At 36.3% G+C, this 121,896-nt stretch overlaps 4 protein-coding genes and 1 long non-coding RNA gene across 5 annotated transcripts in view; all 5 read left to right on the plus strand.

The window, feature by feature from the left end:
- Nucleotides 1-24,973, plus strand: part of LOC123657815 — a 26,292-nt gene extending 1,319 nt beyond the window's left edge. Inside the window, exons 2-5 of the mRNA XM_045593325.1 lie at nt 9,248-9,478; nt 23,172-23,312; nt 24,366-24,425; nt 24,706-24,973. Coding sequence (XP_045449281.1) covers nt 9,248-9,478; nt 23,172-23,312; nt 24,366-24,425; nt 24,706-24,912 — 639 coding nt within the window. The 3' untranslated portion in view covers nt 24,913-24,973. The remainder of the gene's footprint in view (nt 1-9,247; nt 9,479-23,171; nt 23,313-24,365; nt 24,426-24,705) is intronic.
- Nucleotides 2,835-8,174, plus strand: LOC123657817. The gene is made up of 3 exons (XR_006743775.1): nt 2,835-2,848; nt 7,108-7,109; nt 7,826-8,174. It is a non-coding gene; the product is annotated as an uncharacterized LOC123657817 (long non-coding RNA).
- Nucleotides 24,974-41,708: 16,735 nt separating the features above from the next.
- Nucleotides 41,709-52,220, plus strand: LOC123657966 (lysosome membrane protein 2-like). Its single transcript, XM_045593444.1, has 11 exons — nt 41,709-41,748; nt 42,044-42,138; nt 43,821-43,984; nt 45,102-45,249; nt 45,475-45,675; nt 46,217-46,341; nt 46,450-46,721; nt 49,058-49,176; nt 49,975-50,100; nt 50,178-50,641; nt 51,990-52,220. Exons 1-10 carry the CDS (start codon nt 41,709-41,711, stop codon nt 50,460-50,462), a joined length of 1,575 nt encoding a protein of 524 aa, XP_045449400.1. The 3' UTR covers nt 50,463-50,641; nt 51,990-52,220.
- Nucleotides 52,221-60,974: 8,754 nt separating this feature from the next.
- Nucleotides 60,975-61,513, plus strand: LOC123657967. Its single transcript, XM_045593445.1, has one exon. The coding sequence runs from the start codon at nt 60,992-60,994 to the stop codon at nt 61,511-61,513; it is 522 nt and encodes a 173-aa protein (XP_045449401.1). The 5' UTR covers nt 60,975-60,991.
- A 3,897-nt stretch (nt 61,514-65,410) lies between these two features.
- Nucleotides 65,411-119,383, plus strand: LOC123657968. The gene is made up of 33 exons (XM_045593447.1): nt 65,411-65,819; nt 78,906-79,043; nt 85,029-85,185; nt 85,672-85,848; nt 86,263-86,423; nt 86,569-86,678; nt 87,375-87,559; nt 87,957-88,078; nt 88,502-88,752; nt 89,169-89,343; nt 89,390-89,494; nt 89,541-89,645; nt 89,692-89,796; nt 92,059-92,173; nt 92,527-92,636; nt 92,937-93,096; nt 94,116-94,283; nt 94,904-95,040; nt 96,031-96,138; nt 98,261-98,393; nt 98,979-99,140; nt 106,261-106,425; nt 107,725-107,912; nt 109,350-109,431; nt 109,581-109,685; nt 110,375-110,480; nt 110,799-110,983; nt 115,526-115,693; nt 116,296-116,461; nt 117,082-117,204; nt 117,623-117,723; nt 118,367-118,546; nt 118,700-119,383. Exons 1-33 carry the CDS (start codon nt 65,737-65,739, stop codon nt 118,748-118,750), a joined length of 4,587 nt encoding a protein of 1,528 aa, XP_045449403.1. The 5' UTR covers nt 65,411-65,736; the 3' UTR covers nt 118,751-119,383.
- Nucleotides 119,384-121,896: the final 2,513 nt, after the last annotated feature.

The following is a 121,896-nucleotide window of genomic DNA, read 5'->3' on the forward strand; positions in this document are numbered from 1 at the left end:
TTTTTATTTCAAGTAAAATCATTTTACTTGCTATGAGCATAGAAAAAGTAAATTAAGGATTTCGTTAAATATTATATTTTAGTTTTTTTTTCAAAAAACAACTAATAAGCTTTTACACCTGCCTACGTGTTTTATATCATTAAAAAAACAAGTGTGCTTTAGAGCACACGAGTAAAGTAAAACTTACGAAACGTAACTGCCTCTCTTTCTATCTTCACTAACTTATATCTCTCTCAACTTCCGTTCGCCACGCCCGATCACACTTTTCGTAACGCTCTCGTCACAAATTCGTCGGCATAATCCCCAAGTCACACGTGCGTAAAGAAGTCTTACTCCCATAAATATTTTTATTTGTGCCTTATCTAATATGTAACTTATCGTCAAACGTGTTCTAATATTACACGTCAATGTAACACGCTTGGCTATTGTCTTATCGTGTAGATTTTAATACTAACGCTAAGTATATAAAAACAAGCCATTCTTCCGCTTTACATTAGAAAAAGTATACTCATATATAAAACATGAACTGAGGTTGCGGTTTGTTTGTCATCACACGATAGTGGCATTGACGATATCTCACGTTACAGAATCTCGATGAGATCCTTCGGATTATAAAACGATGATGTACATATTTTTTTAGTTCACAGACGTTCTCGAATGACGTGACTGTATCGGGTGTCGTTATTATTTACAAATATTTATATATAAATAGCTTTTACCGCTCCAAGAATATGTACAAAGTTTCGTAATGATCGGTTAAGTAGTTTTCGCGTAAAAGCGTGACAAATAAACTTCACATTTATAGTATTATTAGATACTAGACCCCGTAAACGTTGTTTTGCCGTATATGTTATAAGCTCCCCTTAATCCCCCTCCTCCCCCTTAACTTAGGGGTATGAAAAATAGATGTAGTTCGATTCTCAGACCTATCCATTATGCACACAAAATTTCATGAGAATCGGTTAAGCCGTTTCGGAGGAGTTTAACTACAAACACCGCGACACGTGTGTACTTACATCTAGCGTATAATATTTAATTTATTTGCGCTAATTGCATTGACGCCGCGTTGGCGCAACGGTTACAGCCATGGATTGTATCTGTTACGCTGGCGGTTGCGGGTTCGATCCCCGCACATGACAAACATTTGTATTGGCCATACAGGTGTTTGCCGTGGTCGGGGTGTTTGTGCAGTCCTTGTGGGTCTCCCCACCGTGCCTCGGAGAGCACGTTAAGCCGTCGGTCCCAGTTGTTATCATGTGTAGCGATCATTACTCATAGTAGGGAATATATCCACCAACCCGCATTAGAGCAGTGTGGTGGATTGAGCTCTGATCCTTCTCCTACATGGGGAAAGAAGCCTAAGCCCAGTAGAAGGTTATTACAGGCTGAAGCGAAGCGTAATTGCACAATCAGTTACAGTTATATAACACTTGCTTTTATTATCTATACATAAGAAAATTTATTACAAACTAAATTATGTGCTAAACACAGAGAGTAATAAAACAAAGACTAATTAAACTAAATACAATGAAACCCCTCCAGACCCCACCGCGACCCACCAGGCCTCTCAGACGCTATGATTATCAAACATCGATCGTAAATCGGTCGGTAAATAGGAAATTATAGAGAAAGAGAGAAGGTCGTAAATCGTAAAAAAACGTAGTCGTAGAAATGTGTGAGATATCGAGTGACATAAATAAAAAATAAAATCGGTTTGCTTTTTGGTGGTTTGTAATGGAAAAAAAACCTAAATTGTTTGCCAAACCAAAAATACGTAGCACGTAAGTATCAAAATATAAACTGTAATAAATAAAATGTAAATTGTAGACATCGATCAAAAAACTGTTTTTATATAAATAAATAAAATAAAAACAAATAAAGTTGAGGTTTTATATTATGCTAATAGTTATAATTGTGTTCGCTCGCAAACAAAAAAGAACTTCAATTACATCGACAAGTAAAACAACGTGAGTGGACGAAAAGATAGTCAAGTAAATACGCTTTAACAAAGTTTACTCATAAAGTCGTCATCAGATCTCAATCAAATCAGATCAGAATCAGAATTATAATCAACACAATCGGTACACCAGTTTAAAAGTTCTGAGCTAAAATACATAAAAAATTACAATCGAATTGAGAATCTCGACTCAACCCACGAATTTCCATCTAAAATTTATTGCTAATCAACAATGCAATATTTATATCATTCCTTGAATCTAATCGGGATCTAACTGTTACTATTTATGATCAAGAATCTAGATAATACTATCAACAATATTGACCTAACCTTGGCTATAATAGCTAGCTTAGCTAAAATTGCTATACGCTATAAACGTTATACAGTAGCCAACCTATCCTATTCATCCCGTCCCATTAATTGTTGAGTTTAATTCAATTTGTGATTGTAAATGTAGCTATCATTTTGATTAAAACGATTTATAGAATCATTAAAATTTACATTAATTTAATGCATCGTGTGAGATTAATTATTATTTATGTTAATATACAAGCGATGCTCAGGTTTGCACGGATTTGATTTAGTTGATAAGAAAATGAGTATGCAGTGATTTTATTAAACCATACAGCGAGCCTATGTATTAGATACCTACGTGATTGTTTTTATGATAACTAGGTAATACCTATAAATAAGGTCATAGAACTTTGTCTCCATTGATTATTATGTTAAAAATACATACATTATGATTTAAGTACATCTCTCAATAGAATAGGTAATAAATTCTATTCTAGATAATTATGAAATTATAAAACCCAGACAAAATGGCTCTAAGTTTCACGTAATATTAGGGTGATGCATGAACATAAACAGACAGGCAAATATTTTACAATTGTTTTTCTTTTCTACTATTGCTCTTTTTAAGACCTTATAATTACATTTTTTTTCTATATATATCACATGTACAGACATCGACCAGTTACAATTTTATTATAATATATTTGTCATACGTATATGCGTATTTTTACGTCATACAACGCTATTGACAGCCCGAAAATTTTTTATTACGGAATTGTTATCTTCATACGTTAAAATAAACACATTACCCACCTTGGCAACGTCGGTTAAATGTCTATTTACCACCTGTCAATTTTGACGCGATCAGATCTGACGGTCAGCTGGCGGCATACACAGACAGAAATACATTCAAACATATACATACAAATATGTTCTAGATTAAAGTATGTATGTTAAAACTGCACGTGTATATGTAAATTATAAAATTTTATTATATCAAGGATATTAATTAGAGGTAGCCGCTGAAACTAAAGCCTATTTTGAGGCTTAAGACAAATCGTACTAATTACTATAAGAATAGTATCAATAAATTTAAATGGGACCAATTGGCACACACCACCTTTCGATTAAAGGAAAATTTGTCGAAATCGGTCCACACGGGCAAAAGTTCTGATGTAACATAAATAATAAAAAAAAAAAAAAAAAAAATTACAGTCGAATTGAGAACCTCCTCCTTTTTTGGAAGTCGGTTAAAAAATTATACCGTTATAATCGTTGTATCGCCCTCGAAGGCAACTATATTGAATTATAAAATCATGCTTGCAGCAGTTTTTGAGAAATTTAATTTATTTGTTCCCTAAAACATTTAATGAGACCATAAAAATTCTTTTGAAGATTGGTTACTCCTAACACTAATATAATATACACTAACACTATGTAATAATGTAATAAGACACATAGTTCCTACAATAGAAACCGGAAGGTTATCAAGGAGAAGATAATTTGTTACTTACCTAATGCTTGTGTTATAGGTAACAGTCGACTGTTATAGGTAAAAATTTATTTTTGATAAATATACATCGAATAATACATAATATGTAAATACAAATATTACACCCACACTCAGGCGGGAATCGAACCCGCATCCCGCGGAACAGAAAGCAAGGTCACTACAAACTGTGGCAAACTGTTTCGATTACGATAGCTGATAACGAAAGTTTGCAAACGCCAAATAGATTTTTTTGAGGTCTGGGCGTTTGTATTGTGAGTTATTTTAGTTAAGTGATTATAGCCTATTGACGCCTGAATTACCAGGAGCACCGCAAGCACGTTGCCGACCCTACCCGCTCATCCCCACAGGAACTCTGACCACCTTACTGACCACAGGAAAACAATACTGCTTGAAAGCAGTATTATGTAGCTGTTATCTTCTCTAAGGTCGAGGTACTTCCCCAATCGGGCTGCTCCATATTTTGAGCAGGATATTTCCTGTGCCCTAACATCAGTAATAGTCTTAATATTATATATGTAATCTTCTATTACATACTTATAAACGAAGAAAGAAAGGAGTATAGTAACAAATTATTATATACATTTATCTGTCCCTGCGTCCTTATCCTCACATATTTTCAAATTTATAATATTAGCTAGACCTATTCACCCCGAAGCTTTACAAATATTTTTTTACGTGTTTTAAAAGCTATATATAGATAATCGCTGATTATCGCTAAATTGTACAAAAATTTATCATAGAGAAGGCAACGGGCCGCGTAACTTCATTGGAATTTAACAAATTTGTTATAATAGAACATTTACAAACAAACTGTTCAAATAATTTGTACAATACATCTAACAAATAACAATTTAATTAATTTTCCACTCTGTATTGTTCATTGTTTGTACCTTGTTTGGTACCTTGGGCAAGTGTAAATGTTACCTATGCACGTAACTCACAATATCAACTCTAATAAAAGCATACAAACATAAAGGCCATAATACACTTGTATTTCGTTTTCAGTTAAGTTATTCAACTCTGTACCTACAGACATAAATTAAAAAAAAAAAAAACAACAAAATTAAGGTATGCATGAAGATCACAACAAAATGATACTGTTCTCAAGTTGTGGTGTTCCTGTGATGAGTAAGGGGGCCAGAGCTCCGGGAGATGATAAGGGGCTAGAATGGGCAACGCGTTTGCAATGCTCCTGTTTTTACAGATTTCGACAGGCTACAATATCCACTTACAATCAGGCAGACCGTACGCTCTTGCCACTTTTATAGTATAAAAAAAAATAGAGTGTTTCCTTAAGACTGCACGGCAAAAGTGAAAACTTCATTGGAAATCACAATCAAGCAATAACGCAATAAGTCCCGATTTCACTCGATCGAGCCTTTCACCGCTCAGCAGCCAAGAGCAGCTGTCTGTATCTTTCTCCCTCGGGTACACTTAGCGGTCCCGAGTTCACCCGATCAAGCCTTTCACCTCAGAGCGTGACGGATCAGCCTAATTTAATACTTACGAAAAAATGTTTTCACTTCCAAAAGATTTCAATAGAATATTGAAGCCGTAAAAAGGCGTAGTTTAATACGTCATTATATTTATAAATATTTATTTCTAACTATTCTTACCGGCATAAGCATATTTTATATGAAAACAATAGAACTTAATGATTTTGTAACGTTCAAGCGATTGCCATCTCAATTTTCTTCAGCAATAAGGTTGATAATGGTGTAGTATTTCGGTTTGTTGGTTTGCAAACTTGAGCCCATCGCCGTATGAATGGAATGCGCAAACTGAGGTAGATAACGCTGGCCTTAAACTATATTTAGTGAAAATATTACATATTATGACCTTATGATTATTATATTTTGATTAATTAAATTTTAAGCGTTTTTTACAATCAGAATATAAATAAATAAAAAGATTAATTGATTTTAATGGTACTTATAAAAATAAAAGGACTACTTCTTTCTTGTATGTGTAAGATTTAACATTTATATTTTCTTATGTAGGGATAACAGTCATAAATAAATGAGTATCATGACTTACACACTATTTTTCGTTTCAGCCTGTAATATCCCACTACTGGGCATAGGCCTCTTTTTCCATATAGGAGAAGGATCAGAGCTTAATCCACCACAATGCTCCAATGCGGGTTGGCGGATATATTCCCTACTATGAGTAACGATCTCTATCAGGTATACATGATAACAACCGGGACCAACGGCCTAACGTGCTCTCCGAGGCACGGTGGGGAGACCCACAAGGACTGCACAAACATTAAACGTAAGTAAAATCACTATTTTTACTTACTTTTTACTAAGGTAAATCATAGCTGGAAATATCCTGCTCAAAATCTGGAGCAGTCCAACCGGGGAAGTACCTCGACCTTAAAGAATATGACAGCTAAATAATACTGCTTTGTTGTATTCCTGTTGGTGAGTAAGGTGGCCAGAGCTCCTGGGGTGGATTGGGGGTAGGATCAGCAATGCGCTTTCGCTGCCTTTGTGTTGCAGGCGTCTATAAGGTACGGTGATCACTTACTATCCGGTGAGAGAAAAAAACAAATCCTCTGTTCTTAACGATTAACGCAAACGTGGTGTATTGTCGTTCAAACAGAAAACTTTTTAACATTATCATCCTAGCAGATGTCGTTTACGAATTGTCAAATGTCTTTGCGTTTTTGCGTTTCCTGAAACTTTTCAATTTTCTCCGCAGTTTCTTAATTTTACTTCCCGTAATAAAATCTTTTACGATGTTTTAGAAAACACATCTGACGATTACTTTTTATTATTTTAAACAGATTAGAAAATTGTCTCAATAAACGACCATAATATAATTCATACGGCACAAAACCTCTATACTGCTGAATTGCATAGGTTAGAGTTTAAGACAAATGGCAGTTACCACATAGTTATGTGATTAACTTCTAAAATTTCTTGTCCGTCTGATCCGACCCTAAAGTATACATTTTAACATCATGCAATAATAAAGACAAATTGTGACATAACAATAAACTGACACAAACCATATACAAAATTCCATCGTTATTTTATTGCAGCCTTGAAACTGAAGTAATAATATTACAAGTATACGTTACAGTAACAGTTATATCTTTATGATGTCACAAAGGAAACATTAAACGAATATTACAAGCTAACGTGCCGCAACTTCACACTCTGTAGGCGTTGGGCAGGAACACTTCGTTAGTTATGCTTTTGGCTAGTCCTGTTCCTAGGCAGTAAAATTTTGAAACATAATTAAAATAAAATTTAAGATACAAATTTAAAATTTAACTGAATATCCTGCTCAAAATTCGGAGCAGCCCAACTGGGGAAGTACCTCGACCTAACAGAAGTTGTGTTCCTGTGATGAGTAATGTGAATCGTGTGGCGTGTTTTGGGGGTAGGATTAGCAATGGGTTTTCCGATGTTTTTGGTATTACAGGCGTCTATAGTCTATATCACTTATCATCAGGCGAGCCGTACGCGTTTTAGTAAACCTAATTATTTTAACAAATTTGAAGAAAAAAGAAAACCACGAAATCTAGCTATACCTAATAGTATTCGAGAATTTCAAATTTTTGCGACGTCTTGTTGTAAAACGATCGCTGATAGTCTTCATACGAAATCTTTGGATCAATCAAGAGGCAAGGAAAAATGAAAAGATAAGAAATGCTCATTATACCTATATTTGATCGAAACAGAGCTAAATAGTAAAACTGAAGACATCGAGCGGAGTGGAAAGCGGAGCGGTTTCAAAGATCCTAAAATTGTTTTGTTCACTGGGCAGTCAAGTGTACCCGTAGTCCAAGGTTCCAAGAGCTGCAAGGCGCTGATCGAAGTAGCGGTAAAGCTATAGATGAATAGAAAGCATTAAAGCAGTCATGAACAGTTGCTTCCATCTGGCAGCAGGGTCGCGAATATTGAAAATGCATGAAACCTGCCTCCCCAGCGTGGTGACTGTGGGCAACACACATGAGCTCACGCCATTTTTGGTGCGAACTTGTGGAGGCGTATGTCCAACAGTGGACTGCAATAGGATGAATGATTTATGAAAGCCTATTTCTATAGTGACCGTTGATGAATGCTGTTTATAGATATCCATCAAATTATAGATATTCATCTTTTGGACAGCGGCTTTTACTCTTACTAAGGGACGTACAGGAGCTTTATTCGCTATGCTGATCCGTTACACAATATAAGAAGACACTATTTTTGTCTTAGAAACAATAATATTAACTGTCTATTGCCAATCTTCTACAGGTGAAACTGCAGCCCAAAATCGGCACATCAATAATTGTTTACATCTCAACGCTAATACTATATTAAAAAACTCTGACGTCAAAATTTTCATAAAACATTCACACGATTTTATTTCGAACGTAAACATCATAATTATACTTCAAAAAAAAAAAAAAAATTCGCAAACGTCGAAATTATCGCCGTCATAAAATTATACTACCTCGCTCAGTGTCAGCCTATGTCAAGGACTAACTCGAAGTTCAAAATAACTGCGCTATAATTACTGTTGCTATTTTAACTGGTAGTAACGACGCGTCGAGTTAGTCCAAGCGAAATATTACTCGTACAACATTGGATGATGTTTTGACGCCCCGTCTACCACCGATTGTCAAAGGCGCGAAAGGAACTAAGTCCAATTGTCATAATATTACTTGGTAAAGTAGTTAATTGGCATCGAATATTAAACTGTTGTAGGTATACTCACTCTCCTTTATTCTACAGCTTAACACCACCGGATCTTCGCATAGAATGTCCACCCTTCACTCACAGGTTTTTATAAATTTCAAATGAAATGAATTGATTGTTTAAATAATTAACAATTGTTAAATATCAAAAGCAAATACTTTTAATTAAATAATATATATAAAAACTATTTCCAATCACCATGAATAACTTCATCACAAATAACTCAACACAATCATTCAAAATTAATAAATTGATACTTGATTTTCAGCAGATTTAAAAAAAAAACTTAAAACTTAGACCTTCAAGAAACTGCGTTAAAGTATAAGAAAAATAAACCTTTTTCAAGGATTTTAGGATATGGGATAAATTAAGGTTAACGATGATAATAATAGAAGCTGTGTAATTTATTTAATGCAGTAGACTTCCAAACCACTTTTTAATCGTAATTTTACAATTATGCAACTTTAAAAAAGAAGTGTGTCTGTTCTTATATACGTACGTAAGAAGTTATACTTCATTGGTTAGTTAACTTCACGTTGATACCTTCTTCTTCGTTGACTAGCTAACTTCAGGATGTCGGTTTTTTGTGATGGTATTCGTGCGCATCGTAAAAATTTAATATCATCATTTTTACAAGAAGTAAAAATTCAAAAATTGTTATCTTTAAAATGAAGCTACCAACGATTCTATAAAGAAGGAACTCCGCAGTTTCCAAACTGTAAATCATTGCAAATTCAGTCAAATTATACGTTACTTTAATTTTAAATTAAAATATTAACTTTTCAGCCAGCGGCACAAATAATCATCGACACGTCATCGATAAGCGAAGAAGATATAGAGAAAAGGTATACTCCAGATCTAATTAAAGAGCTCCAGGATACAAAAGCGGATGCCCTGCTACTGTACACGGAATATACTTCACAAGCAGCCGTCGACCTGAAGGCTTTCTTGAGAAGTATATCTTCACTGGAACAGGACACGATAAACAGCATGCAAAATAGGATATTGGATCGAGCTGTAAGTATTTTTTATACTACTATATTTTATTTGCTTCAATGCTACCAGTTTTATCCGTATAGGTCCATCCCATCTCGCCCCAATCCCACAAGTATTTTGGGGATCAGTAATAGCATAAGTTCTTATCTATCTCTCCAAGTTTTATTGCAAATATTTCAAAGCTTTGGCGAAATGCGATGAAATTATAGTATTTTTATTAGTCTCTTCTTACAAAGACTTAAGGGTGGAGCTTATTCCATCGCTCTATTTTACGAGGGGTTGAAGGGGTCCTATCATCAAGTAATCAAAATCACGTGCAATGTCAGACAATAAGCAGTGAAGCAATGAGACATATCAAAGTGCCAATCCTTCTTTTTAACCGACTTTATATACATATATATACGGTCGAATTAAGTAACCTCATCCTTTTTTGATATATATAACTTTGTCGTTTGTGAACCGACTTTGATAATGCTTTTTTTGTTGGAAAGAAAATACCTCAAGGGCGGTATCGTGATCAGGAAACTCAGATCTGATAACAGGATCCCAGAGTAATCGAGAGGACCCTCGAAAATCGTAGTGACGACTAGTGCGTTTGTTAATTTTTTTCGTCTACTTACGTTGTATTACTTGTCGATGTAATTGAAGTCGGTTTTTTTCATTTACTATGTATGGATAACTATAGAGGATGCCTTTTTCCAACAGTATGCAAATTGTTTTTAAGTTTTGGCAATTAAATTCAAATATTATTTTCATTATATTACAGACTACAATATAGATAAGGGTTAATCTGAAATTCTTCGATATCCACTAATACCAACATACAATTTTAAATGTAACATATCGCAGATCACAACATTCAGATTAAGCCTTGGCTTAGTTGGAATGCACTCGGGATTATCCAAATCCACGTTAAATTAGATATTGGCTCTTTAAATCGTTGGTGACGTTCATTTTAATATATGAATGCGCGAGGATTATACAGATAATATTTGAATCAGTAATAAACTTATCTTTCGAAGAATCATCGCTTTGATCTTACTAAGTACATTAACGCTTAATATTGTCTATTTCTTGGAAACACAGAGGTATCATATGAGGGGAACATTATGTCTGTTTTACTTCGCTTCAATTTCTTTATTCTTCATTCTGCTTTAAGAGATTCTCTTGGCTGCAATAAATTAAATTATAACCCTTTAAAAAGTGCAATCGTTGATGTTGTATTTATTTTTAGGTCCCATAGTGCGTTTAATAGAATATTCTGCTTTCTTTTCTTCTTAAAAGAAGAACTATGAAGATCCATATTATATATATTGTGTACATATAGTCTTTTTCCAGTAACAATTAGTCTCGAATTATTGTTGCCGTGCCCTAACAAACATAGGGCCATTTTCTTCATACAAATCTTCTTCGTTCCAATGTAGTTGTATCCTAGAATTATTATTTAAAGCTTTGGATACGTTAATTTTACTTCTAATATATACTCATTGTTTTTTATCATCCATTTTCTAGACGTAAGTCTCTCAAACGGCATTTTACTGAGCTTGATCTTCAGTTCCCTATTTAATTTCATTACTGCATTAAATTTAGAACAAAAATAAATATAAATTACAAAAAGAATTGATCAGATTAGACAATCTTCAATCTGTATTTTTATTTTTATTTTTTAATAAGTGAATTACAATATCTCTTGACCATATCTCACTGAAATATTTTGTATCTTAGACACCGTGTAGATCCATACATTACTTGTGTTGACAATAATGCAATGCAAACATTGTTCTACGTTCGTATGTTAAGAATCTTAGGCAAGAGAAGATAAAAAATAATGTAAATAATAACATTTAGGTCAAACTAGTTAAGTAGATGTGTTGCTTCTAAATATATCGTATAAAAATTATAAGTTCTCATTGAAATGAAAATAAAATTATATGAAGTCAATTTTAGTTTTTCTTGAATTGACTTAATTTTTTGGATATTACGATGGAAAATGTTAGCAAAGCTATCTAGGATTAATAATAATGAAAATATTAATCGAATGTCACATACTCGTATTGTAATCCGGTAGTTACCAGATTATTTGAACTAGTGGTCGCCAAGTGATCGAAATTCAACCATAAATAATTTAAGTTATAAGTACAAAAGAGTATATATATATATATATATATATATATATATATATATATACGTGTGTGTGTCAAATACATGGTAGAGTGTGTAATGTCTTTTTTTATTGCTTTAATTATTTTTTATGCATAATTAAAAAAAAATTGCTTTCTGCACTCCTTCTCTATATTTATCTTATAGTTTTATAAGTATGCAAAATTTCATACTGCTCCGTCCTATTATAATCAAATATAATATGAATAAAATGCAACATATGCAGTATGTTAAGCCTGGAAATTTTACACAAAACTGTTTAGTCAGCGATAAACCCCGTCGCTTCCAATTTCATTATTTTATATTAAAAAGACCATTGTATTCAAGTTAGTTCGAGTCCGACTTAGCTTAAGAACAGTTGTTGTCAATAATTAATTAAATAAATTAGCAGCAGTAATTAAAGTGTTTTTTTAAAAAGGACCAACGGAGAGCCATCCTAACAGTCCGCACAATTTTCGTAAACAGAGGTACGAAGTTTTGCTTCACGTTGTCATGGGTTTTTCCATTGAGTTTACGGGATATACCTTGTTTTATACTTCGTTGTAAACTTTAAATATCTACTGACTGGATTGGTCAGTTTAATTATCCCAAATATACCTTGCAGCTACTCACAACTTTCAAAAATTTCGAAAAAATCGCTCCATAGCTTACTATTGGTGGTTTCGTGTAAATGTTGCTTAACGCGTGAGAGGTTGCTATTCAAATTCAAAACGTTTGTGAGCATATCCACAATATATACACTACTACATTTCAAAGGAGCCGATATCAGAAACACTAGGAACGCTATTAGCAAGATCTAGGTCGGAACATTCCGACGTGAAGGATTGCAGCGCACGCTCATCCGCCGAGAACAGCTGTGCACGGTTGAATTAATGAATAAAATCTACATCACTGATGAACTTGATGATACGCGAAGATGTGACGAATTGTTTGGAGTTCAAGTGATACGGTGTCCTTGGCATAGCATGTATGGGTCTTGGTTTTTTAAATATACTAGGTGAATCGGAGGGCGGTGGTTCTAATAGTTGTTCTCACTACGTGAATATTTGGGTGGTATATCACATTTGAGAAATGTTGAATGTTCCGTTGTCTTTATATTATAAGATAGTATAATGTAAGTAAATAGGCACTATCAGTGTTTGTTAAGATCCATTATCGTGGACCCTCATTTTCATTTCATAGACCCCCATTTTTTTCTTGCTACCGTGGACCCCTTGCAGGTTGTCATAGACCCCAGGGGGTCAATATAGACCTCTTTGGGAATCACTGATTTAACGTCTCGGCTGAATTCATTTTCAACTAATTCTACCCTGTAACTTCTTAAAAACTAATAATAATACCTGGTAAAGATCAGGGTTCATTTCTAGCTTTTACTTTTAATTCACTGTAAAATTAACGGAATTTTTAAAATAAAGTTTATTTTTTAGCCTATTACTCAACTGCTGGATGTAAGCCCTCAAGTTAGGCCACAAGATACGATTACCTGGTTTCGCCATCCAGTCACTACCAGCTACCCTCTTTAAATTGTCGGTCCATCTGGCTAGAAGGCGTCCAACACTACATTTGCCGAGTAGCCTCCATTCGAGAATCTTATTACTACACCGACCATCGGTTCTACGACAGATGTACCCGATGATGTTAAATATATCTAAATGTATTAAAATTGCTAAAATTCGTCATTATTTACTTTTGTTTACATAAAGTCAGTAATTGTACATTGCTCAAGCCAATTAGATGATTTGTCATTGTCTGGGTAGACCGGGTAGTCTTGGTAGGTGAAAAACGACGAAGTATTTGGAAATCTTCAGAATACCTATTAATAGTTGCCATTGAATCACTTTTAATTGACACTATCGATGATGCATTGTCATTTGGCTCTTGTTTTTATTCTTTATAATTAATATGCAAGCAATGGATAACTGACTCATCATGTAGTATGATTTTTTTAAGTTGCCATAGTCACTATTTTTTAATTATTATTTTGTAATGTCAACCACATTGACTTTTTAAAGGTTTTTACATTTAAACGTAAACGTTTAAATGTAAAAACATCAAATTATACTTTACACGTGGCATTTTATATGTTACTAGCTGTGCCCGCGACTTCGTCCGCGTGGAATTTGATAAAATAGTTATTGTTCAGTTCGCAGAGTTATAAAATAAAAAAATCTAAAATAAAAGTAGCCTAAGTTGCTTCTTATTACATCAGCTATCTGCCAGTGAACGTCCCGAGACAAAAATTATAAAAAATGTTAGTTTGGTATATGTACCGTGCATATATACATATTAATTTAGTAAAAAGTGCTTATTTTAATATTACAAACAGACACACTAATTTTATTTATTTGTATAGATACACGGCACGTGCATCTTACACGCCCTTTTGTGTATGTTACATACTGCATGTGTATATTACACATGATTTGTGTATGTTTCAAACGATTTTGTATGTCCTTCTTCCTATGATAAAAAGAATATGAAAAAACCAAGACATAGGGGCATGGTCATGGCAGTGAAAGGTTTTATGTTGCAAAATTTTTTGGTCTAGTGTCATTATCCAGGGAGAAAACAGTCGACTACGTTTGTATGGAGAAAGAGCCGCTATCCTTTTCTCTTAAAGACATGTAAGCTCTACAACAACTGACTACTAACTAAATAGTTTTATAAATAAGAATCCACACGTGCGAAATCGTGAGAGACGATTAGTTAATAAATATTACATAATTTATATGTATTAGCACGTGTTAGATATGTTTTCTATAGATCAGTTAATGGGCGCAATGCCAGCAATAACCGGATATTGTGTGATTTGAGCGTGATAATGATTAGTTCATTCTATTATTTATAGATAATTATTATTTGTTTTCATTAATAATGATCGTGTCGTGTGTACTTAATCTGCTGATTTTAATAGTTTGTAATCGGTGTCAATAATATGACATTACTGTTACATGCATGTAGGGAATGTGTGTTGTACACACCAACAAACGATTAATTGCATTGTAAAAGTTTCTGAGTTTGTATGTCACTGTATTACTACTTAAGATTTTGTCAGGGGTTTGATACATAATACAACTAGCTTCTGGAATAGTTACTTTGGGCTAAATGGGGTAGCTCTCAAAAGGAAAAAAAATACCCCAGATTTTGAAACACTCTTCATTGGTGCTCCGCTCCTATTAGTCTTAGCGTGATGATATATAGCCTATAGCCTACCTCGATAAATGAGTTATCTAAAACTGAAAGAATTTTCAAATCGGATCAGTAGTTCCTGAGATTAGCGCGTTCAAGCAAACAAACCAACAAACAAACTCTTCGGCTTTATAATATTAGTATAGATATTCATAATTATATTCTGCTGTGTTTAATTAGACAAGTTGAAATGAACTCGTTAGACAAGCGTTGTAATTTACTGTTATTAATTGGTCAACCCGCCTGCTCAGCGTGGTGACTGTGGGCAAAATACATGGTTTCATGCCATTTTTGGCGCGGACTTGTGGAGGCTTATGTCCAGCAGTGGACTGCGATAGGCTGAAGTAATAATCATGATGATAATGATGATGATGATTAATTGGTCAAGGGGAAAAACGAAGTGACGGCGAATAATATGTATCTACAACAATAAAAAAATTCAATACAGATTTAGAAATATAAAAAAGAATTTAATAACTTTGAATATTAGTTATTTAAAATTGTTAAGCGCTATTTAATATTTTAATAAGTTTTAACACATTATAAAATATTTTGTACTAACAATTTTATACCGGTAAAGTTCTTGATCTATAGACGTGTCAAGTACATTACAATATTACTTCGCAAATTACACATAGCTTTGTTTATTGTTGCAATAAAATATTGAAACAACTGGGAGAACAAACTTTAAATGCATTTGTTTTCAGTCAAACAGAAAATGAAAAACTATTAGGTAACTTATATTTAATAGAGCCAATAGTACAGTTCAAAGGCTTATTGAACCTACTTAAACAATTAATTATTACTACTTAACCCGTAAACGAAAAGAAATTTATAACTAATCAGCGGACTTAATTAGTCGACTTTTTCGAAAGGAGAGTCATATTTGGAGTTAACTCCTAAAGATCCGATGTATTGCCCATAGTATGAAAGAAATAGTGTGTGCTTAAGAGCGCATGCCAAGTGAAAACCTCCTTGACAATCCGTACCAATAATAACAGAACACCTTACCTTACAGAAGATCACAGCAAAATAATACTGTTTTCAAGCAGTATTGTGTTCCTATTGGTGAGTAAGGTGACCAGAGCTCCTGGGGGGATTGGGGATTGGGTCGACAACGCGCTTGCGATGCTTCTGGTGTTGCAGGCGTCTATAAGCTACGGTAATCGCTTACCATCAGGTGAGCCGTACGCTTGTTTGCCGACCTAGTGACATAAAAAAAAAACTATCACTGTCTAACTATTATATTAATAACTGTGCCCGCGACTTCGTCCGCGTGAAATCCAACAAAAAAGTTATTGTTCACTGCGCAGAGTTATAAAATAAATTTCCAAAATAAAAATAGCGTTATTTACTCCTTAGTCAGTTACCTATCTGCCAGTAAAATTCCAGTCAAAATTGGTCCAGCCGTTTCAGAGATTCGCCGGAACAAACAGACAGACAGACAGACAGAAAAAAATGGTAAAAAATTGTTTTTTTTTTTGGTATATGTACCGTGTATACATCCATATGCATTTAGTAAAAAGCGGTTATTTTACTAAGATAATAATAAGGGTACTGGGCTTATTAGCAATATCTAATAAGGTCGTGCCGTGATAATGTCTCCTTAGCGTATTCACAAGAAAATATTGCGGTACTTAGTTAACATAAATACCGATGAGCAAGTGTGTCTAAATTATTTTTCTACCTCGATGACGGATAGAAATAGAGCAAATGATTTTTTCCAGATATGAGACCCAATTAGTCTGTCAGTGGGGGCACAAAAAAAGAATCACAAAGAAGCAGTAATTAAAATTTTCTTTTAGCTAACCTATAGCTTTGTTCGCGTGGAACTTAACAAAAAAAGTTATTTTTCAGCTCGTAGAGTTATATCATAAATAAGTTTCTAAAATAAAAGTAGCCTAAGTTACTCCTTATTACGCCAGCTAAACAAAAACAAAAACCCGTGAAAATCGGGCCAGCCGTTTCAGAGATTAACCGGAACAAACAGACAGACAGACAGACAAAAATTGTAAGAAATGTTATTTTTGTATATGTACCCTGTATACATCAATTTTTTTTTTTTTTTTTTTTTTTTTTTTTTTTTTTTTTTTTTTTTTTTTTTTTTTTTATGTCACTAGGTTAACAAACAAGCGTACGGCTCACCTGATGGTAAGCGATTACCGTAGCTTATAGACGCCTGCAACACCAGAAGCGTCGCAAGCGCGTTGCCGACCCAATCCCCAATCCCCCAGGAGCTCTGGTCACCTTACTCACCAACAGGAACACAATACTGCTTGAAAACAGTATTATTTTGCTGTGATCTTCTGTAAGGTCGAGGTACTACCCCAGTCGGGCTGCTCCATATTTTGAGCAGGAAATTCCTGCTGTGCCCTACCTCAGTTAAATCCATGTGCATTTAGTAAAAAGCGGTTATTTTATTATTACAAACAGACACTCCAATTTATTTATTTGTATACATGCAGTTTATTTGAGCTATCGAACACTATAACCATACTAATATATTTATATTTATACTTAGTGTCACACTGATGTGTTTTGTGACTTTAAAATGAAAAATATATCTCTTCAGATAAAATTTAAATGGAAACACAACAACACCAGCTTTAAAATAAAAAAGAATTATGAAAGTCATACACCCAGTAAGACGGCGTAAAGCAAAAAGAAATGCTAAGATAAAATTGTTTAATTCTAAGTGGAACTGGTTATAAGTTACTCGCCTACCATAGACACATAATTTTTTAACATTTTATTGATATGCCTTAAATGGACCAACTCGAAACGAGTTTATTTAATATGGCCATAGAAACAAATTTACTTTCTTGTTGGATTCGACATGTTTTTTTTTTAATACACCGTCTAGAAATGGAGTTGTACGTAATAACAATTCTTTCTGTTCATATTGTCCAAATTTTTTCATATCTTGTGCAAATCTTCAATCACTTATACAATAATTTTAATTCATCATCATTACAGCCTACACAGTCCACTGCTGGACATAGGCCTCCACAAGTTTACGCCAAAAATGGCGTGAACTCATGTGTTTTGCCCAATAGTCACCACGCTGGGCAGGCGGGTCGGTGACCGCAGTACTCGCTTTGTATTTCAAAGCCAGCAGTTGGATGGTTATCCCGCCACCGGTCGGCTTTTTAAGTTCCAAGGTGGTAGCGGAACTGTGTTATCCCTTAGACTATAGTCGCCTCTTGCAACACCCACGGGAAGAGAGGTGTGGCTATATTCTTTAGTACCGTAGCCACACAGTATTTAATTCATCAACTCAAACTTAATTTTTCTATAAGCTTGTTGCGATAACAGTAATGAGACTCGCTCATAGTTTTATCAAATAGAAATTCATAATTAAAACAACTTTAAAATTTAAATAGATTTCTTTTCTTTGTTTAACAAAGTAAGAATAGACTTCATTTATTTAATTTATTACTTGTTATTTATTTAACCAGCTGACTTTGTACTGTATTAGTTGTATGTATGTACTCGTAACGCTCTCGTCACGCATTCACCAGCTTATTCCCCAAGTCAAGCGCGCGTAGAGAAGTTTTACTTCAAAAATTTATTTTTAGGAATTATCGAGTAACAAGGAAAAAATAATATTTTACTTTCGAAGAACAAAATGAACAAAATTTCTTGTCTCTCAGAGAGCGAATAAAATAGGTAAATACAATGACAACGCTGCGACACACCTGTTTTCTTGCATAATCTTCTAATTTTTCTACGTCCTCGTGTTGATAGATGGCGCTGAACTAACAAATACACAAAGACAAAATCTTCAAGGTCATCGAGGGTGTAAAGTACAGTTGCCTGTTGGAGCTGACACAATTCCTTTTTTGGTCTTAATTCTCACATTTCACAAGGTCAATTGTGTACGGGCAAAGGTGTCTTCAGTATAAAAGAAAACAACGCTTAGTACCTAAGTCGTACTCACCATCAGTAGTCCTTGTACAACATCTGCGCGTACATTTTACGATACAAACTTAACAATGTGACATTGTGTCAGTTTTAGTTCGACCTCGAACTATCTATTGTTCATCTGACGTGAAAGGCTAATCTCCTTTACATAATACAGAAAAATAATTTATTTAATCATTTATTGATAAAGAAGAGATATGTGTAACATGCGTTTACATGCGTTACGAATTCGGTGGTAGCTTCACATAGAGCTATAATATGTTATTGGGCATTTAAATCGTAAGATTGATATTTTTCGCTTCAGCCTGTAATATCCCACTACAGGCCTCTTTCCCTATGTAGGAGAAGGATCAGAGCTCAATCCACCACGCTGCTCCAATGCGGGTTGGCGGATATATTCCCTACTATGAGTAACGATCGCTATCAGGTGTACATGATAACAACCGGGACTGACGGCTTAACGTGCTCTCCGAGGCACGGTGAGGAGACCCAAAAGGACTGAACAAGTACTAATAGCACTGTAAGATTAATATACCTATAGCAAATAAAGATATTGAACATAACATATTTTACATTGTTTCTCTTACCATCTCATTTTTTTTCTGTTTTAATAAATATTTATAAGTAAAAAATTAGTACCTTGACTGTTAATAGCAAATAAATACGATAAAAATCTGTTACAACTTTTACCTATGGAATTACTTCCTTTGGGTGATGAAATGGGGATGAAAGTTTGCTTAGGAAAACTATCATTTTACGAATTCATGAAATATTTTACACCCGGTCGTCTGTTCCTACGGTAAGCAACTCAATACTTGTCTTATAGGTAACGGCCGACTGATATAGCTAGATATCTTTTTTCGATAAAGGCATATAAACAATACTTATATATAAATAAATAAATATATATCACACGCAGACTCGAAGTGGGAATCGAACCCACATCCCTCGGAATAGTAAGCAGGGTCACTGCAAACTGCGCCAAAGGGTTAGTCAAACTTAAATGTTTTAAGAATGTTGTGATCTGCGGTTATTATGTTTCTGTTTAAAAGGGTTTTGATGTAAATAAGCTATATTTAAAAGTATCGTTTTCTAATGTTTACGCGAATTTCGCTCATTATACTGCAACAACTGACTCCCATAACCATGGATAAAATCCGAAATCGTTGTTTCATTATATATTTAAATGACTACCATTGTCACTACTATGTACTGCCAAATCACGGGGAAAATCATAGGCTAATGCTAGTATATCTAATCTTCTAATATATAAAATTCTCGTGTCGCGGTGTTTCTAGCTAAACTTGGGTAGGTCTGAAAATCGAACAACATCTATTTTTCATTCTCCTAAATGTTAAGGGTAGTCCACGCCTAAATTTTTTTTCATTTTTACATAAATTATATATTCTTTATTTTATTATGATTTGGCGTTGAAAAAGCCCCCTTGTTTTAAATGGCGTTTAGCGGCAAGACAACGTTTGCCGAGTCAGCTAGTAATAATTATATAAATAAGAAAATAATTACCTCACAATTCTTCCTCATTTGTCATTAAAATGAGATTACCGCTAATAATAGTAATATGATTATATTAAAATGTTAAGGATAAACTGAGATTAATATCAAATTCTACATATCACATAGATCTAGTAAAACGTACCTAACTTAATTTCTTACTTGCTGTGCTCGCGACTTCGTCCGCGTGGAATAGTGACTTTACATGTTCAACGTGATTCTTTAAATTGACATAACTTTTTTATTTATAAGCCGATTGACATGAAACAAACACTAATAGTTTTAAGCTAATCTTGCCACTATATAGTAAAAACCACATCTAAATTGGATAAGCTTTTTTTGAGATTAGCGTGCACAAACGCTCAGACAAACAAACACACAAAAATTCTGACAATCATTGTTTTGGATTCTATTTGCGTTGTTAAAGGTCCCAATAACATTTTTTCTTATATGTCTTAAATGTACAGACAGCGACCCCTTACATTTTTATTATATGTATTGATTTAAAACATGCCACATATAATTACTGTAGTTATACGAGGCTTGGTTAAAAAGTCTGTGTCTTCCGTTGCTTAACGTTGTCGGAATAAAGTTTAAAATGCCGCGATATATACACGTAATGGCAAAAGTTAAAGAATGTAGTTGACCGTATTGCGTAGCAATTGGTATATTTAAAAATGACTTATGTTTACTGTAGATACGTACATCTATACGTATATCTATCATATTTGGGATTAGTTTTAGCGTAATAATTATACTTGTATTATAAAGGAAAACCCACTGGTATCTATCTTGTCGTTTTTGATTGGTTTAGTGCGTTTATATTACAAATACAATAGCCCCATAATGGCTAGAACAGTATCATGACGTGATATCAACTAAATCTGTCTAATTTGATAAATAAATTAGTGAAACGAAAAATTTACTTGTCTTACTTCCTAGAGTAACCACCCCGTCCGCCCAGCGTGGTGACTGTGGGCAAAGCACACGAGTTCACTCCATTTTTGGTGCGAACTTGTGGAGACCTATGTCCAGCAGTGGACTATATTAGGCTGAAGTGATGATGATGAGTGATGACTTGCTAGAGCTCCTTCTTTTAATCTAATTGTTTGTTCATTTGCGTTAAATCCATTTAGTTATGATTAGCCCCTCATACTATTTTTTTTACACCTAAAATTAAATTTCAAAATCGAACTTTTTAACTGTTCTTTATTTTCTTCAAATGTTCCTTCAATGTCTTGAATCCAGCCGTCTCAAACAACTAGAATTAAAGAAAAATCTTTGCATCACCTTACAAAAAGCCGCCATTTCAAATACATGCCGAATTGTAAGAAATTCCTAACAAATTGACGAATACGACATTCCACACACCGCATAAATCTAGCACACCACACGCTGCATTTATTTGGTTTTAACCTGTAGATGCAGAGAAACCAGGCAAAGGCTGAGAAAAAATTATAAAATAATAATATTCTTTATCATACACCATTAAAAATACAAAAAAGAAAGTAGTGATACAGTTATAGGAAGATGTACAAAGACGGTTTTATCGCTAAAAGAGTGATTTCTTCCAGACAACCTTTGGATATGGGACAGGACCTAGAAAAGCGGTTGAACTTGTCTTATAGAGAGGGGAATATATCCCGGAGCTTAACGAAAAGCTAAAGACATAGTCATATTTTTTTATTAAAAAAAATAGGAGGTTTTGTCATACAGTGACAACATCACCTCCATCGTTCTTAACTAAATCAACAACGTCCCTCTAAGCATTTATATACATTTCTAGCCTCTTCAGAAGTTAATAAAGCCAAGATACTATCGAAAACCTCCACATTGTTTAAATTGTCTTCTGGGTACTGCATAAAAAATAATCTTCTTTCAGTTTCGATTCGTACATTTCATCAAAACATGATATGTATCCTCTACTCGGTCGCATTCTGAGCACAAAAGCGAATCAAATTTCTTCATTAGGAAGGCAATTTTATTTAATTAAATGTGTCTGGATCGAAACCTATGTGCTGTGATGACCTCTTGTCTACTCAAACCTGTATCGAAAAACCAGGGACCACGCGATAAAACTGGTTGAAATGGTCATATTTGCGGAGACCAAATATAAACCGTATGAAAAGATTATCAGGGCGCTCATGCTTATTTAATTGCTCCTCTTTGAGGTCAAGATAACAGGCATAATCATTGTCATCATCACTACATAGTATAAAACAAAGTCGCTTCCCGCTGTCTGTATGCTTAGATATTTAAAACTACGCAACAAATTTTGATGCGATTTTGTATCTTTAGTAAATAGAGTGATTATTGAGGAAGGTTTATATGTATAATACACGTAGGTATAATATAGTAGAGGAACACTGATAGTTTTAGAGATTTTTAATGTGATGTCGTAAATAAACACATTTTTTGCGCTTATATTGCAAATATTTATTTTATACTAGCTGTCCCGGCGAACTTCGTATCGCCTAACACAAACTTTATCGTATGGTATTAAAGTTCAAATTGACTTTTAAGTATTATCACAAATCTTTTGTATGGGAGTATAGAAAAGTGTTGTTTTTAGACTTTTTCAGGAAATTCAAATTTTTTTTTTTTAGAATTTTTCTCTCCGTAAGAACCATCCTCGTACTTCAAGGAATATTTTTAAAAAAGAATTAGCGAAATCAGTCCAACCGTTCTCGAGTTTTGTGCTTAGCAACACATTCAGCGACTCATTTTTATACTATAGATTTTATATTTAGTATCACCATTGTACCCATGCGGAGCGGGTCGCTAGTATTATTAATATAAATCTAAAGAGTTTGTTTGTTTACTTAAACGCGCTAATCTCGTGTTGGATAATCCATTTACCAAGGAAGGCTATAGGCTATATAACATTTTAGTAAGTTTTGTTAATTAAGAAAACTGTTTTGCTTTCCAGTCGAGGCCGTGTCGTGACGAATTCGACAAAAACATCAGGAAGGTAATACACGACTCGCACCGAGCCGCCAACTTCAACGGCGAGAACCATCACAAATTCTTTCTTGGACACATGATTGTGTTCCGGATGCATCTTAATAAGGTAATTTTATATAATACTAGCTGACCCCGCAAACGTTGTTTTGCCATATATGTTATTAAACCCTCAATCCCCCCCTCCTTATAGCTTAGTGGTATGAAATATAGAAGTTGGCCGATACCCGGTATGCACACAAAATTTCATACAAATCGGTCTAGCCGTTTCGGAGGAGTATGGTACTAACATTGTGACGAATACGATGGCTGACCAAGCCACGTCAGCACGCGTTGCTGTGGCTCAGTAATTATAATTTATTAAAATATATGTAAATTATATATTCAAACGCGCCATCTATAATCTAGAAATAGAAATACAGCGCCATCTACCGGATATCTGTGCAACTTAGATACTAAGCCGCCATCTATTAGGATTTTATAGAACTAACCGATAAATACACATACAACACTAAAGTCTAGTAAGTTAGTATAATAAACATTTAATTGACAATAACCAATAATGAGATCAATAATTGAAATAAAAACTACCCTATCTCCCAAGTTGGACCAAATTACAGATGCTTATATATTTGATCAAAATTGGTTCAGTACTTCCAGAGTTTATCGCTAATATACATCGTGACACGAAATTTTTATACATACTAGAGATATCTATGACCGGTTGTTTTGCTGCAGTGGTACCAAGGACAGATAGGTGTTTTCAATAAATAGGCACATGTTCTCTTATTCTCTCTCTCTCTCTCTCGCCATAGGAACACAACACCACTTTATTGAGACTAGCAGATGTTATTTGACTGTCACCTTTTGTAAGATTGAGGTACTTCCCCTCTAAAGCTCCCCTCTAAAGCTCCCCTCTAAAACTTTTCCATTCTTAAATTCAACATTTATGAAGATTATTAAATTTACATAAATTATCTTTTTGCTTTTTTTGTCATGTAACCTATTGAATGTCTTACTGCCTTCCTCAAAAATAAAAAATAAAAACTTCTAAGCTCTTAAAAAGTAATCTGACGTGCAATAGAACACTCATTAGATTAGAACATACCAAATATCAATTGAATTATATTTTTGATTTTATTTTATTTTTTGTTAATTCCAGAGCGAAGATTACGTACGAAGATGTGAAAAAATTATGAAAGGTTGTGGAGTTCCCTGCGAAGTAAGTGCAACTTAATAAACTTTACAGTAATTTGTTTAATTAATTGCTTAAATCATACCAAAGTGTGTTCATACAAGATTTCTTTGATATTTTATGTACTTAAAATGTCTTTAACTACGCACACATCTAGATACACTTACACAGTAATCTGTGAAACAGATTTTGTAGATTAGCGCCATCTAGAAGCGTGGTTTGAAACCAAAAAATAACATTCATTGCCAACTCATTTAACAATCCACGCCATCTAGTGCCGAATTATTTAACTACCAACTCTTTACAGACTACACCGAGGATGGTCAGATGGAGGCAACTGGCTCTTTCAGAATTAAACAGAGTTAAAGAGGATATCCTTTGCTCTAGAAGATTTTATAAAGATTTACTTCTTCATTCTAGAAGAAAGCTAAAACATTTGAAATCACAGGCACAATTACGAGCGAAGTCAGCGGTCGAAGCTTTGGAACAATGTGTATGTCAACATACGTGCTAGTTGTATTTTTATGAAAATCGTGTAAAATTTGTATTATAAACAATTAAAAATGTGATTCAAATTTTTTTTTTATAATTGATCGAGGTTAAGTAAAATAGTGGTTAGGTATAGTGCCAGTACATACCTATGCACACTCCTTGTGTATTTCATTTTATAGTACCTAAGTGACGTTAGCGAAATCGAAAGTGTTCCCTGGCACAACAGAATGCCATTAAATCTTAGAATTAGTTAATGATTTTGACAATAGAGTGAATATACAAATTTATGAAGAAAGATACAGTTTTGTCGTAATGTAGAAAATATATTTATCTAATTTATTCAATTAAAGTATAATGTGTTCTGTTATATAAATGTACGTTACCCACGAATGCTTATAAGTACAAATACCTACGAAACCAATATGTGTAATATGGTTTTTGCTTATTTATAAATTTGTTACTATTGTATCTTTAATAGTATATTTCATTACAAATGTGGAAAGGCTGTCATTGCAAAGAGTTCCGACAAATGTCTAACCGAGCCGAGGCGCAGCCGAAGGCGAGGGTTGACAGTCGGAACAAGTTGCAATGACGGTTCCGCACGTATACTGAACGACTATTTTTAATACAGTTGCGAAAAAATGAAGCAATTTAATAAAATAATAAAAACTAAACTCGCAAAGAAAATTTCTGAAAAATAGCGCCAACCGTAGAATATAAGCAGAGTTTTTTTTTTCTTCACCCATTCTGGAAGGCAAAGGGAACTATGCCCATACAGGCAAGTCTTCTGTAGAAGTTTTTTATTGATATGAAATGAAAATGAAGTTTATTGAGATGAAATGAAATGAAACCTAACCAAACTCGTTCAATCAAATCATTAAATCTGATATTGAAATAAATTAGTAGCTTCTTTTTAGAAATATACGTATTTGCATGAATCATAAAAACTTCTATGAATTTTTTTAGTAAAAACTTCATGGTTAGTTTTTCTTTTTAATAGACATTATTTTGACATTTTTTAATATCATATCAAAAATTGACCGCTACAGTGGGGTTCGAACCTGCGTCTCCGACTAACCGTGTCGGCGCTCTAGCCAATTAAGCTATTGAACGATGTACCCGCTAGATCGAAATTTTAGATATGACGATTTTTATATTCGGTTTAAGCGAATAATCGTAGATAAATCATTGTAATAAAATCGTAGATATTATTTTGACAGTTGGGAAAGAGAACGCACGAGTTCGGGAAAGTTAAAAAAAAAGCACGAGTATGTAATAGCCCATATCCCGAACGCTATACGTCCCTGCAATACGCCACTTTTTAGCAACTGTATTAAAAAAGCTGTTATTACATAATTTAATGTGTGTTTCTATACGTCGACCATTGTTAAATTTTTCAAAATTTGAAAAATTGTTTAAAATTAAAATTTTATAAAATTCTGTGCCATAAAATAAAAAATACTCTGAGTTACTGTAACTAATATTTATAATTGAGACCATATATTTATCATAAAATAAAATATTAAAACGCAAATAATTAATACATTCTTAACTTAAAACATTTCTCGTCATTTCATCAGCCGAGGTGAAGCTATACACTTGTTTGCCGATTATATGTATAAAAAAATGATAAATTTACTGTTTTTAGTTACAAATTAAAACAAATATAAAAATATGTTTAATTATTAAAAAAAATTAAGCGAATGTTGAAAATAACAAATGAATAAGAATTGACAAGAATAGGTATATCGTTAGTTCCAGTAACTCCGCGCACTTTAAAATACAGAGTAACAACATTTTTTTAGTTACTAAAACCCGTATCGTTAGTTTAAAAAAATTTACTTAGTGTCACTGTGATAGTATAAATTAATTTATTTAATTCATTATATACTTAGTTTAATAAAAAAAACGTGAGTACAATCGATTTTATCGTAACAAATAATTGTTGTTTATTTTATTATGTTTGACGAAAATATTTTATTTTAATAAAATTTTAATAGGTTATTGCTGTTTTATTTGATATTAATTGACATCGTCAGCCTTTAATTTAATCTATAATCTATAATATATATAAAAGCGAAAGGTCACTCACTCATCACGAAATTTCCGAAACTATAACACCTACAAACTTGAAATTTGGCAGGTAGGCTCCTTATAAGACGTAGGCATCCGCTAAGAACGGATTTTACGAAACTCGACCCCTAAGGGGGTAAAACAGGGGTTGGAAGTTTGTATGAAAGTCCTATGTTTTTGAAGTAAGGGACTTGAAATTTAAAATGTATGCTCTATAGATGGTGAAAAGATGTCCAAATAATGTATCTTTAGAAATCAACTCCTTTTTGGGGTTAAAACGGGGGATCGTAGGTTGAATCACTGATCACGAAATCTCCGAAACTATAACACCTACAAACTTGAAATTTAGCAGGTACGCTCCTTATAGGACGTAAACTACCGCTAAGAACGCATTTTACAATACTCGATACCTAAGGGGATAAAACGGGGGTTGGACGTTTGTATGAAAGTCCTATGCTTTTGAAGTAAGAGACTTGAAATTTAAAATGTACGCTCTTTAGATGGTGAGAAGGTGTGCAAATAATGTATCTTTAGAAATCCGTTTCTTTTTGAGGTTAAAACGGGTGATGGTAGGTTGACTCAGTCATCACGAAATCTCCGAAACTATAACAGCTATAAACTTGGAATTTGGTAAGTAGGTTTCTTATAGGGTGTAAACATTCGCTAAGAACGAATTTTACGAAACTCGACCCCTAAGGAATAATGCTTCGTAATGTATATAAAAGAAAAGGGTCACTAACTCACTCATCACGACAACTCAAAAACCGCTGAATGGTCCAACCAAAGATGAAACATTTATATTGATCACCTATAAGTAGAACAAAAAAAAAAATTTTTTTTTACAATATCTAACCTTTACGTTACTAGAACGGAGTCACGGAGGAGCGTGCGTTATGCTATTCTTTGGCATATTTTTACGCAGAACCATATTAAAAACTAAATTGCATGCAATATTTTAAACATATTTACACTACAATACTATATTATTACTACATTATTTCATACCACAATTCTGACGAATTCAACGAACCATTTTGTTCGACGCGACGCGCGCTTCACGCGGACTTGGTTGCGGGCAACAGTTAGTGTATTATAAAACAAAGTTCCCAAAAGTGTATGTGATCGATTCCCACAAAATCTACGTTTACGGAATGGCTAAGCCGATTTTGATGAGAGTTTCACTGGAAGTTTAGCGGGAAAACTTTGTGACACACAGATTTCAACGCGGGCGAAGCCGCGGGCACAGCTAGTCTATAATATACATATATAAAAGCGAAAGGTCATTCATCACGAAATCGCCGAAACTATAACACCTAGAAACTTGAAATTTGGCAGATAGGTTCCTTATAGACGTAGACATCCGCTAAGAACGGATTTTACGAAACTCGACCCCTAAGAGGGTAAAACGGGGGTTGGAAGTTTGTATGAAAGTCCTATGTTTTTGAAGTAAGAGACTTGACATTTAAAATGTATGCTCTATAGATGGTGATAAGGTGTCCAAATAATGTATCTTTAGAAATCAACTCCCTTTTTGGGTTAAAACGGGGGATGGTAAGTTGACCCACTCATCACGAAATCTCCGAAACTATAACACCTAGAAACTTGAAATTTGGCAGGTTGGTTCTTTATAAGACGTAAACATCCGTTAAGAACGGATTTAACGAAACTCGACCCATAAAGGGGTAAAACGGGGTTTGGAAGTTTATATGAAAGTCCTATGTTTTTGAAGTAAGAGACTCGTAATTTAAAATGTGTGCTCTATAGATAGTGAGGAAATGTCCAAATAACGTATCTTTAGAAATCAACTCCCTTTTGAGGTTAATACGCCAACACCCCAACACCCCAACATGCCAAAACCCCAACACGCCAACACATCAACACGCCAATACGACAATGCGCCAACACGCCAACACGCCAATACGCCAACACGCCAAAACGCCAACACGCCAACACGCCAATGCGCCAATACGCCAACACTCCAATACGCCAAAGTGCCAACACGCCAACACGCCAATGTACCAATACGCCAACACGCCAACACGCCAACAGATCAACACGCCAACACGCCAAAACGCCAACACGCCAACACGCCAACACGCCAACAGTCCAACACGCCAATGCGCCAACACGCCAACACGCCAATGTGCCAATACGCCAATACACCAACACGCCAACACGCCAATACGCCAATGTGCCAATACGCCAACACGCCAACATGCCAACACGCCAATACGCCAACACGCCAACACACCAATACGCCAATGCGCCAACACGCCAACACGCCAATGTGCCAATACGCCAACACGCCAATGTGCCAACACGCCAACACGCCAACACGCCAATACGCCAACACACCAATACGCCAATGCGCCAACACGCCAACACGCCAATATGCCGATACGCCAATACACCAACACGCCAACACGCCAAAACGCCAACACGCCAACACACCAACACACCAATACGCCAATGCGCCAACACGCCAATGTGCCAATACGCCAACACGCCAATACGCCAACACGCCAACACGCCAATGTGGCAATACGCCAACACGCCAATACGCCAACACGCCAATACGCCAATGTGCCAATACGCCAACTCGCCAACAGTCCAACACGCCAACATGCCAACACGCCAATACGCCAACACGCCAATACGCCAATTCGCCAACACGCCAACACGCCAATACGCCAACACGCCAATACGCCAACACGCCAACACGCCAAAACGCCAACACGCCAACACGCCAATGCGCCAACACGCCAACACGTCGTCACTCCAACACGCCAACCAATTAATAGCAATACATATCTTTATAACCACGCGGACGTAGTCGCGGGCAACAGTTAGTGTATTATAAAATAAAGTCCCCAAAAATGTATGTGATCGATTCCCTCAAAATCTACTAGACGGATTTTCATGCGGTTTCACCTATGGAGAGAGAGCTTCAAGAGGAAGGTTTACGGAACGGCTAAGCCGATTTTGATGAGAGTTTCACTGGAAGTTTGCTGGGAAAACTTTGTGACACACTGATTTCCACGCGGGCGAAGCCGCGGGCACAGCTAGTATTTATATATTATATTAGGGGTTAAAGTTTATAAAAGAAATAACTTTCTATGTTTATAAAGGTAATCTTAGGATTTATTAAACCGATTTAAAAAATTATGTGGTCACCAGTCAGGAAAGATATTCCTTCGGATAGTATAGAAGCAACACAATTTGTTTAATTTTATATATATTTTCTAGTTCTTGATTTCTTTTTTTTTTTTTTGTTAATTGGTTTTTTATTAAGTACATAAAAGTATTTAGGAAATTTAGTATTTTAGAAAATAACAAATACCGTCAAATAAAATAAATCAAACAAAATAATAATAATAATAATAATTCAAACTATTAAGTGAAATAAAAAAACATTTGTCTTTATTTATTTTTGTCGACAGTATAAAATTACAAAAATAATTTAAAAAAGTTTACTAGTAATATTTTAGTTTTACAAACGTCATATTATACAGTCGTGTGACTGATATTACGTTCCGTTATATATTTTTCTTACGGTTTTAGTATCACATTTTATTCAGTTCGGTCGCCCAGCCAAATGTCAAGTCTGCCGTAAGGAACTTCGTTCCAAAAAAATATAGGTACTACTATTTGAATTAAAAAAAATGTGTGTGTGTCAACTTCGACGCACGACTGGACTTTACTCCTTCAACTAGGGACACGAAAAAAGTAGGTATCGATACTTTGTAGTATTGAGTACATTGCCATTCGATACCGATACCTTTGTGCTGGATACTTTGCATTCGATACTTTTACTCAATGAGTACTTTTTGGCAGGTATCGTGTCAAAAGTTTGAAATGAGAACCTACTATTACCTTTTTTTTGGTTGTACTACTAGAAGTATCGATAATTTTGTTACTACCTTTTTGAGTACGATACATTTTTTCGTTACTACTCATGAGTCGATACTTTGTATTCGATACTGTGTTCCTACCTTCAATGTCTAAATCTTATACTATTAAACGAGCAATTCTTATATATATATATATATATATATATATATATATATATATATATATATATATATACGGCTCCAACGATTTTCATAAAATTTAGTATGCAGGGAATTTCGGCGGAGATAAATAAATCGAGCTAGGATTCATTTTTAGAAAATGTCATTTTATCCCAGTTCTTAGGCAATGAAAAAAAATGGCTACAATATCGTTGAAATACGAAGGTAAATTTCGCAATGGTAAACATAGTTGCAATAGCTTAGGTGGGATATCGGCCGGTCTCGATCGATCGTTCAAATCCTCAAATTTTCAGGTCGAATAAATTTTTTCTTTTTTTTCTAATTGCAATCATTATTTTTTTATTTAAATAGCCAGTTCTTATTTTTTATTATTATGTCGGTAAAATCAAAACATTTTATTTATATTTTTAACCGATTTCAAAAAAAGGAGGAGGTTACTCAATTCGATCGTATATTTTTTTTATGTATGTTCGGGGATAACTCCGTCGTTTATGAACCGATTTTGATAATTCTTTTTTTGTTGGAAAGGAGATATCCCTAGTTTGGTACCATGATATGGAAACTAGGATCTGATGATGGGATCCCAGAGAAATCGAGGGAAACTCTCGAAAATTCCAATAACTTTTTACTGGGTGTACTGATTTTGATGATTTTTAATCTAATGGAAAGCCGATGTTTATCATGTGGTCACATTTAAATTTCATCGAGATCTGATTACAACTTTTGGAGTAATCTTTGATAATGCGTATTTACTTGACTATTTTTTCGTCTACCTAAGTTGTATTACTTGTCGATATAATTGAAGTCGGTTTTTCTTCGTTTGTCTGCAAACACAATATAAATATGTCTTTTGTATTTAAATATAATTTCCAAAAAACATGGTTTACTAAAAATACCGAACTAAGCTCGGTCACCCAGGTACTAGGCACAAAAAAGGCTTATTAGTCTAAATCAAATGTGAAATGGTAAATAAAAGATACAAAAACGCCATCTAGCGGAACCCAACAGGGCTATCTATCTCTGTTAGTTTTTAGACACAGTATTCCATATTTAACTTAGAAGAACTCGGTTTTCTTGTAAAAATTTATCAGTCGTACAGAATACCCGAATTATAAAAAATACCATCTGATAAATAACACTTACACACTCTTGTAACAAACCTTGGCGACAATCAGCAGGTCACAAGTTCAATTCTCTTCCTTGTATGTTACTTGTCGCGGTTGTTATTTTTTCTTAAATATTGTCAAATATACAACATCTGTGTTTATGATAAAGTACCTGGGTGACCGAGCTCTGCTCGGTATTTTTAGTATATCGTGAAGGATTAGTAGTAGAAGAGAGAGTTAAAATGATTCGTTGCCGGTTTGGATGAAGTCTTTTTTAACCGACTTCAAAAAAGGAGGAGGTTACTTAATTTGGCTGAAGGAAACTCAATATGTATATATATCGCACCTTCGGTCCAACAAAGTCACAATTCAGGACACTTTTTAACCGACTTCTAAAAAAGGAGGAGGTTCTCAATTCGACTGTATTTTTTTTTATGTATGTTACATCAGAACTCTTCACCGGGTAGACCGATTTCGACAATTTTTTTTTAATCGAAAGGTGGTGTGTGTCATTTGGTCCCATTTAAATTTATTTGAGAACTAACAATTACTTTTCGAGTTATATCTAATAATGCGTTTTTACTTTCTACTGGATGTACCGATTTTGATAATTCTTTTTTTGTTGAAAAACGGATATCCCTAGTTTGGTACCATGATAAGGAAACCAGGATCTGATGATGGGATCCCAGAGAATTCGAGGGAAACTCTCGAAAATCCGCAATAACTTTTTACTGGGAGTACCGATTTTAATAATTTTTAATTTAATCGAAAGCTGATGTTTATCATGTAGTCACATATAAATTTTATCGAGATCTGATAACTACTTTTTGAGTAATCTTTGATAACGCGTAGTTACTTGACTATTTTTTCGTCGATCTACGTTGTATTTACTCGTCGATGTAATTGAAGTCGGTTTTTTTCGTTTGCTAGCAAACACAATTATTTTGTTATGTCTTTTTTTAGAAGTTTTTGATAATTTAATATAAGATTTTTAAACTATAGCAAAGAAAGTAAACTATTAATTTTATAACGATTTCAAACCTACTATAAATAGTAATCCAGAAATGAGGAAGTAACAGCGAAAAAAAAATTAGAAGTCTTCTCCTATAAAATTAAGAAATGAGCTGTTTTGACTTTGTTGCACCGAAGGTGCGATATATATATCACTATCACTACATAGTATAAAACAAAGTCGCTTTCTCTGTCCCTATGTACGCTTAAATCTTTAAAACTACTCAACGGATTTTGATGCGGTTTTTTTTTAATAGATAGAGTGATTGAAGAGGGAGGTTTATATGTATAATAACATCCATTAAATAGTGGAGAAATACTCTCATTTTTGAGGTTTCTAATGTGATGTGATTGTTGATTTAATATAGATCTATATGGCCCTTTACAGCATATAATTTAAATGAATATTTTTGAAGATATTATAGATTTAAAAATTGCGGTACGTAGCGTTTGCGGCAGTTCCGGCCGGCTTTTACTCTAAAGTTAACGCTTGCGGGCCACGGGCAGTAATGAATAAATCAAAACTACTGGATCGATTTTAATCATTTTTCAGTGAATGACATAGGCTATAATTATATTTTATACCCGTGCGAAGCCGGAGCGGGTCGCTAATATATATATATATATATTTAATGTATGTTCGGGCATAACTTCGTCGTTTATGAAAAGATTTTGATAATTCTTTTTTTGGTGGAAAGGAGATATCGCTGATGTGGTAGCATGATAAGGAAATCAGGATCTAATAATGGGATCCTAGAGAAGTCGAGGGAAACTCTCGAAAATCCGCATAACATTACATTAACTACATAATACTTAACATACTACTGAGTGTACTGATTTTGATCATTTTTAACTTAATCGAAAGCCGATGTTTATCATGTGGTCATATTTCTTTGAGATCTGATTACAACTTTTGGAGTAATCTTTGATAATGCGTATTTCTTGACTATTTTTTCGTGTACCTACATTGTATTACTTGTCGATGTAATTGAAGTCTATTTTTTTTCGTTTGCCTGCAAACACAATTATTAATAATGAATTAACGCAAAATAAAAATAAAAAATATCGATAAATTAAAAATTGATATAAAATATACAATTACAAAATTGAGAGTAATTGCTTCTCAAAACTGATAGGCGCTCCAACAAATCGTGTTTGTTTTGAAAATCATATTTAAATACGAATTACATAAAATGTGAATAAAAAAATTTTTACCGACAATAATAAAAAATATAAATAAATATAAAAAATCAAAAATAAAAAGTAATTAAGAAATAATAATGATAAAATATGAATAATATTTTTCGATTATACCTACATAATAATAAAAAATAAAAACAACCCATTTAAATAAAAAATAACGAGTTCAATTAGAAAAAGAAAAAGAAAAAATAATTGATCTGGGACATAGGGATTTGAACCATGATCTTCTCGGTTGATCCCGACCGGCCGATTTCCCACCGAGCTATTGTAACTAAATTGACAAATGCGAAATTTACCTTCGTATTCTACCGATATTTTTTTCACTCCCTAAAAACAGGGATAAAACGACATTTTCTGAAAATGAATCCTAGCTAGATAGATTTATCTCCCCCGAAACCCCATATATACTAAATTTTATGAAAATCGTTGGAGCCGTTTCCGAGATCCAGATTCTATATATATATATATATATACAAGAATTGCTCGTTTAATAGTATAAGATAACGAATTCTGGTAACCTTTAATATATTTGTTCAATATATATAGGTAATAATTGGTAATTATTGGAATTTTTGATCATAAATCAGATGTTACCATTTACAAACAACTTGTTATTTTTCGTACATTCAGACGAAAACAAACAAATTTATTTTACAATTTTAATCGTCAAACAAATTTTAAATCGTCATTGTACGAAGCATATTACTATTGGTAAATCCCCACTGCTAGGATTACATCTTGTATATAGACAGTTACTTTTATTATTCAATGTTAGATTTATTAGATCATTGGATAACGAACTCAACAAACGATGGCTGGTGGCTGCCCTGCGATCACCAACCCGCGAACTTGTGGAGGCCTATGTCCAGCAGTGGACTGCAACAGGCTGAAGTGTGATCAACTATAACTAATCTAGTTACTTTTACCAACTCTGTCAAAGATTCTGTTGATAGTCATTATGTGGTCGTTGCTATATATACCGATCTGAGCAAGACCTTTGACGGGACTTTCGCTGGCAGATAGCTGATGTAATAAGGAGTAACTGAGGCTACTTTTATTTTAAAAATTTATTTATTTTGTAACTCTTCGAACTAAACAATTTTCGTTTAAATTCCACGCGGACGAAGTCGTGAGCATAGCTAGTATACTATCTATAATCTATAATATATATAAAAGCGAAAGGTCACTCACTCATCACAAAATCTCCAAAACTATAACACCTACAAACTTGAAATTTGGCAGGTAGGCTCCTTATAGGACGTAGACATCCGCTAAGAACGGATTTTACGAAACTCGACCCCTAAGGGGGTAAAACGGGGGTTGCAAGTTTGTATGAAAATCCTATGTTTTTGAAGTAAGAGACTTGAAATTTAAAATGTATGCTCTATAGATGATAAGAAGGTGTCCAAATAATGTATCTTTAGAAATCAACTCCCTTTTGGGTTTAAAACGGGGGATGGTAGGTTGACTCACTTATCACGAAATCTCCGAAACTATGACACCTACAAACTTGAAATTTGGCAGGAAGGGTCCTTATAGGGCGTAAACATCCGTTAAGAACTGATTTTACGAAATTCGACCCCTAAGGGGGTAAAACGGTGGTTGGAAATTTGTGTGAAAGTCCCATGTTTTTGAAGTAAGAGACTTGAAATTTAAAATGTATGCTCTATAGATGGTGAGGAGGTGTCCAAATAATGTATCTTTAGAAATCAACTCTCTTTTGGAGTTAAAACGGGGGATGGTAGGTTAACTCACTCATCACGAAACCTTCGAAACTATAACAGCTACAAACTTGAAATTTGGCAGGTAGGTTCCTTATAGGGCGTAGACATCCGCTAAGAACTTATTTTATGAAAATCGACCCCTAAGGGGATAAAATGGGGGTCGGAAGTTTGTATGAAAATATTGTGTTTTTGAAGTAAGAGACTTGAAATTTAAAATGTATGCTCTATAAATGGTGACGAGGTGTCCAAATAATACATCGTAATCTATATATATTAAAGAGAAAGTCCACTAACTCACTCATCACGAGAACTCAAAAACCGCTGGATGGTGTCTATCCATCCAGGTTGGACAAACATAAAATTTGGCGGGAAGGTAGATTATAGTTAGCAGACGTTCGTTAAAAACGGATTTTACCATATTCCACCACTAAGGGAGTTTGATTGGGGTTGATAGTTTGTATGAAACATGTACAGCCTAAAAATAAAACTAAAAATGTGGTGTATAAAGAGGTTTTATAAAAATAACTATTAAATTATACTGAATTGTGCCTTTTAAAAGTTACTTAGTTTGATAAGCATTACAAGTGACTGAAATAAAAAAAATAATTTGCGTTAAACATCTTAATAGCAATGCATATCTTCATAACCACGCGGACGTAGTCACGGGCAACAGTTAGTGTATTATAAAACAAAGTCCCCAAAAGTGTATGTAATCGATTCGCTCAAAATCTACGGAACGCATTTTCATGCGGTTTCGCCAGTGGAGAGAGGGCTCCACCAAGAAGGCAAGAGGAAGGTTTACGGAACGGCTAAGCCGATTCTGAGAGTTTCACTGGAAGTTTGCCGGGAAAACTTTGTGACACACTAATTTCAACGCGGGCGAAGCCGCGGGCACAGCTAGTATATTTATATATTTTTAATGAGTGAGAATGAAACACGCGAATCATGACAGAAAAATCCTCTCCTACATATAGAAAGACGCCTATGACCAGCAGTCGGATATTACAGGCTGAATGGTAAGAAACAAAATTGTTAATTTTCGTCAAAGATGTGTGTGTACCATAAATACGCTGTCTGAAGACTAAATAAAATTGTATGAAATCGTTATCAATCATTTACGAGAAGTACAATCAAGAGTGCATACATAGCGCGAGTAAATTTATTATACATATATTAATTATTTATAATACAATTGTTATAAATTGCTAGACATAATTGTTATAAAGTATTGTGCTAGAAAATGTTATAAACATAACTTGAAACTTACTTGTTTTTAAAACTTAGTTTAACACTTGGAGTTTCGTGAAGAATTTTTTTTATTAATTAATTAGTATATGTTTAAACATTGGGTAAGTGGTTTTATTCCTTTATTATAAACTAGCTGTACCCGCGACTTCATTCGTGTATGAGATTCTATGTCACTCATGGTTTTTTTTACGCCGTGATCCTGATCCCTTTGGAATTTTGGGATAAAAGTATATGTTGCCATGTTATCTCTTTTATCTTATTTTAGCGGTTCCAGAGAAAGTTTTTATTAACGCCTCAGCCTGTAATAATACATTGCTGGGCTTTGGCCTTTTTCCTCATGTAGGAGAAAGATCAGAGCTTAATCCACAACGCTGCTACAATGCGGGTTGGTGGATAATCATGTAAATAAAAAATTAAAATTTAAAGACTTGACAAAATAAAGTAAATTTTCACCACAAAATCATCACCACTTTTGAAAAACAGAACAACCGCACTCCTGGACCTCAAGCCTGATACCCCAGTGGATGACGGTGTTAAAGAGCCTCACCAAGGCTTTTAGGACAGGTCGTCTTGTGGTCTTTAGGAGCTTAGTCGTAACTCCATCATAGCCAGGGCACTTTCGTTTTTAAGCTGCCCGAGCGCCGCTCTAATCTCATCTGCTTCGATATCTAAAATGTCTTCGGAAAAATGGTGCATCAATTGTGTACGTGTATCTTCTTCGTCGCGAGTCTCAGACGGACTTGTGTGACCTCGCGACACAGTTTAACAGTTTTTTTTTTTAATATTTTCCATACATTTTGAGAATATCTTTAGAATTCACTTTTCAGGAAATAAATAATTACCAACTATTAAAAATATTTCAAAATCAATTTTTAAACAAATGTGTTGATCATGTATATCAGAAATCCATTACCGTTATGCACAAATATACTAATAATATAAAAATAAAACTCTTGAAATACTCTTAAACTCTAACATATTATTCGTAAAAATTATCACAAGACATACAGTCCAAGTGATATCTCTGACAAAGGTCAATCAATACATATAGTATTATGAGTTTATCGATAAGTGTTGTAAAAACTTAAAACGTTCTACGAAATACCGATCTATATTAAATTATTCAGGAACAGACGATGTGTTATGTTACAGATATTTATGGATCATTATTTAGTTTATTAGTTTTTGTATTTTATTATTAAATATATCAAATCAACAACATTCACTTGGATATATCGTGCATTATTATGGTTATCTTACAGGAATTAATTTCATTACGCTTGTTTCCTACATTAAAAAAAAAATATATAAAATTATTTATTTCTCTTTCATATTATTATTACTATTTGATATATCATATATATATATATATATCTTCTTCTAATATATAAAATTCTCGTGTCGCGGTGTTTGTAGTTAAACTCATCCGAAACGACTTGACCGATTCTCATGAAATTTTGTGTGCATATTGGGTAGGTCTGAGAATCGAACAACATCTATTTTTCATACCCCTAAGTTATAGGTGGGGGGGGGCGGTGGAATAAGGGTCTTTATAACATATATGTGTGTGGGTCTCCCCACCGTGCCTTGGAGAGCACGTTAAGCCGTCGGTCCCGGTTGTTATCATGTACACCTGATAGCGATCGTTATAGTAGGGAATATATCCGCCAACCCGCATTGGAGCAGCGTGGTGGATTAAGCTCTGATCCTTCTCCTACACGGGGAAAGAGGCCTATGCCCAACAGTGGGATATTACAGCCTGAAACGAATAACGTATATGGCAAAACAACGTTTGTGGGGTCAGCTAGTATATATATATATATTATTTTTTGATAGAGAAAATATAACTCGCCAAAGCCGCAGTGTAGCATCGTGATGGATTAAGCTCCAATCTTTCCACCCAGCTGTGGGATGCATACAAAGTAAAAATCAAGTAGAAAATCAGTAAAATGGTACAAAATATTTAAATTAAACATTCCTAAAGAAGCTTGTTCGCCAATATCAGTAGCGTTATAATGTTCTTCTCAGAAATAAGAATTATTGATCAACAATGACATTAACTGCGGTCACCAACCCGCCTGCCCAGCGTGGTGACTATGGGCAAAACACATGTGTTCACGTTATTTTTGGCGTAAACTTGTGGAGGCCTATGTCCAGCAGTGGACTGTGTCATTCATCATTACAGCCTATAGGCTGTAATGATGAATGACATTAATGCTCAAAATAGTATAAAATACTTGTAATTGATTTAGAATAGATAAACTAACTTCATGTATTGTCTATACCCTAGGGAATAATTGTGTTTGCTCGCAAACGAAAAAAAAACCGACTTCAATTACATCGAAGAGTAATACAACGTAGATCGACGAAAAAATAGTAATACTTTGTTCGTATTCCATATAACGCGACATTATAAAATTGTAGAATTATATAATGTTCTACTGTTATTTCTAACATTTTGTTAGCGATTGTAGGCAGAAATTTCATAAAAGGCCCGTCGTCGATTCGCGCGAAGCGCTGACATCGCTTATTACGGCGGGTTTTTTAGTTGAAGCGGATTTATATTGAATTACGGTTTATGTCTTTTTTATTAAAAATATGTAATGTTCATGTTTTCACACAGCTCCGATGCACGACTGGAGTTTACCCCTTCAGATCAACTGTCTAAATAGGCACAAAAAGGCTTACTAGTCTAAGAAATATATTATTACTTTAACAAATTGTAAATAAATGAATGCAATAACGCCATCTATCGGAACCTAATTGCGTTATTAGAAAACGTCTGAACGCCATCTCTAACAAGGTCATTCGTTCAGTAGATTTTACTGTTCAATTTTTTCATTCCGGGGCCTTAAATGAAAATCGATTCTTAAGGAGAAAACTCCAAAAACAGTCAAGTAAATACGCCATATCAGATATAGTTCAAAAAGTTCGAGTCAAATCTCAATTATATTTAAATGGGACCACATGACAAGCACCACCTATCGATTAAAAAAAGAATCATCGATATCGGTCCACCCAGTAAAATAGTAATGAGGTTAATATAACGTTGGTCGACGTAAAACAGCCAAGTAAATACCCAGTATTAGCGATAATTCAAAAATTAAAAGCTCAAATATATTTATAACGAATAAACTGCTACTTTCTACTCTAGTGGAATATTGTAATTTGATCGATAGTGAACGAAGTAATTTCATAACATTTTGATAGATGGCGTTGTGGCAAAGTATTGAACATGACCACAGTCGTCTTAACATCGTCATGTAAATACGTGTCATCAAAGATTACTCAAAAATTGCTCATTATATCTCAATCATATTTAAAACGGACGACATGACAAGTATTAGCTTTTGATTTATACAAAAAAGATCAAAATCAGTGCACCCAGTAAAAAGATATAACGTATAATACAACGTAGGGTGACGAAAAAACCGTCAAGTAAATACGCAATATTAGATATAACTCACAAATTACGAATCAAATCTCAATTAAATTTGAATGGGACCACGTGACGAATAGTAGCTTTTAATTTATATAAGAAACGTCAAAATCGGTGCACCCAGTAAAAAGTTATGAGGTATAATACAACGTAAGGTGACGAAAATAATGTCAAGTAAATACGCGTTATCAAAGATTAATCAAAAAGTAGTTATCAGATCTCGATAAAATTTATATGTGACCACATGATAAACATCAGCTTTCGATTAAAGTAAAAATTATCAAAATCGATACACCCAATAAAAAGTTATTGTGGATTTTCAAGAGTTTCTCTCGATTTCTCTGGGATCCCATTATCAGATCCTGGTTTCCTTATCATGGTACCAAACTAGGGATATCCCCTTTCCAACAAAAAAAGAATTATCAAAATCGGTACACCCAGTAGAAAGTTATGTGGTATAATACAACGTAGGTCGACGAAAAAAGCGTCAAGTAAAAACGCATTATTAGATAGAATTCGAAAAGTAGTTGTTAGATCTCAAATAAATTTAAATGGGACCAATCGGCACACACCACCTTTCGATTAAAACAAAATTTGTCGAAATCGGTCTACCTGGTCAAAAGTTCTGATGTAACATACATAAAAAAAAAAAAAAAAAAAAAAAAAAATACAGTCGAATTGAGAACCTCCTCCTTTTTTGGAAGTCGGTTAAAAAAGGCAATAAATGTATCTAATCATATCTCGTAGCTTCTCATAACACAGTATGAGAATAGGGTACGAATTTGTCTCTGTTTTTAACGAGGTGAGATTCTTCCATACGAAATACTTAACTGCTGGCGATTTTAAATATAAAATCTGCTCACAAAAATCAACAAGAAATTCAAGTGAAACGCATTTGAAAACCATCAATACATTATATTATATGATTACTATCTTATTTTAGACCTCGTCAATAACTTTGAGCGCCATACAGAAACAACAAAATGAAAAATGACAGTAGTGAAAACTCGAAACAAAAGAAAAGTAAGTAAACATACTTAAAATAAAGGATGATGTAAGATTTTAAACTTTTACATTCACTATACGCACTCTTCATTGTACGGACTTATGCGATTTTTATTATGAAATTGCCGATATTTCGGCGTTGGTGCAGTCGCCATTGTATATACGTATATGACTTAGAACATGTTTAATTTTTTTGGGAAGTTTTATTTAAAAAATCTCTGCGCAATGAATAAGTCTGTTTATTGACAAAAATAAAAGAATGTCTATAATAGATGCCGTTATAACACAATAACATTTGGTTATTTATTTTCAGGACGATTTCGTATATTGTTTGCAGTTGGATTAATTTTACTCATTCTACCTATAGTGTCAGTATTAGTGGACCCTCAGTTCCACATCATGATATATGTAAGTTCATTTGATAAGTGACAAATATAAAACAAATAATAATATAAAATATAAATTTTATAAAACACTATACATATTTACAATTCACAACTTAAGAACTAAATATTTACAGATAGTTCTGGTATAAATCATGCCCGCTTGGAATTGTGCCAAGAATGCTGGCAGTATTTCCCCGTTGAATCGCTATGCCGATTCTCTGAACAAAAAAGGCACCAACCCTCTTGTCACCAGTGACGGCAATAAGGCAAGGAGGTCCCTCATTTCAAAAAAATTTAACACTGCTACTCCAAGGTCCAAGTGTTTCGACTGCAAACGGCACAAAGATGTAATTTGGAGTTAGTGACGAATATTTGTGCCGTTTAGTCGTTTCAGCTTTTTCCGCTGCGGCTTCCGCTTTTAAGGCTGTTTTCCTGACATGATACGGAGCAAGTGTGTCAACGCAGGTTGCGTCACACAATAGCGCCCGTCCTCTTTCCCAGGGAACCGACGTCAATCCATCAGGTCTCTTGCCATCATCGCCACTAATTCCAGTAGGTTCGATACGAGCAGGAACGTCGATGGTGGCAAGAGCTCTTTTTATGGTATCATTTTGTTATTGAATACAAACGTTTCTTATTGCCCAATTCTAACTCGAAACTCCACAATTGTCGGATATAAGATCTAATATTTTAATAAATAACTGTAGTTGCTCGCAAACGAAATAAAACCGACTTCAATTACATCGACAAGTAATACAACGTAGGTAGACGAAAAAATAGTCAAGTAAATTACGCGTTATCAAAGATTACACAAAAAGTTGTTATCAGATCTCGATTCAATTTAAATTTAACCACATGATAAACATCAGCTTTTGATGAAATTAAAAATTATCAAAATCGGTACACCCAGTAAAAAGTTATGCAGTGTAATACAACGTAGGTCGACTAAAAATGGTCAAGTAAAAACGCATTATTAGATATAACTCGAAAAGTACTTGTAAGATCTCAAATAAATTTTAATGGAATAAAATGACATGCAACGCGTTTTGATTAAAATCATTTTTGTCGAAATCGGTCCACCCAGTCAAAAATTCTGAAGTAACATACATTAACAAAAAAAAAAATACAATCGAATTGAGAACCTCCTCCTTTTTTGGAAGTCGGTTAAAAATTAGCCAATGGTTTACATGTTACTGCTGAATTTGTATTGCCAGTGTTAACCAGCAGAATAACGAAAGCATAAGACATACGATTTAAAACTAGCAGAGCGTCCTTACAAACTCCCACCTCACCTTTAACCCTCCAATGGGTCATATATTGTTTAATGTTTAATCGGTGGGTCACGAAATCAGAAAATTGTTATGATAATCCAAATTGATAGAAACATATATTAAAATGCATATTAAATGAAATAAATACATATATGTGTGTATATATATATTCTCCGATTATTTCATATCTGACACGTGCTTCTCCTGGACATACGTATGACGTAAATTTCGATTTGCTGTATAATGTAAAGTGTTCAAGTGTATTAGAAAACTATCCAACTCGGCGAACTTGATACCGCCATTTTCTATCGTCAGTATAACAATTTTAATTTTTTGTTTTTATTTTATATATATATTTTTTAATATTATTGTACCCTCTTCCTTCTTATATTTCGGCGATACATTTTTATCAACAAAGGTTATGTGCTTACAGATGACAAGAGTAGCAAAAGGGTCTAAAATCTACAATATCCTAGCCAGAGAGAATCCGGGTACGCTGGTCCGTGTGTATGTGTTTAATATTACTAACAGCGAAGCTTTCATGTCCGGCGAGGACCAAAAGTTACGAGTTGAAGAAGTTGGTCCCTTCACTTACCAGTAAGTAACACATTAGGGGTCAACCATAAAGTACGTCACATGATTAACACGATTTTTCGACCACTCCTTGCTAGCTGTCCATATCGGGTCACATTTATGAGACCCTCGTACCTAGTGTGACGGCGAAATCACCACAATTTATTCAATTAATAAAAAATGTAAGTCTTTCCTATCGTAAACAAAAAGGTCGAAAGATAGGAGGCGAAATGAAGTCGATTGTCGACGAAGTGTAGTAGAAATTCAATATTCTCACTAGCAGTAATTAATGAAAAATTTAATACAATTCATACCAGCAACAATCATTGTATGTGTGTATGTGTGTATGTTCAGATTTACCTCTATCACTGATACACATAATTTGAGTATAAGCGGGCAGATTTTATCATTCAAACTGTTAGTACACAATCTTCATATAACAATGCAGTTTGTTTTCTGGAACAATTTACCAAACTGTTACTTAAAGGTAACTTGACTCATACTAGATTGTTCTGTATTGTAATATTTTTTTTAAAGAAATCATAACTTTTTTTATGAATAAGTCAGTTTGTTAAGCTTGTTATCATATAATCATCTTAATCTAACAATTAATAACAAAGCTAAGGCTCTAGGCTCTAACATTGGCAGATTTACCAGTAGGACAGCCTCTCCCAAAGTGGGGGATAACGCCCCCTTGTGGGCACTGCAGGCATAAAGGGGCGGTAAGAGACCCAGAAAGAAATGGTGGCGTTATGTAGAAGCTTAGGGGCGATTTAAATCATCCTTTATATTAGGTTTTATATTAGAATCGATTACGTTTGTTTTATTTTGAATAAAAGAAACTCTGTCTAAATACTATAAAGTTGCGTTTTAATAATCATTCTCATTGGTAGGTGTAGCCCGTAAGAGTTAACTTGAGGTCTGAGCGCCGCTGTGTGCTACTCAATTTAACTCTTGCAGGTTATAGTAAAAGTGTCTTTTAATTTTGAATTAATACTTCATTTGACGCATTTAGAGAGAGAGAGAGGAAACAGAGAGAGAGATAAAGAAGTGAGAGTGAAATTAGGTTTTGTAGTAGCTTACGACGAATTATGGCAAAAAAGGAATACTAATAGCAATTAAATATGAAAATTTATTTCAGAGAATATCGTCGAAGTGGTGACTTTCAAGTTGACGAAGAGGCTGGCGTGATGAGATACAAGCCGCTTATCAGAACTAAGTTCCTTCGGGAACAGTCCATTGGTGACCCTGCGAAGATCAACGTAACCGTATCGAACGCTGCAATGTTGGTAATACTTTTTTTTTTAATAAAATATATTTAGGGCTTCTTTTTTTTCGTCTCAATTAATAAATTACAACTTTCACGTTTACAGTTACGAATAAAAATATCCCATAAATAAATTAATATTCAGTGGTCTAAAAGAAAAATACTTCATAAACTTGTATCTCTAATATCGTCATTCGTCAAATAGCATTATCCACAACAGATGAAACAGGCCCTATCCTATTTTCAGACGATGGCTTCACTGCTCAAGCCCTATTCGTTTTTGATCAAAGTAGCATTCAACGCGCTAGTTAATCGGTTGCAGTCCAAGTCAATTGTGGAAACTAGCGTCTACCAGTACCTCTGGGGTTTTGAAGAGCCCTTGTTATCCTTATCCAATACCCTGATGCCTGGTTGGATCACTTTTACGAAAATGGGGATTTTGGATCGTGTAAAATACCGTTTGTTTTAATTACACTTTTTTATTCAACAAAATTAAACATTATTCGCTGTGTGGCTACGGCAGTAAAGAATATAGCCACCCTCTCTCTACGCGTGGGTGTCGCAAGAGGCGAGTAAGGGATAACACAGTTCCACAACCACCTTGGAACTTATAAATCTGACCGATGGCGGGATAAATCAAACTCTTGGCTATGAAATACACAGGCCGAAGATGGGCAGCAGCGTCTTTGGTGCGACAAAGCCAGTCCTGCGGTCACCAACCCGCCTGCCCAGCGTGGTGACTATGGGCAACACACATGAGCCTACGCCATTTTTGGCGTGAACTTGTGGAGGCCTATATCTAGCTGTGGAAAGCGATAGGCTGAAGTGATGATGATGATGATGATGATGATGAAACTTTATTTAGGCATTACCAGTATTTATTATGTTACATTTTTTGTCGTGACACTTAGATTGTAAAAATGTGACAATAATTGTAATTTTTACATATAAGTTTAAATATTATGAGCTTGATTTTCATTTTATTCTAGCTATATGACCAAACAAACACACCTCTGTTGGAGGTTAGTGTTGGGACTGCGGACAAGTTCCAAGTAAAGAAAATCGATGGCTGTCCCGGTTTACAGATGAGAGGATACCAAAATCCAAGCAACCGGTAACCATTTATATTTAAAATTTCGTAACAATAAAAATCTTATTCTGCTAAAAACAGAGAGTATAATACAAACTGATTTTTGGATTATAAGTTTTGTAATTATTTCAGAACTCATTGCAACACATTAGTAGACACGTATGAAGGTTTTGGTTACCCTCCAGGATTGACACCTGATAGGCCGCTAAGACTTTACCGAAGTACATTCTGCAGACTTCTAGACCTTGATTACGTTGGCAGGAAGAAAACGGAAATCAGTCCTGAAGCTTTCGTCTACGAAATTAGTAATAAGAGCTACTCTATAGGCCCTAGCAATAAATGTCTCTGTGAACAAGAAGACGAATGCATTGATGGTGTTACTGATTTGTCTCCTTGTTTACTTGGTAAGTGTTACGATATGTTCTTTTAAGTCTTATATTTTAAAATCGTTATTTTTGAAGTTATACTTCTTATGGTGCGTTAATAATAATAATAATAATAATATAATAATAATAATAATAATTTCTTTATTTCAGGTAACAATTGACCCATAAAACAATTCCTCTTAAACAATTCTTATAACAACTAGAAAAATTAATGAATGTCACGACAATTTGTAAAATACAATAATAAAATAATAAAATCACATTAATAATAAACAATACCTAATACAAATAAATAATTTTAACAATAATTTCATTATATTAAAACTAAAACAACTAATTACAGCAACACAATGTCAAATATGATATTAAATAAAATAGATGTGCATACATATAACGGACACGTAAATTTTACTATTTAAAAATAAAAACATGTACCCAATAAAAACATATAATATAAATCTAATGTATTGTCCACTTCGATATCTAAGGCAAATACAATTTAAATAAAATAAAATTAATAAATGTCACGACAATTTGAAAAATACAATTACAATAATAAAATGAAACTAATTACAATCACACAATGTCCAATATGAATAATAATAATAATTAATATTTAAAGCTTTCGCTCCGGCATTTGTATCGCAAGGTGTCTATCGCAGCAATGCCGGAGGTAGAAGCAGTCAAAACGCTCCGCGATCATCTTCAGCACACTGTTTTGGCTACCCCTTACTCTACGCACAAAAGATGCGCATCGCTTACGCATGGTGGTGTGGAAGCAGTCGGTTCTTGCGTCTACAAACATGCCTGAAGCGCTGCAGCATCGGGGCAGCCCCAACAGTATCCTGAATGCATTATTGTAGAGGACACGGAGGTCACTGTATCTTTTCTTTGTGTAGTCAGCCCATAAGCTACACGTATAAAACGAGGTACAATATGCTCTAAAAAGTGTTATCTTTACTTGGGCTGAGCAACGAGCAAACCTTCGAGCTAACATGTTGGCTCTAACTGACAGTGCCCTCCGCTCCCTCTCAATGTCTGCATCATCCTTGAGACAAGTAGTAACTATATGTCCTAGATACTTAAATTGCTCCACCATTTTTAAGGGTATACCAGAGAGGAGCACGGGTGGGCTATTCGGGGGGCATTTTGTTCCGATAGCCTCAAAGACCATGCATTTGCTTTTTAAAACGTTATATTTTAAGCCATGATAACACGCATAATCCTCACATGTCTGTACCAGCTGTCACATTCCAATGATTGACGCACTCAGCAGTACCATTTCGTCCGCATAACTTATATTATTTACGCATACTCCATCAACATGACAACCGACATGCTGCCTGCTGAGCGCGACGATCAGGTCATCCATGTAGAGGTTAAAAAGTGTTGGAGATGTTAACCCCCCCTGCCTGACTCCACATTCGAGCCGATACGGATAGGACATTGTCCCCGCCCATCGAACGCTATTGGTCTGGTTCGCGTACCAATATCGAAATATCTTTATAATTCCCTGCGGTAACCCAACTCGCTCGAGTTTCTTCCAAAGTAAATCATATACCACCAGGTCAAAAGCTTTAGACAAATCGAGGAAGCACGCGTACACAGGTGTCTTGCGATCTGTGTAGTATTTGACGGTGTGCTTAAGGCACAGTATAGCACTCTCTGTAGACAGGTGAGGGCGAAAACCGAATTGATTATCGTGCAGCTTTATGTGTTTTCTCAACTGCGCGTTAAGCAATCCGTCAAACACCTTCGCCATGATAGTGGCAAGCGATATAGGCCTGTAGTTAAGATAAGGAAAATGATAAAAGTAAATTTTTACGATGCGCACGAACACCATCACAAAAAACCGACACCCTGAAGTTAGCTAGCCAATGAAGTATAACTTCTTGCGTGCGTACATATGTAGACACATACTTTTTTATTAATGTAGACTTCAAAAGCAGTTTAAAATAGTTTTTAACAAATTCTTTACGGTGAATATTCAGCTACTGGCGTTCAGATTGTACAAGTAAATTTTGCTAAGAAGAATCGGCAGAAAAACTACCACTGCAGTCACTTCTCCAAAACACTGTCATCTTTCTAATTTTTATTATATCTAGTCTATCATTATAAATTTTGTCATGCGTCACATGAAATACACATCTTATTTATTTATTTACACTTATTTGTACACTAAAACAAAATGTAACAAAAATTTAATCAAGTAAGCAAAAACAATAAAGTTGCATTAGTTGCAACAGGCGGTATCTTTGTCATTAATACAATCTTGAACCGAAAAATATCCTTTGCTAAACTTGTTATGGTAAAAATAATACGATTCAGGTAATTTAAACTATAAATTATTACAGGTTTCACTATTGCTCTTTCAAATGGACACTTTTTATATGCTGATCCTAAAGTGTACGAACGCGTTGAAGGAATACGGCCCAATAAAGAAAAACACGGCAGTGAATTTATCGTAGACCCTGTAAGTAATTTAATCTTATTCTTTAGTTTTCATTAGGTACCCTATTAATATCCCAATGCTTTAAAATAAAATTTCGACATACTGTATTTTCTTCACTGTATGTAACATTGGCGAATCATCCGTAATAATTTACCACAAAGGCAAGTATATTTATTTTACATTAAAAATAACCGTCAGATTAAGACAGATTATTGAATCGCGCTGACCGTCGGCTCTGGCAGCATAATAACATGACCACTGACTGACATCACTCTTGTGTAGTGGTGTGTGTGTCATATACGCGCCTAAACACCTGTGACTTGCAGGTTCGGTTACCACTTGGGATGGATATTCATATTTCTACAAATATTCCTTTTCAGTTTGAATTTTTGCCCTTGTGCACGTTAAGCTGTTAAGGTCCCGGTTGTTATCATAATTATACCTTATATCTCATATAGCAAGGAATACCCGCCAACTTGCAGTGGAGCGTCGTGGTGGATTAAGCTCCGATTCTTCTTCTACACAGGGAAAGATGCCCAGCAATAGGATGTTACAGACTGAATCGTTAATCGTAACCACCGTCAGCGCTGTCAGCACAGCAGACGTACGCGTAGTTGTCGGCGCTGTTCTAGCATGTCGTCTAGCAGACACAATTAATGCATTATGTAAAAATATAAAACCTAATTAATAAATATTCTGTCACGAAGTAAACTAGGTTAGTCTATTTAGTATAGTTCGCGTGCTCGTTTTTCGTGACAAGAAGAAGAAAACCTTATCAACAAATGTGCCTTATATTCTATGACTATTTATTTATTTCAGAGAACAGGAGTTGCCCTTAGCGGCCGGTTTACTGTGCAAGCAAACGTGATCGTTAAAGACGCCGAACACTACAACAAAGTCAAGCCATTTGCAGACATGGTCGTGCCTCTGGTGTACTTCGAAATTGTAAGGCACTTAATCCACAATGATTTAATATCAAATTATTTTATACCTAGCTTTATTTTATTTGATAATCGTTTCAGGTACAACCCCCATTGCCTGAAGATAGTGTAATCAGTATTGAATTAGCGAACAAAGTTTTCCCCTATGTATTTCGTGGTCTTGAAATAACTATGTTTATAATTGGCATGTTAATATTGTTATTTGCTTTGTATAAAACTTTTCCGCGTACTCTTAATATTTGTTTACACAAGAAGAACGATGATGATGTCAGTGTTGTTCAAGTAGAAACAAAGTTTGTGATGGAGAAAGTCAAAGACACTGAAAACAAGAAAAATCACCTAGATATTAAAAGTCCAGATAGTTAAATAAATAAATTAACTAATACTATAAAAAAAGTGTAAATAGACGAAGAGACGAGAAATAAATACTAATAATGCTGTTAAGAGACTAATCCCATTATAGGGGTAACGAAGACAATTAAAAGTAAGAACATATTAAGAACATATAATCGAAAATTATAAATAAGATATTTCAAATTAAATATGTAAGTATTTATAATATAAGTAAATATATGCTAGAATTGTTTCGTTAATTTGTAAAAGGACGAAAAATAAAAAATAAATCAACACTAATAATGATTAATGACAGGCAAACGATATCATTGAAATAGTATTTAGAAAGTTTGTTATACAGTAACTATAATAATTAAAATAATGACTTTTTTTTATATAGTATGTCATTATTGTATTTTTTACCGTATTTTAATTTTTATGTTCCATTTCATTTTATTGTGATTTCGTGTTAATGTATTCGATTACACATTAAATTTTTGTTTGTACAAATTTTTGTCTTGTAATTTACAATATAGGAATAAATTTGAAATCGAAGAAACATTAGTTCAGTAAAATAAAAATAAAAAGCAATTTTAATTATTGAATCCACTTTTAACTGTTTACTTTAATAACTGTTTATAAAAATTATTTAAATTAAATCGTTATTAAATGTAATTAGAAAATATTATATTCATAGTTTTCCATCTTCATTCTTTCTCAAAGCTTTATTACATTTAACGGTTAGCGTTATGTGAATACACTAAAAAGTTCCATTACATCGATTTATTGTTATACTAGTATAATTAAGACTTATGTCTTCTATATGTTGTACATAAACAAAAGAGCAATAAAAAAATAATTTCTAATCATAATTAATTTAACTAATATTAAAAGACACTGATATATTACTTATCTTTTTATCAGCTGGCGGTCTAAATAATAACTCTTTCTTCCCTTCACCGAGCACATGATTTGATAAACCATCCCTTAAAAGTACTTGATTATATCGTCCAACAGTACGACCACTTGACCCTTTATCTTTAGAGACGACAATCATCTGATGGTTATTAGACTCATCTTTTGTATAAACTTGTACAGAGTGAATCCTGTCGTTAGCCACCCTCTTACCTTCACCAAGTAATTGAGCAACATCATTATTACTAATCCTAGTTTCAAATTTAACTTCACCATTGTCTGACACGTAGCTCAACATTGGCTTCAATAACTGGTCATTATTTTCTGAACTGCGAAATTTTCTCCTATTAATATTTGGTTCTCTACGTTTTCTGTGCCTTTTTACTTTGTAACATTCAGACGAACTGCTTGAATCCGTGGATTCTGATGAATATACGGGTACTAATTTTTTCCTTGGTCTGCGTTGTGGGAAAATTGGCCTGGGTATTTCTGGCGGTACTAAAACGAATGACGGTAGAGCTGGAGCCATAACAGGAGGTACAGTTAACGGTTTTTTCTTTCGTTTGACATTTTTAAAATTAATTTCGGAAAAAACTGGAAATACCATTTGAAACGTTTTCTTCTTTGGTTTTCCTGTTGTTGTAGTTTTTTCTTCGGATGATACTGATATAGCTATTGGAAGTAAGGGAGATGCCATCATCGGCATTGGTGGTAGTGGTGGTGGAAACATTGGCCCTGGTGGCGGAAGTATCGCCGGGGCATACATCGGCATTTCGAATTGAAGATTAACTGTTTTCAGTATTTTGAAAAAGAATACGAAAAAAACCCATACACTGTTAACGTTCTGTAACAAATAAAAAGCTATTTACTTTACAACTCAATTTTTCAATACAGACAACCTTTCAAATCTAAAATTATTGATTATATTTTAGTGAAATTTTCAAGCAAAAATTAAAAAGCAAAAAATCAATTAACTCACGCAAATCATTTTTGGTAGACTGGATTTCATCACAATGTCAGCATTGAATTGGTTGTATGCATTGTACTTACTTATTGTACAAACCCATTCAGTGTAGCAGTCGAAATAGAACAAAAGTAAAAAAAATCTGTTCATGAATTATGCAACAATATTTACCAGTCAATGTACAATTGGGCTGCGGATAGTAATATAACATACTACAGTACTGTCCACGTTCTTAGTAGTTTCTAAAAGAGGAAGATAAAATAGAAATTACGATTCGTAAAATATTATAGTTTTATCCTTGGCCTATTCAAACATTACTTTAAAAACTGTGATTTTGTTTATTAGTTTGGTATTAATGGATGATGGATTTACTGCTGCTTGGTTACCTTTAAATCTATCTTTTAATTATCAAACTTCACTTTGATTGACACTGAATCCTAAACTTTTAGCTTGTTTCTTAAGATTAAACAGACCCCAGAAGCTTGTTTTATCTCCTATTAGTAGATCTCCAGATAGTATTAATTGTAAAATAGGCTCCAGGAAATAAAACTAGATTCAATCAAATCAATACTGTCACTAGAAATACGATCTCGTTCTGATCTGATCTGAATCTGATCTCGATCTGTTCTTTTACCAACATATATTATAAGTAAAAAAAACATATAAAATATTTTTTATTTTAATTGTTTTGTTACCTCATTTTTTTTTATACAACTAGGTCGGCAAACAAGCGTACGGCTCACCAGATGGTAAGCGATTACCGTAGCTTATAGACGCCTGCAACATCAGAAGCAGCGCAAGCGCGTTGCCGACCTTATCCCCAGTTCCCCCAGGAGCTCTGGTCACATTACTATATAAATATCGAAATCTGTTCCTCCACAGCTTAATCCCGCAGAATAAAAAAATTGATAAAACGCATTGCATACTTAATAATGCATACTCTTATATATATCGCTGGAAAGTATGTGGAAATAAACTACAAATATAAATAATAAAAAAAAAATACATGTTTAATTTATTAAATGTATTTATTCTTTATTTCATATAAAAATTGTAAACATCACGAAAGGTTCAAATGAGCGAAGCAATAGCAGTAACCATAAACACTGACAAAAAAATCCGTATTGTCTATTTTCTAATCAATCATTTTTATCATCGATAAAATTTATTGGATTCCGTGTCGGTAGAATCACTAGAATCAGTGTTTCTAGAATCAGTGCTACAAGAATCAATGTTACTAGAATCGGTATCACTAGAAGACCATTCTTCTGATTGTTTGTTCCTCCATCTCTTTCTCTCCTTTTTTATAATTTTTTTTATCACGTGCAGTGGAGGGTGGTTATGAACGACTGGTTCAAAAAATGTCGTCATTGGTACTGGAATAGCGGGAAGGGCGGGACAAAAACCTGTCAAAGACAACGGTAAATAAAATTAGTTGTTTTTTGTAAATCATAATAATAGTATTATTAATTCAGACAAAGTCCACACAATCAAAAATAACAGTATAAGAAGAGCGTTGAAACAAAGAAAACAGAAATTGAAATCAAAATACCTACATATGTATACTTATACCCTTTATTAAATTATATAATTATATCTAAATATAATTTAAACAATTAAAAATACCAAAAATAAAGAATGTCTACCGATTAAATTAAATAATTAATTATTTATGAACAAAAGAAAAAAAACGTGTAAAGGATTTGTAATATAATTTTAAATTAAAATAATTTAATGTAAAATATAATTTATTATGCCCTGTCCTATACCCAAAGGTTGTCTGAGAGAAATCGCTCATTTAGCGATAAGACCGCTTTTGTACATCTTCCTCTAATTGTACAATGTTTTTTTTTGTATCTTCTAATGGTGTGTAATAAAGAATATTATTATTATTATTATTATTATTAAAAATATTCCAGGGAAGAACCGAACGAGATAATTAGCATAACTTTAAAACAGGAATAATTATACTTATTAATTTTGCACTAACGTTAAAGTTAAATATATAACATTAATCAAACGCAAAAGTATTTTATTATAACATCAATAAATTAGTCAATATTTTAGTTACAATTTAAATGAAGAATTTGAGCTCGGTTTTTATCACGAATTCTTTAAGTTAATACAATATTTAAATATCTTTTTATCCCTTACCAAAGGCAAACAATTAAATTTTCTGAAATTTATTTTTACTATATACAAAATTGTATACAAAATGGGGGGCTTAACCGGTATTTCGAGTTTTAAAGTCTCCCCATTGCTTTAATTACGCATTTTTTAAATTGTTGTCTTTATGCGCTCTTGATATTCGTTTGTTTAAGCTTCTAAACATTACAACGGTATTTTTTTTTCATCTTTAATTCTTTGGAATATAAATAACTGTATTTTTCATCAATAACCTTTCAATAAAAATAATAAATCAAAAAACGGATTCAACATATAAACAACAGAATTGTATAATGTACAAAAATCAAAAGAAAATTAATTGTAAAGTTTTCTATCACAAGTAACCCTACCACTCACCTTTTAGCACATCGTTAATTGACTCTTCTGGTGATTGTTTACTTTTAACAATTACTATTTTAATAACAAATAATAAGAACCATAAAACTTGATACATTTCTTATTTACAAGTCATTCAAAACAGTGTTGGGTTATATATGTCTGCTGATTTGAATCATTGTGTTTCATGAATGAAAATTTTACGTAAGTTTCCAATCATTACGTCGATTTTTAACCAAATGACCAGGTGGATGTTATATAAGTAGCTACATAAATTACCTTATTATTATCTTAAACAGATTATAAATATACATTTACTATCGTAAAACTGAATTAACTTATGTTAAATGAAACCGTTAAGTTGCTTATTTTCTTATCAGCTGGTGATTTGAATATTAATTGTTTTTTCCCATTATTTAGCCCATAATTCGATACATCACTCTTTGAGAGCACTTTTTTATGGCCAGGGTTATTTCTGCGTGAAACTCTGTAAATATTATTAGATTCGTCTTCTTTTGTAATATCTTGGGCTTTTAGTGTCTGTTTGTTAGTTTTCTGCTTACCTTTTCCTTTTCCGAGCAGTTGAGCAACATCGTTATTGTTAATCTTAGTTTCAAACTTAACATCACCGTTATCTGCTACGAAGCTTAACATTGGCTTTAGCAGTTCGTCATCTCTTTGTGAACTGCCGAGATTTCTTCTGTAATATTTTTTTCGTCTACGTTTTTTATCATACCCCCTACTTCTATAGTATTCAGATGAACAGCTTGAAGTTGATGAACTGCTGTCAGATTCATCAGATGAATGTCCAGTGCATACTTGCTTTCGTTTTGGTATGCGGGGTGGTATGACTGGTGGAACAGGAACTAATACAAGGGGTGGTGGAGCCGCAATCGGAGGAATTGGTACTGGTACAGCATAAATATTTTCTGACACATTTTTCTTTTTTACACTACAACAAAATGCGGGGAAAGCAGGATACATTTTTATAGATTTCTTCGTTGTTGTAGTAGTTTCTTCAGTTGTTGGTGACAATATGGCAACCATGGCAGGCGCCATCATCATCGGAGGTGGTGGTGGAAGTATAGGGGCAAGTGGTGGAAGAATCGGAGGAGGATATATTGGTATTCCGAACTGTAGAATTACTTGTTTACAGTTTAAGAGGAATATTGACAGAAAACAAATACTTTTGACGTTCTGTAAAAAACAGGAGAATATTGATAAGTATTCAGCGTTTTCAATAAGAATAAAAAATATATTTATACACAACTCACATAAAACATTTTTACAATATTTTTGATAACGGAAGTTATTATTATGCATTGTTTCTTACGATTTTTGTATCGTAGAACCCTTCATGTAATAAAAAACAAAACATCATTTTACGAATTTTATTTTTACGTCACTTTTATAGGTGAAATTTAGTTATAAATAATAAAACAATGAGAAACAACAGTGTGTTAAAACTCCAATTCACATTTTTAACAACTGTTGTTGTGTGTAATATTCTATTTTATCTACGAACAATATGAAAAAAAAAATTGAAACATTTACAAAATTTGGTATATTCGCTGCGTTCTTTAGTTTATATTACTTTATTAAAACTCGTTTTTCAGTAACATGATACAAGAGTTTTTATTTATTTTTTCTTTATTATAATTTGAATATATCAATAAATAGTAACAATATAAAACTTATTATTTAAAACTTATATCAAAAGTATTATGTTGATATATCTACCATTTGTTTTATATTATATCTTCATTAGTAACACTAACTTGGATTGTTAAAATTTTATTGTTATCGTTTTCTTCCTTTGATTTTTAAGCCTAATTTCAAAATTACCAACACTATTTACAGCTATTAGTTGCATTGGTCTTAATATCTGTTCAGGACTTTTTGAATTATCAAAATTTATTTTAGATACATTCTTTACAATATTAAGAAAAGCTGTTTGAATCTGAGGATTCTTCTGATATACATACTAATTTTTTCCTAGATTTACATCGCCGTAAAGGTCGAGCCGGCTTAGCTGGCGGAACTGGCACTAAGACAAGTGGCGGTGAAGCTACAATCGATGGTAATGCGGGCACAGCACATAGTGACTTTGATTTATTATTTAATTTACAACTAATTGAAGGAAAAACAGGATAAACTATCTTAAAATTTTTCTTCCGAGGTTTTTTCTTAGTCGTAGTTTTTTCCTCGGATGATGGTACCGCTACTAAGACTGGCGCCATTATCGAAATTGGAGGTGGTGGTCGATATACAGGCACTAGTGATGGGAGAATTGCAGGAGCATACACAGGTATTCCGTACTGAAGAACAACTGGTCTTAATATTTTAATTAAAATTGCTGATATAATCCAAATATTGTTAACGCTCTGCGAAAAGAAATAATTAAAGTATGAATTATATTTTTTACCTTTCAATCTTATTTAAAAATGATATACTTTTAGAATGAATTTAAGTTTATATAAGTAAGTAAACTGTCTTAACTATTTGAAGAAAAAATAAATTTTGATAAATTCTAACTTACGCAAGTCATGCTCAGCAGATTGACTTTCCATTGTAAAATGTGTGTATGGAAAATACTTTACAAATTGTAAAATCACATTTACTTTTATTGCTTTTTTATATTTATAAGTCCAATTATTATGAAATACTAAAATGAGTCGATAAAACAAGTGGAAGATAAGCAAATATTAAAATGAATTAGTGCAAATTAACAAGTGACAAAATTAGTACAGAAATCAAAAAAATCAAATCACTGGTAACGAAGGGGTGAAGGAATAATATGTTAGCGTGGAATAGGCTATGATAATAAAAAAAAAATGCATCAATCTCAGCGGCCCTAGTCGTTTTAGAAGAGAAACCCCTTTCGGGGTTCCGATAAACATATACTACAACGTCAAACGTCCAGACCATAACAAATGTCTGCAAGCCCTAACAAATAATTGTCCAAAACGAGGCTCAATATATCGCGTTACATCAACGCATTAAATCCTAGGATAAGACGAATATTAGGAGTGTGAATATGAAAATCTGAGTATAGAAGTATGAAAGAATTAATGGGTTGTGTTGAATAATGTTGCTTATATCCTACAAAACACAACAACAATATAACTCAAATTATATAGGTACAGATGTAAACTTAAAAATTTATTAATATTCAATCTTTAGTAGGTCTTTTATCACATTTTCAACTTCGAACACTTCTCCTGTACATATTTGCTCGTTAATTCTTTCTATGTCTTCTATATCTATAATATTCAGATGAACTGCTCAAATCTGTGGATTCATCAGACGAATAAGTTGCCGGTAATTTTTTTCTTGGTTTGCGTTGGGATAAAACAGTCCACGGAGAAACTTGTGGAGCTCCTATTGGTGGTAATGGTATTGGGATAGAATCTATTCCATCTCTACATCTACATATTTTGTGACACGGAGAACAGTATGAGAAAAAAGCTGGAGTACACGCAGGTTTACACAAGCAGGGTGGACAAGGTGGCTTATTTTTATCCACAATTAGTACAGGCGATTGTTGATCTGATTGCGGAAATATCAATGGTGCATAGATAGGCATTCCGAATTGAAGGTTTGCTGGTATAAGTGTTTCGAAAAGTACTACTAACAGAATCCAAACATTCATAACTTTCTGAAACAACAATAAATGTAGAATGAATGAGAAAAAATCAATGTCATTAGTAATCTGCAAATATCAAAAAATAATTAATCACTCTCAAAACATAAAAATAATTATTGAAATATTTACTTTAGACATGTTCAATATATAACCACTTTAAAAGAATACTCAAGGCAGATAAAACAAATAACTTACCCATAACATTTATGATGGACTTTAACAGTAATATTTCTGATATCCTGAAATAACCTTTACGCTGCGTCTATATAAATCTAAACACTTGTACCGACTGTTCGTTAAGCTGTAACATTAAACACGTTATTTTTGCAATGCATCATGGAAATATCTAATCCTTAAGTCAAAGTTGATTTCTAGTCATAGAATCGAAAAGGAAAAGCAGTATTTCATGACTTTTAAAAAATAAACTAAAAACACAACTTCGACAATACCAAGTACTTTTATTTTTATGACATTGATTAAATTACTTGATGATAACGCTAACTTTCATATTTAAAAAACGCAGCTATGATTGAAAACTGCAAATCTCAGTATTTCACATTTCAATACCTATTTGTTAACACTTTTATTGATATTCAAAAATACATAACATTTTGACGAAATTCGGTAAACTGTTCCTCTGCTAATAACCCCCAAATCTTAAAAACCACTAATCAGGTTTTGGTGAAAATCAACTTCATTATAGGTACATAACCGAATTTAACTGTAAGTGTATAATTTAGCACAGCCATAGGCGATGCAGCGATAACCCTAAACATGTAGGTACTTAGATCTATATTACATATCAGTTGTATGGTAACTTCGAATTTACTAACTTAAACAGTCTCATATATCATTAAAAAAATGTGAATTAACCCTCTTTAGAGACATATAAAAACCACAGATTCACAAATCTAGCTAAGTTTACTTAGTCGTTGTTATTATATTATCTTAAATTTCAATAAAACTATTTACAACAGTGTAAAAGGTGACTTTTTCATCCTTTTTTATTTATTTGCTATATAAAAATACAAAAAATGTAAATAAGTCTTGAATTCACTCATTCGAATGCTTCTTCAATGGTTTTCGTTTTAAAGCTTTCCTTTGATGTACTTGGCGCGGACTTTCTTCAGTTTTTACGTCTACGTTCTCATCATCTCTCATTAAGAATTTAATATCTCTAGACTCTTTAGAAATTGGATTTTCTTCATTTTTGAGCTGTGATTCTTTTTTACCACCATCAGTTTTCTTATTTCCCAGCCAATTCTTAGCTTCTCCTTTTGAAATTTGTTTCTCAAAAATGACATAACCATCTTTCGTGACGTATTGTAATACAGGTGTTAGAAGATCTTTATTCTGGTGCCTTCTTCTTTTAGATTTGTGGCGATTGGACCGTCTGCCATTTCTCGGCCTTCTCCACCAGCCACTTTCGGACGAACGTTCTGAAGAATCGTCTGATGAAGTATCAGTATCAGAACAGTCTTCATCGGAACTATAAAAGTGTTTAGGTCTTCTTTTACGATTAGATTTACGTTTTTTGTGATTTTTAGTATCTGGGGAGTAATAAGGCATCACGACTACGGGTAATTTTTGAGCTGGTGGTTGTGCTGGCATTGGTGCCATCGGTGCCATCGGCATTGGTATAGGTCCTGGAATCATACCAGGCATTGATCCTGGAATAGGGCCTGGAAAACCTGGTATAGATGGCGGTAAAAATTCCATTTGTTTTCCTGGTAATGGACGTACAGTAGCTGATGGTATGGGTAGTCTGCAATGCATGGGAAGGTTTTGCGGAAAATATTGCATGTTAGTCGGACACAAGGGCAACTCTGGTTCCTTAGCTTCCAGTCTCGCTAAGCATGAAAACAACATTATGTTGTAAATTCTGTACCGCATTTTGCCTAAAAAGAAATAAATTTATTTTAGAAAATTGATCAATTCAATTGTAACATAAATATACAAATATGAAAATAATAAGATAGTCAACAAGATATTAGACACATACTTTCTTTGAGCCAACCTGTTTCAGTCACTTTCCATTAGCTATATGATTTAACAACTTCATAGCTTTCCTATTTGTAAAATCTTTCGAATGACTTGAGTAAAAAGAGCACAAGTTAAGCGATTGTGTCGCAACGATACTACATAATCAATTAACAATGTACGCAATTGTTTATAGAAACTAGAGTATTATATAAAGTTGTGATAAGTGCACAGGTGCGTAAGAGCTTACCGAATTATGTTTCTTAGATAACATTATCGAAATTATTATTTTATGTTGTTGATCTATTGCTAGAATGTTAAGACTTGAATTTGCTTTTCTCTTGTTTCATAAATAAAAAATATATTTGGTTACATAAAGAACTCATTACATAAAATACAAAAGCCTTTGTTCGTAATGAGTATTTAAAGCAAAGGTTTTCCATTCAAAGCTCACAACAAACACCATTACAGGCTAACCTGGTTTTTATAAGGTATGCAGCGGTATGGTAACTTTTAATGAATTATATTAACTTCAAATGTTTATATTATTTTTAGATGGATTTGCCTATTTCAACTAAAGGTATTGTAGTATTAGGATTATACATGGTGTTAGGATCCGCTTCTCAATACCTCCCATCCGATTTTCTTCAACCACCGATGCCAGGAGCCGTGCCAATGTCCATGGGATCAGTAGGAGCGCCAATGATGATGTCTTCATTGCAAATGCAACAACCATTTCTCCAACGACGCCTTCCAATCGTGGTGTCACCATATCATTCAAAGGCTTTGGATAAAAAGTACATGAAACGAAGGAAAAGAAGACCAAAGAAGTATTATTCAGAATCTGAATCGTCAAGCAGTAGCGACAGTCGATCTGAAAGCAGGGAATATTTAAGAAAACCAAAACATGGTAAGAAAAAGAAACGCCAAGTACTAACCCCTGTCATCTCCTATGTGACTAGAAACGGGCAAGTGGTTTATCAAAAGAAAATTAAAAAGAAAAACGCAGGTGAATGGTTAGAAATGGGAAGTAAGAAAATACCCTCATTTTTTGATAACGCGGAAGAAGAAGAGTAGACTGGGCAATACAATTGTAAACAATTTGTTATATTTAAGCCATTTCATTTGTTGATTAATTTTTAATAAATCACTTAATAATATTTTGGCTTATTTCATTCCTATATCATATTTTTTCTTGATTTTTTTATAACTATTTGTTAATAAGTCACTGTATATATGTATGTAATTATTTTCATAATATGCATGTTAAAATCAAAATCAAAATCAAAAATAGCTTTATTCAAATAGGCTCCAAGAGCACTTTCGAATCGTCATTTTACAAATTAAAACTTTAAAAACAAATTATTATTTTTGTTAAGTACATATGAGTTGAATGTAACAGACCATAATTTTTTTTTTAATTAATTATGACTTGTCTAACTATTTTTCACCTCATTCAAGCCGGGTAACAAAAAAGTTGCATTATTAAAAGCCATCAAATCGAATGAATAAACAAAGCATAGGTACATATATAGGTATATATACATACATATACATAAACGTTACAGTCAAATAAGTATTAGTCACACATGATGTGAGAAGCAATGGTAAGTTTTATAATTATAATTGTTAAAATATTTAGATGAAAAAAAACTTGAAACTGAATTATGGATAAACAAATTCTTTTTTGGGGTTTCGTGCCCCAAGAGGCAAAACGGAACCCTTATAGGATCACTTTGTTGTCCGTCTATCTGTCAAGACCCTTTTTCTCAGGAACGTGTAGAGGTATCAAACTGAAATTCATATCGAATACTCAGGTCTACTGTCCCTTGGAGCTGTGAAAAAATCAACCTTCTAAACCAACGCGATCAAAAGATACGGCCGTTTATGCTGCAAATTTTCGACACACGCAAGGTAAACAAAACCTACAGGGTAGGTACTTACCGCGAACACAGAATCTTGAAATTTAGTACGAAACAACTTCTTATAGTAATTAAAGGAAAAATAGCAAAAAGCAATATATATATATATATATATATGAAAATATTATTAATAATTTTGTTTGTACGGAACCCACGGTGTATGAGTCCGACTCGCCGACTTAATCGGTTTTTTTTATGAACCTACTTTAGGCCGCGGTTTCTATTTTCTGTAAATCGAAAATATTTTTACTAATAAAAAAATTATGACATCTTATATTTATTGTTTTAGATGTGGCGTTATATTTTGATTTTGTTCCTGGCATTAAAACTTGATACATCGAAACAACAGAACATAAATCTTGACAATAGCAACATGTTTGACGATTCAAATATTAGTGTAATGGAAGAAAGAACACCAAAATATTACTGGCCTTGGTTACCAGTATACCACGTGGATTATAAGAATCACATACAACCTCTGGGCCACATGTATGCATAGAATCAATGTAGATATATGCAGAAGTGCCGTATGTGTCGTATTTAATTAGTGTTTTTACAGCTTAATATATTTAAGCGTTTTGATGATTTTGGACCAAATTGTTTACAATGTTATTTAGCTGAAAGCTCTTAAGTTCTTTCAGGCGTTTGTTTGAACAGCGGCGTGTAATACCAAAAAACCCGTAATTAAAAGGCTCATTTTTTTGAAGACTGGAACTATCAGTATACACATTTGTTTTTTGTTTTTTAATAATGAATAATTATATATTTATCTACCTATAATATATAAATTGAGTCAATCAATTCCATATTCTTACTATTATTTTCATCTCTACAGATACAGTACAATGAATTTTATATTGTTATTTGTAAACTCGCAAGGGATTTACATCCTACTGATGATACATTTTTAAGATAATCATTTGGCATCATTCTTACAATAACAGAAATCTTAAAAATAAAAAAGTATCATATTCTATCGAAATGCGTAAAGTAACTAACGTATTTTAATCGATAAAGATTAATACTATATAAATAGCTTTCGAATTACTGAATTATTAAGTAATTTTTTTTTGAAGTTTTATTTTCTAGACAATTAAGTCGGCAAACAAGCTTATGGCTGTTGGTATATGATTACCATAGCTTATATAGTTTGACCGTTTTATTAACTTTTTTGACAGCTCACACCCATGAAGTTTCGTATTATTTTAGGTAAAATTTCATACAAATAATATTGTACTTCATGGATGGGTACCGCCCCTTTAGTGATGTGCCACACATAACGATTACTACGATTGTGCACAGATTACAAATAATCGGTAGAAATAAATGCTAATATGTAAATAAAATATAATAATATTATATTACGATATTTAATCGGGATACATATTATCATATTATGATATTTAATCGGGAAGACAATATTTTGAGGCTGAAACCAATAAATTAAAATAATAACATTGCATAAAGATTTGCTTTCTTCTTAATATTATAAGGCATACAAATAAAACAACTAAAATAGTTTAATTCCATTTATTAACATGAGTCGTCAGAATCATCATTTATACTCGATTCGTCCAATGAGGAGTCTTTAGTAATATTAATGATTAGCTCTTGTATGCATAAATTATCAAATGCAATGTCATGGTCACAATCATACATTATGACTCTCTTAGTTGTTTTTATCACACTTGCCCAATTTTCGGCCGTCACATGGGTGCGAGCGCTTTTGGGTAATTGCAACATTTTATTCGCTGTGAATAGGAGGGTTGTATTGTTTCTTGCAGCATGCCCCTTTACTTGTACCCATATAAGGTATATAGTGTTGTATTGGCTGTGATATAGCTTAATATAGTCTTGCGTAGCCATTTTGTCAATTTGGCGAGAGTGATAGGGCACGTAATTAATAAAAATTATTAATAGTTCTTCCAATGATAGAAGCATGTTCTTGAACCACTCTTTATACACCTTTATTTTCATATTTATTAATATGAAAATAAATATTATATTTTATTATATTATCCGTTTGGCTACGGCAGTAAAGAATATAGCCTCCTCCTCTCTTCTCGTAGGTGTCATAAGAGGCAACTATGGGATAACACAGTTCCACTATCACCTTGGAATTTAAAAAGCCGACCGATGGCGGGATACCCATCCAACTACTTTCTATTTCGGCTTTCAAATACACAGGCCGAAAACGGGCAGCAGCGTCTTCAGTGCGACAAAGCCAGCCCTGTGGTCTCCAACCCCGGGCGCCTAACGTGTTAACTATGAGCAAAACACGTGAATTAATTTTTTCAACTTCATAAATAAACGAGTACATTTATTGAGCTCTTTAGGACATCACAATAATTTGTCAGTCGTCGAGCTGTTAAAAAACTATTAATCCTCCCCCCCCGCCCCCCCCATAATAATAACACGTTAAGATTAAGATCGATACTTAAATTGTTATTTATATGATAATAAATTACTGATACATTCAATTATAATAGTTAAGTATATCTTATATCGTAGATGTATAAAAAAATTATCGATAGTTCCGCAACACGATCTTGTTCAAAAGACGTCCGATTAAAGGATTTCATATATTATGATAATACATATTTTATTTTATTTGTTTAAGTTTTTTGGGAATGGACATTATTTTCCGACCGAACCGAAGAAAAAAATAAGTATCTCCAAAATTAATGAATAATAAAGATTTCATAATTTGCTTTGCTATTCAATAGTATATTATTTCCAGGAGCATTTACCACAAAAAATTAATAGAAATTTTTCGAGAGTTTCGGTTTTTTGATTTCTATTCAATCTGCGCAAATTATGACGAAATGATTTTTAAATCTTCAATACCTAAATATTTATTAATGCTAGCTTGAATTAAAAAATCCTTAAGAACCCTACATGTTTTAAATACCGCTACGCTATTTTAAATATTATGAAACAATTAATAAAACTATGTTAAAGAAACGGACTTGATGAGTTTACATCTAGATTTAAATAAACAAAACATTATTTAAATTTTGTTTAAACCTGTGGTTTAAGCTTATTAAATCGGAAATAATCGGTTTTTATATAATCGATTTTAAATCATGTACTGATGTACATATCTGATGATACGTATCACATTTTGGGTAATAGTTTGACGTTTATTATTCTCTGATGAGGTGGTGTGGGTTTTTATAAAATTTGTGTTCGCCGGCAAATAATTACAATTGTGCGTAATTTGTTTGGTTATAGTGATTAAATAATCTTAAAATGTCTAATAATTATATAAAACCCTGGTGAAACAATCGCAGTGTAAATGTAACGTTTGTGGAATACAAAACATGTAAAGTGACGCGGGAACTTTGTACCCCTTTAGTTGGACATTATAGAAAAAAAATGGATTTAAAAGACAAGGACTGGAAGGAAAAGTTGGGTTTCCCAATAAACTACGATTCAGGACAAAGTTCGGAAGAAGATAAGTAAGTAGAGTTTATAAGTACATATTTATGTAATACCCGAGGTTAGCCTTAACACCATGCTTCTGAAGGTCATGGATTTGTTTGTTTAGTTTAAGTTCAAGAAACTATAATTATTCTCTTTGGTCAATACAGTGGTTGTCGCGAGTATAGTATAGTTCTACTTAAATTACATTAAAAAAAATAGTACTCATGGTGTCCTACAAAGCGAAAGTGTTTGGTAATACGGTAATACTAAGTAATATTTAGAATTATTGAATAATAACTTTCTAATATAATAATTTATTTAAAATATTCGTTTACAGGGTTCATAAGTCAGTTTTCAAACTTAATATGAATTAACTATACCTACTATAAGTGACATGACATTTTTTACCTGAAAAAATTATTAAATTTATGAACCTTATCATTATATTAACATTTTATTAAAACATTTTTTGATGCAACTAAAATTTTGTTCCAAATTTAGTAAAACTTTTGTCTTAAGTAGATAAAATAATACATATAAAAAACAGCTGTAAAATGATGTAGGTATGTTCTTGTAAGAATTTTTATTTTTTGCTGCAAAATGGTGTAGGTATGTTCTTGTAAGATTTTTTTTTATACTACATTACAATATACTTAAATTGGTAAAAATTAGAAAAGTTTGGACTACTTGCTTATTGGAAAGTATAAAAGAGATCTTAGTTTCTTTACTTTTCTAGAAATTTTCTATTCTTATATAATATATGTGTCTAATATACGTGTGTATACCACATAAAAAAGAACCACTCATCTAGGTTACTTTGAACAAACATGTCAGGAGGTACTTTTCAAAAGTGGTAATAACAAGGTAATAAAACATCAACATTTTAAACTTCTGTAGTCACAAACAATGTTGCACACTGTACTTAGTCATGGGCATACAGTAAGTGTTCCCTTGACCATGATTTGCAAGTGTTGGTACCTCAAATAAACTACCGTCAATTGCAAAACATGGCATGTGTGAAGATAACCACTCAATAATGTATAAAAAAAAAAGATTGAATCCCAGTCCTGCTAATTTAATTTTTAAAATATTTTTTTATAATTATAATTTTCTTAAAAATAATCTTAATTGTATTTTAAACATTATAAATTTGAACTTAATTAGAGAATTTTTCTTTTTTTACATTTATACCTGTCACACACAGACTAGTACTAGATTAATACTACACAGGTATGTTTCTAAAATAATACTAAAGCATTCAACAACACTGATTATAGTGTCTCTGACATTTTTATTCATAACCTATAAAACCAAAATGTTCCAGTTTATTTGTAGAAATGAAATAGCCTTAAATCTTGTGTAAGATAAACTATGCCAGTAACTGTTCTAATAGGCTATTTAACTTTATGAAAAATTAGCTGATATACTAAGATCTAGATTATATTCAATTGTCTCTTCTACTTCTACTATCTTTACTTTACTCTAAAACTATAATCAGGCTTAAACCATGCGACTCCACCGCAACATTGGCTCGTCTTATCTGTGAACAATGCGGAACAGCGTAAAGTGATTCATAATATCATATAAAAGTTGTGGTGTTTACTGTGTGGCTACAGTACTAAAGAATATAGCCACCCCCTCTCTTCCCGTGGGTGTCGTAAGAGGCGACTAAGGGATAACAGTTCCGCTATCACCTTGGAACTTAAAAAGCCAACCGCTGGCAGGATAGCCATCCAACTGCTGGCTTTGAAATACACAGGCCGAAGACGGGAAGATGCGAAAAAGCCAGTACTGCGGTCACCAACCCGCCTGCCCAGCGTGGTGACTATGGGCAAAACACATGAGTTCACGTTATTTTTGGCGTAAACTTGTGGAGGCCTATGTCCAGTAGTGGACTGTATAGGCTGTAATGATGATATAAAAGTTATGAAAAAATCCTTTTTCATTTCCAACTATCCCCTATTTGTTTTAGCTTTTAAGGCTTTATAGTAGTAAAGAGATACATACTAAATGTTTGTAAATCTATCAAATACAAAAATATATCCTAATGATGACATTGATACAATGGTCATATCAACAATCTGATGCACATTTTTTAGTTGTGGAGTTTGTGATATGTGCTTTTAAACCATAAGCATATAAATCTTATGTTACAGAGAGCCAATATTTTACCTTTTTTTTAAATATACCTATAGGTCGGCAAAAAAGCGTACGGCTCACCTAAAGGTAAGCGATTACTGTAGAAGTCTGCAACACCAGAAGCATTTCAAATGCTTTGCCGACTCTATCCCCAATTTCTCCCAGCACATAATTTTACTCACCAACAGAAACACAACACTGCTTGAAAACAGTATTATTCAGCCGTGGTCTTCTGTAAGGTCAAAGTCAGGCTGCTCCATATTTTTAGCAGGAAAAATCCTGCTGTACCCTACCTCAGTTAAAACACAAAAGTTTTACAATTTTGTAAAATATGAGAAAACTGATGAAATCAAAGGTCACATCTACTAATATAAAATAATATGCTAATCAAGTAAATTGTTTGGGCAGAACGCAATAAAAATTATCATAACATGTCGGTTAAGTGCTTGTACTACATTATAGTCATTATATTCGCCAAGCTATCTCTACAATCTCTCTTATCAGCTATCTGCAAACAAATAACGTATGAAACTAAATGTGCATATTAAATTGTTGTAATTGACGATTGTCCTTCAAACAATAAATGCAGTAATTTAGATTTTAATGGCAATAATAATAATAATTCAATTTATAAAATGTTAATGTGCAATCCGGCTCGGAAGTTAAATTTATAAAGTGCTTATTCATTGATTATAAATTTGATGAATATGAAAAAGATCAGTAAAATGGATTATTAAATTACCAATGACGAAGATTAAAAAATCGTAAGTAATTTCATTTCAATTTAAAAACAGATACATGTAATTTTTAAAAGAATTAACTCCACATCTCCACTCGTCACAAAAGTGCCAGTGCGCTTTGGCAGATATTCTTACCAAGTCCCTTGAGATTCAATCAGTCCGCAGGCTGCCACATTCAGCACCAGCCCTAGACGTACCCTGGCGTTCCTTAGGCAGCGGACTTACGCGCCTTCCATTCCTTCACCATCCTTATATGTGATTGAGTACTGAAATAATCACTCGGAAAGCAATAATACTCTCCGAGAAGGCTGCGCGCGTGATATGCAACTTTAGTTAGTCACCCCTTACGGCAGACTAGGCATAGGGTTGGCCCTATTCTAGTTTGCCGGGAACAATACATAGCATTGGTATTCAGATTCAATGGAGAAGTTCACTAAGACGATTTGAGTTTATTCAACCTGCTTTTCTTCATATTTATTTCTCAAAAATCAGATACACATTATACATATATTGTTATGGGAGACTTCAACGCTAAAGTGGGAGTACAAGGCCGCGACGGATCGAGCATCGGACCACACGGATTGGGGCACAGGAATCACAGGGGGCAGACGCTTGTCAACTTCCTCGAATCGGAGGGGCTCTTCTTGATGAACTCATTTTTTGAGAAGAAGCCCCAAAGGAGGTGGTCATGGCAAAGCCCCGATACTGTGACGAGGAACGAGATAGATTTCATCATAGCGGATAAAAGGCATATATTCAGAGATGTCTCAGTGGTTAACAGGTTTAACACCGGCAGCGACCACCGGCTAGTACGGGGCACTCTGAATATATGTCTCCGAAAGGAGCGGACCCGCTTGATGAAATCTACTCTCCGACCTACGCTGCCCCAAATACTATGTGGCTCCGAGCAGTTTCAGTTGGAACTCCAAAACCGATTCGATTCGCTGGAAACTACTAGCGACGTGGACGAGATAACCGACAACGTGGTGAAGACGGTGTGTACACTGGGTCGCAGGCACTTTCCACCAACAAAGCCAACGAAGCAGTCCAAACTTTCTCCCGAAGCCTTGGATCTGATGCGGCAGAGGCGCGAGTTGCCGGCTGCTTCGCCAGAACAGAGGGCTCTTTCCAAGAGGGTACGGAAAATTATTCGCCGAGACCTCCGCTGCTCAAATACGAGAGAGGTTGCTACTCTGATTGAGCAGAATAGGGGGTCTAAAGTTTTCCAAAGACCATTGGGGAGAAGCCTTCTTGCGAAGCTTAAAACAGCAGATGGCAGAACCGTCTGCTCTCGCCCTCAGGTCCGAGAAGAGGTTGAGAATTTTTATGGACAGCTGTACTCGTCGAGCGCACGCAAGCCTGCGACTTGGGACACCGAAGATCCACGGGCACCATTGTTGCGCCATTATTCGGAGTGTATCCCGGACTTCGAAGAGGATGAGATTGGTGCAGCGCTCGGGCAGCTTAAAAACGGGAGGGCCCCGGGGGATGACGGAGTTACCACTGAACTCCTTAAAGCCGCAGGGCGACCTGTCCTGAAAGCCTTGGCAAGACTATTTAACGCCGTCATCCACCGAGGTACCACGCCGGAGGCGTGGTCCAGGAGTGTGGTGGTGTTGTTCTTTAAAAGAGGCGATAAGTCTCTGTTAAAGAATTACAGACCGATCTCACTTCTGAGCCACGTCTATAAGCTGTTTTTGAGGATTGTTACGAATCGTCTCGCCAGAAGACTCGACGAATTCCAACCACCAGAGCAGGCTGGGTTTCGAAATGGCTACAGCACCGTGGACCACATCCATACTGTTCGGCAGATTATCCAAAAGACGGAAGAATATAATCAACCGCTGTGTATGGCATTTGTGGACTACGAGAAAGCCTTTGACTCCGTCGAGACCTGGGCTGTCCTGGACTCTCTGCAGAGATGTCATATCGACTGGCGATATATCGAGGTACTAAAATCTATGTACGACGCGGCGACGATAACCGTTCATGTCAATGACCAAAGAACAAGACCTATTTCCCTCCGGCGCGGGGTAAGACAGGGGGATGTAATATCACCGAAACTGTTTCCCACTGCGCTAGAGGATGTTTTTAAGACCTTAGATTGGGGGGAACGGGGCATCAACGTCAACGGTGAATTCATCTCTCACCTTCGTTTCGCCGACGATATTGTCATCTTTGCGGAGACGCTGGATGAGTTAGGCCAAATGCTGGCCGGCCTAAACGAGTCCTCTCGACGTGTCGGTCTCTGTATGAACTTGGATAAGACGAAAGTTATGTTTAACAACCAAGTCATACCGATACCGGTATCGGTCGATGGTACCCTTCTCGAGGTTGTTCAGGATTATATTTACCTAGGCCATACTATCCAACTAGGCCGCAACAACTTCGAGAAGGAGGCCGATAGGAGGATTCGGTTGGGCTGGGCGGCGTTTGGCAGACTCCGTCGAGTCTTCACTTCGAAGATTCCACAATGCTTGAAGACAAAAGTTTTCGAGCAATGCGTCCTGCCTGTGTTAACATACGGAGCCGAGACGTGGACACTGACCAAGGGACTGGTCCACAAGTTTAAAGTCGCTCAACGTGCAATGGAACGGGCTATGCTTGGGGTCTCTCTCAAAGACAGGATTAGAAATGAGACTATCCGCGAGAGAACGAAAGTAACCGACATAGCCCACAGAATTAGCAAGTTGAAGTGGCAGTGGGCTGGTCATCTGTGTCGCAGGACCGATGGCCGTTGGAGTAGACGGGTCCTAGAGTGGAGACCGCGTCTTGGCAAACGCAGTGTGGGACGTCCTCCGGCCCGTTGGACCGACGATCTACGTAAGATTGCCGGTGTAGGCTGGATGAGGATTGCGGAAGACCGGGATATGTGGCGCGAACTTGGGGAGGCCTATGTCCAGCAGTGGACTGCGATAGGCTGAAGTGAGTGAGTGAGTGAGATACACATTATACTTAAGATAAATGAAATTTTAACCTTACAGTAAACTAAATTAAAAGTTTAAATATACTTTTAAATTAAAAAAAAAGTTTTTAATTAGAAATACTAAGAATAGAGTATTATAAAAACGTGTTTACATTTTCAACGTACATGATATGAAAAATTAACACCAATATTACATGCTAATGATGATCACGAATTTGTGGAAATATTTTATTTGTTCTCTTATAATAATTTTTACACAATATTTCTCAACATCGTGTCCGTGTAACTCACAGCTCAAACAGCTATCCTTGTACCACACATAGACCAAGGTTGTATTAATAACCAGTGATATATCAACAATGGACACATTGTTCGACAACACCTAGACGTAGCAACTACTGAGTATTGTTGTAAATATAAAAAAAAAATTTGCAATGAGTTTGCAAGTCTTGAGTTTTGAGTGACTTTGCAAGACTTGAACGAAGTGATATCTTTAAATTTCATGACTGTATATTTTGTTATGTTGATATCAATTTTATAAATAAGGTATGTTCAATGCAAAAAACATAATACCTATATGTTGTACTAGACTGAGGGCCAATTTCACCACGTATGGATAACACTATTTGACGGATGACAGTAACTGACAGTAATAAGTTTTCAATTCAGCTTCTCTGGCAAAACTGAAACCCATTAAAGCAATCAATAAATCGATTATTCTTTTTTACCATTGAATTCTACTATATTTATGAGATCTTTCTACTCGCATATATTAATGATAAGGTTATAGTGATTATTTGTGAAGAAACAGGTATATTCTAGGTACCTCCTACTGTCAAAGTCTATTTGTCGACATCCGTCAAATATGTTATCCACAACTGGCGGAACAGGCCCTGAGGCTATTAATAGAAACAGTATGCTGTAGCACTAAATAGGTTAGCAAATATGTAATGTAAGATCCAATAATCACATTATTCATATAAATAAAATTGTGAATAGACCTCGTGACATTGTTTCTACAATAGAATTTGTTTAAATTCTGTTTTCATCATCATCAAATTCAAGTCAACTGTTACTAAGGTGGGCAATATAAAGCCTGTGATTAAGAGAACTAACAACTAATTAAATTTTTTATTATTTTAAATAAAATCACTTGGGGTGCTGGTAAACCCAGGAATCATCCTAAAAGATAAAGTTTGTTTGAATTAGCCAATCCAAAGAGTAACGCGTTGGAAATTATTAGACATATTGTTGCCTCAATGCCAAAAAGTTGCCATAATTTTCGTTTTCCTTATCTCAAGCCTTTGTTTACTAGCTGCATGTTGCTATGCATCATTATTGCTTAAGGAATCCTGTGACCATGGTTGCTGTAAATTATCTGAAATGTCAGTCACCTAAAAAACGTAATAAACCGGAATAAAATCTGATAAAGTTGTATCATTATAATTTAAGACACCATTTTATTTCTCAATAAATAGTAGTAATTTGTTCAGATAGCTTATTATTCTAAAATTTATTACAAATTCATTGTCACTGATTGCACCCAATGACCATCCCTGTTAAGTTCGTTGGTGGGGTCTTGGTGTACCCCAAATGCTTTCATCGCTGCAGCCTGTAATATCCCACTACTGGGCTAGGCCTCTTTCCTCATGTAGGAGAAGGATCAGAGCTTAATCCACCACGCTGCTCCAATGCGGGTTGGCGGATATATTCCCTACTATGAGTAACGATCGCTATCAGGTGTACATGATAATAACCGGGACCGACGGCTTAACGTGCTCTCCGAGGCACGGTGGGGAGACCCACAAAAACTGCACAAACACCCAGACCACGGCAAAAACCTGTATAGCCAATACAAATGTTTGTCATGTGCGAGGATCGAACCTGCAACCGCCAGCGCAACAGGTACAATTCATGGCTTTAACCGTTGCTCGACCGTTACCCAACGCGGCGTCATAATGCTTAATAAAAAATAAGATTGATATTGTTCATAAAATTGAGCACATAAGTACACAAAGCCTATAAAATAGTACGGAATGTCAGTTTAGATCAACAGTCGCCACAGCTGAATCTCTAGAAGAATATAATCACATCATAATGATTACATAATAATAGATCAATTTGCTGATTTACAGTTTTGTAATAGTTGCGTTTGTTACATTTGTCACACTAATGGGTCTAGTGATGACACGATAATGATTTTCTGTTGTTGTACCATTGATATACAACAAAAAAAAAAAAAAAAAAAATTGAGACCAACACTTGATTAAATAGTGCCGCACTTGGGACGTTGTAATTTCTATGTACTAATAATATCGAAACCATCATCATCATCTTCATTTTAGCCTATTGCAGTCCACTATTGGTCATAGGTCTCCACAAGTTCGCGCCAATAAAAAATTTTTGCACTGCTACTCCAAGGTCCCAGTGTTTCGACTGCAAACGGCACAAAGATGTGATTTGGAATTAGTGACAAATATTTGTGCCGTTTAGTCGTTTCAGCTTTTTCCGCTGCGGCTCCCGCTTTTAAGGCTGTTTCTCTGACATGAGACGCAGCAAGTGTGTCAACGCAGGTTGCGTCCCACAAAAGCGCCCGTCCCCTTTCCCAGGGAACCAACGTCAATCCATCAGGTCTCTTGCCATCATTGCGACTAATTCCAGTAGGCTCGGTAAGAGCAGGAACGTCGATGGTGGCAAGAGCTCTTTTTATGGTATCGTTTAGGGAACCGTGGCGGGAAAACCTACCTGAACTCTTGTTACAGGAAAGGCCGTGTAGTCCGAAAAAATCGAATTGACGTAATATTTATTACATGTCAATGTAAATTGAAGTGGGTTTTTTTTGGTTTGCGATCAAACACAATTATTTTACATCTTTGAATTTATTACATCAATAATATAAGTGGGAAACAAAATGTATAGCTGATAAGGTGTTGTTATGCAACACTTACATACAACGCGTTCCGCGCGGTTTCACCAGCACTGAGTTTCGATCTTTGATCATTTGTCGTTTTATACTGCTCCGTTTCGGTAAATTACAGTGTCATGGATTAATTAGTGTAGTGATAGTTTGATGTTTTAAAGCCCATACACGTCATAATATGTGGGCAGATTATTTTACGTAGGTATTAAGAATTTTGTAAATAGTACTTGTAAATTGTAATAAAGCAATAAAAAGAAATATAATATCTTTAGTAGCATTATTGAAGTAAAACTCTTTACGCACGCTTGACTTGGGGAGTAAGTTGGTGAATGCGTGACGAGAGCGTTACGAAAAGTGTGATCGGGCGAGGCGAGAGGAAGTTGAGAGGGAGATATAAGTTAGTGGAGACAGGAAGAGAGAGACATTTCGTATATTACTGTAGGGGCAAGAGAGAGAGATGCGAACACACATTTTCTTTCTCTCATATATACATACATATAGATGTGGCTAAAGAAGTTTGCCTCAGTCTTCAGTAAGTGGTCTAATACACACTAGGTTTTTTTTTATTTTTTTTTTTTTTTTTTTATTTTTATTGTTTAACGACGTTACAGTTACTTGAAGCGCTAAAGATTGCACATGACAAATATTTATATAGACCTTACACATGACAAACATTTATATAGACGTTGTGATTGTGTTGTGTATATTTCCGTACTCCTGACAGCAGATTCAAATGCTACTGAGGTATGAGGAGATTACTAGAGTTTACTCATTAAGAAACGAGATGAGGTCCTTGATCCGAAAAATATATGGGCAATGAAATCGTGTGAAACAGTAAACCTTATTTGCCCTGAGAATTATGTTTTAGCGCGCAATGTCTAAACAAATGTATATATTAAATAACACGTTAATAGTTCTAGAGTAGTAAACTCCGGTTGCTGTAGGTGCTGATACACGCACTCTTTATTTAAATAAGAAATTCAAGCCCTGAACGATATTTTTTTTTGATTGCAAGATGAAAATAGTTATAATTCGTAAAAGTAGGGTAGTTCACACGTGACAAAAGCCGTTGGAATATTCGAATTTCGAATAGAACGTCGGCAAATGTATATCAGACTTTTATCAGCGATTCCCAAATATATCGCTTTATCACAATTTCAAGGTAATTTTCTTATCTATATAAACATAATACGGTCTGCGCACTCCAACGTATCAACTTTTATATAAATTAGAATATAATATACATAAGTCATTTGCTGTTGTCCTTGTAGGTATGTCTATATTATGTATCAGTAAGTTTGTGTATAATATATTATACGTGTTTCTTTTATTTAATTGTACCTATTTATTGATTTTTTATATATTTATTAATTTTTTGTATCTTAAAACTGTACACCTACACAATTAATATGCCATTTCCTCTACCCTAAGGTTGCCTGGAAGAGGTCGGTCTTAAGCGTTAAGGCCGCCTTTTATACTTATTTCTTATTTTTTTTTTCTTGTTAGGTTCCTTATATTTGTGTACAGTAAAGAGTTAAATTATTATTTATAAAGTTTAGTCAACTGTTTATTATATTAGTTTTGTCCATTGTTTGTGCTATTGTTTATTTTATATAGATAGGTACCCACTTTCGACAAAAATCGTGAAAAAATAATAATGTTGATAATTCGAATAATTATAATTATATCTTGTGAAGATCTTTCGATACTTATCTATGTTACACTTTGTATAGTTATCAACACGGATTTTGAGCGCTGACCTTCAACTTTTAGGGGCGAGATTTACGATATTGTCGTGTAAGGATTGTTCAGTCGCAATTGACGCCAACACCACTCGAGCGCTTTTCGTAATTCGTTCCTTTTCCTTGTTCCAGAAGCGCTAAACCTTTGGTACCAATTAAGGGCCATCCATAAATTAGGTCACATGAATTTCACGATTTTTGGACCCCTCCCCCGTCCTTGTCACAGATGATACTATCTAGTGTGACGTCACATATTTGGTATTTTTACACCTAGAAATTCTTATTTATAAAATTAAATGTTCTGTTTGGATGTTAGACAGACCTAAAAAAATAGGTATTTTATTATTAACTTTTAACCTACACGACTTTAAAATACATAAATATACCCAAATATTATGAATAATCTTACTAATATTAGTTAATTTGTATGTGCTTTTTTAAAGTAATATTTCTTTACGCATGCTTGACTTGGGGAGTAAGCTGGTGAATGCGTGACGAGAGTGTTACGATATGTGTGATCGGTCGAGGCGAACGGAAGTTGAGAGGAAGATATAATTTAGATGGAAATAAAGAAGCTTTACTTCAGTCGTGTGGTCTAAAGCACACTCGTTTTTTTGTCTGTTATGGCGTAGGTACAATTAAGAATATTATTATTATAAAATATATAAAGAAGCAAATGCCATAATATATACATTTATAATCGTGAGTTTTACTTGAAAATACTTTGTTATGTATAAATGGTCATCGTCATTTATTTATCATAGTTTCCTAAATGAATGATTAAATAATTTTAAAAATAATTTGTATACAATTACATTCAATCAACCTCTTACGAGTACCTACCGTATGTTTTATCGCATAAATATAATAACAAATGTGAAAACTACGAATATTAATTACATAAAAGACAATAACAACTATGCGATGATGAAGACATGTTTATAAATTTTAAAATTAAATATATGTCGGCACTTGCGCTGTCGTAGGCAATTAGCAAAGAATTTATAAACAACAGATGCACTGATCACGCCACCTAGCACATCGTTCGATTGTCACCTACCCTCACTGATTCTATTACTCGAGTCATTCTGACGTGTATAAAACGATCGGTGCAACCGCGGCTAAGGCAGTCTTGTCTCTGGCTTGGCACGGTGCCCTTGTTGTATCTTGCCGGTAGCTTAAACTAACTTAATTATGAACATGGACATCAAAAGAGCTATACATGCCTCAAAGACTCATTTCACGGTGTTGATGGGAGATTTTAATGCAAGACTGGGTATGCGAAACAGCGACGAGCAGAAAGTAGGGCCCTTTGGGTACGGACACCGAAACCACAGATGCCACTTTCTCAATAACTTCTTGGATGAGGAGAACTTCTTCATGATGAACACCTTCTTCAAGAAGGAGCTACAGCGCAAATAGATTTAGATATGCCCCAACGGTTCCACAAAAAGCGAAATAGACTTCAACTCTGGCAGGCAAGCGGCACATATTTAATGATGTCTCCGTGATCAGCAGGCTCAAGACAGGAAGTGGTCACCGTAGGTTCCCAATTTGACCCGGCACATTAAATAAAAAGCTGGAACGGTCATGACTAATGAGGTCCATGCTCTACCAACACTTGTCCGAATCCAGGCTTGCGGGAACTTTCAGCTGGAGTTGCGAAATCGTTTTGTGGGCCTAGAAGAATATGAGCCTGTGGACGAAATTAACACCAGGGTGGTTCAAACCGTTCAACCAGGTAGGGTCTAAGTTCTTTAAGACCCTCTCAAGTGGTATACATCAAGTGCTCTCTGAATGTACCCTCGGTCTCATGAAAGAAAGGCATAAACTTTGTCCGATCTCCGGCCTCGATGCTAAAATACAGGCGGCTTAATAAATAGATCTATTGCATCAAGAACACAATTGAGTGGAACTATGGCTCCAAAGTGTTCACAAGGGATCTGAGTATTGGGCAAAGCCAATTGACGAGGTAGAGGACGGGGTCTGGCTCTATAGTTTCGTCTAATCCTGAGGTTCAGAGAGAAATTTTATTGAGAGATACTACGGTACCTTAAAGACGTTTATATACCTCCTCAAAAGCTCCCGTTCCCAATGTGGTGAACGACAAGAGAGCTAAATCGACCCGACACTATAACGAAGATATCCCGGATGCCAGCATCTACGAAATTAAAGGGGCCATTAATCAGCTAAAAACAACAAAACACCAGGAGATGATAGTATCACAGCAGGACTACTAAAAACTGGGGACAAACCCCACCTAGTGGCGCTCCAAAAGCTGTTTGATACTTTCATCTGTAATTAAACTATCTCGGAGGCATGGAGCAGAAGCGCGGTGGTTTTGTTCTTCAAAAAGGGTGACAGAGTCCTTTTAAAAACTATAGAACTATAATCGTTTCGTGGGTGAGGGCGCTTCACATACGCTTGACCACAGACTTTGAAAGACCGCGCTTGTGAAGAGAAATTGAAATTAAGACATCTAAATGTAGACCATCATTGACAATAGATATTTAGTGCATGCAGCAGTAACAATAAACGTTAATCGCTTCGTAAGAGAGGGCGCTTCACAGACGCTTGACCACTGTCTCCAAAAACGTAGGATATCTTATGGATCATACGCGTATTCTTCGCATAACATGGTATTGTTTTTACAGCGACGCGAAGGAGGTCGTGATGAGGCATCCGAGGCAGTCGTCAAGATTCTTGCTCGAGGAGAATGGCGATGGGTCGGAAGCCGATCTTCTTGGTACCACGCCTCCTCGTGCTCGCATTAGGGATAAAGAAAAGAGGAGGTAGGTTGACTATAATAATGTATATACTCGTATAATTGCGTCTAATTTTTGTTATTTACACGATACAATACGAAGATACACGATCGATCAATTATATGAAGAACGTGCCTGTTAATATGATTGCTATTTAACAATAACAACAACGACAACAACAATACACTTTATTGTACACCTGAACAGAAATAATACATATCAGATTGATTTTAATAAAGTGTCTTAAGGTACAAAGGGCGCTAAAAAGCGATCTCTTCCAGGCAACCTAGGGGCAGAGGAGATGGTATTGCGTCGGTGTATGTGTAATTACTATGATATTTAATAATAAGCTAGAATAATTTAGTAACTATATAGACTATTTTATTACAAAATATCATGTTTCGCGTGACAATTTTCCTCAAGTTAACCCATTTTGTCACACAAAACCATGAAACAGATAATTAGGATCTCATTATCGTCAATTGTTATCAATACTCCACTCAGTCTAGTCTTTGAGAAGGTAGTTCCTTATAATTAATTCTTAACCGATGTCTGCTATTCAAAATTTTCTACGTACCAAATTGTAACTTAGCAAACATAAAATGTCGACATCCAGTAGTGATGTATTCATATTTCGTGACTATAAATATAAAAGTGTTATAAATGTAAGTATCCATGTTCTTTGATTAGCAAAATAGATTTGATAATAAGCCGGAACGTATCTCGACTATGAGCAATTTTTTCTCAAAAATGTGATTCAGTACACAAATAGTCTGAATCCTTCGAAATCCAAAGTCATCGTTGATCGATCAACTTTCATGAGATAACAAAAATACTAGGAACTGTGTGATAAAGATGTTAACAAATTGACAAAGAGATTCGGATCTAATTATAAGCAATTCTAAACTCATAATATCAATTCGTACGTGCTTAGTATCATCAGTTATATTGTCGCGATGTGGTCTTTAAAAAATTAAACCATAAACGTACAATAAATAACCAAATTTGTCCTAAATTGGTATTTTTGGGTTTGTTCATTCGAAAAAACCCACTAAGGCTCGATGCTACAATTATCTTTGCTATATAGCCAGTTACCACGTATATAAAATACGTCTTAGATCAAGCACCTGACTGGTCAAATGCTCTTAGCCCACAGCTGCTTACGGACAACCCTAACTGCACAAACTTGAAAATTTATTCCTCAGACACTTCGATCAGGCAGTTAAAGCCATTTTTCTATATTTTAATGATTCTCGCTGTCACAGTTCTTTCCGCAAAGGCAACACTGAACCACGTACAAAATCAACGAGCAAAGGCAAACGTGCATGGACAATGAATACTACCAATATTTAGAAAACTATTATTTTTATTTTTGGTCACTTACTGCTAAAATGAACCAAAAAATGCGAGTGTAAATGTTATTTTGCTTATATGTGTGTATACATCTATATGCATTTAGTAAAAAGCTGTTATTTTAATATTACAAACAGACACTCCAAATTTATTTATTTGTATAGATATCTATGTACTAATACATTACTTACTCTCGTTGACATGGGGTCACGTAGACCCCACTTAAAATCATCTCATCGAAATTATTGTTTTAAATTAACATATATCCGACATACATTCCACAACGAAACATTTGTGACGAATACCTATGACGAGAGCGTTGTATCTGTGTTCTGATAAGTTATCAGGAATGCCGCTCAACTAATTGCTCGTAATGGCGTTCAATCCTATTCGCCTGTATCGCTACACGGGTATTACTTTAATAATTGACTACGATATTAACAAATCTTGACTGCGATACCGACTTTTTAAACCTTGGTTTTTTTTTTGGTTTAAGTAAAATGGGATGACAATTTAGATGTTTTTTAAAGTTGAGTTGTCTGACAATAGACAATGGCTAATTATATTTCATCCAGACACTAATAATTTTAAAACTATATTCATTGTATCAAGTAGTTATGGTGTACAAGAAAGTATAAATAAAGGAATAAATGAAACGCTAATTAAAATATTGTTATTATGGTATTTATTAGGTAAAGAAAAAATTATTTACAATTTCCTTAATTAATATTACAAATGTGAAAAAAGTTTGTTGTTACGATTTCACGCGAAAACTACTTAACCGATCATCATAAAACCTTGTACACATATTGTTGAGGTATTAAAAGTAACAATTCAATGCGAGCGAAACCGCGCGTAAAGGCTATTATTGATATTAAAGAATGATATAAAAGTTTTGGTAGTCTTTTTAATTTGTAATCAAACGGGTCTCTGTTCATAATAACCGTTCGTTATTTTAAATATACGAAAGTGTCATTAATGCCTTGGGGATAATGTACTGAGCTATGAGTAAGAGGTCGGGAGATTATCTCCTTTGATAAAATATTTGGTAGCAATCAAAAGTAAATTCTTCATTAAGCGATGAAAGCGATAGTGAAAATGACGTTAAACAAATGTCCAAGCTTCTTTTGATTTATTTGGTTTGCTTTTAAATAATATCAAGCTAACTATTACACTCTTGAATAAATTCTTACAAAATGTTATAAAATGAATATGAAAATAATTCGTAATTTGAGGCCCGAAACAATGGCAAGAAATATTTTGTTTCATCACTTCAGCCTACTAGTCCACTGCTGGACATAGGCCTTCATAAGTTCGCGCCAAAAATGGCGCCCATAGTGACCACGCTGGGCAGACGGGTTGGTGACCGCAGGGCTGGCTTTGTCGCACCGAAGACGCTGCTGCCCGTCTACGGCCTGTGTATTTCAAAGCCAGCAGTTGGATCGTTAACCCGCCATCGGTCGGCTTTTTTTTATTATTCCAAAATGGTAGTGGAACTGTGTTATCCCTTAGTCGCCTCTTACGACACCCACAGGAAGAGAGGGGGTGGCTATATTCTTTACTGCCGTGACCACACAGCATATCTTTTCTTTTATCTTTGGTTTACTTGTTAGTAAAATAGTTATCTTTAGTCAAAGAATATATTAGCAATGACATTTTGTAAACATTTGAAATGTACATTTTAATGTTATACATATTTACGTCGTATTTAATATGTACATAAATCATCTATGTTGTGTTGATTAGAAAAACAATGAATTACCAATGCATTGAAATAATGAAACTACAGTCCGGCCGCTCTAAGAATGCGTTTCTGACAGATCTTGATGGACCGAGCGATGTAACTTTGAACTGGCGTACAATTTACGGCAAATAAATATCTTTTATTTACCTTATTAACGAGTGATAAAATTAAAAATCGAATAATTATGCCAACTTACAGTAAATGTATTAAATTTGGGCTAAAATTATTACAATTACTTAATTAACAAATATAAAAACAATAGCTTTTAAAAGTTCAAGCTCAAGCAAATTGGAAGATTAAATTGTTTGACATAGTCTTCATTGTTTAAAGCTTAAAGCTATGTATTTCATAATATATATTTTCCAATAAATAAAGCATTTCTATTTTTTTTCCCCTTCGTTTACATTCAAAAATTACGATTCAATTCAATTAACTGATTCATTAAAAATTTATTTACATTGTGAATATTTATTGAATATATTTAAATATAATTCCTATAAAAAATAACAACATATAAATTAAATTGAATAAATATGCATAACAAATGCAATAAATAATTTTACTAAATATTATTAATGTTATTTATTTTACATCACTAGTCATGATGAATTGACAGGTGTCAGAAACGCATTCTTAGAGCGGCCAGACTGTACGTTTTAAACCTAATTTTATTGGTTCGATAGCGGTAATCTATATATATAAATGAATGTTTGTCCGTATGTTCTTTGTAGAATCGTAAACTATGCATTTGATCATGTCATGATCTTCAACAAAGTGTTGTGCATAAGCCTACAAAAGTTTCAGAGTTGTTACGACCAAAAAAAAAGCATAACAACGCGCGCAGGCTACAGCTAGTTCCTCAATAACAGATCGGATAACACGAGAGAAAAAAAAAAACGCTAGTAGGTAACTGTAGTCATTTTTAGGCAAATTATTGAGAAGAGAAAACATACAAATCGTTATATTATGTCAGTCTTAATAAACACTTAATAGTCCCGTGTTGTTTTTTTTTACCTGGAAATACAGATAGCATACAATTTCCGTTAGATTATATCACATTAGTTACATACAATAATGTAAAATTAAATTTCAAATTTAACCATAATATTATCAGTATTACATATTTGCTTAAAATGACGTACACGTGAATCATGATTATATAAAAAATGTATGTAACTTGCACATACTTATAGATTACAAATATTTTACTTTTGATAAAAATATGTAAAAAATGTGTAAAATAAAAATTAATGAGTCATACGTTTGTCATAGTTTCGTAATGAGTGTAGCTGTTGCGTCAGGGAAACCCGTTTGGACATTATAATTTAATTCTACAGTAACGATAGAGATTTAGGTGCTTCCCCATCAAATTATCAATAAATAAATGCTTCGCACTAAACGACTACGAGTAGGACACAAAATTCTACTGCAGAATATTTTTATACGAATATGATAATAATTATTGCATGCTTATGCATTATTATGGAGACCGCTTCTTGGCAAACGCAGTGTGGGACGTCCTCCGGCCCGTTGGACCGACGATCTACGTAAGATTGCCGGTGTAGGCTGGATGAGGATTGCGGAAGACCGGAATGTGTGGCGCGAACTTGGGGAGGCCTATGTCCAGTAGTGGACTGCGATAGGCTGAAGTGTGTATTATGTTTGTATATGTTTATACTTTATACCAATGATATGTATGAACAGATAATGTATGCTAAAAACCTATATCCCTAATTATTAATAATCTTACCTTAAGGTACCTATTATTATTATTAGAAATATGAATGTAAATTTGTTTGTTACGCTATCGCGCGAAAACTACTTAACTGATCATCGTGAAACTTTGTACACATATTCTTGGAGGTATTAGAAGTAACATAGGATACATTTTATTTAAAAAAAATCAATCACGAAGTCACGGGTAAAATCTAGTTCATCATAAATACAAACGCCCAGACATAACAATATAGATAATACAAACGTGTCTTGAGATGTGATCAAATCCGCAATGACTAGCACAGCAGGCAGATGTTATGAACACTGCGGCAATAATAACTTAAGTTTTCTTTGGTAATCATTTCTTTTTTTGTTTTTGTATCGGCTATTCATAGTTTTTATTTTATTTTGGATTAGCTGAGCCCCGCGCGTTAATTTGGAAAAGAAAATAGCCTATAGCCTTTCTCGATAAATGGGCTATCTAACACTGAATGAATTCTTCAAATCGGACCAGTAGTTCCCGAGATTAGCGCGATCAAAAAAACAAACTCTTCAGCTTTATAATATTAGTATAGATTTAAAAAAGAGCGTAAGATACTGAAATATACGCGTACGAGTACTTAAAAACGAAATAAGTTAGTCAAGGTAGAAATGTATTTAGAAATTATACTAGTCCATTATAAGTCATTTGATAACAATGTCGTACTTTATAAGATTTAATCAAAGTACTTTAGTTAATGTTTTCCTTTCCAGAAATATCTTCGAGGCCAGTTTGACACAGAAGTCTCTTTTAGAAAAGAAGAATGATGACATGTTTTCACCGACGCCACCAGGTGAGATCTAACCTTCAACGCAATTAAACGTCATAGCCGTAAATTTTTTGTCAAAGCATGACTTTACATTATTCCTTATAAAACTTGTGCTAAATATACGCCGTAAGTTTTCAGTCGACACCTACAATAGTTTAGATTTCTTTTAAATGAAAATTTTACTTAACCAGTGAGGACATTTTTCCAAAATTTTGTTCATTTCATGCTCTTCTATTTGGCGGCCTGAAATGCTATAATTTTATTAAATTAGGCCAATTATGTTTTTACAAGTAATATTTCTTGTAAGAAAATTAAATACAAGCAGAACCGTAATTGGGTATCACAAAATAAACATTCATCTTTTATGCGTTCATCTGCATATTAGATAAGATTAACCCAGATTCAGTTTTCTCCAATAGAGCGTCTCAAGAAGCGCAGCAGCCTCAAACTTATTAGATCAAAGGAGAAGGACTGGAAGGATAGTCAACGTGAACCCAGGGCTGACTCCCTTCCATCTCCGAACCCTCAAGCCGCTGTGCCCACTTTGGTAAGAATTATTTAACAAATGTAGGGATTTTCTTGTTTTAGAGTGTAGCTGTAGTAATTGATAGTATGTTTGGGACTAGTTTGTCTGTGGTAGTTTGACCTGACATTTTTTTTTCAAAAAATCTCATTTAAAGCAACTTCTCCAGTAGTTTTACTTATTTCTAATACTCTTAATTCGTCTGCATAAAGTTCTTATGGTCTCTGCCACTTATTTAACATTAGCTGAACCTAAAGAGATCTTATTTGCCCTGTTACTTAACAAAATAATTACATTAACAAAATGTATAAAAAAAATAATATTTGCATTATTTATCATAGCTCATAAGCTTCTAATTAAGCTCTAAGAGTATTTGAGTTGGTATTATTTGTCGCAGAATATTAATGATGAATGAGGCGATGAAATTAGTCAGTGCTTTTAAGCAATTGAAAATAAATTTAATAATTCCAGCCGTATATAACGTCAGTTACCAAAAACCCTAACGTGCAGGTGGAATCCTGTAGTCGTTTCATGTCGCTAACGTCTCGACTGAAATGTCGGGAGGTTTGTGAGACTGAGATCCAAGAAAGGAATGAAGACGAGCTGCCCGCCAGTCGAGTCAACTTCCACAATACCTTCAGCATGCTCATCAATATGGGCAACATTGAGAAGGGATGTCGGCGTACCGTAAGTCTTACCAAGAGAATCGACCAATTTAGACAAATAAAGTAGACCTGTCAATTACCTCAAACTTTAGCACTTAGCGTTCTGGCAGAATTGTGACTTGAATTGGTAGAAAATATAATATAAATCATTTTTTTTACATGATTATTAAAACAGTAAATATAATTTTTTGCACTGAAATGTTAGGGCTATTTTTCAATAATGACATAATTGATATTCGAGTCTCACGTACTACGTAATTAAATGCACGAATAAACAAAAATTTATTCAAATGGACAACTCGTCCGTTAATGTAATCAGTAAATTAAATGTTTAATTGATGGGTTTACCAATTTAATCCATCGGTTGGTCAATAATTGTTTTTCGGTTTTTCTTTCCTGTTTATAAAAATTGATAAATAAATGTGATATATTTCAGATAAGTCGTGAGGAACAAGTCTGGCAGAATGAGCTAAAAGATCTTATATGGCTTGAATTGAAAGCAAAACTTGCGGGTCGTACTCTGAGTCAGCAAGATGAATTTCTTTGTGCGCAGAGAAACAATATCCCGGTTATTGTACAGAGAATTAGGGAATACAAGTAAGTTAGTTAAATATCAAAATAAATCTTGATAATTCGTAATATCTTGATTCTTGGTGGCGAAGAGAGATATAGTTAGAAAATCTCTAGAAATTATTGCAAAATTCTTGAGTAATTAGCAATAAAAAAGAAATAATAATTTCAGGTTCGTCAACCGAGATCCCTGTAGGAACAAATCGCAGAGATTTGCTTTTGACGGTTCTGATGACGAACAGATCGACCAAGACGATCCGACCGAGGAAAATGATGATGACGGTAATTTTGTTTTTTGAGGGTAGTTTCGAAATGAAGCTATTGTTACCTACTTTAATTTATATTGGTTCGATTTTGTTGGTTCTTTTACGATAGTAAGCCTAAAGTCAAGTTAGATATTTGAACAAAACTATAAATTTATTTAGTTTGACCTTAATTTACAAATCGATACTACAAATTCCCAGATCTTTACTAGACAAAACTAACGTCCATTCCGTGTTATGATTGCCAAAAAGATCAAATTTTTAAATTATATAGTAGTAGTAATCGTATGTTAGTTTCTTTAAATTACAAAGATGTTTGAAACAGAAAGTAGGATTACGTTTCAAGTAGGTTGATGAGTACTGTGTGGCTACGGTACTAAAGAATATAGCCACCCCCTCTCTTGTCGTGGGTGTCGTAAGAGGCGACTAAGGGATAACACAGTTTCGCTACCACCTTAGAACATAAAAAGCCGACCGGTGGCGGGATAACCATCCAACTGCTGGCTTTGAAATACACAGGCCGGAGACGGGCAGCAGCGTCTTCGGTGCGACAAAGCTAGCCCTGCGGTCACCGACCCGCCTGCCCAGCGTGGTGACTATGGGCAAAACACATGAGTTGACGTTATTTTTGGCGTAAACTTGTGGAGGCCTCTGTCTCTGCCTCAGCCGTGGACTGTATAGGTTGTAATGATGTTGCTGAGTGTTGCGCTCCCAGCGTCCCGGTTCGGCTGCGTGTCGATCGACTGCGGGCGGTGCGCGCGCGCGGTGGGCGCGGCCATGCGCGAGCTGGCGGCGCTCATGGACGCCTACGACGCGGCCGTCGCGCTCTACCCCTCCGTCGTGGCCGCCGCCGCCGACCACCCGGCGCTGTGCGAGCCCGCCACCGTCGACCGCCTGCGGGTCAGTGCTGCGCTGTGCTGGCGCACCGCTCTACCCCCCCCCCTCGACCACTGAGTCAATGCGCAGAGCGGCGGGGGGGGGGGGGGGGGCTATTGGTTCTTGCACACCACATTTCATACTTCTCTAATACATTCTTAAATGAAATTTGCGTTGTATCATATTCTAGCAGGCTTTATATTATCATATGCTTCAAAAAAAAATATGTAGCTGTCTTTAAAATAAATCATATGTAATTGCTTTTATAAACCACGTTTTGTCACATATTCAACAATTCCTTAACAAATATTATATACATTTGTAAACATATTTTATGGCCAACCCCAAACCATAACACACCTTAAATTAAACTAATTATACTTTCATGACAGAAATGTACTTACAATGTACGTGTCCCTAGGCGATGTCCCTGTGGTATAACACGGCGCAGCACATGCGTCTCAAGGTGCTGTCGGTGCGTCGCATGCTGCGTTCAGTGCGAAACAAGAGCGCACGCCTGGCGGCCGGAGACGCGGGCAGCAGGTAGGTCGAACAGGCCTTATTATGTTTTAGCTCGAAGTTGGACAGGAATGCACTAATAGTTATACACATAGGCCATAGTAATAATGGAAGTTTTTCCTAAAAACGCATATTACGTTGAGTTTGAATTGTGTTTAGGTAATTCTATGAGTTTTTTTTTTTTTTTTTTGTTTTTGTACCTCCGACATGGGGTCGGAGTCTGTGCTTAAACTGCTCATCCATACCAGTTCTCGCATTTATTCTTCTCGCACTTTCATTCTGCATACTAATTTCTTTCTTTCATACTTTCCACATTCACACACTGGGTGGGTTCCCGTCTAACCTACTATTATACTTCTATTGCTTATTTTATGAACAAATTCTATGGGTAAAAAGCTTTATTTCAACTGGGCTATATTTAAATTGAATATTTTTTTTTGTTAGCAGAAAATCATCAGTAAGCACAAGACCTTGTCAAGTACGTTTCAACGTCAGCAACAGTACGAGCGACTCCAGCAACAGCGACATTAGTGGCCACTCGGAAGGGAGGGACTCAGGGGTGGAGGACAAGGGGGAATACGACAACCAAGCTGATGCTGCAAAAATTATTCACGAAGAGAAGCAAGCTGAAAGCTGTGAATCGATGAATGCACACGAAAGCACGGAAGACGTTCCGGACAGTGCTTCTGAGAAATGTGGTAAATAATTATAATATTTTTGTTTTTGTCCTTGGATTTTTGATAGTAACTGGTTGGTTTGATGTTTGTACGAATTTCACTACTGTTAAAAACAAGTTACAGATGTGATAAAAAATATTTTTTATTGAGGACACAGCAGGAAATGTGATTTTCGAAATTTGTAGCAGCCCAACTGAGGAAGTATCTCAACCTTACAGAAGATCACAACTGAATAACACTGGTCTCAAATGGTGATGTGTTCCTGTGGTGAATAAGGTAGCCGGAGCTCCTGGTGATTGGCCGAGGCTATCCACGACCTTCCCCAGCAGGCCGGCTAGCGAAGCGATTGCAATGCTCCTTATGTTTTAAGCGTTCATAAGCTACGGTATACGCTTACTTTTTTTTTTAGTAGTTGAAGTGCAACTATTTCTGTGCAGACCGTTCGGTGACCGAGAGCGTGCCCGAAACTTATAGCAGCAACAACAGCACCGAGACCACGGAGAGCGGCTACGTGTCGGAGGAGCGCGAGACGCACGACGTGTTCGAGCTGGGCGCGCTGCGGGACGTGGCGCGGCTGCGCCTGCTGGGCCGCTCCGCCGTCTCCGCCTACCGGTGCGTGTACTCTCACACACAGCACAGAGCACAGAGCACAGAGCAGCGAGACGTCGGAGGAGCGCGAGACGCACGACGTGTTCGAGCTGGGCGCGCTGCGGGACGTGGCGCGGCTGCGCCTGCTGGGCCGCTCCGCCGTCTCCGCCTACCGGTGCGTGTACTCTCACACACAGCACAGAGCACAGAGCACAGAGCAGCGAGACGTCGGAGGAGCGCGAGACGCACGACGTGTTCGAGCTGGGCGCGCTGCGGGACGTGGCGCGGCTGCGCCTGCTGGGCCGCTCCGCCGTCTCCGCCTACCGGTGCGTGTACTCTCACACACAGCACAGAGCACAGAGCACAGAGCAGCGAGACGTCGGAGGAGCGCGAGACGCACGACGTGTTCGAGCTGGGCGCGCTGCGGGACGTGGCGCGGCTGCGCCTGCTGGGCCGCTCCGCCGTCTCCGCCTACCGGTGCGTGTACTCTCACACACAGCACAGAGCACAGAGCACAGAGCAGCGAGACGTCGGAGGAGCGCGAGACGCACGACGTGTTCGAGCTGGGCGCGCTGCGGGACGTGGCGCGGCTGCGCCTGCTGGGCCGCTCCGCCGTCTCCGCCTACCGGTGCGTGTACTCTCACACACAGCACAGAGCACAGAGCACAGAGCAGCGAGACGTCGGAGGAGCGCGAGACGCACGACGTGTTCGAGCTGGGCGCGCTGCGGGACGTGGCGCGGCTGCGCCTGCTGGGCCGCTCCGCCGTCTCCGCCTACCGGTGCGTGTACTCTCACACACAGCACAGAGCACAGAGCACAGAGCAGCGAGACGTCGGAGGAGCGCGAGACGCACGACGTGTTCGAGCTGGGCGCGCTGCGGGACGTGGCGCGGCTGCGCCTGCTGGGCCGCTCCGCCGTCTCCGCCTACCGGTGCGTGTACTCTCACACACAGCACAGAGCACAGAGCACAGAGCAGCGAGACGTCGGAGGAGCGCGAGACGCACGACGTGTTCGAGCTGGGCGCGCTGCGGGACGTGGCGCGGCTGCGCCTGCTGGGCCGCTCCGCCGTCTCCGCCTACCGGTGCGTGTACTCTCACACACAGCACAGAGCACAGAGCAGCGAGACGTCGGAGGAGCGCGAGACGCACGACGTGTTCGAGCTGGGCGCGCTGCGGGACGTGGCGCGGCTGCGCCTGCTGGGCCGCTCCGCCGTCTCCGCCTACCGGTGCGTGTACTCTCACACACAGCACAGAGCACAGAGCACAGAGCAGCGAGACGTCGGAGGAGCGCGAGACGCACGACGTGTTCGAGCTGGGCGCGCTGCGGGACGTGGCGCGGCTGCGCCTGCTGGGCCGCTCCGCCGTCTCCGCCTACCGGTGCGTGTACTCTCACACACAGCACAGAGCACAGAGCACAGAGCAGCGAGACGTCGGAGGAGCGCGAGACGCACGACGTGTTCGAGCTGGGCGCGCTGCGGGACGTGGCGCGGCTGCGCCTGCTGGGCCGCTCCGCCGTCTCCGCCTACCGGTGCGTGTACTCTCACACACAGCACAGAGCACAGAGCAGCGAGACGTCGGAGGAGCGCGAGACGCACGACGTGTTCGAGCTGGGCGCGCTGCGGGACGTGGCGCGGCTGCGCCTGCTGGGCCGCTCCGCCGTCTCCGCCTACCGGTGCGTGTACTCTCACACACAGCACAGAGCACAGAGCAGCGAGACGTCGGAGGAGCGCGAGACGCACGACGTGTTCGAGCTGGGCGCGCTGCGGGACGTGGCGCGGCTGCGCCTGCTGGGCCGCTCCGCCGTCTCCGCCTACCGGTGCGTGTACTCTCACACACAGCACAGAGCACAGAGCAGCGAGACGTCGGAGGAGCGCGAGACGCACGACGTGTTCGAGCTGGGCGCGCTGCGGGACGTGGCGCGGCTGCGCCTGCTGGGCCGCTCCGCCGTCTCCGCCTACCGGTGCGTGTACTCTCACACACAGCACAGAGCACAGAGCACAGAGCAGCGAGACGTCGGAGGAGCGCGAGACGCACGACGTGTTCGAGCTGGGCGCGCTGCGGGACGTGGCGCGGCTGCGCCTGCTGGGCCGCTCCGCCGTCTCCGCCTACCGGTGCGTGTACTCTCACACACAGCACAGAGCACAGAGCAGCGAGACGTCGGAGGAGCGCGAGACGCACGACGTGTTCGAGCTGGGCGCGCTGCGGGACGTGGCGCGGCTGCGCCTGCTGGGCCGCTCCGCCGTCTCCGCCTACCGGTGCGTGTACTCTCACACACAGCACAGAGCACAGAGCAGCGAGACGTCGGAGGAGCGCGAGACGCACGACGTGTTCGAGCTGGGCGCGCTGCGGGACGTGGCGCGGCTGCGCCTGCTGGGCCGCTCCGCCGTCTCCGCCTACCGGTGCGTGTACTCTCACACACAGCACAGAGCACAGAGCACAGAGCAGCGAGACGTCGGAGGAGCGCGAGACGCACGACGTGTTCGAGCTGGGCACTGCTTATCAGAGATACAGAACGTTCACAGACGCCACGAAACGTTCTAACTTGTACACATTTAATCACTTTATTGTATTGGTACCCTTCTGATCATTCCTGACTCAAATGTCATATTTTTGTTGATACAATAGAACTATCGGTTCCCTTTTTGATTTTGCCCAAATTGCTTTTGACTCAAAAAAAAGCACCCATAATGGACAAGCAATCGAATATGAAACTAATTGTATATAATTGATTATTCAACAGCGACTACCACCATGAGATACTGAAGACGCAAGGCGTGCGGCGCTGCTTGATGTTCATGAACAAAATGTGCAACAAATTACTCATCAAGGTTTACCTCACGTTGCTCGAATCACAGGTAAGCCTTATATATGTCATAAAAATGCGCGTTTCATGCCCTTGTTTTACTCAGTAGTTACTTCGAATCTGTGACTAGCTACGCACCCAATTTCATTAGTAGATCCATCCTTTACCCATCAAATAATCCTTAAAATGTCTTGTACTTCTAAATTCGTCCTCAGCAGTAGCAATGAACTACCTGCGATATTGCTTTTTAATTGCAATGTGACAGCAATAATTTTAATATAGATAATTTAATAATAATTAAATGTATGAAAGCATGATATATACACAAAATTAGTAACAAATTAATTCATACGGTGTAATATTATAAATGATACGCATAATACTATAAACATATTGTATTTTAAGGGCGAGACAGTTGACGATGATAACCCAGACGCTCTCGAGGATACTAAAGAATCCGAACAAAAGACTGATGCTAGTTTTCAGGATATCAAGAATATTGCTGAACTGCGCAGGTGATTTTTTTTTTTTTTTTTTACACGTGACGCATTTAAGATTAAATGTTAAGGATATTATAAATGATGGTTGTTATAAGGATTAATCTCAGAACCTATAATTCTCATTAAGACAAAAATGCTTTATAAAGCTGTTAAGGGAAAAAATATAGGTCACATAATACCACACTATGCCTTACAGGGTCGGAGCGTGAACATAAAACTTAAAATCTAAATAATATTCAAGAGTTCTAATAACTTACTTCAGTTGTCTAAGATGCAAAATTGTCAATAAAGTTAATTTGGTTTGGTCTTCACCAGATATGGTTGTTGGAGTAAAGAATGCCTGTCCATGCGGCTACCTTCCTACCGGAACCACTTCCTGTTATTAACCAGCATTACTATGGAAGCGGTACATGACTACTTGTCGCTGAGGATGGAGGGCAGGCCAGAGAACCCTTCGTGTCTGACCATCAAGCAGGTGATTGTTACTTAAAATCACATATATTTTACTGTATATCTAGAGAACTGTGACAATTTTTTTTTTATTATCAGTATTATATACCAATACGATAGGATACGACTCAGCCTGTAACATTCCACTGCCGGGCATATGCCTCTTTCTCAATATAGAAGAACGATCGAAGCTTGGTGGATACCACGCTACTTCACTATGGGTTAGCGGATATATCCCTATTATAAGTAATGATCCTTATCCCGGTTTTTATCATAGACACCTGTGCCTATGATAAAAATGATACCAAAAGCTAAACATGCTCTCGAGGCACGGTCGGGAGATCCATAATGTCAGACACCCAAAACGGAAACAAATATTCGTACAAATACAAATATCTATCCCGAGCGTGAATGGAACTCGCATACCGCCGGTGCTTACACGGCACAATACGCCAGAGCGGTTGTTGATGATATTACAGTAGAACTACTTTTTTTTTGTATGATTGGGTCAGCAAATAAGCCAGTTTTTGGGAAGGTAGGGGACTAGAGTCGTTTCTTTTTTGGCATGCTCCTGGCATTGCAGGCGCTTAAAGGCGTATATAGATATAACAGAAGGTTAGGAGTTATCATTTCGTTCTTCAGGTTTAATTTACTGTTGTCTATTTTCAATTGTAATGTTAAAATACCATTTGATTTATCAAAATCGAGGATATCAGGCGCTGTCTTGACAAAACAAGGCCAATATCAAACATGTACAGTTGACCTGATGGAATAAGGTTACCGTAGCCTATAGAAGTCTGCCATACTGGAACCATCACAAACGCGTTGCCTACCTTCCTCGGGAACTCTGGCAACCTTACTCACTCAGATTCATAACAATGCTTGAGAATTGTATCATTTAGCTGAGCTCTTCTGTAAGGTACTTTCTCTTTTAATGTATTTTCCCAGACTGGCTGCTCAAAATTCTAAACAGGATATTTCCTGCTGTGCCCTGCCTCAAGCATGCAAATTTCAAAGTGTAATGTTCAATGTCTCCATTTGTAGTTAATCCACGAGCTGAAGGAGGGTCTCGACATCGCGGCGGAGGTGCGAGCGTCGTTCGCTCGGAACGTGACCGCCGCCCTGCGGGGCTCGCGGGCCACTGCGCGCACGCGCCGCGAGCTGCTGCAGCTGCTGCAAACATACGACGCGACTGTCGCTACTGCGCTCAAGGTACCGGCTTCACCGACCTATCGCACGTATGCACGGCGACACACGTACGCAGGCATGCACGCACACAATAAAACAAATTCACACACACACACACAAACACACCACTGTACGTTTGCACCTTGAGCTTCTGCAGACTTACGACGCGACTGTCGCTACTGTGCTAAAGGTACCACCCGCCCGTCACCTTTGACCTGTCGTGACATACGTGGGCGCGCACGCAAACACACTCACGCGCGCCCGCGCACTCCAACACGTACGCACGAACGCAAGTATCTGTCCGCATACGAGACGTTCAATAATTTATCATAACTATCAATTAGTCAATTCATCGAAGTCCAATTAAATAGAGACAATAAATAAATGAAAAGAAAATATGTATTTCGCCTTTAGGTAATTAATTATACACACTTCGAATGTCAAAAAAAATCTACGCTTCCTAAAAAACTTAAGTTATGGTAGAAAATCAACTAACAATTACAAACTATGGGAACGTACACGATGTTATAATAAGTAAATAACAATATTTTCTATTTCTTTCTAATCGTAACGTCGCCTTTCTAATATATCATCGGTAAACCGAAAAATGATTCCGTGTAAGCGAAAACAATGTGTATGTGCAGCAATACCTGTCGTACCTGAGCATCATGTCGGAGAAGGAGTCGCTGAGCCGCGCGCAGCTGGCGGGCGAGTGGGCGTTCACCCAGCGCCTGGCCGCGCGCGCGCCGCCCGCCGCCGTGCTGGCGCCGCCTGCGTTTGCGTAAGTGCTACGAGCTGCTACGACACGTGCTGTGTGCTACGATACGCGCTATGCGCTACGACATGCTACGATACGCGCTATGCGCTACGACATGCTACGATACGCGCTATGCGCTACGACATGCTACGATACGCGCTATGCGCTACGACATGCTACGATACGCGCTATGCGCTACAATATGCTACAAAATGTTGAAAATTCCTTAATAATACTCGCAAGTAATATTATGTTCCTGTGGTGAGTAAGGTGGTCAGAGCTCTTGGGGTCCCCTCCCCCAGGAGGGGTAGGGTTAAGGAGTAGCATCGAGAACGCGCTTGAGATGCTTCGCTGTTGCAGGCATTTAAAGGTTAGGTATCATCTGGTGGGCTGTATCAACAACTTGCTATAAGCCATCATACGTTTTAGTGAAATCATGTGTTAATATATTTCTAAAAAAAAATGGCTCTCATATGTCAATGTTTTAGTCGATCGTCAATATCTCCATAGTTATGAATTTGCCTCAATTAAGTTTGATTAATTGGGTTTTTATAGTGAATTTAACAGACGATTTTCATTAGCCTGTAATATTCTACTGCTAGGCATAGGCCTCTTTCCTCGTGTAGGAGAAGGATCAGAACTTATCCACAAAGCTGCTCTAATGCGGGTTGGCGGATATATTCCCTGCTATGAGTAACCATCGCTATCATGTGTACATGATAACAACCGCCACCGACGGCTTAACGTGCTCTCCGAGGCACGGGAGGAGACCTACAAAGACTGCACAAACACCCAGACCACGACAAACATCTGTATGGCCAACACAAATGTTTGTCATGTGCGGAAATCGAACCCGCAACAGCCACAAACCAGTGCTGTGACCGTTGCGCCAACGCAATTTTTTATTAATACCGTTAAATTAAAAGACAAGCCATTTTGTATTATTAGTATAATAAAAAAGAACGGAAAAGTTAGTTGGTTGTAGTGAGTTCTTTATTTTACCTTGTTTTGCAGAGATATGGCGTGCAATCAGCTCAAGAGGGTGCTCAACCGATTCGAGGAGAAGTTCAGTAAAGTCATGGAACTCGAGCAGAACGACCCCTCGGACGCGGACGACAAACGGTAATTGATCATATTTACAACTAGCTGTGCCCCGCGGCTTTACACGCATTAATTTGAGGTAATGGGGTCTTCGATAAAAGCGAAATCTTTAAAAAAGAACTAGTGTGCGATAAACTGAACAACTTATAAGTAAAACTTCTTTAGCTTCATCTTACTTATATCTCCCTCTCAACTTCCGTTCGTCTCGCCCGATCACAATTTCGTAACGTTCTTATCACACGGCTTATTCCACAAGTAAAGCGTGCGTAAAGAATTTTTACTTTAAAAAACCAGCTTTATAATATTAATATAAATACGTTAAATAACATTTTCAAACTATTTTATTAATTACTAGCTGCTACCCGCGAACGCTATACAGCAAAAATACCTACGATTATACCTTTTAAAATAACATTCATTTACCCGTTTCTTCTTTACATTTCATATCTACAGAAAAATCTCATAGATGGCGCTGCTTTAAAATTGTCTTGTCTACTTATATTCATTTAATTATGTTTATCGGCATAGTTACTTATATTGCGTGATTTTTATAGTGTGAAGCTAGCTTATATAGCATGGTTATTAACATAACAACAACATTCAAATATGCGTCGTTAGATTACACGTTGTTACAGAATGCATTGAAGAAATAAAGGCTCAATGCTCGTTCCCCGTAGGTGATAGCGTCATAATTTGTAGCCTATATGTTGACCCGACTTCTTAATAATATTCGTGCCAAATTTGAAGTAAATCCATGCTGTACTTTTTGAGTTTACCCCGGACATACATACAGACAAACTGACAAAAATTCTAAAAACTATATTTTTGGCTTTGGTATTGATTGTAGATCACACCCCAAGTATTCTTTAAAAAAAATATTCAATGTACAGTTTTGACTTTCCTACCATTTTATTATATTGTTACGAACACACAAAGAAAGCGACAACTATTGAAACCACACAAAGACAGAGACAGCATGAAACTCTCTACTCAATACTAGATGGCGTTAGAGGAACTACTGTGGAACTATATAGAAGTAGTCTCGAAAACCGGGTACATGCGCGAACTTTCCAGAATAGTCTGGGCCTCGTCTCGGCCGATATAAATAGCCGCAGGGAGGCGAGCGAGTTCAGTTTGAGCGATCTTCGAGGCGACCTCAAAGTGAATACTAGTGATCAAGAGTGGTGACAGCGAAACCTACGACATTGGCTACGACTTAGGACATCGTTAATGCTTAGTGTTTGAATCTAGTGCTTTGTGTTGGACCTAGTGCTAGTGAATAAAGTCTCCAAAAGAGTCAGCAGGTCTTTCTCTCCAAATCCTTCAAACCCTAACACGTAACAACTGGTGTCAGAAGTGGAATTTGGAGATGCCATTGACTCCGAGAGAAGACTTCAAGGCGTCAGGACAAGGGCACAATGAGCTGCGGATACCACACCCACTGCTGCCAAGCTCCGCCCACCATGGCCCAAGCCCCGCCCACTGACCCCGACTATCATGCCCCGCCCACTGACAAAGCGCTCAGGCCCCGCCTACTCGGACCCAGGCCCCGCCTACTCGGACTCAGCCCCCGCCTACTCGGACTCAGGCCCCGCCTACTCGGACTCAGGCCCCGCCTACTCGGACTCAGGACCCGCCTACTCAGGCTCAGACCCCGCCCACTTTCTCTCAGGCCCCGCCCACTGGGTCCGCCCACCTTACCACGCCCACCAGGGACACCGTAAAATCAAAATCAAAAATAGCTTTATTCAAATAGGCTCCAAGAGCACTTTCGAATCGTCATTTTACAAATTAAAACTAAAAATAAATGATTATTTTTGTAAAAGTGAAGCATATCATAGCTGATCAGTGATAACAACTATTACATTCAAATAAATAAAAAAACCTAGCTTATAAATACCATAATATGGCGATTTGGTGAAAAGGTCTTACATTATTTTTGGCTCAATTTTTACCAGCTAAAAACTGGAAAGGAAACTCAGTTTCTCGTATAAAACCTCATCAAAATCGGTTTATCCGAGTTTCGGTGACACACACACACACACACGTACACATATACAGACATTCGCGTCACACTTGTAATACTTGTGTCGAACGAGTCTGTCAGTTCAAGGTCAACCGGCTAACTGTTGAACACCCGCAGGCACCTGGTGTACACGCTGTGCCGCGAGACGCAGACGATCTACGCCACGGAGCGCGAGGCGGCGCTGCAGGCCGCGCACTGGGCGCGCGCGCTCGCCTCGCGCCTGCAGCCGCGCCACCGCGGCCGCATCTTCGTGAGTATTGCCTCGCTCGACTGGGTCGCAGCTGGCGCACGGCTCGCTCACCACACTGATGCGAAGCGATTACCGTAGCCCTAATCCTCCCTACACCTTTTAACTGAGGTAGGGCACAGCAGGAATTTCCTGCTTAAAATATGGAGCAGCCCGACTGGGGTAGTACCTCGACCTTACAGAAGATCACAGCTAAATAATACTGTTTTCAAGCAGTATTGTGTTCCTGGTGGTGAGTAAGGTGACCAGAGCTCCTGGGGGGATTGGGGATTGGGTCGGCAACGCGCTTGCGATGCTTCTGGTGTTGCAGGTGTCTATAAGCTACGGTAATCGCTTACCATCAAGTGAGCCGTACGCTTGTTTGCCGACCTAGTGACAAAAAAAAAAAACCTTTATGACGGCTTATTAAGTTTTTTTAATGCCCGACGTTTCGGATATCTTACAGCAACCGTGGTCACGGGAGCACTGCTGCGATAAAACCCGAAAAAGTTGTTTCATTATAACAGGCAGTAATAGTTTGATATATGTGGGGTCATTGAGACACTCATCTCACTCACACATCTCGCTCACCCACTCTACCGTCCGCAGGAGAGTCTGATGTCGATCCGGACGTGCCTGGTGCGCCACACGGACCTCATCCTCGAGAGCAGTCGCAGCACCCAGCTGGCCTCCATGCCGAAAGACCTTCGCGACAGTGTCAGTGGCCGCGTCAGGGAATTATTACTGCAGGTCTACAAACTAGGCTTTGAGGTGAGATGGAGTCTTATTTGTTTTATTTATTAGCTTTCCTCACAATTTACCCTTGCTATTTTACCATACTGTCTGTAATAGAATTTCAATATATATGTATGTGTATATATATATATATATATATATACAGGGTGGGGATGACAATTGATACCACCGGTAATACTAGTTTATAAGAGTATTTCAAAACCATCAAATAAGTCCTAACATCAAAATCAATATAAAGGTTTTTTCAAACAAACTAAATAAGAAAAATATAACAAACTTTAGGTTCACTGACCTGTTGTGACGCGCGATGACACAACGAACTACTCGTTGGTTTGTTTGGTCGGTGATAGTAGGTTACTAAATTTTTAAATTCTCTATAATTATGTATAGTATAATGTTATTTATCAATTTTGACATGATGTCGCCATAGGCGGCCATATTTTTTAATTTATTAAGAGCTCTAATAATTCTATTTTTTAACCAACTGTATTCACATCTGTTGAGTACAAGTCGTTTCTTATAAAACTATACAGAAAATGCGGGATTAAGCATTGATCTTCCCGTGTCCTCTAGAAAGCATTTGTAATAGTGCGGCCATCGGTTGGACAAATACGGGTGTTCCCATATCAATCCCGGTACTTCTGCTAAATTAGCATTGCCATGGCATTCTCCGTAAACAAAAATCATGTCAGCGTACACCGAAGCTGCGTAACTATAACGTGGCATTGTAAATAAAATAAAAACTGTTATTACTATTAAATTAACACTTAGCGCCTTATTTCGCACAATTCACTTAATAACTATTAAACTAGGTATTTATTCTACGTTAATGTTCTTGTCACTATGAAAATAAAGCGTTAAATATCGCACAATTCACTCCAAGTCTTTCGAGATATCCAATAATTAATAATTAATTAAAACAAACAAAACTCGTGCGCATATGTAGTAAATTGACAAATCAACGCGTATGACATCAAGAAACATGAGTACCTAAATAAACGGCACAGAGACCACTGGCCGCTTGTCGCGTACGCGGCGAGAGAGGGACAAAACCTATAACCTGTTTACTCTAGCCGACGCACCAGGGCTGCCAGATGTACGATTTTAACGTACTATTACAATATATATAATATATTATAATATTTTTACTCATGTACGATCGCTAGACTAAGATCGTACGCAAAATGTACGATTTTTATATTCCTATTATCTGGAAGCGTTTCATAATTAAAGAAACGTCATCCACCGGCAAGCATGAATTTCGTTGAATTTTCCAACTACGTAACGCGTGCCTAGATCTTTTACTTGTATGAAGACTCTACTACTACTACGACTATGAACGAACATTCAACGAACTTCCATTTAATCATAACAAAACTTAGTAACAGCTTATCCAATTTATTTATTTATTTATTTATTTATTTATTTATACAGTTTACATTTATTGCACTTACAGTTTACAACCAAGGCGTACAATAAACAAGCATAAATTAATAACACTACAACAAATACATTAAAGAAATAACAATTTATCTTATAATACGAGTATACACATTAACATAATTCTAAATACTTAAAGCAAGATTTAACAAATTCAGACGAATTCATAGCGAATATATCAATACTACTATTGGAGGCCATCATATTATTAAGTAAGCGAAGGGCTGACTGCGTTGGGGCGCTCCGAGCCGCTTGCATCCGCACACACTCCACGGCGAACAGCGGCCGGGACATAACCGTACAGCGCGGTGCGCATATACCACATGCGCCCAATGTCTTAGGGTTATCTATTTTATTATTTAGTAAATGGTAGTAGTGGAGCACAAGGGCACACTTTCGCCTTAGCTCAAGTGTATCCAAGCCCACCATACCATTCACATAAAGAGAGGGATACAAATAAGGATAGTAACCATAGAGTTTAAAGAACAAATAACGGGCAAACTTTTTTTGCACTCGCTCAACTAAGGTTTTATAAAGTTTTTCGTGTGGATTCCAAATTAAAGCATTGTATTCCAATGTACTGCGAATAAAAGCAAAGTATAATATTAAAATTGATTCTTTGTTAGAAAATCTTGCCGATTGTCTTATAACAAACCCAAGTGCTTTGTACGCTTTTTGACACGTTAATTTAATGTGCTGATTGAACGTTAATACCTAGATCACGTATTCTATCTACTCTAGACAAAGCTTCGCCGTCGACGGTGTACGTGAAGGAGATCGGGGAATGGGACCGAGTATACGTTACAATTTTTCATTTAGATGTATTAAATGCTAATTGATGGTCTCTGCTCCAGGCACAAACATTATGTATGTCATTTTGAAGCGCATCGCAATCAGTATTGCCTTCAATAGTCATAAACAACTTTAGGTCGTCAGCGAACATCAGACATTGGGTTCTTTTGAGTACTTCTGGAAGGTCGTTAATCATGATGAGAAATTGGGTAGGACCTAAAGTACTACCCTGGCTTACACCAGAAAGTACAAAGTATGGATCAGACTGATAAAACCCAAGCTGGACGTATTGAACGCGGTTTGTGAAATAATTTGCAAAGAACTTTAATAAAGTGGGTGTAAAACCTAATTTTGAAAACTTATTTAGAAGAATATCAATATTTACGCGGTCAAACGCTTTTTGAAAGTCAAAGTAGGCAACGTCAACTTGTTTTCTTCTGTCTAAAGCCCTTGCACTGTAGTCGGTAAAATTAATAAGGTTCGTGGTAGTTGAGCGGCGGGCGCGAAAACCGTGCTGTGAGTCTGACAGTCGGGACTGGATTTGAGCAGTGATATGACAATTTAATATTGTTTCCAAAACTTTTGCAAAGCCTGATAAAATAGCTATAGGTCTATAGTTATCTATTCTAGATTTATTACCACTCTTAAGAACTGGTGTTACTCGAGATAATTTCCAAGCAGTCGGATATTTTTCGGATGATAGTGACAGATTAAAGATAACGTGAAGAGGGCCCTGAAAAACAGACAGACAGTCCTTTATAAGATATGAAGGAATACCATCTGGACCTGCTGTCGAACGGAGCTTAAGGCGCCGAACTGCGGTACGGATGTCAGCCTCAGATATGTAACTTACAGAAACACACGCAGATGGGATACCAGGCACTGAACAAATTTCATTGATATCTAATCTAGGTTTGGCGGTTAGGAATACCGACCTAAAATAGATTGCGAAAGCATTAGCAGCGTTTTATCCCGAAACTACATTTCCATTAATCTCATAGTCTGTACATAAATTATTAGATGCACGCTGATTTTTAACGAAGTCCCAGAATTTAGAAGGATTATCTTACCAATGATATAAGGGTACATTATTAGCCAAGCAATTAATAAGAAGAAACGAAAATTATACGAATTTTAAGCCAACAAATTCTTTTGATAAAAAATATGACTACAGAAAATTATGTATGAGTGTAACAAATAATTTTATTTGTTACACTCATACAAAATTTTCTGGCAGCCCTGGCACAACCAGTTGTCCTTCACAATCTCTCAGGGTCATTGCAAGACACGTGCCACGTTGTTTGTTTTTTTCAGCTGTTGCAAGATTTAATATTTTAATGTAATAACGTGGTATTTTATTATTAATAATTGTTGTTATTGTTATTTGTTGTCTTTATCGCATTTTTTGAATTGCTCGAGCAAAAATTTCGCGAATATTTCGAGCTTGAAATAAATATAGTCAATGTTGGCAACGAAATACTTAAAAATTTAATAACTTAAACTTATTAAAGATTGTAAATTTGGTATGCCATGTGTGCTCCCCGTGATATTACCTACTTGGAAAAACTATGTTAGATTCAGAATTAACATTTTCAGAATTTAAAATTTATTATTATTTTATTAAAAGAAACAATCAATTTTTAAAAAACAAAAATTATAAAAAGAAAATTATTAGAATCATACTGAATATTAAAACTATTTAACAAATGTTTTTAATATGTCTTAATCTATCACTGACCTCTGCTGTGTGGCTACGGCACTAAAGAATTTAGCCACCCCCTCTCTTCCCGTGGGTGTCGTAAGAGGCGACTAAGGGATAAGACAGTTTCGCTACCACCTTGGAACTTAGAAAGCCGACCGATGGCGGGATAACCATCCAACTGCTGGCTTTGAAATACACAGGCCGAAGACGGGCAGCAGCGTCTTCGGTGCGACAAGCCAGTACTGCGGTCACCAACCCGCCTGCCCAGCGTGGTGACTATGGGCAAAACACATGAGTTCACGTTATTTTTGGCGTAAACTTGTGGAGGCCTATGTCCAGCAGTGGACGGTATAGGCTGTAATAATAATAAAAAAAATATCACTGACCTCGCAAAATAGGTAACAATTTTGCACGTTTTTCATTACCCGTAATATTATGAAGTCACGAATCGATTGTTTGTACCGATCGCGTTCAATGGGTCGTTAACCTGCGGGTGACCGTTTATTAATGTTATACAAACACGTAGAAATTTTAAAAAATGAAAAATTATATTTTGTTACTAAACTAATGGATGTATTTTATTTATTTATTGTGTGTGGGCTTGGAATGTCATTACATATACGATTCGATGTCAAATTTATCGTTTATTATCATCCCCACCCATATATATATACATAGTCTTCTTGCCCTAAGTATTGTATATAGCGATCGTCACACATAGTAAGGAATATATCCGTCAACCCGCAGTGAAGCAGCGTGGTGGATTAAGTTCCAAATCTTCTTCTGCATAGGCTTATGCCCAGCTGTGGGATATTGCAGGCTGAATTGAAACATATTAGAGTAACAACTCGCAATCATATTTTAATTATTTTTTAATATTCGTTTCCGCTCAGTGTTCTATTTTGTTATTCTCGAAGCACATAGGAATAGATGTAACAGTTGACGACAAAAATGCGCAATAATAAAATATTTAAGATTATCTATTTGATTTGTCTTAGATCAAAATGGTTATGTGTATCTTCATCTATGTCTGCAGTTTTTAACACTTAACTAACATAAAGATATAGTCTACAGTGTTGGGTTGTTGTCTGAATTAAACTAAAGTTTGACGTTAGTTTTTTGGAGACTTTTGAACTATAAACATTACCTATATTATTATTTGGATGTGTTTCACTGGCTGTATATAACGCTATTTGACAGATGACGATAATCAATAAATTATTAGATATTTCTATACGGAAATGTAAATCTAAAAGTTAATAATACACCGTTACAAAACAGGTCATAATCATCTATTCTACCGCCTGTCATTAAAGTTTATTCGTAACTTAGTTGCAGTAACTATCCACACCCGGTGACACCTGCCCTTAGTGTGATGAGAGTGATGCTGTATTTTGCTACAACGATAAAAATAAAGGGGTGTTTTGTAATATCAAGACTCGTTTAAATTTAGTTTAATTTGTGACAGTAGCAGCAATATCCTTCAAATACTAACCGGTATATTCTTTATGGGATTATCTTTTGTGTAATGTACTTTTTGTACATTTTGTGTGGTTACTTTTCGTTATATTGCTGTGTACTCTACTGATTTTCAAAAATCAAAACTAACTTTTGGTTTATGGTGCCTTTTACGTTTTGGGTAATATATTTTTTTATAATTATGTATCGTCTTGATTGAATAACACTCAACTAACAATAATATATACAAATATAATAAAATAAATAAAAATAAATAAGTAAATATTATGTTCAGTGGTTTCACGATTTAGTTGATAACGATAATAGTGCGTTCAGTGATATGATCACGAATATTTCAGTGTGAAATGTGGGTAAAACATGGTACTAATATGATTTAAAACTTGTACAATGCATAATTTTACCAAATGTCTCCAATAAATTTATTTGGTCGGAGAATGAACAGTATATGTGCATGTCAAAAACTTTACTAGACGTAAACAATGTATTTTATATAATCTATATAAATAAAAATGAACGTTGCTAAGCGCATAACTCTGGAATGGCTCGACCAATTCGGCTAATTTATTTTTATATGTTCCTTAAGGCCCACGGAAGGTGGTTTTACTGTAAAAAAAAAATTGTAATTTTTATTATTAACTTTTGACTGAACCGAAGTCTGTCGGGGCAGCAGTATGTAATAAGTGTATATTATATTTAGCTCTGGTGTAGTGTTGCTAGTAGTTGCCTAAAACACCGACGGTTTGCGGGTTCGATTCCCGCTCGCGATTGATATTTGATTTGTACAAATATTTCTTTCCGGTTCAGATGTCTTCTTGTAGGTCTCCCCACTGTGCCTTGGAGAGAACATTAAGCCATCGGTGCCGTTTGTTATCATAAATAGCTGATAGCGATCGGTATTCATAGTAGGGAACATATCTGCCAACCCGCAGTGGAGTAGCGTGGTGGATTAAGCTCCACTCCTTCTCCTGTATGGTGTAAGAGGTCTATACCCAGCAGTGGGGTGTTACATTCTGCTTTCCTACATATTTACAAATTTTTTTCAGTATTAAAAAAGAACTGTATATATTTTTACACGCAAACATGAACACAAATATGCAGAAGCACGCACGCACGTACATACAAACACGTACATGCACGCAAGCATGCACTAACGCACGCACATGTTCCAGCTTCATACAGAGCTATACAAATTCGCTCAGGCTCCCTTCAAGGAGCAACTCGAGAGACGCGCCCGCCGACTGCGTCCCTCATCCCTCCAGCCCTCACGCCCTCAAACCCCTCGCCTCCGGAGGAAACGACCGGAAACGATGCTCGTGCACGATTCTAACCCGGTAATAAGCGGTTCGATCCGGTTCGCGTTGGATCGCAGTGTGGTTGTGGATTTTTTGTTCGTTTTTCGTACATTTTTGTTTTCATTTTGGATTTTCAGTTTCCATCGGTTTTCATATTTAATTAATTCTGCTTTGGTGTTTTACTAATTTTGGTGGTGTTCGTGCTTATCTTTTGTCGCAAGGATGCTTGAAGTTTCGTGATGTATAATTATGTTTTATAATTATCGCTTCGACATTACAGTGAAATATTTAATTTTTTTGTACTTTTTGCTGGAATTCCGTGTTTTGTACATCTACATCTTGTCGGATTATCAACGTTGTGTTTTTTTTTGTGGGATACCATGAAGTCGTATAAAATAAAATTAATATTATTTGTATTTTTTTGTTTTAGATCCACAAAGAACTGCACCGATTCGTAAACAATTCCACCCAACGTCCGACGTTTTCTCGACCCAACGTAACCGAATCATCTCGAAAAATGAAGTTTTTGAGATCGGAAAGTATAAACGAGGAGGCGGAACCGAACGTCCTCGACGAGACGATCAATGCCGTTGGGGTAAGTTTTAATAAATTGTCCTTTAATTTATTAACATCTCAATATAATTTACAAAAAAAGCCATAAAACACTGATCTGAAGTAGAGTCGTGTTCCTGTGGTGAGGGAAGTACCCAGAGTTTCTTTTAGGGTCGACAACGAGTTTGCAGAATTTTTGGACAAAATACAGTAAAGTATATTTTATATTTTTTAACATAAAACATATTTAATGAATTTTAATCGTGACAGAAATATATCTATACATATAATAAAATGGTAGGAAAGTCAAAACTGTACATTAAATATTTTTTTTTAAAGAATACTTGGGGTGTAATCTACAGTCGAAACCGAAACCAAAAATATAGTTTTTAGAATTTTTGTCTGTTTGTTTGTATGTATGTCCGGGATAAACTCAAAAAGTACCGCATGGATTTACTTCAAATTTGAACTCGGCTCAACATATAGGATACATATTATCATGCCTACATCACCTACGGGGAACGAGCAGTGAACCTTTATTTCTTCAACGCATTCTGTAACAACGTGTAATCTAACGACAAATATTTGAATGTTGCTATTATGTTAATAAACATGCTATAAACTAGCTTCACACTATAAATACATTCTGCAGTATATTTAGTATCAGCATTGCACCCGTGCGAAGCCGGGCCGGGTCGCTAGTTATCTTCTTAATTAAAGAAATCTTACGTTATGTGCTAACCGTCAGGGGGATTAAAAAATGGGGGATTTTTTTACTTTTGTTTTGCTACTATATACTATATTACCTACTTATAGATATACAAAAAGAAAAAAAACAAAACCACGCCGTGGCAACTTGTAAATAAAACAACACTCAGCAAATTATTGTAAACATTTATTTTTAAAATCTGTATTAGTGTATGTTTTGTAAGTTGTCCTAAAAAAAAAAAAAAAAAATAAATAAATTGCGCTTAAGTCTACCCGACTGAAGTAAAACTTCTTTACTTCTAAAGTAATATGCGAGACTAAACTCTCTCTATTTCTATCTTCACTAACTTCTAAATCCCTCTAAAGCTCTCGTCGCGCATACACCAGCTCAGTCCCCGAGTCGAGCCCGCTTAGAGAAGTTAAACTTCGCTAATAAACGATGTGTCGCCCCTAAAGCTCTCGTCGCGCTTTCACCAACTCACTCCCATAGTCGAGCCCGCTTAGAGAAGTTAAACTTCGCTAATAAACGATGTGTCGCCCCTAAAGCTCTCGTCGCGCTTTCACCAACTCACTCCCATAGTCGAGCCCGCTTAGAGAAGTTAAACTTCGCTAATAAATGATACTGTCGTTCCAGGCGCAAGACGACATCACGGCGCTGCTGGCCGGGGCGGCGGCGGCGCGGCAGGTGCGCGAGGCGGCGGACGCGGCGCCGCTGGAGACGGAGTGCGCGGCCCGAGCGGCGCGCGCCGTGGTGCAGTTCGCGCAGTGCTGGATGTCCTTCGTGGTGGAGCGCTGCGACCGCGGCCGCGGCCTGAGGCCCAGGTCACTATTTTTTTAATCTTAATATATATAAATCTCGTGTCACAATGTTTGTCCGCGATGAACTCTTAAACTACTTAACCGATTTTAATCAAATTTGCACACCGTGTGCAGTTTGATCCAACTTGAAAGATAGGGTATATTTTGTTTTGATATATGTAATTATTATATTTAAGAAAAAAAAATAAGGCGATACGAAGTTTGCCAGGTCAGCTAGTCTAATATATAAAACTAGCTAACCCGGCGAACTTCGCATCGCCTAACACAAACTTTATCGTATGGTATTAAAGTTCAAATTGACTTTTAAGTATTATCACAAATCTTTTGTATGGGAGTATAGAAAAGTGTTGTTTTTAAACTTTTTCAGGAAATTTAATTTTTTTTTTTTTTTTGAATTTTTCTCTCCGTAAGAACCATCCTCGTACTTCAAGGAATATTTTAAAAAAAGAATTAGCGAAATCGGTCCAACCGTTCTCGAGTTTTGCGCTTAGCAACACATTCAGCGACTCATTTTTATATTATAGATTCTCGTGTCACAGTTTTCGTTGCCATACTCCTCCGAAACGGCTTGACCGATTTTGATTAAATTTTTTGTGCTTATCCGGTATCTATGAGAATCGGCCAACATCTATTTTTCATCCCCCTAAATGTTAGGGGTAGTCCACCCCTAAATTTTGTATTTTTATTTTTTAGACAAAATTTTTAATTTCTATTTTTTTATGATACAACATTAAAAAATACATACAACCCTAAATTTTCAACCCTCTACCTGATCAACCCCTATTTTTAAATAGCGTTTAGCGGCAAGACAACGTTTGCTGGATCAGCTAGTTATTTATGAATTTTGATCCACGGGCTCAAAATACCCGTGCCTTTTGTTAATCACCCATCCATTATAATAATAGCACAGGCGATTTTTCTACTTATTATACTACAGATCAACAGTCCTGTGACTGCCTATAAAAACTAGGACGTGGTCCGACGCTGACGGTTTTTTTTTTTTTTTTTGTTTTTTGACTTCCAACAAGGAGGAGTGTTTAGTGTGAGGAGGGTGAGATTGTGTTGTTATATGTTAACCTCAGAACATGAACTGGCTGTGACTGATTTTGATTACTTTATTGTAGTTCCATTTGGTCTGTAATATCCCACTGCTGGGCATAGACCTCTTTCTCCATGTAAGAGAAAGATTTTAGCTTAATCCATCACGCTGCTCCACTGCAGGTTGGCGGATATGTTCTCTACAATGAGTAACAATCGCTATAAGGTATTTATGATAACAACCGAAACAGACGGCTTAAAGTGCTCTCCGCGGCACAGTGGGGAGACCTACAAGCATTTTAGACGAGTACTCGTATCACTACACCAGAGTGGTTGTTGTTGTTTAAATTATTTACAGTTATACTAATGCTATTATTATAAAGATTCATAATTTTGTTCTAGATGGGCGAGTCAAGGATTAGAATTTTTAATGCTGGCCTGCGATCCTTACAATACGAAATATTTAAGCGACGATGAATTTGAGGCAAGTATAGTCTTAAATTCCTATGTAAGGCATTATTAAAGTTGTAAATATTATGTCATATGTCAAAATATTTTAATTTTGTGTTATTCAATAGATAAAAAATACTGTAGTTATTCATAAACTAATGCAATAATATTTTTATGAAACAGGATCTCAAGCAGCAAATGGACTTCTGTATATCCCACGTTGTAGGGTCGCGGACCCCCCCTACCCCCACTCCTCCTGCGCCTCACCGCCAGAGACATCGGATACATGTATGTTTAATTATTATAAGGTTTTTTAAACTTTCGAAACAAAATCACTATGAATACTTTTACATGCTGTGTGGTTACGGCAATGAAGAATATAGCCACCCCCTCTCTTCCCGTGGGTGTCGTAAGAGGCGACTAAGGGATAACACAGTTCCACTACCACCTTGGAACTTAAAAAGCCGACCGATGGTGGAATAACCATCCAACTGCTGGCAATGAAACACACAGGCCGAAGACGGACAGCAGCGTCTTCGGTGCGACAAAGCCAGCCCTGCGGTCACCAACCCGCCTGCCCAGCGTGGTGACTATGGGCAAAACACATGAGTTCACACCATTTTTGGCGTGAACTTGTGGAGGCCTCTGTCCAGCAGTTGACTGTGATAGGCTGAAATGATTAATACTTTTGATTCTATAGAACTTTTACTTAATTTTTTTGGTAAAGGAAGTTCTATTGTGGAGAAAATTCTATATGCAAGAACTTCTTAAGAGTATTGGTAACAGTTATATATCTATAACTGTTTATATCAATACAAATAAATAATTTATGTATGCACATAAATTCCTGACTAGAGAAAAGAACATATAAAAAAAAATCGATATAATCCCAAAAAATAAAAAAATATGGCAGCACCATTATTAAGCAAACCTGCTTAATTATTTATTAATGTTGACTTTTGATGTCTTATTAACAGAGTCCAATGTCGAGCACAACCAGTACCAATAGTAAAGAATCTGCGAACCCTCCGACGCCTCCAGAGACAGAAATACCTCTCTGCCTTCACAGCCCTGAAGATACCGGTAAGTTACATTTTTGAAGTTAAACTTCTTTACGCATGTTTGACTTGGAAGTAAGTTGGTGAATGCGTGAAGAAAAGGTAACGAAAAGTGTGATCGGGCGAGGCGAACGGAGCGAGAGAGAGGTGCGAGCACACATTTTCTGTCTCTCTTTCTCTCATAGCCAGCTACATTTCGTATATCTAAGACAGTGCAGGCCTATTGCTAATTGCTAAAGGAGTCTTACTTCAGTCGTGTGGTCTAAAACGCACTCGTTTTTGTGTAGATGTTTATATCTACCGAGTTTAAATAAAACTTTTAATTAATTTATAAACCTCTCAGTCCACAGCAAACGTGTCATGGAAGCTATCCGCCAGTTAGATGAGAAGCGCGACGAGAAACTACAAGCGACGAAGGCGGTCGGCAAAGTTCTTGAGTCCACCGTCAAGTGCTATGAGCCGAAGTTGAGACAGTTGACTTTCAAGTGGCAGAGAGGATTGAAAATAGGCGCTGGGACATTTGGAAAGGTATTTTTTATTTTATATTATTTATGTTATTTAGGTACAGTAACATATAATAGACTATAAGTCGATAAAAATTACATATATTATGTTAAATATGTCAAAGGATAGTTTAATTATCTCGGACAACAAAAAAACAGCTAGCGGAGTTTACAACACGTGTAATGCCACACGGTCACCGGGGTCGCAGCCGCCGACACTCCTTTCATCTTTCGATACAGCTAATCATGAAACATAAATATGCAAGACACAGATAATATATACATATAATACAGATAATAATATAACAATATACATAGAAAAAAAAATTACCTTTAATGTTTATAAATATTTTGTTACCGAAGCTCTAAGGTTTAAAAAATGAAAATGAAAATATATGTAATTATTTTAAAAGGTTCATGAGCGAGTGGTAAATAATAATAATAATAATTTTATTTCAGACAAAGTCCATACAATCAAACAGAATTATACAATCATAAGTAATGAAGAAACAAGATATTTATATCAAAATACACACACATATACAATATTCATAACCGATTAAATAAAATTCATGTCAATAATTTAGTAATGCCAATAATAAGCAAAGTCAACCTATTAAATTAAGTAATTAATTAACAAAACAAAAAATATATTTTTTAATACATTCAGAAATTATTTGAAACATACAATGCAATGACAAATACATAAAATTAAATGCCACTGGAATTCCAAGAACTTTGAACAATGTCCATAAGTGAAGTCAGAACTGAAATAAATTCTACTACGATTATAAAGTTCAGCTCAAAAAAAAATTCAAAAAGCAATTTCGTTTGGATATATACGATTTTGATTCTGATGGCTAGTAAATTAATTAATATGAAAACATGTTGAGAACATGTTTTTTTCTTTACCCCAAACGTTTACGTTTGGGGTAAAGAAAAAAAACGACCAAACTTACAGAAAAAAAAATGTGGTTATTGTACAAACAATAAAAAAAAATCGATACAAATAAATCATAATTGTCCCAACAGCTCCTTATATATATCGGACTGTTATTATTTCGAGTGACAGATATGTATAATAGAGTAAGATCCCAAGACCCCCCCTCCGCGACCTTTAATATTTTAGGGCATATGAAAATAACTCAAATTGTATCATATTTACGTACATAAAGCAAATATTAAAAAATATTAAAAAATATACTGGGCATAGGCCTCTTTCCCCATGTAGGAGAAGGATCAGAGCTTAATCCACCAAGCTGCTCCAATGCGGGTTGGCGGATATATTCCCTACTATGAGTAACGATCGCTATCAGGTGTACATGATAACAACCGGGACCGACGGCTTAACGTGCTCTCCGAGGCACGGTGGGGAGACCCACATGGACCGCACAAACACCCAGACCACGCAAACACCTGTATGGCCAATACAAATGTTTATCATGTGCGGGGATCGAACCCGCAATCGCCAGCGCAACAGGTACAATCCATGGCTGTAACCGTTGCGCCAACGCGGCGTCACACTAATACTGTATAAACGCGTAATATAAGTAAAACTTTAATAATCGGTAAAACGTCACTCAGTGCGAATCAGCCTTCAGACGATTTCACTCCCCATTTTTTTCATATCGCAGTTCCTTTCTATGAAGTAAACTCCAATCACTTCAGCATATCACAGTCCACTGCTGGTCATAGACCTTCAAACTTCCCGGTTCTGATCAGTCCTCATCCAGCACCCACCAGCGATCTTACCTAGATCGTCGGTCTAGCGGGCCGGAGGACGTCCCACGCTGCATTTGCAAACACGCGATCGCCACTCAAGAACACGTCTGCTCCAGCGGTTGTCGGTCCTGTGACAGAGATGAGCAGCCCACTGCCACTTCAACTTTCTTATTCTACAGACTGAGTCGATAGTACTTTCGTTCTCTATAATCAGATTTCTGATCCTATGTTTGAGATAAATCCCCAAGCGTAGGACGTTCCTTTGCACGTTGAGCTATTTAAAACTTGTGGACTAGTCTTTTCTAGTCTTCCTAGTCTTTCTGGAATAGAGGTCTTGGCACTGTATTTCAAAATAGGCAAGACGCATGACTAGAAGATGTGGTCTTCAAGCATTGCTGAATCTTCGAAGTGAAGACAAAGCCTGCCAAACGCCGCCCAGCACAGCTGATTTCGTCTTCCTTCTCGAAGTTGGTCTAGGTAGACATAATTCTGAAAATACCATCGACCGATATAGGTCTCGATATGACTTGTCTGTTAAACATAATTTTTGTTGTGGACGAAATAATCGACAACGTGGTGAGTACGATGTGTACACTGAGTCGCAGACACTTTCCGCCACCGGAGTCAATGAAACGGCCCAAACGTTCTCCCGAAGCCTTGGATTGCCTGCTGCTCCAGCAGCTTCGCCAGAACAAAAGGCTTTTTCCAAAGGCTTTTCTTTAGGATACGGAAACTTGTACGCAAAGATCTCCGCTGCTCAAAAATTATAACTCTTACTAAGCAGAATAGGGGGTCCAAAGTTTTCAAGTTAAGAAATTTTATGGACTCGTCGAGCGCACGCAAGCCTGAGACTTGAGATATCGAAGATCCATGTACAACATTGTTTTGTTGTGCCATTTTTCGGAGGACATCCTAGATATCGAAGAAGATGAGATTAGTGCGACGGATGGTGGATTACGGAGTTACGATTGAGGTCCTTAAAACCGCAGGGCGACCTGTCCTAAAAGCCTTGGTGAGACTCTTTAGAGCAGTCAGATACTGAAGTACCACGCCGGAGGCGTGGTCTAGGAGTGTGTTGGTGCGGTTTTTTTTTTTTAGAGAAAGAGGTGTAAGTCTGTGTTAAAAAATTATAGACCGATCTCACTTCTGAGCCTCATCTACGTCTCTAACGAGTCCTACCGACGAGTCGGTATCGGTATGAATTTGGACAAAACGAAAGTTATGTTTAACAACCAAGTCATACCGAGACCGCTATCAGTCGATAGCATCCTTCTCGTAGTTGTTCAGGATTATGTCTACCTAGGTCACATCATTCAACTAGGCCGAAAAAAAACTTCGAGAAGGAAACTAGGAGGATTCGATTGGGATGCGTGTCGTTTGACAGGCTTCTTCGAGTCTTCACTTAGACGATTCCGCAATGTCAAGACAAAAGTCTTCGAGCAATTCGTCCTGCCTGTTTTAACATACTGAGCCGAGATGTGGACACTGACGAAGGGGCTGGTCCACAAGTTTAAAGTCGCTCAAGGTACAATGGAAAGGGCTATGCTTGGGATCTATCTCAAAAATAGGATCAGAAATGAGACTATCCGCGAAAGAACGAGCCGACCTAGTCCTCAGAATTAGCAAGTTGTAGTGTGGCAGTGGGCAGGACACCTGTGTCGCAAGACCGGTGGCCGCTGGATCAGACGTATCCTGGAGTGGAAACCGGGTGTGGGACGCCCTCCGGCTCGCTGGAGTGACGGTCTAAGTAAGATTGCCAGTAGTAGCTGATTGAGGATTGCGAAAAACTGGGATGGTTGGCGCGAACTTGGGGAGGCCTATGTCCAGCAGTGGACTGGGATAGGCTGAAGTGCGGTTGGAGAGTAGATTTCATCAAGAGGGCTCGCTCCTTTCGGAGGCATACATTCAGAGTTCCACCTCGAGTTTGCTGAGCCCCTAAATGGTTCTTAGCCCCCTCCTTTCTACCGTTACCGCGAACGCTGCCGTAGTGTGGAATAGTGGGACAGCCGGGAATTGAGGGCCGAAGTGCCTGCATTGAACTAATTGGGGTAATTCTGATTGTCACCACACTAGACGAACGGGTTGGAGAGCCCAGGGCAGGCTTTATTGCATTGAACCATTGCAGCCTGTAATATCCCACTACTGGGCATAGGCCTCTTTCCCCATGTAGGAGAAGGAATTTTGATTGACATTGAACCGATCTGTGTAATAATAAACCAACTGGTCGATAGTTATTCCGCCGTCCGTCAGCTTCCACGGTTCAAAAGTCGTAGTTTATCTACTTTGTAATGCCTTAGTCGCCTCTTACGACACTAAAGCGCTTAATTACCATCAGATTAATTTAATAAAAAAAGTTAAAATATCCTGATAGCTCCGACATGCAACTAGAGCTAACTACTTTGGAGCAATAATTGTAATCTTTGACGGTTAGCAGGAAAGTGGACATAAGGTGCCAATCAAACCACCAATTTCAAATTCATGCGACGTTTCGATCCTTTATTGGACCATCATCAGGCATCTACAAAATACAAACATTGAAGAAAGTTGTACAACCAATTAATCCATAACAACAACAAAACAAAAAGAACCACATCATCAGTACCTTTACATGTAGTAGTCAATAGACATCTCCTTATCAAAGTTCTTTCATTATGTAAGATTCTAAATCCAAATACTTGAACACACGTAGTAAAACGTCACTCTCAGGGCTGGTCAGCCGATCAGCTGTCTCGCCCGATTATAATTTTCGTAACGCCCTCGTCATGCATTCACCAACTTACTCCCAAAGTCAAGCGTGCGTAAAGAAGTTTTCTTCAGTAAAGAGTGACGCACTCTGTTATTACAGGTGTACACGGTGGTGAACACGGAGAGCGGGCAGCTGCTGGCCATGAAGGAGCTGAGTGTGGGCGCGGGCGACCGGCGCGCGCTGCAGCGGGCGGCCAACGAGCTGCGCGTGCTGGAGGGCGTCGTGCACCCGCACCTCGTGCGCTACTACGGCTGCGAGCTGCACCGGGTGCGTGGCTCCGGCCTACACACACACTCACAACTGCCCACTACACGCTTCACACTCGCGTCCACACAACGAGCTGCGCGTGCTGGAGGGCGTCGTGCACCCGCACCTCGTGCGCTACTACGGCTGCGAGCTGCACCGGGTGCGTGGCTCCGGCCTACACACACACTCACAACTGCCCACTACACGCTTCACACTCGCGTCCACACAACGAGCTGCGCGTGCTGGAGGGCGTCGTGCACCCGCACCTCGTGCGCTACTACGGCTGCGAGCTGCACCGGGTGCGTGGCTCCGGCCTACACACACACTCACAACTGCCCACTACACGCTTCACACTCGCGTCCACACAACGAGCTGCGCGTGCTGGAGGGCGTCGTGCACCCGCACCTCGTGCGCTACTACGGCTGCGAGCTGCACCGGGTGCGTGGCTCCGGCCTACACACACACTCACAACTGCCCACTACACGCTTCACACTCGCGTCCACACAACGAGCTGCGCGTGCTGGAGGGCTTCGTGTCACATAAAATTTTAAAGTACCTTTACCCTCAGTCGTATGTCATGGAGCAACCCGTATATATCAATAAATATGTATCGATATATTCAGGAGGAAATGCTGCTATTCATGGAGCTGTGCGTGGAGGGCTCGCTGGAGGCGCTGGTGGCGACGTCGGGAGCGCTGGCGGAGCACACGACCCGCCGCTACACCAAGCAACTACTCAGCGCTGTACACGAGCTGCACGCGCGCTCCATCGTGCACCGCGACATCAAGAGTTAGTGACTTTTTTTTTTTTTTTTTTTTTTTTTTTCTTTATTTGGAAACAAACAGCACAAAGAATATAATTCGTTCATGAGACATAATAAAAAAATCATCAAGCCAACAAAGTTTCCACTTAAAACTATGAACAAATAAATTAGACAATACAATAAATATAATTATACATACTACACAATGCAATAAAATATAGTTGTACTTAGGACGTATATATAACATTAAAAAACAAAGACAAATATACATTATACAAATCTAACACTACTACACTGTTTTAAGCATTAATTCATATTTCGAATATATCGTTCTTGTACTTGTAGTCCTGCACGAGCACGACACTGTGAACCGGGCTCTACCGTGATAAGTCAGGCTCTATCACAATAATACGGGCCCTATAACACCAAGTCTGACTCTCTCACAGTATGTCAGACTATATCAAAATAAACCAGGCTCATATAGGATTAAGCTAGGTTATGTCACTATAATTTGTGTCCTTTTAACTCTAAATTAGATCCTATTAAAATAAGTCAATCCTTATCACAATAAGTCGAATTCCCACGATAAGACAAACTTTATCACAACAAGTTAGAGTCTATAACAATACCACTATTATTTCCACAGGCGGCAATATTTTCCTCACAAATGAAGGCCACTGCCTGAAGCTAGGAGATTTCGGCTGTGCCGTTAAAATCAGAGCTAACACCACAGCTCCCGGTGAACTGCAGGGCTTCGTTGGCACCCAGGGTAACTTTAATACTTTAATAATTCATTTTTAAATAATATATATTTAAATAATCTCTTAAAAGTGTTTTTCCATTTATTTATTTTCTGTAAATGTTTCTAAAGACAAAGTGTTTTTAATGTAAACGCGAATTTCACTCATTATAATGAAACACCTTTTTCGGATTTTATCGCGGTTTATTAGGTTTTTTAGATGACCCGACGTTTCGGATACTTTACAAGCTTACAACAACTTTGGCCACGGGAGTACTCCCGTCCTAACCGCAATAAAATCTGAAAAAGTTATTCAATTATAACAAAAGTGTCTTTAAGTTTTCATGTCCAAACGCTATGATTTACTTATTAGTTTACCTATTGGGAACCTAGTGTATCACAAGTCTGATGTATTTTTTTCATAAATGTACTTTATTATTTCTTTCAGCATATATGGCGCCCGAAGTGTTCATGAAATCTTCCGGACACGGTCGCGCTGCCGACATCTGGTCTTTGGGGTGCGTCGTCACTGAAATGGCTTCGGGCAAGGTAAGACTTTTGTCTAAGCACGTAACATCTAAGTCTAGTTATACTACATGTTAGTATACCTTGTTACGGCTCACTAACTTAAAATTTAATTATTAATAGACTATTATATGACAAGCCCGTTGGCGCAGTTTGTAGTGACACAGCTTTCTGCTCCGAGGATTGTGGGTTCGATTCCCACCCCAAGTCTGGGTGTAATATAAATATTTATATATATATTTGTCTATGTATTATTTATAAGTATGTTTATCGAAAAAAATAATTAGCTATTCTACTGAAGACCAAAAAGTAGTTGTTAGATCTCAAATAAATTTAAATGGGACCAATTGACACACACCACCTTTTGATTAAAAAAAATTGTCGAAATCGGTCCACACGGTCAAAAGTTCTGATGTAACATACATTAAAAAAATACAGTCGAATTGAGAACCTCCTCCTTTTTTGGAGGTCGGTTAAAAAAATAATAATCTTGCACAAAATATTCAACCAATTGAAATAAAACTTGATGCATACATAGGTGTAGATCCATAGTAAGACATGAGCAACTTTTTTTGATAATTCTACAATTTCGGAAGTCACTCGGGTAAGACATTATATTTACCTGATTAACCTTGGTGAAGTAATACAATTATTTGTATTTTTGTAGCGTCCCTTCTCGGAATACGACAGCAACTACCAGATAATGTTCGTAGTGGGGATGGGGGGACGTCCCCACATACCAGAAACGCTATCTCAAGAGGGTCAGCAATTCTGTCTCAGCTGCCTCACTCACGATCCCGACTTGAGACCGCGGGCTGAAGCCTTGAGTCTGCATCATTTCTTGATGGTAATATTTTTTACATATTTTATTTGTTAGACTGAACTGATAAATCATCGTATCTCCATTTTCAAGGTTATTTTTCTGACTTGTACAGTTTGATGAATTCTATTTTTATTGTTAAACATTATTTTTTATTTCATTCATTATTCATTGTTCCAGGTGAAATCCGATGACGACTGTAAATGCGAACCTGCTTATCTCATCACATAACGCTCGCAGTATTTTGTTTTTTGACCAAATAATGTTTTACATTATTATATAAGTATCTCGTGTTAGAAACACATTTCCAGACAGTTCCTTTTTGATATGTAAACTGTTGAACGATGGAATATTCGTTATCTGTTGGATACAATTTGACAAAAATAAATGTGATGTCATTAAAAAAAATAATGTTTCAGTAAACATTATTTGTTTCTAATTCAGTAATTTGCAGTTGTTACGATAAATAGAACAAAATCCCTTAAAATAATCAATTTCTCTATGCGCTAAAAGGCTTTTATAAATATATTTGTCTTAGATAGCAAATTATTGTGTGATTTGTGAATGATGCTTTGATACATTTATAATTATGTAATTATATTGTTTCTGACTTGGGACTGAAAATGGACATACGCTTAGAATTATATTTATTTAAATACATATGTCCATAGACAGAAGTATGTGTAAGTCATGTTCAAATTAAAAATTTAAGGGCCTGTTTAGCCAGTTGTGGATAATGGTATTTGACAGATGTCAAATAGACTTTGACAGCGGGAGGTAGAATGGGCCAATAGGACCTGTTTCTTTTCAATTGAACTACAAACTTAAGATTAATATACGTGAATAAAATTATATATATATGTATGGATGTATGTTTATATTTATTCTAATTTCTATAACAATTATTTGTACACTTCTTAACCGCTTTTCTATGCCCTGTCCTATACCCAAAGGTTGTCTGGAAGAAATCGCTCTTTTAGCGATAAGACCGCCTTTATACATCTTCCTCTAATTATACTACTTTTGTTTGTATATTTTAATGGTGTGCAATAAAGAATATTATTATATTATATTATTATATTTACACGTTAATGTCACAATTTGTACACCTACACCTACACAATACCATCTCCTCTGCCCCTAGGTTGCCTGGAAGCGATCGCTTTTCAGCGGTATGGCCGCCTTTTGTACCTTATGATATTTTTTTAAAATCGATGCCATTTATTATTTCTATTTTGGTGTACAATGAAGTGTATTGTTATATCATGTTACTAGCTGACCCCGCAAACGTTGTTTTGCCATATATTTTATTAACCTTCTCTTCCCCCCCCCCCCCCCCCTTTATAACTTAGGGGAATGAAAAATAGATGTTGGTCGATTCTAACCTAACCTACCCGATATGCAAACGAAATTTCATGAGAATCGATCAAGCCGTTTCGAAGGAGTTTAACTACAAACACCGCGACACGGGAATTTTATATATTAGATATACGAACAAAAATATCTCATAAATATAATATATATATAGCAGAATTCGATGGCAAAAATGTACAGACATTTTTGAAATGTACAGAAATTGCGTTATCCAGAACAGGTGCAACAAGCCCTAAGCTTAAAATACTTGAACACCTTTATAAATAGTTGTTTGAAAAATCAATAGGTATATGGTGTGTAGTGTTAAAATAATATAAAAAAATTGTCATATTTTCTATACCAATATGTTAAAAGTGTAATGTAAATTAAGACGAATTTCGATTAAATTTAGCAAATTTTGACGACAACGCATTAAAATGCAAAAAAAATGTATGACGTCATAAATTTTTAATGATAATGTTTGAACAAAACAATGCACAACAGTTGGGTTTTAAATGATACATGTACACAAGTTTAATCATATTTTTAAATGTTTTCCTACAAGTACGTAATTGAAGTTGAAAACTAAACAAAATATGAACTGCGATTTTCAACGAATTACTATTTCAATAACTGTTATTAAAACAATGTTAGTACATGTATAATAATTAGAAAGAGTTATATTACTAAAGCTCGACGAGTGCGGTTTTTACCCTTTATTAAGTAGTGAATTGCATTACACAAACACATACTACTTCATACTTGTGAAGTGATCCTGGATAAATAATGATCCTTTTATATGTAATATTATAAAATACAAAAAAAAAAACAGTAGGTTTAATGAGCATTTATTGTGAGCAGCTTACGTCTGGCAGTTTTATAAAATACCTTTGTAATATAGATTAGTGACCTTAATGTAGTGCCATTCTCAAATAATATCGCTGGCCCCGGGCAATAAAGCGGTATACGCCGGTTACACCCTTTTTAATGTTATTTAATTTTTGGCTTCTCTGAGTATCAATCTATCACTCTTATTTTTTTCAGTTTTTTTTTATTAATATTTCGTTAGAATAAATGACAATAACCGTTTTATTGCATGGATAATTCTCTTACGACTAAGCTATGTATTATTGCATTACTCTAAGAAAAATAACACAAAAAACCGGTGAACATCTTTACAGTAATTGTTAATGATCTTGCAATTAAAATAGTATCATCTATGAATTGTATTATACATTTTTTTTAATTATTTCATTAAAAAATTATACGATTTGTTTTTAAAAAATTATTTTTGAAAGCTTAAATTGGTAAAAAAAATAGCTTTCATTTGACATATTGAACGTCTGTTTTGGATCACTGTACACTGCACTATAAACAAATTAGCTTCTTTTATTTCTCCTGTAAAATTTGATTTTTGATATTACCGCTTTATTGCCCGGGGACAGCGATATGTAAAATTGTATATTTAATAATATTGAAAAATACATAAAAAATACTTAAAAAATCATTTTTGGTGGACTTTAAATAAATATTTTGTAGAAAATGAATTTTTGAAAATGTAGTAAAAAAATATTAAAATTAAACATTCCTATTGTGAGGAAGTTATTTGTATGATAATGTTATTAAAAACTTTGCCATCGATAGAAATATTTTATAAAAAATAAAATTGTCAAACTAAGAAATGACTAAATTTTGTAATTGTGAAACTAAATTGTTTTTATAAATAAATAAATAAATTATAATGAACATGAAATTGTTTTTGGCAAGTTGTAGTGTTAATGAATAAGGTTGTAGATAATGTTTAATTATACTTTTATGGAAATTTAAACAAATAGAAATTTGATGAAAATATCATAGTTCATACAAAAAAAATAAGACAATGTATAGTATATAATAATAAATACCTATTTCACTTGGTCATGCCATAACTTGAGAATGACTACCAATTTCATTTACCCTTTTTAGATTTTCTAAATACTTCGTAGAAGGTTCTTTCAAAAGGAAAAATTAACAATTCTGAAAAC

Source organism: Melitaea cinxia, chromosome 11, assembly GCF_905220565.1.
Source record: "Melitaea cinxia chromosome 11, ilMelCinx1.1, whole genome shotgun sequence".
NCBI classification, from domain to species: Eukaryota; Metazoa; Arthropoda; class Insecta; order Lepidoptera; family Nymphalidae; genus Melitaea; species Melitaea cinxia.

Bases quoted from the DNA above. Each gene is read 5' to 3' on its own strand.
- LOC123657966 (XM_045593444.1), top strand. From the start codon at position 41,709: ATGAAAAATGACAGTAGTGAAAACTCGAAACAAAAGAAAA. The intron at 45,250-45,474 runs GTAATACTTTTT...TCCTATTTTCAG, and splicing joins TATCGAACGCTGCAATGTTG to ACGATGGCTTCACTGCTCAA. The intron at 46,342-46,449 runs GTAACCATTTAT...TAATTATTTCAG, and splicing joins TACCAAAATCCAAGCAACCG to AACTCATTGCAACACATTAG.
- LOC123657967 (XM_045593445.1), top strand. From the start codon at position 60,992: ATGGATTTGCCTATTTCAACTAAAGGTATTGTAGTATTAGGATTATAC.
- LOC123657968 (XM_045593447.1), top strand. From the start codon at position 65,737: ATGGATTTAAAAGACAAGGACTGGAAGGAAAAGTTGGGTTTCCCAATA. The intron at 107,913-109,349 runs GTCACTATTTTT...ATTTTGTTCTAG, and splicing joins GGCCGCGGCCTGAGGCCCAG to ATGGGCGAGTCAAGGATTAG. The intron at 109,432-109,580 runs GCAAGTATAGTC...TTTATGAAACAG, and splicing joins TAAGCGACGATGAATTTGAG to GATCTCAAGCAGCAAATGGA.